The 121,896-nt window shown below is 37.7% G+C and overlaps 10 protein-coding genes across 15 annotated transcripts in view; 5 read left to right on the top strand and 5 right to left on the bottom strand.

Annotated features, from left to right (window-relative positions):
• LOC125228328 (uncharacterized protein DDB_G0283697-like) overlaps positions 1-4,366 on the top strand; it is a 16,042-nt gene extending 11,676 nt beyond the window's left edge. For all 3 annotated transcript variants that reach the window (XM_048132868.1, XM_048132849.1, XM_048132858.1), the window contains exons 3-4: positions 1,570-1,719; positions 3,141-4,366. In XM_048132868.1, the coding sequence (XP_047988825.1) occupies positions 1,570-1,719; positions 3,141-4,366 (1,376 nt within the window). The remainder of the gene's footprint in view (positions 1-1,569; positions 1,720-3,140) is intronic.
• LOC125228314 (coiled-coil domain-containing protein 174) lies at positions 1,736-10,145 on the bottom strand. 2 transcript variants are annotated; one of them, XM_048132837.1, is made up of 8 exons: positions 10,005-10,064; positions 9,441-9,643; positions 8,527-8,709; positions 7,651-7,789; positions 7,378-7,519; positions 6,990-7,214; positions 4,589-5,417; positions 1,736-1,751 (listed from the first exon to the last, which is right to left on the bottom strand). In XM_048132837.1, the coding sequence occupies exons 1-7, from the start codon at positions 10,047-10,049 to the stop codon at positions 4,609-4,611; spliced, it is 1,746 nt and encodes a 581-aa protein (XP_047988794.1). In that variant the 5' UTR covers positions 10,050-10,064; the 3' UTR covers positions 1,736-1,751; positions 4,589-4,608. The 2 variants fall into 2 exon arrangements, with proteins under 2 accessions (XP_047988794.1, XP_047988785.1); XM_048132828.1 differs by lacking the exon at positions 1,736-1,751 and having other exon boundaries at positions 4,549-5,417; positions 10,005-10,145.
• Positions 10,146-12,692: 2,547 nt separating this feature from the next.
• Positions 12,693-17,017, top strand: LOC125228343 (ubiquitin-conjugating enzyme E2-17 kDa). The gene is made up of 3 exons (XM_048132879.1): positions 12,693-12,955; positions 13,628-13,913; positions 15,755-17,017. The coding sequence occupies exons 1-3, from the start codon at positions 12,912-12,914 to the stop codon at positions 15,878-15,880; spliced, it is 456 nt and encodes a 151-aa protein (XP_047988836.1). The 5' UTR covers positions 12,693-12,911; the 3' UTR covers positions 15,881-17,017.
• Positions 17,018-27,440: 10,423 nt separating this feature from the next.
• LOC125231931 (RNA exonuclease 1 homolog) lies at positions 27,441-31,009 on the bottom strand. The gene has a single exon (XM_048137541.1). It carries the CDS (start codon positions 30,944-30,946, stop codon positions 27,728-27,730), a length of 3,219 nt encoding a protein of 1,072 aa, XP_047993498.1. The 5' UTR covers positions 30,947-31,009; the 3' UTR covers positions 27,441-27,727.
• A 4,864-nt stretch (positions 31,010-35,873) lies between these two features.
• LOC125226397 lies at positions 35,874-36,903 on the top strand. Its single transcript, XM_048130375.1, has one exon. The coding sequence runs from the start codon at positions 36,333-36,335 to the stop codon at positions 36,789-36,791; it is 459 nt and encodes a 152-aa protein (XP_047986332.1). The 5' UTR covers positions 35,874-36,332; the 3' UTR covers positions 36,792-36,903.
• LOC125226404 (deoxyuridine 5'-triphosphate nucleotidohydrolase) lies at positions 36,837-40,799 on the bottom strand. Its single transcript, XM_048130385.1, has 3 exons — positions 40,451-40,799; positions 40,205-40,341; positions 36,837-37,123 (listed from the first exon to the last, which is right to left on the bottom strand). Exons 1-3 carry the CDS (start codon positions 40,552-40,554, stop codon positions 36,921-36,923), a joined length of 444 nt encoding a protein of 147 aa, XP_047986342.1. The 5' UTR covers positions 40,555-40,799; the 3' UTR covers positions 36,837-36,920.
• An 8,634-nt stretch (positions 40,800-49,433) lies between these two features.
• On the top strand, positions 49,434-85,571 carry LOC125233677 (histone-lysine N-methyltransferase trithorax). The gene is made up of 13 exons (XM_048139758.1): positions 49,434-50,129; positions 54,491-55,733; positions 56,645-56,836; positions 56,944-57,311; positions 57,417-57,980; positions 58,059-58,232; positions 59,763-59,969; positions 60,574-60,735; positions 60,999-70,622; positions 70,713-70,936; positions 72,220-72,347; positions 75,411-75,601; positions 82,493-85,571. The coding sequence occupies exons 1-13, from the start codon at positions 49,977-49,979 to the stop codon at positions 82,664-82,666; spliced, it is 13,404 nt and encodes a 4,467-aa protein (XP_047995715.1). The 5' UTR covers positions 49,434-49,976; the 3' UTR covers positions 82,667-85,571.
• LOC125233685 (dynein light chain Tctex-type 1-like) lies at positions 73,459-93,894 on the bottom strand. 2 transcript variants are annotated; one of them, XM_048139777.1, is made up of 3 exons: positions 93,729-93,894; positions 93,423-93,591; positions 73,459-73,517 (listed from the first exon to the last, which is right to left on the bottom strand). In XM_048139777.1, coding segments are annotated over exons 1-3 (201 nt in total). In that variant the 5' UTR covers positions 93,759-93,894; the 3' UTR covers positions 73,459-73,515. The 2 variants fall into 2 exon arrangements, with proteins under 2 accessions (XP_047995734.1, XP_047995727.1); XM_048139770.1 differs by lacking the exon at positions 73,459-73,517 and adding an exon at positions 92,776-92,952 and having other exon boundaries at positions 93,729-93,892.
• Positions 93,895-94,260: 366 nt separating this feature from the next.
• Positions 94,261-111,809, top strand: LOC125230878 (ras association domain-containing protein 8). Of its 2 annotated transcripts, XM_048136132.1 has the most exons (10): positions 94,264-94,661; positions 94,762-94,872; positions 95,055-95,173; positions 95,629-95,817; positions 101,352-101,574; positions 102,643-102,759; positions 103,015-103,217; positions 104,140-104,254; positions 105,080-105,206; positions 110,491-111,809. In XM_048136132.1, exons 1-10 carry the CDS (start codon positions 94,590-94,592, stop codon positions 110,589-110,591), a joined length of 1,377 nt encoding a protein of 458 aa, XP_047992089.1. In that variant the 5' UTR covers positions 94,264-94,589; the 3' UTR covers positions 110,592-111,809. The 2 variants fall into 2 exon arrangements, with proteins under 2 accessions (XP_047992096.1, XP_047992089.1); XM_048136139.1 differs by lacking the exon at positions 95,629-95,817 and having other exon boundaries at positions 94,261-94,661.
• Positions 111,810-112,484: 675 nt separating this feature from the next.
• Positions 112,485-118,909, bottom strand: LOC125227427 (inhibitor of growth protein 1-like). Its single transcript, XM_048131746.1, is given in 6 exon segments — positions 112,485-113,213; positions 113,483-113,605; positions 114,129-114,215; positions 114,218-114,310; positions 114,684-114,890; positions 118,655-118,909. Coding segments are annotated over 6 exon segments (969 nt in total). The 5' UTR covers positions 118,791-118,909; the 3' UTR covers positions 112,485-112,890.
• Positions 118,910-121,896: the final 2,987 nt, after the last annotated feature.

Here is a 121,896-nt window from a genome sequence, read left to right on the forward strand (position 1 = left end):
TAGTGTCATCTGCTCTGCCTACCCCTTTATGGGATAATCAGGCGCCGCGTGATTGTATGTATGTAGGTATTAAATGCTCAATTAAGTTTTTAAGTATTAATCAGCAGTTATCAAAAAGTTTGTAACATAGCCACGTCAGCAAATTTTAATTGATCCTATTTTGTTACCATCATTTAGTTATATAAGTTAACTTTAGTAAGATATTATATATACAGGATAATTGTTATAATTAAGAAACTATAGTAACTAGAGAACCTTAATGACGAAATAAAACTTACTAAAATCTCAATTCATCAAAAAATCTTGGTAACAAAATAGGAATAAAAAAAAAAACAAATTTAACTTTTTCCTTAATTTTTGTACAAACTTTTTGGGAACTGCTGTAATCAATAATAAGGTAAATTTTAATTAATTTAGGTTGTTTAGATTCATCAGATTTTTTTTATATTAATTTTAATTTTTAACTTTTATTGTATGATTAACAGTCTAAAAAGATTGCATTGTTTTTTCCTACTAGGTAGGTTCACTCATTCATTAAATTAATACATTCATAAAACTTTACTCAAAGGCAAAACTTTTTAAAGCGCCCGGCCTTAATTTTTCCTTGTTTATTTTTTTCGGAAGCAGCGGCACTGATAAAATGGACTATGAGGAAAAACACCACTAAAATCGTCATGAAATAAATCTTCATTAAATAATGAAAATAAAGTCGCTTAACTTCTTAGTCGGAAAAGTCAAGTAACTACCAGAGAAATGTATTAAAAAAACCTTGTTTAAGGTTAGTTAGCCGCGCGGCATCGTCCTCAGGCCAGTCGTTTATTTCGTGTCTTAACAAATATTCCTAAGAGGTTAGAGAAGCTATTCGAATTTGAAAAAGCCACACAATACACCTCATACAAATGTAGTGGGAATAGTTATTTGTTATACAAGGGGGCAAAGTTGTATTTTAACGCCGAGTGTGGAATTGAGAAACGAGCAAGTGAAAGGATTCTATAGTTGAACCACGAGCGAAGCGAGTGGTTCGAGAATAGAATCCTGAACTTGCGAGTTTTTTAACACACGAGAAGTAAAATAAATTTGCACCCGAGTGTAACACAAAACTTTTCCCCTCACTATAGCGAGGAAACTACAACGCAAAAATGCGTTTGTCACTGCTTCCAGTAGTTCCACAGGTGGTAAATCATCTTTATTACTAGATTCACTTACTTTTATCAATTTTAAAGCAGTTAATTTGACTTTATTCAAGGTCAAATTACTTTACCCACTAGTGGATAAAATGCGTTTTTACCCGCTGGTATTAAATGACAAAACACGTGTTTCCGAGCTAGTGAGGGGAAAAAGATTTTCCTTCGTAGGTATTTTTACGGAAACGTACGAACGTGTTATGCTATTTCAGTCAGTCTCAGTAGGTACAAGACGTGCTGACACCGTCTGAACTAACATCACACTAACATGACAAATACGAACGTTTCCGGAAAAATACGAAGGAAAAGTTCTTCGCACTACATATGTAGGTGCCTGATCTTCATTGAAAAACCCTAAAGTTTGACCGATTGTTGTTACCTTCAGAGGCATCACCGGAGACCCGTTGCTACTGGTGCGGGCCGCTGGCGGAGCAGGTGCACCGCAGCCGCCGCTCGGCGCCCTGCGGCGCCTCCGACCACGTCACCGTGTGCGAGCTCGGCTACAACTACTGTGCCATCGTCGCTACTTCGCCACGTTAGTATCTCACTTACCTACTTCAAAAATACCTGGAGAAAAGCGAAAATTATCGTGACGCAGGCCCGTTTTGTAGACAGGGCTGGATCTAGGGTTTGATCTGGGCTGGGCTAGAGCGGATAGAACGACCGCTCCAGGCTCCAAGTGGTAGGTGAGGCGCCAAAAAGCAAAATGTAAAAAAATAATCTTTTGACTTTATTCTAGGTCAAATTACTTTACCCACTAGTGGATAAAATGCGATTTTACCCGCTGGTATTAAAGGACAAAACACGTGTTTCCGAGCTAGTGAGGGGAAAATAACTATTAAACAGTGGCTGCAAAATTATATCTCGCTCTACCCTGAATGCTCGGGCCGGCACTGCTTGTAGACTTCATATAGCCGAGCTTTGGGAAGAATTACTTTGAAGTTGACGAGAAACAAAAAGATTAGGTAGTAAAGGAAGAACATTCAGTCATAAGAACTCTAGCCTCTCTTGATGATAAATCGTAGTTAGGCCAAAGAGTCTTTGGTGGTGGTTTATTATACATTAAACTGCATGTAAAAACATTCAAATAAGGTTACGTCGAATCGAACTGACTACTGCGTCACAAAACTTGTAACTATTTTCGGGTGTGCTAAGTAGGATTACTAAATCCATTGGCGATTATTCATTCATACTCGTATGACAGCTTAAGTCGCAGTTGTTGAATAAATAATACAGCAAACTACCTACTTCTTTCTCCTCCAATGCTCATAACTAATTCACAAATCGGTACAAAACCAACAACCTAAACGAGGGCTTTCTATAACAGGAGAACTAAATTGTAGACATGTAGGAAGATACCATAATATAGGTTTTACCTCTTCCATGGCAACAGTGGGAAGTAAGAAAAGGCTACTGAACTGAACTACATATTATAGGTAGGATATGGTTAATGTGAAAAAACTACCTACCCACCCAACCCAATAGATGTAACTACACCCATACCTTACTACCTACTTTTTCGGTTTACTGTAATGAGGAGGCACACTCAAAGATTATAACAGATGGCGCCACCCTATTAGTCCATTGACAGACAAAGAATTTCATACGTGAGAGCGAGATTTTTTTCTCTCTCACACACATATGAATGACAGTGACATGCCTAGACGCTTGCACAGGCGCCGCCCGGCGGGATAAAATGTCAGTGTGCCTCCTCATTAATATAAGTAGTAAGCACTAATATTCAAAGAGTTTTTTTGAAACTCTGTAACTAAGTAAATACTTACTCTGCATTTTGTAAGTGGTACAGTACGATTAAATCAGTTAACAATTCGGCTTTTACCCTTCGGCTTCGGCTCTTATCGGGATCGCATAAGTGCGAGCAAGAAACCCCGAATTGTTAACTGATGTTAATCGTACTGTATATGCCTATTAATAAAGTGTCGCATTACATTTCAGCTCGAGTAGAGTCGCGATACTGCGTCAAGGTATACCAGGATGAGTGCTACCCGGTGTACTGCAACTCGACCAAAACGTGGAAGATGACCTGCCCGTGCCGCGGCGACCTCTGCAACGGACCCAACGCCGAGAGAGAGAACGAGGCCTTCGCTCTTCTCCCCAAACTAGTAGCCAAGACACACAATGCTCGAATCAAAAAAAGGACACCCAATGCGTCACCACATCTGATAAAGCACGAAAGGAAAAACCGAATCATCAGTAACGATGACGCAGAAATTCACAATATGTCTAATCTTAGTTCAAAAGAGATGAATAACACTCAGGATAATAAGCTTATCGTTAATGAAAATGATTCAAACATTGATGGTAATCCGAATAAGCAATCCGGAAATATGCAGTCAGATCAACCAGTCAATATAATAGTCGAACATCATAGCGAAGATAATACTCAAAGTACTGCTGCTAACGTAGACAGTATGCAGACATCTACTACTGTTAATAATCAACTTATCGAAATTGAAATACATGTCAGTGACCCAACAGAAAAACCGAACGCACTGAAAGGAAACGAATGCACAGACTCGCCAACTACGGCGGAATCCAACGAAACAGACAAAAATACTGAACTTGTAAAAGTTGAAGAATCATCTATGGCTACCACAGCTAAAAGTACATTAGAGACTGAGGGTGCTATGAAAACCACAGGAAATATAAATGCTGTTGAAAACGAAACGATCAAATCAACAGATACTGTTCAACAGACTGTAATGGAAACAAAACACACTGACAAACCCCATGATGAACCACCAGCAGGCACTACAGAAATTATGCCAAAAGATCAACCTATGAATTCTATTGATCAAATGCAAAATGATGCTCCAATTTTAACCTCGTCGGACACCGTTCATGTAAAGACTACAGAATTAAGTAAAGTGGATCAAATGCCAACTAAGGATACTATGAAAGCAAGTAGCGGCATTCCTACAGCAGAAGCTCTCCAACAAAACGGGAGCCCTCCTGTGTCCACGGCTCCTGTCGTAGTTACAGAAAAACCCACTGACGCTCCAACTACCGAAGGCACAACAGCCCCCACTGTGTTGACCACTAAGGAGCCAGTAACATTACAGACAACTACACCAGCGCCTCGTCGTAAAAACAGCTCAGTACGGATAACATTCAGTCACACACTAATAGCTCTAATTTATTTAGTATATTTGTCAATGTAAGATTATTTTTAAACTCGCATAATTCACACTTATCCGTATCATACTAAGTAAACCAATGCATTATTGATCTCTATTCTAACAAATGGTACTTTATTGTGGATTTTAACACATTAGTGTTCATCATTGTGATATTAGTATAGTTTACATTACAGTCAAGTTATAGCTATAAACTAATTGGCAATGCTATTTCAATAATGCTGAAATAAAATGCACTTTACTTACATTAGTATTTTTATTCAAACTTAATCAAACGTGAAGTCATAATTGGGAGGTATGCGTTCTCTGCTTGACTTAGGTTCCAAGCTCTTGGATCCCTGAGCATAGGCTTCTCGGATATCCGATTCGAATGGTTTGTGATTCTTGGCTTTTTTAGGCACAGGCCCATAGTAATCATACGTTGGAGGCGGAGCTATCTGCGCATGACTAGAATCATGACTTCGTTTCTCCGTGTCATTCTGCCGTTCTTCAACTTCATCGTCACTTATTTCATTTTGTATAGGAGTTGGTTCACTGGTTTTTACAAAGTTTTTATACTTCACGTTATGTTTAGGTATAGATTTTTTGCTCGTAAAATATAAACCTTTTTGTTCAGGTTCGAAATCGCTAATAACAGGAGGTGGTGAATCATTTCTTACGGGTCTCACATCTGACCACGTGGGTGGCGGAGGAGTTTTAACTTTGGGCCTTTCACCTGACCGTGAATTTCTGGAAGGTGGGGACCCGTCAGAAGATACCATGTTACCTTTATCATCGAAGAAATAATTTGACCTGTCTCGACTAGAGCCTTGTACCGGAGCGAACTCGTCTATCCTTTTCGCTCTCTGTTGCTCAACATACTCTTCTTGCGTCATTTCTCTGAATTTCTTTAGTTTTCCTTCGACACCGTCTTTACCGATGTCCCATTCTCGAACGTACGCCTCTCGCAACTTTTGTCTCTCTCGCTCTTGTTCTTCTTTAAGCTTCTTCTCTTTTTCCTTGGCGGCGGCTTCGGCTTCATCCTTTTGTTGCGTCAGAAATTCTAAGAGATGTGTCGTGAAGTCTTTTTCGTCTTCTGTAAGTAAATAAAAAGACTAATAAAGTCACTTATAAGTAATTAAATTACAGAGGAAGCGTCGAATGCCACAGTGGGTAAGTGAGCACATCGCTTCAGCTTCTATGTCCGAATATGCAAGATGCATCTAAAATCGAATTCACTATCGCCACCTCTACAAATAACTACCTCAGACACCTACATCAGACTGCAAAAATATATAAACATATATCGCCTTGACAATAGAGGCGTGTTCAGATAATTGTGACCACCTTGACCGGTCCGATATATCTGATACAGTCGCCGTACAGCTACACATATCGCGATAGAATTACTTCGTCTTCCGCCTACGCCCACACACACTGAAACACTGAAATGCCGCAGAGCAGAGCACTCAAATGCGCTCGATGTGCGCAAATTACCGACAGCGAGTAGAATGGTCTGAGGTTTCGGGAAAAGTGTCGAAGTATTCGCGAATATTTGGCTACGCACATCGCTATTAGCAGGGGGAAATTAGCTAAAATTACGGCATAATTAATGGAAGGTTTTTTTAAATTGAAATATGTACGTTATAGACCGAAGTTATTTTTCATCAACCCTCCCCACTCCTCCCTCCTCTGCGTCACCCCTCTACCCTCCCTTAAAGTGCCGAAAATGCGGTTTTTCTCGATTTCTGACAAAACTGTTGAAGATACAGAAAAAGCGCGTAGGAACGAAGTAATCCTTAATAAATTTACTACAAATCATTCATTAACACTTTGGTTCTAGCACTTATAGTTTACGCGTGATCCGTCACGAAAGTTGGTCCTTTGCTGCAATCTTCTTTAGTGAATGTTAAGTTTTCGCCCAAAATGCATACGAAATCGTCGAAATTTGTTTGATATAACTAAAATATTGTAACTCATGACTAAAATAAAATTAAGGGGGAAAAATCACTACCATGGGTGGAATTTCCAATATGTCTTGGAATTCCAGTAACTATTTAAGACGTAATATTTTCACGGTAGTAGTCGCTAGGAGTACCATTGATCTATATAGTGTATCTATGACTGGGGATGAGCTTTTGGTAGCTGTTGGTAGAGCCCTGGAGTATCAATCCAGTAGCCGTGAGTTCAAGTCCCACCCATGGTAGTGATTTTTCCCCCTGAAATTCATTTTCAGTTTATAATATTTTAGTAATATCAAACAGATTTCGTAAGCAATTTGGGAGAAAACTTAACATTCACTAAAGAAAATTGCAGAAAAGGACCAACTTTCGTGATGGATCACGCGAAACCTATAAGTGCTAGAACCAAAGTGTCAATGAACGATTTGTAGTAAATTTATCAAGGATTACTTTTTTCCTACACGCTTTTTCTGTATCTACAACGGTTTTGTCAGAAATCGCGAAAAACCGCATTTTCGGCTATTTAAGGGGGGGAAGAGGGGTGACGCAGAGGGGGGAGGGATGGGGAGGGTTGATGAAAAATAACTTCGGCCTGTAATGTACATATGCCAATCAAAAAAAATCTTCCATTAATTATGCCAACATTTTCATACATAACTTTCCAGAAGCAACGGACTATATAATGCGAATATTCGCGCGATACGAACCTTTGATGGGTTCCTCGGGCGGCAGGCCGGCGCGGGCGCGCTGGCGGGCGCGCGCGGCGGCGACGCGTGCGGCGAGCAGCCGGTCGCGGCGCGCGCGGCGGCGCTCGGCCTCCTGCTGCGCCGCCAGCGTCTCCGCGCGCGAGCGCGCCAGCTCCTCCATCTGCTTGCGCCGCTCCGCCTCGTCCGTGCTGAACGAGAAGTAGCCCACGCCGTGGATGCGGGCCTCTGTAACACATTTATTAGATAACATCACCTCAGAAGACATTATTTCGGGTCAAAGTTGTATCTCTAGAACTTTATCGTAGTGGTGAGATTGTGGTCAAATGGTTTACCTGTTCCCCATAAAAAAATAAAAAAAAAAAAATGACAACATCCAAAGAATACGAACCATCAAACAGCAAATCTTGGTAATGTATGTCCTTGTCTTTAGCGAGTAGTTCTCGTTCTTTTTGGTCCCATTTTTCACGCAACGACTGCAAATAGTCATTTGTTTTTTGCATCAACAGAGATTTCTCAACTTGAGGAGCCTCCTGCAAAAAAGAATATACTAGGTTAGTTCTCATTAAATCCTTATTTGCCTTTAAGGCATTAGGTATGGGTAGAATATATTTCATCTGCCTCAGGCTTCATTCATATTTTACTGTTTCAAGTAAGCACTTACATTCTGTGAAGCTCCATCCTTTGTGCCCTCCTGCTCCCTGGCCATGGCGCGCATGAGTTCCTGGTCACGCTTGACGAACAGCTCGAGGTCCGACTTGAGGCACTTGCGGGTTCGGCCCAGGCAGTCCGTGAACTCTGTCCTGTGAACATAGATATGCAATTATGCATGCAGTATTCATTTGTGTCATTCATTTTTTTTTTGTTTTCTTTTCCAATTTCAGCTTTTATTTTTAATTTCACTTTTCAGTACTAGTAAATAGTGTGGATTGGTCATTTGTTTCTTATACATATTATGGTGTCGTAGGCAATTCGTCCTCTATCCTCAAACCACCTAGACACATGGTGCGAGTCGGCAGCATGCGCATGTGGCATACCAAAGCAGACAATCCGCCATATGGTGCTGGCTGGAATGCCCTAACACCAAATTCAATGGCAGCTTTGAAGAGCTCAAAAGCTTAAATGGGAAAGCGTGGATTATTTTAAGACTTCTAGGTTTAATTTTTAATTGTATAATGCAGTGACATGTAAATATAATGCCATACGATAAATAATAATACCTAGACACATATGAAAAGGTTTTCAATTTAAATCAAATTTACATCGTTTTTCTGCATAAACAAAGTTACATTTGTCTTAGCAGCAGGGTTAGCACATGATTGCCTCGAGAGTATGTCGCCGCGAGATAGACTACCCGTCCTTATGTCTTTAATACAGTCAGAAGAAGACGTGTGATCTATCTCGCGGCGACATACTCTCGCGGCCATCATGTGCTAGGCCTACAGGTCTTGATTGGTTGCCTAGAGATTAAAGTTATAAAACTGACTATAGAGTAAATAGGCTTACTCCAAAAGCTTTCCGAGTAAAGATAGTAACTTACCATTCATTGTCATCATCTTCAACACTCTGATACACATCATTATCTGGTGGCGGACTCTGCTCTTGTTCCGATTCCTGCTGCTTTTTGGACTGGAAGTCCACCAGAAATCTACCACTCAACTCTGAATTGCCAGAACTGTCTGCCAGGTGGTTATACAACTCCGCCTTTTTTTCTAATGCCTGTCTGAAAATATGTAACTTAATTAGTGACAATAAATAAGCCCTTTGCTGTTGTTAATTCTGAAATGTTAAGGGGTTTCTTTTAGTAATCAGTGGTAGAGAGATAAAAAAGTATAAGTTTAATCCATACCAAAAACTATATGTACACAAATTGATAGATATAATTTACCTTAAAATAATTTATTAAAGGTTTATGCTAGTACTAAATGTCTGCCTGTTCAAGTTAATCCCAAAATCACCTCTTTGATTTCCCTACTATTGTTTATGCAATAATAATAAATATATATCATAGTCAGGAACCCTTTCAGCCATCTGCAGCAGTGGATGTTAATGAATAAGCAAACAATTTATATGTCATTTCTCCATCATATTTTCAGGTCACTATTTTTTTTTATTTGTAGTGTTGTATGGGAGTTAAGAGGTAGACTCGAGAAGATGATGGGTTACTATTTCATTATTTGAAAACCAATCCGGCCTAGTTGGTACCTAGCAGTGGCGGGGCGTGAAAATTTTCGATGGTAAAGCCGGAGGGGTTTTTGGCATCTGTTTTGTATGGACTTCTACAGATACTAGAGAATTTTAGGGAACCCGTTGGGAATCGAGTTGTATCGACGCTCCGCCACTGGTACCTAGTAACCCTCATAAAACTGTCCAGGTTATTAAAAATCACCTGTACTTTGACTTCAAAATGAACATATGAGATTACAAAATTAGAGGAATTAACATTTAACATACTTAGCTTTTCTACATGCTTCAAGTTCTTCAGAGTCATTTGCTTTAAGATTGTCCTTAAGGGTCCTTCTCTCCTGGCCTTTATCATTTTTGCTGCTAGTCTTGGCAACTGGAGGTTTATAGTGTTCAACTCTATGCTGAGGCAAATGCTTTCTTTCATGTACCTCTTCTTGTTTCTTTAATAATTCTGCTTTCAAACTCAATAACTAAAACAATAAGGTAATTATAGTATGACTAAGCAATGATAATGGATATTATTACTGCCAATATATTTTGAACTGTTGTATTTAACCCGTGCGAGTTATGCTAACATGAACCATGTTTCAGTGCACGAATATATAAGATTATGTGGATAGAAACTAGCACAATGATTCAAGGTATAATATTACTTCGTAAAGAAGGCACTACAATTGTGGCAGCTACTTGTGACAACCACTTGCCTTGCACAATACGATTTGATAGCAAACAATAAAGTTTGATCAGAATTATATGAACGGAAACGATCCTATCTATTCTTTACTTGAAACTTTTCTTTTATAATTAATACACAAATTCTAATCCACTCACCGATGACTTATTAAAAGATATCTTTTTAGATCCCTTGTCATTCATGATTAACCAACAGATTTTTACATTTAATATAGATATATAATATAGATAATTTTAAGTATTTTCTAGTATTTTGTAACCACGCAAAATCGCAAATAGAAACTATAACTAATCACATATGTGACAATGTGACATTTGTGACAGTGACACTCTAAAGCGCCCTTCACACTCGCGATACGGTCGTGTCATTTGGTGTCGTGGTCACGGAAGTATAACTAAAGCATGGAAGCCATGCTAAAATAAGAGCTCGGTGACATGTATCTTACTCACACCACACTATTACCTTTTAATATGAGCGAATGAGACAATATTCCACAACTTCTTTCGTTTTCTCGAAGGTTGTCCCTAAATGCTGATGTCAAAACGGACCTGGGGTCCATTTATAATACGGCAAAATTAAATATACGTTTGTCATTTCACACTCGGTCTCCATCTTTGACAACTGTACATAGTCGTATTATATTGGTTCGAGTTTTTAGCGCGACTTCAATGGTCGTCTTGACGATATTTATTTAACGATTTCTGATAGATCGTGGAAAAAATAGCTCAGTGTATATTTGTGATAGTTCCAAGTTTCATTTCTGACAATCTGACAGTTCAAACTGACAGTTCAAACTGACACTGACAAGACACTGACAGATCTGAACTGTCAGATTGCATACAAGTTTTTTTTAAGATTATGAATTTTTAAGACTGTCTGTGGGGAGCCTATGGCTTGTGTGATCAAGTGTTGCAAATCACATTCAGGAAGAAAAGAAAACACGCAAGAGGTTATATCATTTCATCGGTAAGTTTCTTGAGTTTTTGATAATATTTATTGATACGACCTGGCAGAAATATAAATGTACATATTAGTAGTTTATACAATTCAAACCTTATTCAATTCTGTATAGATTTTTGCATATTTTTTGGAAGTTTTCTCAAACTCGGAAAGGTTATGTTTTTTAGCATAGTGATGTGATGTGTTTTATCGACCTTGCAATAATAACCTATCAATATTCATACCTTAAAAACGCCATCAATGATTATTGTTCTTTGTTATGATTCTCTTGTTATTTAGCTATTTTACAAATTCAACTTTATATATTTCTTAGATTTCCGAAGAAGAAGACCGGAAACACGAAGTTCAAGGTGCGATGCTCGCGGTTCCTTTACTCCCAAGACTCCACCAAAAAGAAGGCCAAGAAGCTGAAATGAAGCAGGCCCCCAGATGTCTCCCCAGGTGTCTACCTTTGACAATTGTACATAATCGTATTATATTAGATCAAATATCTCGGCGGTCGTCTGGCCGATTTTTAATTTAATTGTGTTTATTTATTCCTGATAGATAGTTGATGATTCTGCTAAATTCTTATTTGTGAGTGTTCAAGTTCCTTGTGTGATTATGGCTTGTGTGATTAAGGACTGTAATTCACGTACATGGAGAAAAGAAAACTCCCAAGAACCTGCTGTGTTTCATTAGTGAATTTCGATCAGTTATTGATACTATTATTTGTAGGATCTAAACAAAGCATAAAATACGATCTTTTCATAGTTTATATAATAACTACTACCATGTTAAATTCTGTTCTGAAGTTTCTCCAAACTGTTTTTAGGTTATGTTTTTGTACTAGTGATGTGTCATTTTTATCGACGTCCCGACATTAACTCTATTGACATTCTTGCATTGAAAAGGACATAAAAATGATTAATGATGATCAGGTATCACAGACTGGGTAAATGGTAATGTAACATTTCTAGTGAATTAAACTTATAGTATTTTTTAGTTTTCCAGAAATTCTCAAACATTATTAAAAATAAACTAAAAATAGGTGAAACTATTTAAATAATAAATTTTGGTACCTACACTGCCGTTTTGTTTTATTTTCTATTTGATAGAGAAAATATTATTGAGGTAAGTATAAGTAGATTCTTGAGTGGTGGACTAGAAATTAATAGAGGGATGCTACACGAATTAAATTACTTAGGTCTTTGCGTAAGGAGAAGAGAAGAATGTATTTATTTGTTTTATACTCGTATCTCCCATCTTCTATTTTTTTACAAACTATTTAGGCCGATATTACACTGTCATAGAAATATAGTCATAGACAACATGCCGTCGTTTTTATTCACGTTACAGAAGAAGGGAGGCATACAGACCTATGATCAGAGATATAGGTATGATAATGTAATATTAGGACTTGGTAAGAGTAGAGAAGTGACCGTTTATGTAGGTAAGTTAATACGTGCAGCTCGGTGCCAAAGTTGGCAACAGGCACACTAGCGCTCCTAGCGGCATGAGTTGATCAAAATAGTTTAGTTTCATACAGCATAAAATTAAAAAAAATTACAAATTCTTATTTTTTTGTTTTATTCCGTCTAAAAATGTTAAAGTAGATCAAGTAATAGCATTTTCTATTTTAATTTACTCAAATAAAAGTCTGAACAACTACTTTGATCAACTCGAACCGCTAGATGGCGCTAGTAAAATTGTTGCCGCTCAATTGTATGGGAAACGTCAGAAGCTGCACGCTGCACGTATTAAGCTAGGATAGTATATAGTATTTGCTTAAGGCCGGTGCGTTCGGCGTACAACATTTATATAGTCTTCTTGAACACTCGCTCGAGTAGGAACTTTGCATTTGTGGCAACCTTCGCTCGCGTCTCAACCAATTGCTAATTTCATGGTCATCTGACAACCATCTCACTGGCCGTGACGACAAAAATTTTTACACAATAGCTACCACCAACAAAGAATCTTTTGTGTATAGAACAAACTGGTAGTAAATTGCTGAAAATATATTTCATTAGAAGTTTTATAAACAATATACGCCCTTAGAAACATTATTAATTTGTGATAAAGTGTGATTGGTGCGTGAAATCGTAATGTCAACTCCTGCCAGAAGACGCCTGATGAGGGATTTTAAACGGTTTGTATAGCTTATCTTTCCACTAATTTAATATTTTTTGACCTACATTAGGTTTTAAATGTCTTGGTAAAGTTGTTTCCGTAAAGTTCTCAAAGAGGTAGTGCTGAATCATCAAATTACATCACTGTCGTTTTCATCGATTTCTATTCCGTTCTACATATTCAATTCGTCTATAATCGAATCTGGTCAAGTTCTTAGTGTCTTTGTTAAGGGCGACCAGTAGTCATTGACTCTAAAAGTAGAGTAGGCAACGTCACACGACTCTATTACGTCGTTTGTTACTACAATATCTAGGTTATCCAAATGGATTCTACTACCCATAAACTCATTAGAAGGAAAAGACTAAGTCTGTGGTTGGCGTCCACAGAAACTAGTATGTAAATTGAAATTTATTTTACAATTCTCTTAAATAATCATCTTGACTAACATTGTCTTCAAATAAATCCTTCCTGTTTCTTATTAGATTATGCACTTCAATGATATATATAATATGTAGTACTTCAAAACTTTAAATTACTAAAATACTGTGAAAGTTGTAATGTATAGGTAGTAATTTTTTTTCATATACTTATTTAATTATTCCATTAAGATAACTTGAATTATAGTATAAAAATTAAGTTTTATATATTTTTGTAAGATAGATAATTTATTTTGTTTTTTTTATTTTTCCAGTCTTCAAGAAGACCCACCTACAGGTGTGTCAGGTGCTCCAACTGATAACAATATAATGATCTGGAATGCTGTGATATTTGGCCCCCATGACACTCCATTTGAAGATGGCACATTCAAACTGACTATTGAATTTACAGAGGAGTATCCCAATAAACCTCCCACAGTTCGGTTTGTGTCCAAAATGTTTCATCCAAATGTTTATGCTGATGGTGGAATTTGTTTAGACATCTTGCAAAACAGATGGAGCCCAACATATGATGTATCTGCTATCCTAACCTCTATACAGGTGAGTGCTTTTAACACCTTTCATACAAACTTCATGTAAATGGTTTCCTTACAATCCTTATTATCTATGTATTTTTATAATGAATTTCTGCCACCATTCGGAACATTATTTACTACCTAGGAATTAAATAGGTTTCTTGCATGTTTATCTAATTCATTTAAAACCTTTAATAATATACCTAAATTAAATCATCTAAAAAAATTTAGTCATAAAACAAAGTAATTATTTCAATGTACTATGTTCAATGTGGTATGTTCTAGCTATGTGCCACATAAAAATATTTTGTGCACAATACAAAGTTCAGGAACATTTAAAGAGGGTTTTAGACTAGATTATTAGCTATTTTCTTTCAATATGCATATACTTTTATACCACTTTAGTCTTTCAAATTGGTTAAAGACTACTTGATATAGATAGCTAAATTTTTTATGAATTATGCATACATGGTGTCAAAAAATACTAATATAAGGTCAGGTGGGGTAAGGGAAACATACTTCATTTTTTATATTTTATATCAAGCTCTAATCACTTTATTTAATGTCGTATATTCATCTTGACCGACACAAAGTATGCTTCTTTAAGTCTGCTTTCTAGGGTTAAATGAATTTTTAAACTAGCTTTAATGCATGTAGCTGAAAATTGATAAAATGTTTAGGGTGGTCCTGCCGTTTCCCTTTCCCGAGTTTTGGGGTAAGGGAAACACTTCTCTAAAATCTCAAAGTATTGGCGCTAGTGCGGATTATACCGGAAATGTAAATTAAAAAAAATATCATCAATCAAATGGAGACTTTGGTTCTTTGACATATAGTTTAAAATAGAAAATATTTACGTAAATTGAAATTCGGGGTAAGGGGAACATATGGGCTTGAGACAGGGGTTGTTAACTAAAAAATATAATTATTTTTAACGATTTTTTTTACAAGTTTTGTTCGAAAATTCGATTTTCGGAATTGCAAATTTCAAAACGATTTTTAATTATTAGTAATTATTTGTATTTAAAATACTGAAGCTTGGATCAATACAAAATTTCTGTACTTATATAATATGTGTCTCTGAAAATGTTCATGACCCCTGAAATCGGGAAAAGGAAACATATGTTCCACTTACCCGGCTATGGTAGTTCCCGTTACCCCGGTATGTCATTTGTAGGTTGTGTTATTAATCACGTTAAATTTTCATATTTATAGTATAGTTTTCTCAAATTCAAATACATAACATGAACATTCAACATATAAAGTAATATTTACAGATATCAAAAGTCTTCGGACATAACTTTTTGCTACACAAATCACTACATAAATAATACTCGTCCAACTCGTGGTCTTGTAGCACGACAACTGATTTTTTGTTTTTGTCAAGGACGCACACTCCTTACACCTAGCGCTATTTTTGTTTTTGTTTTGGAACTAAATCCTAGGTAGTACCTTACCGACCTACAAATGACCCAGCTATAGTCTATGAATTCAGAGTTACCGATCAGTGTTTCCCTTCCCCCATAGTCCCCCTTACCCCACCTGACCTTATCAATTTTATTTTCACAAAAAAAGAATTAATTAAAGGGTTAAGAATTTCACCATCCCCTTTCTTCCCATGGGTGTCGTAGAAGGCGACTATAGGATATCGGTTAAATTGTGGCGTAGGCGAGAGGCTGGCAACCTGTCACTGCAATTCAGTTTCGTTTTCTTTCAACCCCTTATTTGCCAAGAGTGGCACTGAAGCTTTAGTAATTTCATGTGTTCTGCCTACCCCTTTATGGGATACAGGCATGATTGTATGTATGTATGTATGTGTTATTTTCACAAAATTGAACTAAACTAAAAAGAATATTTTTTTGTTTTCAGTCATTACTAAGTGATCCAAACCCAAATTCACCAGCGAACTCAATGGCAGCGCAACTATACAAAGAAAATCGGAGGGAGTATGAAAAACGAGTCAAAGCATGTGTAGAACAATCTTTTATTGATTAGCAGGGTACGGGCAGGACCACAGGGGCTCGGCATCCGCGCCGGCGTCGCCGGCCGTACCTCCGCGTTCATTCATTCATTGGGACAACCACATAAATTAATAGTAATTAATCAACAACACCATTTCAATATACCAATAAGATTTTTAGTACCTAATAATAAGAAGTTAAAATTGAAGCCAATCATATTTTTTTATCATATAGCAAGTGTTGATGCATTATTCTTATAGACAATATGGAGCACTGTCATGTATTCAGTTATGTACTTACTGTCATTAGTATGTACACAAAGTCATTTATGACATGTTTATAACCAAAATTTCCTTTCTAATGATGTTATAAAATCAATCACAACCCTTAAAGAGCGTAAGAAAAGCTGTATGTTAACTTCATCTGGCTGCCCTACTAATAACTAATTACTTATGCTAATTTTTAGATGCATTGTGCATGACATCAAATTAATATATATTTAAACTAACAATTTTGAGTTTGTTATATACATACATAATTAGAAAGATTAATCACTATAGGTATAATAAACTGTTTGCCTGTAGTAACTTGACTAGTTACCAACAGATTTCTTACAAATGCCTGCTAAAATTCAACTTTTATTAAAATTATTTGATTACAAAAAAAATCAACAATGTTAGAATGAGAATCATAGACGATAAAATGCACTTTGCTAAATTTTGTATTGATAAAATATGTATGTTAATCTTAAGAAGTGTCTGGGTAGTCTCTAATGTGTCTGGCTGGTAACGCAATAATTAACTTAAAATATAATCGTATTATACAAGAAGTTTTCAAGATTCTCATGAAGTCATCATGATTATTGTGAAGCGCCTTACTATCACAGTGTTTACCTTGAAAGAGTACAAGTGATACTTTAACCCCTACGTTTTTATATACAATATGCAGCTATACATAGTTTTCGGGATTCTGCACAAAATATGCTTGAGTCTCATTCTAGTTTATATTATATACCTCTAACAGCAGTGTCCCAATGGATAAAAAGTGAAATACTGTAGTGTTTTCTTGTTTTCTAATAAAGCTAAAAGTTTGAAATGAAATGTCAACGGTTCCAAGGACGTTTTACGTATGTGTAATATTTGTCTTCTAGTAAAATATTATTTTCGGTTTTCATAAGCGTTTTTTTTTCTATTTTTCCTTCACCTACTAGGTACCTACAGTAGGTAGGTACATTTCAATTCTCATATGTAAGATACTGCCGGCTTCCCCGTCTAACTATGCGGCTTGCTGGCGAAAGCCAATACATTATTTTTTCTACTCCCGTTTTGTTATTCGTCATTTACAGTGTCGTGCATAGATCGTTAAAACCCTACATAAAAGATGCCCGCCCCCGCCCGGCGCCCCGCGCACCCTCGCATACGATATAGCTCTTAAAGCATTGTGAGGATGCCTTTAAGGGATATAGCGTGGGTGCGCGGGGCGCCGGGGGCTGGCGGCGGCGCGGGGGAGTGCGAGCGACAAGGTGAGGCAGGAACAGAGGGGAGGCCGACGCGTCAAAATACAGGAAATAGTGTGAATTTCACGAAATTTATTCTAGAAAACTATTAACCCTTTACGACCGAGAAAATTATTTTCTAAAATCTCATAAAAAATGCATGTGAACAGTTTTCAATGGTCGTCAAATACTCGTAAAAAATAATATAAAAAATTTTATTGCCTTTAATCAATAAAAAAATCGCATGCAGGAAAGTGACGTTCAGGACCTATATGTAAATGCACAAAAGTGCAAATTCGGAAGGACACGTAAAAAGTGACTAAATATCTTATTTTAGATAATAAAACTTTTTTTTATAATCATCTATTATTCGTTTTTACATAATACAACGATTAAAAAACTATAAAAAAAAACAATTGACGAAAAAAATCTCATTCCAACTATCACTTACTTCGTATGTAAATCTTTCAAACATTTCTTTTTGCGTGTAATGCAAAGGTACACGTTGTTGAAACGTTGATGCAACGTGTATTAGTTCGACTGGATCAGGATTCCAATGGGGAATGCAGGTTTTAGGGGATTTCATATCGTCAAATTTAGGCAAATGATTAATAACTATCAAATATGATAGATGCAAGGTGCTGGCGAGCTCTGACTCTTTCTGGGCCTCACAGGTGTTTTACCATGTGAAACGTCATTCGAACATGCTTCTCTATTCATTACGCCGTTTTCTTGGTGCTTTAATGAGCATTGCAAAGATTTCCAAGCGGAAATCTAGTAAAAGTACTTTGCGTCTAGGGAGGCCCATGGCGTCGCAAACAATTTTGTACGTATGCCCTCCATGCATTCACCAAAGCTAAATTATTATCATTGCGTCTCAGAAACAATTGACGGATCGTGTATTTTTAAATCAGTTAAAGTATTTGAAGACGAAGGTTCAAAAAACAGCTGGTCAACCTCCAAACTTTCGTTGTCACGCCATTCAAAAAGGTACTAAGTTAATTCTTCAAGGCCCTCATCAAAATTTTCAGTATCTGATATTAAATTTCACCATTGCACAAAATTTCAAGGATTTGTTCATCACTTAATGGACGCCCTATAGAATATAAATATTGAATTACAAACCGAAATTTGTAATAAACCGCGAAAATATTTGATTATTTGTTCGAAATTCATTTTACGCCCAAAGGCCGAATACACATAAACGTGCAGATATTTATGGCAAACGGATTACGGGCTACGACCGAACCTACAAATTCGTGCACTTCTTTTTTACGATCTTATTAATAACACGAAATCACTTAATTTTAGTCTTAATTCATAATTAATAAAACCACTAGCTCTTTAACAGTAAAAATCATGCATTAAATAAAAGGTTTGTCACCAAAAATATACGAAATTATGAACTTACGTGGGTCACTACTCTCACCAAAATACCGCGCCATCTTCAAACATGTCCTGCGACCGACTGACCCGGCCAACCTAAGGTATTTACTATTATTACGTGTTGCTAGTGTCTGCAGATTCGATCGGTATAGGTTTGAGCCCGAAAATACAATTTACTTTCTGTCAAGATTTTTTTTAAATAATTTGCAGGATTATATCAAACCGGTCGGAAAGGGTTAAAAAGTAAGTGCATGGTCGTAGAAAAAGTATTGTATGCAACGGTGTTTAACTGAGTCAAAAAATACTCGTGGCGTCTTTATTAACAATTTTCGGCTTCGCCTCAAATTGTTACTCGCGCCACTCGTCTTTTTTGACCTCACTTAAACGCCAGTTGCATAAAATACTATTATTGCAAAGTACAACACTAACACTACCTGCCATTACGGCTCTACCCTACCACAGTATAATAAAGAGTACTATCGTCACACCTCGGACACTGGCGATCAAATATATGAAAGAAGGGCGTTCCTAGCACACCGTCTAAGCTCGTGTATGTCAAACGAAACTATGCTTGTACTATGATCCCTTCTCCAATCAATTGAATTCTGGCTACGATCGTGCGGACACCTAGATCAGACCGCCGCCGTACATGTAAAACCTGCCGGAAGCCTCTCGACAGGCCTACGTCACTCGCTCGCGGTCGCGCGTTAAGTACCTACACGCTAGCCGTTCATTCGAATGAACAAGTGGCCGAGGGGCGCCACGCGCCCGCCTGTGTAGTGTCACACCTCGGACACTGGCGATCAAATATATTGAAAGAGGCGCGTTTCTAGCACACAGTCTAAGCTCGTGTTGGTGAACGCGTACTATGCTTGTATGAGTGAAATATGACAGGTCGACTGTTCGTGTTTTTGACAGGCGGTAACCGAGAGGGGGTGGGCGGCACTTTCAGCGGGGAGCGGGAGTGGCCATACTGTACGATAGTACTCTTTATTATACTGTGGTAGACTGGTAGTGTAGTGGCGTGGCACGTACCTACTATTCTTCTGAGTTTTACGTAGTAACCTATTAGTTAAATAAAGTGTAGGTATTTGTCGTTTTACGGGCAAGTGAAGGATCTGTATTATCTGATTCTGCTCAAGCTTACGTACAGCACTAAATATTGTGGGATATCTTACACAGATCAACCTACTTAAACAGCAAAGCTTGTACTATGGGTGCTAGGCGACGATATACATACTTATATAGATATATACATAGAAAATATCCATGACTCAGGAACAAATATCTGTGTTCATCACACAAATAAATGCCCTTACCGGTATTCGAACCCGGGACCGCGGCTTAGCAGGCAGGGTCACTTCACTACCAACAGTACCAACTACGCCAGACCGGTCGCCAAAGCACTGATTCAAGAATGTCGTAACTAGGTTTGCTACGTACGTACGTTACGTAGGTTTGCTTTGCAGCTCTTGTATAACTAAATATTAGCCAGATTGGGGATGTTCGATGGGTAGAAGTAGTACGGGGTACCTACCTGCACCTACTGAGAAACAGTTCCGCAGAAGAACGAGGGTGACGTGTCTGGGTTCAGATGCTCCCATACCCACGCCACATTTTATAATACAGAGCAGACACCCTTGAAACATATGGGAGCAGCTAAGAATTGGAAAGATTCTGTATTATTCCCGGGCCCGGCAGTAGGTACTGTTTCTAGATAGGTGAGTGTTTCGGGAGTTACACTAGTACAGGTAACAAAAATACATATTTTAGTAGTAAGTATATTTCTAATCCTATTGTTTTTAAAGCCGGTAATAGAGTTTTGAAGTTTTCAATTAGGTACGACTAAAACAGACCCAGGGGGTGGCCCTGTTGAGCGCCGACTTGTAACTCAATGAGCTTAAGGCTCAAAAGAACAACTAGAATTTTAGGAGGTTACGAGGTATCTTCAAAAGCATAGCTGGGCATTAACTCGTTAATTAACGAAGTTAATATTTCGATTAACGGATTAACTTTTAAGTTAACTTTAAAAAATGTTAACGGACTCGTTAACTTCCGTTAAATTTCTCCGAGTCCGTTAATCCAGCAGGGCAGGCGCCATCTGCGCTGCGATAAACACGTTCTGGACGCTACTATAAAATCCCGAAGTACGGGAAATCCTAAGATTTACCGGTGTCGATCACTAAAAGCCCGAAATATTATTACCTAAAGAAGTATTGTTCACGTGGGTTCGCTTTTACCAACATTGATTCGGTGAATCCCAAGTTTTACCATGGCGACTGTTCTAGTGATAAATCAGCGAATTCGAGCCCAATTTATGACCACATTCACTTCCTTAGCCTCTACCGCCCCAGTCCCAAGTGTCCCAACACCACCCGCATCACGCTTCCGACTGCATGCTGTGAACTTGCAGCTCTCCAGACACAGCTCTTGGATCATGCAGCCTAGATTAACTTTAACTTACGTTAAATTTGTCGAAATGTATCGCTTTAACGATTAACGAAGTTAACTTTTTTTAGTAACGGTGCCCAGCTATGTTCAAAAGCATAGCCTTCAGGAAAAAATGCATATTCTGATGGACAGGATCTAGACAGAGTTACTATTACTACTTCATGCAAGTCCCTGGATCGGAACTTTTGAGCTTTAGCGGCACGCACATTGTAGAATTTATTTTATAATATATGCATAGATATTAATTGTACATATATATTTATCACAATATTAGGGCTATACAACGTGTTTCCGGTATCACTCAAAACCTCAGACACCCCAACTGATTTTTATTTTTTTAAACTCATCTAGAGTATTCATCTTTTAATCTGATCGTTACTTTTTTTTCAATTGAATTTTTAATTTTCTGTACAGCTCTACTTGACTTTTAGCTCTACACTCAATAAAATAATTGCTAACTACCATCACACCTCGGACACTGGCGATCAAATATATGAAAGAGGCGCGATCCTAGCACACATTCTAAGATCGTGTAGGTGAACGAGTACTATGCTTGTATGAGTGAAATATGACAGGCCGACTGTTCGCGTTTTTGACAGGCGGTAACTGTGAGGTAACCGAGAGGGGGTGGGCGGCACTTTCAGCGGGGAGCGGGAGTGGCCATACTGTACGATAGTACTCTTTATTATACTGTGCTACCATCATAAACCATAAGACTATTTATTTGTGTACGTTACTGCAACGACATAAGGTTTACCAATAGACAGCTAAGATGTCACTGTAATAGTTATTTGTTATACAAGGGGGCAAAGTTGTATTTTAATGCCGAGTGTGGAATTGAAAAACGGCAAGTGAAAGGATTCTATAATTGAACCACGAGCGAAGCGAGTGGTTCGAAAATAGAATCCTGAACTTGCGAGTTTTTAACACACGAGAAGTAATAGTTATTTGCTATACAAGGGGGCAAAGTTGTATTTTAACGCCGAGTGTGGAATTGAAAAACGAGCAAGTGAAAGGATTCTATAGTTGAACCACGAGCGAAGCGAGTGGTTCGAAAATAGAATCCTGAACTTGCGAGTTTTTTAACACACGAGAAGTAAAATACATTTGCACCCGAGTGTAACACAAAACTTTTCCCCTCACTATAGCGAGGAAACTACAACGCAAAAAATGCGTTTATCACTGCTTCCAGTAGTTCCACATGTGGTAAATCATCTTTATTACTAGATTCACCTACTTTTATCAATTTTAAAGCAGTTAATTTGACTTTATTCAAGGTCAAATTACTTTACCCACTAGTGGATAAAATGCGTTTTTACCCGCTGGTATTAAAGGACAAAACACGTGTTTCCGAGCTAGTGAGGGGAAAAATACATTTGCACCCGAGTGTAACACAAAAATTTTCCCACTACAACGAAAAAAATGCGTTTATCACTGCTTCCAGTAGTTCCACAGGTGGTAAATCATCTTTATTACTAGATTCACCTACTTTTATCAATTTTAAAGCAGTTAATTTGACTTTATTCAAGGTCAAATCACTTTACCCACTAGTGGATAAACATTAAGATTAAACTGATAAACAACGTCAAACTAGTAGCGGAAAAAATAATCGTCCAAGTAACCAGCCAGTATTAACCCCTAAATACTGAAAAAGGTAAACAACCTCTAGCAATGCGATATACACAATGTTGTATTACGAGTACAATAGAATGGGCACCTAAAAAATAACTAATAATACTAATTTAAATAAAAATATTACCCCCATCAAGATATAGCTCAATCGATTCTACTCTCGATTCTGAACAAACTGTTTTCAGGTTTTTAGTGTTAAGTGAAACACGGTGGTTTCATTTCATTCATTTCATTTTTATTCAGTAACAATATACATTGTATTCGAATGTCTATAATATAATCCTTAATTAACAATACACTATTTTACAATAAATATAATTATATTACTTACTACTAAATTACATTAAACAAGCTACTATTCATCAAAATTTGGTTTTAACTATGTCATAACATTATTATATTTATACAATTATTGAGATCATTTAAATAAATAACAAACAATGATTTATTGAATATTAGGAAATTTAGTTACTCATCTTTATCATTAATGAAGTCTATCACAGAATAGTAACACTTTTTTATAAGAAACTCTTTCAGTCTTGCATTGAAAACGTGATTATTGGTAATAGTTTTATATTCCACTGGCAGTCTATTAAACAAGAGAACGCTCTGATAACATGCTGCATGTTTCACGATGTTTAGTCTTGGCACTATCCTATTCGACACATCCTTCCTTCTAGTTAACAATCTAGCATTCTGCTCATTCTGGCTTTCATAATGTAGTATATGTTTAATAAAGTCCGTTAGAAGAACGAGTATATACAAACAAGGCACTGTCAAAACCTTTAATCGCAAAAAGTGTTCCCTACATGATTGATACTGAGGAATGCGCACTATGGTTCTAATTGCCCTTTTCTGCATCTTAAACATTTCATCCACGTTATATTTGTAGCTATTTCCCCAGAGTTTTATGCTGTAACGCAATTTGGATTCGACTAAACTATGATAGACCATTTTAAGGTGTTTAGACTGGACTTCATCGCGTAGACTGCGGAGGGCATAGCAAGCAGAGCTTATAGAGTTTCGCAGTGCCTCTATCTCATGCTTCCAGTTTAGTTGGGAGTCTATCTGGATGCCTAAGAATTTGACACTATCTGTCTGTTCTATTTTTATTCCGTTAATACTAACATCCAATACATCAGCCTTATTTGCAGTCGCCGATAGGAGCATAACATTGGTTTTGCTTGTATTTAGCTTTAGTTGGTTTACCCCAAACCACTTACTAAAGGCTCGTAAGGCTGCGCTAACATTACTGTTTAGTTGCACCATGTTGTTGGCCGATATAACGGCATTTGTGTCGTCGGCAAATACAACTAGCTTGGTATTGGGAACAACGTTGCTTATATAGAAAATAAGATCGTTCAGGAATATAATGAAGAATAAAGGACCCAAAATGGATCCTTGGGGCACTCCTCGTGTCACAGTTACTAGTCTGGACTTGACAACCTTCTCAGTACCCCTTGAACCGATCTGAGTTCAATAAACTGTTTCCTGTTTCTCAAGTAGGACTCAAACAGTTTTAGGACCTTGTTTCGGACTCCATAATATTCCAGCTTATTTAAAAGAATCGTATGATCGACCGTGTCGAAAGCAGCGCTCAAGTCAAGGAATAAGCCTGCCACCTTGTTTCTATTATTGATTTCGATCACTGTATCATGAATTAACGTATCAATGGCTTCGCTAGTACCCACGGATTTTTGATAGCCAAATTGTCTACTATTTAATACTTTGTGTAAATTTAGGTGCCTCTGTAGTCGCACTTTCATCAACTTTTCAAAAATCTTTGATATGGTGGGTAGCAAGGAAATGGGCCTATAATTATTCGGGTCACTTTTAACCCCTTTTTGTATATGGGTAACACCTTTGCTAATTTTAACTGATCTGGGAACACACTTTGTTCATAACATTCGTTAAAGAAGTTTGCGAAAGGCACAGCTAGCAGGTCTATATTTTCTTTAATTACCGTGATAGGTATTTCGTCATGGCCCACCGAAGATTTAGGTGCCATTTCTTTTACTAGCCTTGAAACTTCTAGCGGGGTGACACTTTCGTACTCCATGCATTTTTCAATTTTAACTGCATTTTTCTGAAGTAGTTCCGTAGCTGAACTATAGTTTATCGACACGTTATCCTTACTATGGTCGAATATTTTTGAGAAAACGGCTGCCTGATCTTGTGGATTAGTAATTATTCTATCCAATTTAAGTGGTACGCATTCTTTTGATTTTACTTGTGTTTTATTTCTGTGTCTGTTGACTACTTTCCAGATTTCTCTACTTGAGTCACCTGCCCTATTTATTTGAAGCTGTACTGCATTCCTTTTCGCATTTCGTATAACTCTCTTATAGAATGTAAGATACTTATTTCTATAATTTACGATCGATGAGTCACAGTTTTCCTTATCTATCGTATTCAAGAATCGCTTCATTTTACTCGAGATTCGTATACCCTTAGAAATCCAGACTGCTTTAGGATCTTGTTCTTTTACCAGCTTTTTTTCTTTTTGAAGCAGGATTTATAGCCATCCACAAATTTCTTAAGAAACGTATTGATTCCCATGTCGTTCCAGTTTTGTTCCAGAATCATTTGCCTAAAGGCCGCTTTGTTTTTGCTGTTTAGCACACGTCGCACTACGGAAATCTTAGGTTTATCTGTTTCCCTTTTCCTAGATTCTAATCTTGTATCACAGAATATACCTGCATGCCCATCAGCTAATTCATTGTGATCAATTTCCATATCTATTATACTCTCAGGGGATAAATTAGATAACACATTGTCAATGCAAGACTCTGAAAAGTTCCTTTTGAAAGTTACATCACTGACAAGTGGTTTAAAATTAAAACAATTCAAAAGTGAAACAAAATCTATTGCTTTTTTGTCACCTTTCAACAAATTTATGTTAAAATCGCCACATATGATGCATTTTTTATTAAAGTAGTGTTCTAACATTTTTTCCAGTTTTTCCATAAATATATCCAGGTTCGTGTCGTTCGGACAGCGATAGCAACAAATAATATAAGCATCTGTTTCACAGTCTCTGACCCCGCACACTTCGAAACATTCAGACTTATAAAGCGATTTACAAAATAACAACTCTTCTGTTTTCCTATCTTTACATGCAAGGATCATGCTTCCACCCCTTTTTTGTTGGTTCGTACATTATGAGTAGCTAAATTGTAGAGTGACATGTTAAAAAGTGGTGCCGTAGTCTTATTTAAGAAATGTTCAGTAATACATAGATAATGGACTTTATTTTTTCTATTACTTAAGTATATTTCCAACTCATCTTTTTTGTTGCTAATTCCACACATATTTTGATGGAAAATGTTTAGGTTGGTGGAGCTTGAGTTAGTATTAGTTACATTTTTACTAGGATCTGCCGCGTCTTGTTCATTGGTCACGAAAAAACTCTCCATCTAGTTGATTTACGTGTGTCGAATCAGAAATATACCCGTCTGTAATAGAGTTAATAGCGACAGAATTTAGCAATGTCATTAAACTATTATATATACATATATATCCTTTTTTGTTCAGATTACCAAGTTTAGAGAACACATCGTTACTTTGCGAGAGTTTTAATGTTAAGTCTAATATGTTACAGGATTTATTTTGAGTATTGTTTTTGTGTAATAAGTTATTGAAAATCTCTACACGCTTATTATGTATGTTAGCATAGCAACTTATTTTAGATGTCGCCGTACACATATCACTATGTTAGTATGTTGCACGAGTGTAAGCTGAGCCTGTATAAATTTGATCAAAGTGTTGTAATCGATACTTGTCCTAAAGTCTTTATCACCGATGTATATGATACAAAAGTCATTATGCGTGAAATCTTGTAGTTTATTCTGTAGGCCATAAAATAGCTCCTTTGTACCTGCGCCCGGTGTTAGATAGAGGCACGTGTTGCTGCTGTCAAACGCCCGCCTTACAAGTCGTAACATGTAGTTAGAATAGTTACTGATGAGGCATAATTTGGATTGTTTAAGTGATGGCTTCACTTCTTCTGGTGAGATTATTTGACGTGTCTCGCCCAGTGCTTTGTTAACTGCATATGTCTTTTCATATATCTCTTCATTTGATCGCCTTAAAGCTTGTGCCAGGGAATCAAATCTAGCGTTAAGATCATACATTTGGTTCTTGTATATATTGAGTTCTTTTTCTAAGTTTTCTACTAGGTATTCCAAGCTCTTAAGTTGGTCGGCCAAATCTGCTGGTTCAGAGGTGCTGTTTCTGTTTTCCCTGCCATCTGGTGAAGTAGACACCGACGTGTAAGTATGTAGGTATAAATAGTGCAAAGAAAGGAACTATCCAAGACCCCTGTTTCAATACTGACAAGCCAACCTCGCTTTTACGAGTTAGCCTGACCTGATGTGTATGGGCCAATTATTGCTTACATGTACGAGTAAGTTGGTGCTTCGTAGACTACCAAACTGGGACTAGGTTACCCACGATCAATTTCTTAGCCAATTCTGAGGTATCTGCACTACATACTGCAATTTCCTTTCCACTTGAGAGTTGACCAGTGTAACAAGATCCCTCCAAGCGCATACTGCGAACCGTTTGCCTCTGCTGAGTGACAGGATCACAGGAACATATTAGGTCATTAATTATATAATAAAATAACACGCTGTATTCATAAATATGTAATTATAAAAAAGATAATTAAATTACAAAATCAATACACAGTTATTGAATTCATTACTACCTAAGTAAATACCTATACATAGATATTTTATCTTCAAACTAAAATAAGTGCATTCTTGGGGAAAATATGACAGTTAGTTTGGTACATTTTATTAAGAATGTTCACCAGTAAACATCCATTTATTACAAATAACACCATACTACTAAAGTCCCCGTATATTATCACATACATAGTTTATAACTATTTTGAAAGAAATCAAGATATTGACATCATCTTGTCTTCAGGTCCTCTTTTAATTTATAATGTATTAACTCCATACATACCATGGCATCTTCGGCACTGTCATGTCCATCTACAGAATTCTGGATAATTTTTTTCAGATATTCAGAAGACAAGTTTCTCAGCGCTCTTTTAAATGGTGGGCCCATTTTATGAGGAAACAAAACACTTGTATCAATAACAGTGTCATGGATAAGCTTTAAAGCTTTGAAATCTGATTCTAAACTATGACCTATAAGTATAGTTTTACTACTAAACATAGTAAGCAATGTTGCCTGGACTTCCAGTAGAGTAGTTTTGACTTCAGCCATCTGTTCTTCAGTTATTCCAGAATATCTTGTATTATAATCTATTATGGGATGAAGTGGCTTCACAAGTGTTTCATAAACAACTTTGCAAGCTGAGTTAATCACTGTGACCCTTGTTAAATCTAAACCTTGTGTTGTGTAACACATTTCACAATCTAATGAATACACACCATAATCATCTGATGTTGATTCTGGTGGTAGAGTTCTCACATAGCCCTTAAGATTGTCATAGTCAAGGTACTCGTAGACGTGGCTAGGAGCAACACAGCAACCATCTGACATTCCATCTTGGCTGCAGCACTGATAACGAGCTTCACCGCGGACTCTATATTTATTATTAGGATGGTAAATGCATTCTTCTTTAACAACTGCAAAACCTCTTTTATCTATCATAAACTCTTGTTTACATCTACAGCACATCCTTATATTTCCCACAGGTGGTTTTTGTTTATTTTGTGCATAAATTATAGCTGCACCTTTCTTTCCATTTGGATGAAGCCTAGGAAAACCATTACTTTGTAATTGTTCTTCAGTTAGCACCCATTTTTTTACATTGTTATATAGTTTTGCTCCATTAAATTCCTTTGAATCTATTGTTTTTTTATTCTTATTTTCTATACTCCATGATTGATTACCAGATTGCCCCGATATGCCCTGTGGTAACTTCTGTAATGAATTACAGTCTGTCCCTGATTTTTTTACTCCTTTGCATTCTTGCAATTCTTTTTTGAGCCGACTAATTGTGAGCACAGCAGAGTTCTTGTATATTTGTACAGTGGAACATTTTTTACTAGTTGCTAACTCTTCATGCTGAGCTCTAGCATAAGCATCTACTGCAGAGAGATATATATTTAAACACTGATCAATCATCATATTTAAGTATGTAGATCTTATATTAGCAGGTATTTTTGAGGCTAGAGGTTCAAGTACTCCAGGTCTATCAATAAATTTTTCATTAGGCATATGGGCTACTCTTTGCACACCTTTTTTGACAGTTTGAATTGTAGTGGAGCTGGTTGAAGGCTGTTGCTTAGCTGCCGTTTGGCTAGGTGGTAAAACTTTTTTTGCATTCATCATAGTTGATGCATAAGGTACATGTGCAATGCGTATCTTGGTGCTTGTGTTTGAACTGTTTCGAGTAAAATCTACTTTAGAGATGTTCTGTTCATTACAAGATGGCTGTAAATTGCTTTTTGCAGCATGATATTCTTTAATTTTGGCCAACCTTTCTGCCATAGCTTGAGCTGCATTTAATTTAAAATCAGGTTTTGCAGGAAGCTTAGGCACTATTTTAACGTTTTTATCAAGTGTCCGAGATATTCTCTTTTTAGTAGGCACATATTCATCCTCACATTCATTTTGCACTTTGTTTTCAAAGTCTTCATAAATAGTAGGTTTTTTGGTAGGTTCATATTCTTCAAATATTTTTTTACATTCTAATGCTATTGCTTCTTCATCTGACTCTGAAAGATATGTCTCTTCATCATTGTTATCAAAGTCAATGTTATCATTTGAAATGACATTGTGTTCATCATCAGAACACCCATTGATAGTATTATTAACCTGTTTTTCTTTTGATATCTTAGAACTGCTATTAGATTTATGTTCTTTATTCTTTCTTTCTGAATTACTGCTTTTAGAGCTGCTAGATTTCCTTGAATCTTTGTCAGAACTTTTTGAATGCTTTTCTGAATGCCTTGAGCTATCACTGCTTCTGGAAGTAGAATGTTTCTTATCTTTTTTTTCATCTTTGTATTTTTGTCTGTCCTTATCTTTGCTAGAACTTTTGTGACTTGATGTTCTACTAGAGCTACTTGACTTACTGTCATGTTTATGTTTCTCATGAGTAGTTGACTTGTCCTTTACACTCTTGCTTTTTTCCCGTGATGACTTTTTTTTATCATATTTAGTAGGTGATTTATTATCTTTTTTGCAAGCATCATCATTGTTATTTTCTTTATGTTCCTTTGCAGACTTTTTCTTACTAGTATCATCTGCTAGTATTTTCTTTTTAACATCATCTGTTGGTTTTTCTTCATTTAATATTTGATCCAAAATATCAAATTCTGGTTCTAAATCATCTAAACCCTTTAAGTCGTTAATTAATTTGGGTTTCTTAGTTTCTGGCTCATCTTCATCACTGGAAAAACATGGTGCCAAAGACCGAGGTGTGGGCTGGTAGGTAACTGATGGAATATCTGGTTTGGAAGCTACTTTGGTAGGTTTATATTCCAGTATGGTTTTCTTCTTAGAAACATTTTTATCTGATGGAATGTAGTTTAATTTACTTGAATTTTGATTTTCCACAGGTGAATACTGAGGCAGTTCAGGTTCCACACCAGGTGTATACTTCTCTGTTGACTCTGTAGTGCCCTTAGGTGTATACTGATCTAATTGTATACTATCAGTAGAGCCTGGTGTATACTTAAGTGGAGGGGGTATGAATACAAATGGTTTTGATGTATTATCAATATCAAAAGATCTTTTGATTGGTAAACTTGCAGGTTTTCTTGGTGTATAAGGGACTGGGATATGCCTTTTCTTCTGGTCATTGACATCATCGACAGTTTCTAGGTCTACATTAATTTTGTTTAGCTCTGCGATTGGAGTCGGATTATATGTAGCTTTAGGAACTGATGCTGCTTTGCTTTGGTCTGTTATATTCTCTGCGACACCTGATTGCTGCAAAGTCGTTGAAGGCGAGGTATCAGTCTGCTGAAGAACCTTTTGTACCGCCGCCGACACAAGTTTCTGCAGAATCGCTCCACTTTCGATCCCGTCATTCGACGTGCCTTGCAATTCTTTTTTAACATGACGAAAATGACAATAAGGTCGCTCGCATAAACCACTATCATAAAATGGACAGTTGATTCCTTTAAAATAGCCTGTCGATGGTAGCATTATTTAATAAATACTCAAATAGTAGGAATAAAACACATAAAATCAAGACCACCAAAAATTAGAGCCCCTACAATTCACACGAAACACTGCATCTGAATTTGACATTTCTTTGACCACAGATAAAGAATATGAAAATGAACCTACATTAAACGGGCGGTTTTAAAACGGTCTCAAATATTAACAAAGGTCTTTCTACAAGTAGCAATCTTTGGTAGCAATCCAAAGCTATTGTTCTGAACGAACGAGAAAATTAAGCTAGGAACACACTACGCGGACGTCCGTCGTGAATCGACCGCGGACGGGAATCTGGACAATGGAAATACACATAACCGTACAAACTATCGGTCGACGGACGCGGACGTGGCCTTGAGCGCACGGACGTCCGATCGAAATCTGGCTCTCTGGATGTTTTGTTCCGTGCACACTGATAGGTCGCGGTCGCGGTCATTTTACGACGGACGTCCGCGTAGTATGTTCCTAGCTTTATATCTTATGTGTAATTTTAAGCTAGGAACATACTACGCGGACGTCCGTCGTAAATCGACCGCGACCGCGACCGATCAGTGTGCACGGAACAAAACATCCAGCGAGCCAGATTTCGATCGGACGTCCGTGCGCTCAAGGCCACGTCCGCGTCCGTCGACCGATAGTTTGCACGGTTATGTGTATTTCCATTGTCCAGATTCCCGTCCGCGGTCGATTTACGACGGACGTCCGCGTAGTATATTCCTAGCATCAGGGCCCGCGCACACGGATGCAACAGTTGCACGGCGACATTTTTTGTCTCTGTCGTCACTCCTTAGACGCACGACAGAGACAAAAAATGTCGCCGTGCAAAAGTTTTGATGAACTGGTTAGAATTTTACAACCCGGCATCGTTTTTTCTCAATATTGTCGGAATATTTCCTCTACTTCTTCAATTAAACGACAGATATCAATGTCGTCTTCAACAATCTGCATTTAAAATTATATTTTTTTCGACTAATAACATACGTTCGCCCAGGCCAGGCCAGTGATAACTGTCAAAATAACAACCGACTGGCGACTATTTTGTCGCCGTGTGCGCACTTGCATTGAAACCAATAGGGAAGGAGACAGTTGCGTCGCAGGCCTGTCGCCGAACCCTGCGACAAAAAAGTTGCGCCGCAACGTGTGCGCACTTTCATACTAGCCCATAGACCGAGCGACGGAGACAAAAAAGTTGCGTCGCCCGTCTGTGGGGGGCCTTATGGAAAAACGTTGCCAAGTCCCTCATAACCACACCGCACCAAGGTCATCCATATACTATCTTGTAAGTGGAAGCGAAAAATATATTATTTCTTGCTCTCACTTACTTGTTACTAGTTTACGTGAAAAAAATTCAAGGTCGCGGTACGGAGCGGTCGTTTGTTACTTACTTTTTTCTACTCCCGTGTTGTTATTCGTCATTTACAGTGTCGTGCATAGATCGTTAAAACCCTACATAAAAGATGCCCGCCCCCGTCCGGCGCCCCGCGCACCCACGCATACGATATAGCTCTTAAAGTATTGTTAGGAAGCTTTTAAGGGATATAGCGCGGGGCGCCGGGGCCTGGCGGCGGCGGCGGCGCGGGGGAGTGCGAGCGACAGGGTGAGGCAGGAACAGAGGGGAGGCCGACAAGGCAAAATACAGGAAATAGTGCGAATTTCACGAAAGTTATTCTAGAAAACTATTAAAAAGTAAGTGCATGGTCGTAGAAAAAGTATTGTATGCAACGGTGTTTAAGGCTCCCCACAGACAGTCTTAAAAATTCATAATCTTAAAAAAAACTTGTATGCAATCTGACAGTTCAAACTGACACTGACAAGACACTGACAGATCTGAACTGTCAGATTGCATACAAGTTTTTTTTAAGATGATGAATTTTTAAGACTGTCTGTGAGGAGCCTAACTGAGTCAAAAAATACTCTCGTGGCGTCTTAATAACAATTTTCGGCTTCGCCTCAAATTGTTACCCACGCCACGCGTCTTTTTTGACCTCCTTTAAACGCCTGTTGCATAAAATACTATAAACGACTAATAAAAAAATTGGTTGTCTGTAAAGTCGATTTACGGACGGTAGTTTAACGTGATAACGTCAAACATTACAGTAGTATAGACAGGGGCGGTCAGAGTATAGCAAAAGGGGCCCGATTCTGGGACTTTTTTCACGTTTTTTTATTTATTTATTAAATACACAAAAGTGAACAGTATTTCACCAAAGCACTTATGTGGTAATATAATTATGTACATGTGTATGAGGTGCAGTCCTTTTTTTAGACATTTAAATTTGTGCCAGGCGATCGACAGCACTATACATGTTGTGGTGCAAAAGATTTTCAATATTAAGCTCGACGATAGACAGTTCCGGCAGGCGACTTTACCGATCCGTTACGGCGGTCTGGGTTTAAGGAGCGTTTCTTGTGTTGCGTTGCCTGCTTTTCTGTCATCCGTCAATGGTACGCTATCCCTCGTTGGAAAGATACTCTCTCCGTCAATACCTGACTTTGAGGTGGCGTACCTGTCGGATGCGGTAAATGCTTGGCGTGTGGCGTGCCCTAACGTGGAGTTGCCTTCCGAGTTACACGTTCAGAGGGCGTGGGATGAACCTCTCTGTCTCCAGGTCCAAGTGTCTCTGCTTAACTCTGCCACCTCTAGGGAGGAGAAAGCCCGTCTCCTGGCTACTTCCGAAAAGGAGTCAGGGTATTGGCTTCAGGCGTATCCCTCCAGCAACTGCGCTACACTTTTGGATAACAACTCCCTACGTTTGGCGGTCGGCCTCCGCTTAGGAGCTGAGTTGGTTGTTCCTCACCGCTGTCCTTGCGGAGTTGAGGTTGACAGTCGGGGGTATCACGGTCTTTCGTGCCGGAAGAGTGCCGGTCGGTTTTCGCGCCACGCCAGCCTTAATGATGTTATTCGCCGGGCTCTGGTCAGCGTTGGCGTGCCGTCCGTTTTGGAGCCACCCGGTCTCGTGCGTGATGACGGGAAGAGACCCGACGGAATGACCCTTATTCCCTGGCGAATGGGACGGCCGCTCATTTGGGATGCAACCTGCGTGGATACCTTGGCGCCGTCCCATTTGGCCTCTACTCCTTTAAGGCCGGGCGGGGCAGCGGCAACGGCTGAAGCACTGAAGCGCCGCAAATATGCTGGTCTTTTAAGTAACCACGTATTTGCGGCGTTTGCAGTGGAAACTTTAGGGCCTTGGTGTCAGGATGCGCGAAATATCTTCAAGGAATTAAAGAAAAGGCTCCTTGACACCACCAGGGATCCTAGGGCTGGTTCCTGGGACAGAGGATTGGCATTGCCATCCAGCGGGGAAATGTGGCCAGCATTATGGGCACTCTTCCGCAGGGATCGGATTTGGGGGATTTTATTTTGTAGTTTAGTTTATAAGGGAAATTTTAGATATTAGGACTGATTTGTGTGTGTTTGTGTTTAATTTAAGGTGTATTTGTTTTATAATCTGTGTTTTATGAATAAATGGGTTGTACATGTTAAATTGACATAAATAAAAGCAAACACACTTAAAAGTTAAACTATGGTTATTACATTAATCACCTAAGGAGTGTAGAGTCTATGAACCTTAAGAGTTTTCTGTAAAACACACCAACACTATCAGCAAATATGTCAATATCGTCTGTCTCCAACATGGTGCGGTTAAGAGCAGCTCGGGCTCGAGCGGTGCGCCGGCCGCCGCGAACAGGCGCCGCCGCCGCCGCGCCGGCACCGCGCCCGGCATGCCAACCACCACATTCGCTCTTGGCACTTGCAGCCCCATTCTCTCAAGCACGGATGCGTCATCTACTCTATGGTGAAACAGTTGGCGGTAATGCATAATATGCAGCAGTTTCCGTCTGGTTTCTAGAGTTTGAAGACCAACCATTCCTGTTACGAATAGAGATGGATACATATATGGATAATATCCGTACAGTCGTTTGTAAATGTGCCTACAGAACTTCCTCTGCACTCTTTCTAGCATAGTGTTTTGTTCTTATTAGAAAGAATGCATTAAAATAAGCATCTTTTATAAATTAAAGTTTTTTTTAAAACCTACTAATTTAGGAGTTAGAGTGGTGCAAAGTTGCAAAATTTTCCCGTAGCATTACTAAGGCGCCTGAGACTGAAAGCGATATCGACGGAGCCCCGCTTATTACAGAAACTGCACAGAATAGGAGCCTTCGGCCGTTTGAAGATACCTAACGAACCTAACCTATACCTATATAAAAGTCGTCATTTTGTATCCTAGACCGTTTGCGAGACACGCGTTAATTTTATTAAAGTGCTAGTGCCATTTACTAATCTTAGAACCCTAATATCTCAGTAAATATTAATGGAGAAGAAAAAGTTTATATAACAAAACATCCTTATTTAAACGTGTTCTATATGATTTATCAATATTAACATAGGTTATATTGGTAAAAAAAATCATCGTAAATTTTTTAAGTCTCTGGCGCCTTAGTAAATACTATGGGAAAATTCGCAACTTCGTACTGCTCTAACTCCTAAATAAGTAGGTTTTTCAAACAACTTCATTCTATAAAAGATGCTTATTTTAATGCAATCTTTCATGTTTTTAAATTACAAACACTCAAAAATAATAAACACGGGCGCGCCATCTGTCGCAGCTGTGGTGCTTTACTCAGGCCACACGCTACAACCATACCGAGCGCATCGATCAGCCGCTTAGTTCCTACGCGCGCCAATAGATGGCGCTTAAGCTATATTGGGAAACGGGACAATGACGTCATCTTTTTCGTGCATGCTGCCCGTAGTAACGAGTTATTAGACGTTATCACGTCAAAAATGTCGGCGCACCATCCAATGGAAAGTTTGAATTTCGCTCCTCTTTCTACTGACAAGATGAGTGTGTTTCATTTCAGTGTATTTTTTTTTCATTAGAACATTCTCCTGTCTGGACTGACCTTTACAATCTTTACACACACATATATAATGAAGTCCTAATAAAATTGTATCTTTATTATGTAGCATATCATAATTATCATATAGTAATACCGCAAAAAAGAATACTTTTTATTCATGATGATACTACCACATTGAGACATGCATATTACTTATTTGAACAGTTCAAAACAATCAAGAAGTTCATAAAATAATGTCATGGTCAGCCCCTCTCATATTTCAAAATACGTTGTTTCACAAGAACTTGAGTGTGATGAAGGTAGCAGTCGCGTATATTTCGCAGCAAGAAGTCTCACTTTTGCCATGGTTTTATAGAAAAAAATGGAGTTGTTCAACAAAATTTTACACCTAATTCCGCTTTCTTTTCGGGAACTGTCAAAACTTTTGACAGATGTGTTAGATAAAATTGTCAGCTTTTTCGAATACGGTTATCCTGACTTCGGAGTGTAAAATATTACTGGTAAAATGGTTGAAGAAGTTGTGCAAGATTATGCAGCTTACTTTAAGCTGGATCTTACAAGTGGATTCCAAACAGTTCAGGATGTAATAGACAATATGTTGACACGCCTCGAAGAGTTAACCAGTGTTTTACACATGATCAAGATGAAGAACAGCGAGTGCGCATCTGCTCTAACGGAGGATATTAGTAAATACCGCAGCGATATAACTATACTTTCTAAGAAAATTAACACCGTCAGTGATATTATTCTGCAGCTAACCAGCAATGTTGACTTGATAGAAAAACAAGTGCAAAAAGCAGAGTCAGATTTTAATGTACATAGTGACAATAAAATTAAAAGTTTTCTGAAGCCTTTCTTGATGAGAAGCAAGGAATCTGTTTCAGCAGCCCCACAGGCTATTACTCCTCCACAGAAAGTAGAACTTCCAAGTGTTATTGATAATTTTGAACAAATTAAAATGTGATATATTATTCCAGGGTTATAATATAAAATAAAATGAAACATTTTATGAATTAAATGTAATGTAATGCCTTAATGAACTATTTTAAACATTAAAAAGAAGTATCACAAAAATAAGTTTCCATTAACAATTTTATTGAGTTCCTGTAGATCCAAATCCTCCATCAGCTCGCTTTGTCTCTGACAAGCTCCCAACTTCAACAAGATCTGGATAGTAAATTTTTTCACAAATCAACTGTGCAATTCGATCACCTTTAGCCACCTTAAAATCTTGGTCGGAGTGATTAAAGAGCACTACTCCAACATTTCCTCTATAATCTTCATCTATCACACCAGCTAAAAAAGAAAAGACAATAATTTATTTTCTTTTGTGATATTGGATGTAATAGTACATTATGATACAAGTGTGAAAAAAAGGAAGTTCGAAATGAGTGGTGGAGTGGCTTATATCTACACAAGTTACGAATTTTTTCGCGCATGTGTATCGTACGACGTTTTTCAGTACAGGCGCCCCTCCGAAGTTTCAACCTGACAAGAAATGAACCACTTCTCCCACTAGTGTGTAACCGCACCATCTATACTGAAATAGTACATTACGATACAAGTGCGTAAAAAAGGAAGTTCGAAACGAGTGGCGATAAATTAAAACACGACCGGAGGGAGTGTTTTAAATCGACACGAGTTACGAATTTCCTTTTCGCACGTGTATCGTACGACGTTTTTCAGTACAGATGAGCCTCCGAAGTTTCGACCTGGCATATAATATACCACTTCTCGCACTAGTGCGTAAAAAAAACACCATCTGTACTGAAAATAATATTTTCCCCTCACTAGCTCGGAAACACGTGTTTTGTCCTTTAATACCAGCGGGTAAAAACGCATTTTATCCACTAGTGGGTAAAGTAATTTGACCTTGAATAAAGTCAAATTAACTGCTTTAAAATTGATAAAAGTAGGTGAATCTCGTAATAAAGATGATTTACCACCTGTGGAACTACTGGAAGCAGTGATAAACGCATTTTTTGCGTTGTAGTTTCCTCGCTATAGTGAGGGGAAAAGTTTTGTGTTACACTCGGGTGCAAATGTATTTTACTTCTCGTGTGTTAAAAAACTCGCAAGTTCAGGATTCTATTCTCGAACCACTCGCTTCGCTCGTGGTTCAACTATAGAATCCTTTCACTTGCTCGTTTTTCAATTCCACACTCGGCGTTAAAATACAACTTTGCCCCCTTGTATAACAAATAACTAATCCTTAAAGTTTATTGTTACATTACTTGTGGCATATAAATGCCACTTGCACTGATTTCAATTCAATGTACTGATTTCACTTGAGCATGGCACAGCACATAGTAGTACAGCAGTGAGGTGTTCCACGTCTGTTTGTTTGAACAAACAAACAAATAGACAGTAGGCGACATGTTTTATAAAGTGTAGTGATACTAGTGATAGTTGTTGATGTATTTACATGAACATGATACATATATTTTACTTGTATTTCAACAAATCAGTAGCCATTCTTTGACCAACCCAGAGGGAAAATGGTCTTATTAGGATAATATTACTAATATATAAACAACATATTATAATTATCTTTACAAAGTTCAGAATGTGTCACACCTCACCACTCAATACTAGGGGTTGGTCTGGTGTCTGTATATTTGTGATAAACTCACAGCTACTCAACAGATTTTCAGCAGTTTTGACACTGAGTGACAAGGTTAATTTGTTTAAATATGATATTTGATAATTAACTGTTAATTGAAAATACTGATTTATCAACACATTATACATATAATATAGTGATATGCTCTTTGAATGGTCTCCAAAAAAATGTGCAATGGTAGGTATTTAAAAAATTACTATATGCATTTTTGCTTTACCGTGTGAAGTCAGGGTAAATAGCTAGTAATACAATCTGTTTTGATTGATTTTTGTTAACTTCAAGAGAAGGTTCAAATAGAATTAATTTCTCTAAATTAAATAGTTTTTGTAACTTAACTTCAAACTTGGGTAAGTCTATTCTGCTTTAGGGTTGAATAAAAAAAACATATGATCTGAAAGATAATCAACATTATGAGAATGGATTTAGCCATTTGTAAAGTTAAGCGACACAATTATTGAGTTAGTAAAATATTTAATAACTGAACAAGTGAATCTGAATCACAAGCTTTACTACTTCCTAATGTGATTTATTTTGACATGTGCTGTCAGTACTTGATTAATATTCATGTTTTCTTAAGGTTCTCTCACACTTATCTATACATTTATTAAGTACTAGCTTTTGCCTGTGGCTTCGCTCGCGTTAGAAAGAGACAAAAAGTAGCCTATGTCACTCTCCATCTCTTGAACTATCTCCACCTAAAAAATTAAGTCAATTTGTCTCTCTGTTTTGCCGTGAAAGATGGAAAATCACACAGACACACACACTTTCCCATTTATAATATTAGTATGGATGAAACAAAAAAACTATATTTATTCTACCAATTAGCTTCTATTAATCAGGAGCATCCTGTCGAATGTAACAGGAATAATAAAAAAAAACATGGTGAAAATTCTCTGTAATGGCATGGTAGCTCCTAAGCTAAACTATTGTATGGATAAATAAAATTGATCATACTTTGTTATTAACTCTTTTCTTATACACTTCTTTTTTGTCATCATTTTCTTCACTGACATGATAGTTTTCATCTTTGATGACTAAATTTTTCAACCCATATGATAAGAATAAGGGTCCCCCCACATCTAGCGTCTCGCGAGCGTAGCGTCGGGCCAACTGTATGGGCAGTCTTTTTCCATACAGTTGGCCCGACACTATGTTCGCGAGACACTAGATGTGGGGGGACCCTAACACTCAATTTAGATCAATAGAAAAAATAACAAGAAAAAGAAAAACAACAAATATAATCAAAGACAATGTGATAAAGCTTGACCAGAAATATAATTATGACTATGCTCCATGTTGTAGAATACCATTAGATTTCATACTATTGAACTGTCACTGCGCATGCCTCATAATAACAGCACCTTCTTGACAATAGTCATATGACTGACTGATTTGACTGTTCAAGCTTTAAATGATAACCTAACCACCAAATTAAAATTTTGAAAAAACCCTCGACTGCGACATAGTATACTGATTTTCATGAAACATGGCTAAGACCACTCCCGACTAACTCAGCTTTCAGACAAAATAAACTAAATCTAAATTTGTTCATCCGTTCGGGAGCTACGATGCCACAGACAAACACACACACAGACAGACACGTCAAACTTATAACGCCCCATCGTTTTTGCGTCGGGGGTTAAAAATTGGAGAAAAACAGAATGGGAATTTCCCAATCCAGAAGAAAATACCTTTGTAATATATCATCACAAGAACTCTTTAATCAGTTACCAATGCAAAGGAAAATAACATACCTCCAACGTCAATGAAGTTTTTAACTGCCAAGCCAGAGCGAGGAGCCACTCTGCCATAGCACCCCGAGGGCAACTCTATTTGCAAATCGGTCTTCACCACTTCTTTACCACGAGCGGGAACCGTGTAATCATAAGCACTGTAACAGAAAATTACATGAAAATATTAATTTGGATACTGGTCACGAGGAAAAAGAGTACAGGATAATGATGAATAAGACCTATCAAAGTTGTAACAAGTGTAAGTACCTCTTCAGATCGAAACCAGCCGCCTTCTCGGAACCATGTACAGGAGCAAAAGCATGTTCACTTAGGCGTGTGAATTTTAAGATAGGCTGTGTCTCAGCAGGCATTTTTAGTATTCTGATAAATCTCCAAAACTACCACAGATTCACTTGCAACTATAAGGCAAGTTGAAGATATGAACTTAATATACGGAGTAAATCAAGTAATTAAATTAAATTAAATTGAACAGCAAAGCAGAAACCAAATACCGATAACGAGTAGTCTTAGTAAATGAACTAAACCGAACGAAACAAAGCAAAGAAAGACGATAAATTGGCGGCAAAACTGGCAGAGGCAAGGCAAGATAAGGCAAATTCAGTGTCACTGTCACCCAACTGTCAGTACTGTCACCCTAACCGCCAATTTTTTTTTTTTTTTTTTCTTTGTCCTTCTGGACAGGCTAGGACCATAGGCCATACCGCCTAACCGCCAAGTCAGAACAGAAATCATATCAAAACTATTTGAGACCCAAATAAAACCACACTTTGCAAACAATTTTAATGCAAATAAATGGTGTGCGCATAGATAAGCTAGGAACACACTACGCGGACGTCCGTCGTGAATCGACCGCGGACGGGAATCTGGACAATGGAAATACACATAAAGCTAGGAACACACTACGCGGACGTCCGTCGTGAATCGACCGCGGACGGGAATCTGGACAATGACATTACACATAACCGTGCAAACTATCGGTCGACGGACGCGGACGTGGCCTTGAGCGCACGGACGTCCGATCGAAATCTGGCTCTCTGGATGTTTTGTTCCGTGCACACTGATAGGTCGCGGTCGCGGTCGTTTTACGACGGACGTCCGCGTAGTATGTTCCTAGCTTAACCGTGCAAACTATCGGTCGACGGAAGTGGACGTGGCCTTGAGCGCATGGACGTCCGATCGAAATCTGGCTCGCTGGATGTTTTGTTCCGTGCACACTGATAGGTCGCGGTCGCGGTCGTTTTACGACGGACGTCCGCGTAGTATGTTCCTAGCTTAAAGGCGACCAGTTGTACGAGGTGCCACTAGTTCACCGCCAGGGCATAAATTTTTTGCCCCTTCAAAGAGGGCTGAAAACTCCTCTTCAGCTCTGATTTTTTGTAAAGTGGTTTTAATCGTATTAGCATAATTGCAGGATTCGACTAAAACGACATTGACTTTCTGTAGCGCTTTGCTTAGATTTGATGTATACGAAAAAACTTTCCTTAAAATATAACCACAAAATTAAAATTTTGAAAAAACCCCCGACCGCGACATTGTATACAGATTTTCATGAAACATGGCTAAGAACACTCCCGACTAACTCAGCTTTCAAACAAAAAAAAACTAAATCGAAATCGGTTCATCCGTTCGGGAGCTACGATGCCACAGACAGACACAGACAGACAGACACACAGACAGACAAACAGACAGACAGACAAACAGACAGACAGACACGTCAAACTTATAACACCCGTCGTTTTTGCGTCGGGGGTTAAAAATGACGAGCGATATGATAAATTGGCTGTTTTCTATGGACAATTTTAGTTGGCAAGCTTGAGTGGTTACCTCTCGGTTTCCAGGCCGGCAATTATGGTCTCGCGATAAATGATAAAACATCTGGCCGTCCCTATCGCACTTACTAATAGTGCGATAGGGACGGCCTGATATTTTATAGTCTATCGCGCGACCATGCTACCCGTGCAGAGTTACCGTTTTGAATTGCTTCAAGTGTGTCCACAATGATAGGAAACATTTCGGCAAATCTTTCGACTGCCGAATGTTTTTCTGTCCAGGCCCCGTAGCCGAATGGCATTTCTCCGACGCCAAACGAAAGCGATACGCCGCTGGCTCTGTCGCGCCAATACGCAAGCGCGATAGAGATAGATATCTACTAGCGCTTCGTTTCGTGAGCGTTTCGTGAGCGATTGTGCCATTCGGCTAGCCACGTGTCTCACACAAAGAAATCAGGGAAGAATGAGACGCGCCAATTTCTTCGGCAGCTTTTTTCTAAAGGTGATCTCGAATGGGCGATAGCCGAAAGAAATTGATCACGCTTTTTATTGGAGAAAAATTGTACCTATAGATAAAAAAAATTACGTACATGGGTACGTGTACCTACGTTTCATTTCATGGAAATTTCGATAGTAATTAGTACCTAACTTTGTAATTATGAAATTAAGCTACGGCAACCGCCGATAGGGCAGCCGCAAACACCGACCGATGTGTTCATATTCCAGTCCTAAGGGGGGGGTTTGAACCCCCTGACCCCCCCCCCTTATATACGTCCTTGAAGGCCGCTGTACACATGGAGCCAGTACACATGGGGCCAGTACACACGGTTGGGCCAACCCTTGGACTTATCTCCGAAACGAAATAAATAATGGTAATTTTTTGCATAAAAATTTTATAAAATACTTATAAAAAGCTCTTTCATTTGATATGTAACACAATATAGTTAAAAAAACTTTGATTTTAATTTTCACTTTTACCCCCCAAAAGTGGCCCCTATAATTACATTTTCTTTATTTTAATTACATGTTCGTCTTTGGGTCTCAGGTTTACATAAGTCTGCCAAATTTCAAGTTAATCGGTTGAGTAGTTTCGGAGAAAATCGGCTGTGACAGACGGACAGACAGACGCACGAGTGCTCCTATAAGGTTTCCGTTTTTCCTTTTTGAGGTACGGAAGTACGGAACCCTAATAATCATTTCCTATTTAATTTAATTTATTTAATTCAGACATCAAATGGTCCAAAAATGTGTTAGTTAAGTCGCTTATTATCTATGTTAGTAACAAAATCGAACAAGTAATCCATACTAATATTATAAATGGGAAAGTGTGTGTGTCTGTTTGTTTGTCCGTCTTTCACGGCAAAACGGAGCGACGGATTGACGTAATTTTTTAAATGAAGATAGTTGAAGGGATGGATAGTGACATAGGCTACTTTTGTCTCTTTCTAACACGAGCGAAGCCGCAGGCAAAAGCTAGCATTTAATCATTAAAAGTGACTTCGTCCTCTGACTCATTGCCCATAACAGCGGACAATCTAGCTTATTTGCTATCATGTTTAGAATGCTGCTGCTACTGCCGCGCACTCTGTCAAGCAGTGAGGCAGTTTTCTTGCGCCACACAGCATCGAAGCCATCTCTGCGCGCCTCTGCAAACATGGTCGACGCGCTGCAGAAACGCGGCAGTCTCAACAACATCCTAAACGCATTATTGTATTGGATTCAATTAAAGGAAAAATGGAAAAATTCACACCTCCGGTAGAACTCGAAACTGCCACCTCTGGCTTTGCCGGAGCCATCTCGCTCCCAACTGCGACACGGAGGCCTGCTGGATGTGTGCGAATTTATTGAATAAACGCCACGATGGCGTAGGTATAGGTACGCCATGGAGGAGGAGGATGGAGGTGTACATTTTTCAATTTTTCCTTTAATATAAAAATATGTAAATTCGCTCGCAGACGTTTCTGTATGATAATAACCTAATCACATAATTTTTAAGAAAAAAAAACCGCCGCCTTTGGGGTTCTGGTGATTCTGGTGAAAGCTACTTGCCAATGTCGGATTATGTAGAAATGTGTAGGTATTTTTAAAGCTGCCTTTGATGCTTTAATTATTTGATGGCAACACAATATACGTATACCGTTAAGGTTTTAGGAGTTTCCTCAATTCCTCATGAATCCGATTATAAGAAATCGAAGGTTGACAAAATTTGACTTGAGAACTCAATATGCTTAACAAACATAACAAATCTAATAGCAAATAAATGTCACTGTTCTGAACTTAAATGCATGCTGTTCTTATAAAAAAATCCAAAGTCACTATAAGTGTGCCGTTCAGATTTAAAGAGTTCCGTTCTGATCTTCATCAGCAGTTCCACTGCACCAAATGTCACTGTTCTAGACGTAAAAGTGCATGCTGTTCTTATAAAAATACCAAAGTCACTATAAATGTGCCGTTCAGATTTGAGGAGTTCGGTTCTGACCATCATCAGCAGTTCCACTGCACCAAATGTCACTGTTCTGAACGTTAACGCAAGCTGTTCTTATAAAAATACCAAAGTCATTATAAGCGTGCCGTTCAGATTTAAGGAGTTCCGTTCTGATCTTCATCAGCAGTTCCACTGCACCAAATGTCACTGTTCTGGACGTAAGTGCATGCTGTTCTTATAAAAATACCAAAGTCACTATAAGTGTGTCGTTCAGATTTGAGGAGTTCCGTTCTGATCTTCATCAGCAGTTCCACTGCATCAAATGTCACTGTTCTGGACGTAAGTGCATGCTGTTCTTATAAAAATGCCAAAGTCACAATAAGTGTGCCGTTCAGATTTGAGGAGTTCCGTTCTGACCATCATCAGCAGTTCCACTGCACCAAGTGTCACTGTTCCGTACGTAAATGCATGCGGTTCCTTTAAAAACACAAAAATCATCATATGTATGCCTTTCAGATTTGAGGAGTTCCCTGGATTTCTGCAGGAATCCATCATCAAAACTGGGTTCTGATAAAAATGGGACCACTCTGTATGCATATTATACATTCAATCAAAAAAATTTTTTTTTAAATCGGTCCAGTAACGACGGAGATATCGTGGAACAAACATAAAAAAAATAAAAATAAAAAAAAAAAAAAAACATACAGACGAATTGAAAACCCCCTTCCTTGAGAGATTTGAGGCGGCGGTTAAAAATTAAAAAAAACCCCGACATAGTGGACCGATTTTCATGAAATATGCCTAATAAGAAGACTCCCGAGAACTAATTCAGCTCTCAAACAAAAAAACTAAATCTAAATCGGTTCATCCGTTCGGGAGCTACGACGCACACACGAACAGACAGAAAGACAGACAGACACGTCAAACTTATTAGCCTACTACGTCGTTTTAGCGTAGTGGAAGATGGAACAAATTTCCTACTAAGATTATTTTTAGAAACTAGTCGGAAGATGGAGCGTATTAGGCCGTTTTCACATTATCCGATCCGATATCGGATGTCGGAAGGATTTCAATGGAAAAAATTCAAGATGGCGCCTGTAATGTATGGGATATCGGTCCGACATCCGATATCGGATCGGATAATATGAAAACGCACTTAGGTACATCACATCACATTTTCGACGCCGACATTTAGTGATAGGTACCTACTACCTAAATACATTGATGCATAAATAACAATGAAGAAACAAAGATGACGCGATCTAATAAAAAATATACCTATAGGTAGCCGACGGTCCTTTTTGACGACCGGTCTGGCTCAGTCGGTAGTGACCCTGCCTGCTAAGCCGCGGTCCTGGGTTCGAATCCCGGTAAGGGCATTTATTTGTGTGATGAGCACAGATATTTGTTCCTGAGTCATGGATGTTTTATATGTATATAAGTATGTATTTATCTATTTAAGTATTGTATATCGTCGCTTAGCACCCATAGTACAAGCTTTGCTTAGTTTGGGGCTAAGTTGATCTGTGTAAGGTGTCCCCAATATTTATATTTATTTATATTTATTTATTTTCCCCTCACTAGCTCGGAAACACGTGTTTTGTCCTTTAATACCAGCGGGTAAAAACGCATTTTATCCACTAGTGGGTAAAGTATTTTGACCTTGAATAAAGTCAAATTAACTGCTTTAAAATTGATAAAGGTAGGTGAATCTAGTAATAAAGATGATTTACCACCTGTGGAACTACTGGAAGCAGTGATAAACGCATTTTTTGCGTTGTAGTTTCCTCGCTATAGTGAGGGGAAAAGTTTTGTGTTACACTCGGGTGCAAATGTATTTTACGTCTCGTGTGTTAAAAAACTCGCAAGTTCAGGATTCTATTTTCGAACCACTCGCTTCGCTCGTGGTTCAACTATAGAATCCTTTCATTGCTCGTTTTTCCAATTCCACACTCGGCGTTAAAATACAACGACGGACGCCCCCTTGTATAACAAATAACTATTAGTGTTCCGTAGTCAACTAGGAACCCTTTATAGTTTCGCCATGTCTGTCTGTCCGTCCGTCCGTCCGTCCGTTCGCGGATAATCTCAGTAACCGTTAGCACTAGAAAGCTGAAATTTGGTACCAATATGTATATCAATCACGCCAACAAAGTGCAAAAATAAAAAATGGAAAAAAATGTTTTATTAGGGTACCCCCCCTACATGTAAAGTGGGGGCTGATATTTTTTTTCATTCCAACCCCAACGTGTGATATATTGTTGGATAGGTATTAAAAAATTAATAAGGGTTTACTAAGACCGTTTTTTGATAATATTAATATTTTCGTAAATAATCGCTCCTAAAGGAAAAAAAGTGCGTCCGTCCCCCCTCTAACTTTTGAACCATATGTTTGAAAAATATGAAAAAAATCACAAAAGTAGAACTTTATAAAGACTTTCTAGGAAAATTGTTTTGAACTTGATAGGTTTAGTAGTTTTTGAGAAAAATACGGAAAACTACGGAACCCTACACTGAGCGTGGCTCGACACCTCTTGGCCGGTTTTTTGCTTCTAATCCACATCCATCGACCCAAACAGTACAAAAAACATCTACCTGCTACATTGAGGATCTCAGATTTAGGCTTTAAAAGGATAGTCAACGACCGCTATACGGAGATTATCCTCGTTCTTTAGTTAGTCACTCCAAGAAAAATGTCCACAGACGGTCCCCGCGTCGATCAATATTTCGTTAAGAGGTACACGGAAGTTTGCATCATAATTCGATACCGCTCAAATTTGAATCATAAGGATGACCGACGCCACGATTCGTGCACTATACGATCGCGAGCTCGCTAACTTAAAAAAAAAAAAAGCTCCAACGAATACAGGAGAGTTTGGTGGATTACTGCAGTGATTCATTCGGGTGAGCCCCCAGAAGGGGAGATTTTTATATTTACATCGTGTCCCTCGCGGCATGCGCGCCGCCACTCCGCCAGTCGCGCTACTACAGTTTCACACACGAACACCAGTGCAATAAAACTCATGTAAATATTACTCCTACTACAAGATTCTGTAAAGTGTTACTTTTAAAATATTGTTGTGTCAACTGTAGTGATGTGAGTGTAATCTGTTATAAAAAGTTGTTGTGGTTTAAAAGTGAAACTATTCAAAACAGTGATTGTATGCTTCTTTAGCTTCGATCCAAGGAAATGCCGCCCGTTCCCTCTCAATGTATTTCAGGAAGCGTTTCAGCAAGGAACTTTTCGTTCCCATAACTCACGCTAGAGGTCAGTAAAGAATAAATAAACTACCTAAACTGTGAAAAAGTAATATAATATAGCCTTCTTAATTAGATATTTGTTAGAGTTTGCGTGGCGTGAACTGGGTTCAAGCACCGCCGAACATTATTACCATCCCTTCTCCGCCCTTACGCATGATCGACCGGTAGAGTTTTGGGGTTCACTGTGCGAGCCGTATTAACTATGTATACCTAGGTATGGATGATTATAAAGCTACGCACCCTAAAATACAACTCTATCTACATATATATAGTTGTTAAAAAAGGGTGCGCGGTTGCGTGGGTATTTTTATGTGTACTATAATAACTAAAAATTAAGTAGTAGGTAGGTACATAAATTAAAATATTATACTTTGCAGGTAAATATATTCTCTTATTCACTTTGATGGCAAAGAAAATAAGACAAATGTTTTATTTTATTTCTGCATTTAAGGATACATATGTATTTTAGTCACCTGCAATAATATATTACTCTTTCAAGGCTGCAAAAATATGTGGACATTGTGGACAGACAGGCGGACAGTCGCAACATAAAGGCTCCTTAACTATCGTTTTTGTATGGAACCCTAAGACTAAACAGGCGACACAAATGCAACGTAAGGTGCATTAGGGTAATTCCGAATGACAAAAATGCTCTTGTAATTCCGAAAGGGAATCTTGATATGATGGAAATAATGGTGATTTTTATGCGACTTTCGTAATTAGACGACTTTCGGAATTACCCTAATGCACCTTATACCAGAGTTCTTTCTATACTGTCCTTATATGTTAATTGATATTATAGTTTTGTTACCTACCTTGTCTTACCACATTTAAATCTCATATATTCAGTAGGTATAATAATTGTATGATATTTACGGTGGTCCAACACTGCTAACTATATTCAAAATAATGTTGTTTTACATGTGCGACAGAGACCAAACCAAACATAACAAAGTAATAATAATAAAACAATACCTACTACTTTCTTCTCCCTGTTAACCGATGTTATTTTAATGTTAAACTTACCTATATAAAGCGACCAGTGTTCTACAAAAAGAAACATGCATTCTGCCGCTGTATTCGATTCATTCTTATAGTTTAGGGTTAACATTAATATGACGATGTCATTCGTTAATTGCAATTAGATAGGTACCCAAAACGGCCAAAACTGTAGATTATTAATCTTATATATATATATATATATTAGTTTATTTAAGGTTTACCAACAATTATTTACACATGCTTTACAAAGACTCAGATGCATAATATTCTAGAAAAGTGTAATTTTAATCACTTACGGTAAACTCCACATGCAATAATGTAATTTACTAACTACACCGTGGGTAGGTAATATTATTAAGTATATCATATATAATGCAAATCAACAAATGCGAAACAGACATTAAATATCACTTGAAACCTTCTATCCGACTAGCCTAGCCTGTTGTAAATGTTGTAATATTAGAGAATTAAAATAAGCGATCGAAATTCGAATAGAAACCTAACCCGGAGGAGTTGAATAACTACAAAATGAAATCATACTATTAACGTACATTGTACCTACATATCTTTAACCGACTGCCTTATATCGTAATTCAATCGAGCGAATCAAAATCGTGAATGCCTGCTCCGTCGCGCAGATTATAATTATATAGATCATAACGTTTTTATTGATACAGAAATGAGCAAGGCGTCTATACAGCATTGAATAGCGAGCGACATGTTTGTTTTCATACCGGTCCGAATTAACGTCGCGATTGGTTCAAAATCCATAACTGGCCTCCGTGAGCCAGGTGTCGTTCACACCGCGGCCTCGCGCGCGCCTCGTCTCGTTAATCACTCGTGCTTGCTATTGTTAACGCACGGTGTACAGCCATCTTTGTCAAATTATGGACGATTTCGATTGATTTCAATAACTAATTGTGCTAGTGCTATTTAAATGAAAGAAAACACGGTTTTAGTGATATTGACGCTTTGTGTTAGAACATGAAGGGACATTCTCTTTTGTTTTACTACTAACATCACTGCGTTGAATGGAAGCGTTACGACTTACGGCGTTAACGACCATTAAAATGATGGATGATGTCGTCTTTTGCAAAAAGAGTGTAAAATGATCGTTATAGTAAATAATGTGAAGGGTGCATTTAGTGTTTATGTTTGGGCGGGCATGTGATGAGAACTGCGTCGTTATTTTGTTGTACACATTGCATAAATGAGTGGAATGGCGTTGCGGAGCGCGCGGACCGGAGCATGCGCGCCAGTTGCCTCGCAATCTCTGGGAGCGCATTGAGTGTCCTTCGTTTACGTGTTAAGCAAAATGGGAAGGTCGAGATTCCCTGGCAAACCCCTCAAATTCCAGAACAGAAAACGTGTTAGTGTATTATCGGGTGCTGTTTACCATGAAAATGCTCCGGAGAGCCAACCGCTCAATCGCGGCGGGACCGCCAATGTTTTCTCTGGGGATAAAGAGGTAAAATCTACTTTAGTCTGATTGACATTATTTTTGACGAATGCGTTATATAAATGTATGTGTAGCATACGCGGAAATGATTAATGTTTACGTAATAACTACTAGCATAAACGACTGGGCATTATAGTAATAAGCGTCAAATACGACAACGTACCTACTTTGACATTTCAATATTCCATTTTCATATCAACACAAAATTTACTCTTAATAACCCTCCAGGCCCAATGAACAAACAAAAGATAGATTTTAAACATTTAAGTATATAGATTACAAGTCTTATTAAGATATGATGTTTATTGTTTATGTTTGTTGTAGAATTCAAAGTGAATGTAATTAGTGTTTATATTATAGTATATGCTTGCATATAAAACTTATTTTCCCAATAACACCAATGAGTATTACTCACCAATTATCATTGTATATAAAGTAAAAATAATCAATGTAGAAACATTGATATGAGTTTGACATTAGTTAGGTTAGAAAGTTATAAAGTTAAATCAATCAATTTTACAAGAGATATAACAATGTTAACAAAACTGTAACTAGCTATATTTTTGTTATTGCTTTAAAATTACAAATTTGACATTTTTACTAAATGCTCGGTTTGAAGTGTGACCTGCTGTGTTTTTGTTTTAACCTCAGTTTCAATGTATTACAAGTAATAAATAGAGAGCAGATCTCAGGTAGCGATTTTTAATATGAATATGCTAGTACAATTTTTAAAATACATGTCATGTGGTTTATAATAAGGTCTTACAATCTATTATTATTACATCGCACACCGCAAACTTCACTGAATAATTAGATTAAATTAATGTTATTTTTGCAACAAACTACAGAAAAAATAAGGAGACATATTTTATTCTAAATAAAGGAGTTTGTATACAGGAAAAAAATATTTTCATTTTTCTATTCTTTGAGTCGTAATAGAAGTGTGAAAATGAGATGGGAAAATGAATTCAGAAAGGTAGCTGGAGCCTTGTGGAGAAGACAAGCTCTAGACAGAGAAACATGAAGAAATATGGGAGAGGCCTATGCCAAAGGCAACCAGACAAAACGTCTGCGAAGGCTAGCAGTAAGTAAGTAAGTAAGAAGTGTGCAATGCGCAGACGAAAGTAGAAAAATATAATAAATTTTGCGAGCCATATCCATATTAATATTTAAATCGCTACCTGCAATCCACTCTAGTAATAAAATTTACTAGGTCCATACAGTACAACAAAATACAATGCAATATTATCTCTTTATTGCTACCTACCTATAGTTACCTCCATGATCACATAAATTCATTATAAATGGAATGCAATCTCTTTAAAATTTGACAAGGAAAGTTTCTCTTTTGTAATACCATTAATTATTTAACTTTGAGGTTAGTTCCTTAGCTGGCATTCATCATTTTGATAATTGATATTTAAAAACTCTTCATGATATCAAATACAAATTTGATGCTGATGTTTACACCTAGAGTTAAGTGGTAACAATTTGGACCCTACATTTACCTTTGTATACATACATATAGGTAATTCCACGGAGGTTGAAGTGAATGATAACACACACAGCTAAATGAAGATTAGTACTCATTGCAAAAAAATGAATGAATGAAATGAGTGAGTGAATGTAAAAAAACGATTAATATATTTTTGAAAAACATTATTATTTATTGATATACTGATCACTAATGGTATTAAAAGCAGTAAAAAATAATGAACAAATCCTTTTATAAACCACCGTCACTTGGCATATCTTCATCTGATTCGTTAGGATTGATTATAAGGTTTTGGTTTTCAGTTAAATCATCTATCATAGGTTCCCTTTCCCTATATCTTTCTTTCTTCGTTTTCTTGGGTTTTTCTAAAAATATTACTGTGAAACGTTTCTTTATCAAGTGCTGCTATTTCTTCGTTTAATTTTCTCATGACGCTATTAAATGTGAACTCAGTATTACTAGCTGGAAGTCGCGGTGGCACGAATAAAATTTTGCTAAGGACAAACGATATTATTTTATTAAATTAAATTATCCGGTGAACTTTATAGCTCATATGAAATTTCACTTCCAAATAAGTATTCAGCTATCGATATATTTTATATCGGAAGGATGTCCCTATGTTAATTGACGTTATTGCTACTGCGACTTCTATGTCTGCTAATTAGTAATGAAAAAATAGGTAAACACTATTTTAACAGCTACGATGATAAAATAAGGCCATTTATTACTAATCTTTGATTTCTACGATTTACATTACAATCATAATCTGACAATTAATTAATCACATACGAGATATTTTATTTTCTGTTTTGTTTGAAAATTGTTCTATAGACGTAATTGTTAACAAAATAGTAAATATAAACTTTTTGGTCTTTCTTGCAATTCATTGTTGAATCTGCAGTCGGTACACGGTAAGAACACTAATTTCAAAATTTCGTTGTCATTACATGACAGTGTTATAGTGTGCGTGGCCTCAACTGAGTTGAAACTACCTATACCATCACGCCTGTATCCCATAACTACCCCTTTATGGGATACAGGCGTGATTGCAGAACACATGAATCTACTAAAGTCTCAGTCAGTCAGTGAGTCTCTTGGCAATTAAGGGGTTGAAAGAAAACGAAAATTGTGACATTGCAGTGACAGGTTGCCAGCCTCTCGCCTACGCCACAATTTAACCCAAATCCCAGAGCCTTATACAAAAAATGAACAAAAATGTGTCACAGGACCTATAATAAAACGGCTTAAATATGGTTACTATGCCTTTTAAAAAAAAATCCTATGAATACAATATAGATTTTACACAGGTATTGGATGCCAACTTAAAAATAGTAGTTTCAAAATATTGATATTTAATTATTAATTATGGGTAATATATTTACATATACAATAATAAAATAAAGGTATACCTACCTTTTGCCAGAGTTACAACTGCAACCCAAGACAGCAACCAAATCATGATCAAGGGACTGGTGATGATATGCAATAATAATGTTATGGGCAAGGCAATATAAAATATGTTGGTACTGAGTTACATTTTTTCCATTTGTGCATTAGAAGAAATTTTAACATACCTTGCATTGATTGCAATTTGCAATCCATATTGTCAAAACAATATAGGGTTGCAGTGGTAGTTTTTATTAATTGCTCGAGTTTTCATAAAAAAAAATGTTATAATAGTTATAACAATTTAGTAGTTTTATGTATATGTATTTTGATAATGGATCAGTGAGGACAGCTTCCAGAGCCTGTGGTGCTACATGAAAACAGTCTTAAATAAGACCTTCCCTCTATTTGAAAATAATGAAGATTGGCTTTTACAGATTAAAAAAAAAAACAAAAGCTGCGACTAAAATATCATTTTTGATAAATGTGTTTTTATGCTAATTGGTCCTATCCTGGGTCAAAATCTTATCTGGGATTGAAAGAAAACATTTCCTCCTTAAAAAAGCCACAAATTGAGGAAAACTTTTAAATAACACAAATTAAAGGAAACTTTTTCCATTCATGGAGAAACTATGATGTTATTCAGAATTTTAAAATTTTAGTACTTATGTTGTAATTGTAAATTATTAATTTCAAAGTAAAATTACAATTTTATAGGGTTTTACTTGGCCAGTTTTTATGTACATTCTAATATACTAGATTAGTTTGTTGGTAGCCAAACTGGTTGCAAAATTTTGTGTCCTTATACCATCTGGAAGTGGGTTAGTATGGTTTAGTTGATGACAGATGAGTCAATCATTATGGATGGCTATAAGTGTAAAAAAAAACGATTTTTAGCTGTTTGTGCTTAATAACCAATTAAGCTGTATTTATGTACGGGATTCAAGTTAGTCTTAAGGGGCTTAATAATAAACAAAATTTATTTATTTATTTAAACTTTTTTGCACAAATTATCAGTAAAAAGTACAAATGGCGGACTTAACGCCTTAAGGCATTCTCTACCAGTCAACCATTGGGCAAAACAGAGATATTTAGTTTGGTGCACAAGATTATAAAGCCAGTATGAGATTGTAATGATTAAATACAAGTTGATACCTACTATTATAAAATAAACGTACACAAATACAATAAATAAACCTACATACATATTAGTATAATATATACAAATAAAATACACATATACATAAATAAATAAGTGTACCTAGTGCGAGACATCAAATAGAATTTCATATGTTAAAAGACCAGAAACAGAGAAAGTTTTGTGTAACACAGAGATCACAATGGGTTCAAAATTAAATTGTTTGTGTTCACATACACACTCTCTTTTGGACTTGGCATGATCTGCTCCCAAACCTTCCAAGTGTCTACATAGTATACTGTAAGCATACAGAAATTGATTAGTTGAATACTCAATTAAGTATTTTTTTAGGAAGAAGAAAAGAAAGAAAACAGCAATGATAATGAAACTAGTGGATCTAGTGAAAATTTAGTGGACATCTCTGCAGCAAACAACAATAACTCAGACCTTGCATCTAGTGATTCAAAATCTCCTGTTCGCACTCGCTCACAAAACAAAATGGAGCCAGTTAAGGGAGAAAAACCAAAACCAATTAAGAAAACTGTGACTTTTGGTACAGTTGAGAGTTGTGAAGATATCTTCTTGCCCTTAAAAAAGATTCCTCTGAAACATCATGCACCTCTTGTGCCTATTATCAAAAAGAAGTCATCACTGAAACAAACAGAATATTCCACTTTTAACAGTATTCTTAAACCAGCAAAATTAACAGATTTGAGTTCAAAATCATCTGATAATTATGAAGGGTACTTAAGGAAAAACTTGAATCCTTTGTCAAAGCCCATGAACAAGTTCTCACAATTCAGTGACAGCCGATGTATATCTCCACCACCTCGTAACCTTTCTCCAGTTGACAAGGAGAGTGGTAGCTCATCAAAGTTTGTCCTGCCTGTCAGAAGTGCTCATTCATCTCGAGTAATCAAACCAAATAAGAGATTTATAGAGGGTGAAGAGCCAACCACAGCAACAGTTACTGTGGGTTCAGCAAAGGTGCTTAAGAAGCCTAAACTCAAGAGGCTTCTATTTGACAACCTACATAGAGATGATAATACATTAGAAGATGAAGCTACTGATGCTACAAATGATACTGAAAGACATAGGGACAAACAATTTTTAACACCATCCAACTTATTTAAAGACAAAACAACAAACTCATTTTCTGGTCTCAGCGGTAATACAAGAAAGCCGAATGTCAAGCTTAATTTATTCTCTAATAAGGACAAAGAAACAGAATATTCACAAGATGAAAATTCTAATGTAGAGGGAGTAGAAAAAGGCATAGCCTCTGAACAAAGTAAACCAAGTAAAGAGGAGAGAGCTGGGCATGCAATGCGTAAACTTATGGACATATCAGATGCAAGTAGTTCTACTAGCACTAGTAGTGGTTCTGAATCTGAAGAAAGCTGGGAAAGTGACAGCTTGGAGGGTAGTGGTGAGGAGGAAGAAAAACCACCACCTAGCCCAGAAAGAGAGAAGTCGTCTGCTAGTCAACTGCTGAGTGGCAAAGTAATAATAAGGGAAGCCAGATTACAATTAAATACCCCTGCTCAAGCAACTACTGGGTTAGATGGTCCTTTTTCAGCACCAATATCAACATGTAAGTATGTCAAAAATTAAACAGTACTTCCACTTTACAGTACGATTTATAATATAATCACTTTGTTTTTTAACCGACTTCAAAAAAAGGAGGAGGTTCTCAATTCGACTGAATTTTTTTTTTTTGTATGTATGTTACTCGATATCTCCGAGAATCATGGACCGATTTTCAAATTTTTTTTTTCAATCGGTCAGGTATAACCCCGAGGTGGTCCCATTGGCACCAAGTCGGGGTCTGATGATGGGATCTTGGAGAAATCGAGGGAACTCTTCAAATGTTATAGGCACATATAATGTTCTTAGTGTATTTTTCAAAGGTACACCAGTATTTACGCCTGATGGTAATAATTTTATGTGGCTGAGCTGATGATGGAAGGTTAACTCCTCAATGGATTCTTTCACTACTGTACATATATTCGGACTGATATATATATAATATCAATAGGGACCACTAAAAATCAACAAATAAATAAACTTTTTAACAAAAAATAAAACCGCCTTCAAAAATAAGCGCGTTACAAAATACGGAGAAACTAAAAAGCAAAAAATAATAAACCTTTGAATTCAGATTTCTTACGGATTGCAATAATCTAAACATCCAAATTATAAACAAATCAATTATTTTTGGAGTCGGGGCCAGCCTGCGTATGGTTGGGTGGGGCAAACAGAAAATAGCAAGGCGACGAACAGGTCTGGTACCGACTACAAAAATAATTGATTTGTTTATAATTTGGATGTTTAGATTATTGCAATCCGATAAGAAATCTGAATTCAAAGGTTTATTATTTTTTGCTTTTTAGTTTCTCATTTTCAATTTTGTAACGCGCTTATTTTTGAAGGCGGTTTTATTATTTATTTTATTGTTAGGTTCTCACAGTAGTGATTGATTTAATGGTTATATCTTTTTTATAGCTCCGAACCCTCCAACCACAGTGACGTGTGGTGTATGTGGTGCAGTACGATTCTACAAATTCGTAAAGCAAGCCCGCAAGTTTGGGATATATTCTTGTGAGTCTTGCCGAAAATTTATTACAAAGCTTCTGAAGAGAGAAAAATTAGCACACAAAAATGGTACCATTGTCATGCAATGTATGAGAGAAGAAGGTTAGTATTCTAAATTCCAATATTTTAATTACGATTAAAAAAGTAGTAATTCTAACTTATGTACAAATTAGCATTTTTATACATTATTTTCTAAATTACATTCCCAGGTAACTGCATTGTGCCTCCAATAGTAAGATCGCAACAATGGAAGCTAGTACGTTCAGAAAACAGATCGCGGTGTCCAGCTTGTTGGCTGAAAATGTGCCTAAGAGCATTTCAAGTGCCTCCAAGCGTAAGGGCAGGGCTCACGGCAATGCTGCCTCCTTCAATGAGAGCCAGTGTTAAACTCTCTGGACCTATAGTACAGGTTAATCCATTGAGGCTAGGTGCTGGCAATACATGGACAAGCACCTCTGCATCTACGCCAGCATTGTCGAATACGCCGCCAAATATCACTGAGAATGAAGGCAAAATACCTTTGAAAATTAATAAGAAATCTGAGGAGAGCAATGAAAAACTAATAGAAAAGGTTGAGGTATGTGTAATTTTAAGGAATTGTTTAAAATCCTGCATTTCCTACATACAGGCAATATTTTTCAATGCATGGTCACGAATAACACATTTTTATTTTTAATTACAGGATAAAGCCAAAAAAGACCAAGAATCAGCTGAAGAAGATGGTGAAGACTTCAGTGAGAATAGAAAGCGTCGTATAACAAGAGTTAAAGTGCGGAAGAAAGATAAAGGTGATAAAGGTGACTCTAAACAGTCTGAAGATCCCAAACGTCAAAAAGTTGAACTTAAGGGGCCAAGAGTTAAGCATGTATGCCGAAGTGCGTCAATTGTTTTAGGACAACCTATTGCTACATTCCCTACTCAAGAAGAAAAAGAAAAGCAAGAAAAATCGATGTCACCTGAAGAAGACAACAGTTTGTTACCTGTTATTGAAAAAGACGTTCTTGCTTCTAATGTGTCTAGCTGTGATATTGAAATGGATACAGAGAACAAGGCTCCTGCGCAACCGTGTGAAGTGACTCCTGCAAAAGAGGCTGATATTGAAATGCAGGAGCCAAAGAAAAGAAAAATTCAGGATACAGAGCTATCAATTAAAGCTCAATCTAAACAAGAGTCTAGTGAAGATGAGACTGTCACGGATATAATACCGAAGAAGAATGTCATGAAACCCCTGACAAACATCACTAATGTAAGTTTCTTTAAGCCCATATATCTACTCTTAAAAGTCCGCTCCAAACATACTAAAACACCATACATGTATTTACAGATGCGTGGACGATCTCAAAAGTTCAGTCAAAATCGGCCGGAACTAATCTGTGTCGATTTTTGGGAAAGCTATGATCCGGATGAAGTCTGTAGCTCTGGATTTGGGGTCATCGGAACCGCTCCATTTACCGTTGCGAGGTTATGTTTCTTGTGTGGTAGTGCAGGAAAAGAAAAGGTAAAAATGCATATAGATTTTATAGTGTAGGTAGTCAGTGTTTATCATGCTTGTGCTGAGTAAAAACAAGGCACAAATAATACAATCTACCTTCTGTACTCGATTTTTTTTTATAAGGGATGGCTCATTTGGCTTAATTTCACCCTGTATCTGTCATCTCTAAAATCGTGTATGAACTCGAGATTTACCTCTCATTATTACATCATTTTCCTTGCGTTATCCCGACATTCGCCACGTCTCATGGGGCCCTGGGGTCCGCTTTAACAACTGAAACCCCAAGATTAGGCGTAGGCTTACTAGTTTAACTCTCATTATTTATCACCCTCATCCATACTAATATTATAAATGCGAATGTAACTCTGTCTGTCTGTCTGTCTGTCTGTTACGCTTTCCCGCTTAAACCACGCAACCGATTTTGATGAAATTTGGAACAGACAATCTTTAGACCCTGAGACAGAACATAGGCTACTTTTTATTTCGAAAAAAGGGATGAAGGGGTTGAAAAAGAGGTTGAAAGTTTGTATGGGATTTCTTAATTTTAAATGATAAAACCATGAAACTTTATATTTTAGCACTTGATAAGAAATCATTAAACATATATTTAAAGTCACATACAGGTCGAACGCGATTAATTAACATTATTTTTACCTTTAAAATAAACATGGTGGGAAATAAACATTAACTAAAAGCGGGTAGATTATATTTATTTGTCTACCCCGAACATTTATATAAATTAATATCGGGTAGTTTTGTGTTGTTTACATCTCCGGTGACATTTTGCTGGGACGTCAGTCTTCCGCGACCACGGCCAGTGCAACCTGGCCGAAACGTTGGGAAAAAAGGTAAAAATAATGTTAATTAATCGCGTTCGACCTGTATGTGACTTTAAATATGTGTACAAAGCGCGAGAACTTAAAGTGTTATATCATTAAACATCTTGATAAGGGATAGGGATAGGGATAGGGATAGCGATAGGGATAGCGATAGGGAAAGCGATAGGGATAGCGATAGGGATAGCGATAGCGATAGCGATAGCGTTAGCGATAGCGATACGGATACGGATAATATGGGTATCGTTAGAGGGATACGGATAATCGGTCGGCGGTCTCTTACAATCAAATGTGCTCTAAGACGATCGTTGTTTGCTTGCTTGAAGATTACCTTTGCGATAAGTATAAGCAAAATGTAAAAAATTGTAAGGGATAATAGAAAAAAGTACTTTTTACCCACCGATCATAGTGTCGAAATACGGGCTATGTGGGATGTTTATAAAGGTTTCCCCAGCGTATATAGAATTACCTACGCTGTGGTCGATGTGTAATATTTCTACAATCATTGCAAGCAAAAGTATTATGTGCAATCGAAATAATCGCAGATAAATATACCTACAGAGAAACCTATACGGTCCCTACGGATCCAAATGAAAATCTTAATGAATACTTTTATTACGCGGGCGAAGCCGCGGGTAAAAGCTAGTTTACAATATTTCACTTACTCACCTCCTTGCATAATGTATTATTCTGATTTCAGATGCTAGTGTGCAGCTCATGTTGCGAGTGGTACCACACGTGGTGCGCGGAGGACAGCGCACGCGGTGGCTGGACGTGCGCGCGCTGCGTGTCGTGCGCGGCTTGCGCGCGCCCCGCCGCACGGCTGCGCTGTCGCAGCTGCGCGCGCCACTACCATGCTGCCTGTCTGCCCGCGGCGCCGCCGCAGCATAGGAGCGACTGGCCACAGGTACAAATGTAGAACAACTAAGAAACGTCAAACAATTATACAAACACTGTCAAAATAAAAGCTATTTAAAACAATTGATATGCAAGCCTATACAGGGTGGCCCAAAAATTGGTTGGGTGTACACTCCTCTGCAATTTATTTAGAGATCCGTAAAATGGGCTATCTGTCCGCGTCCGCGGCTACCCAAATTATCATTTGTAAAACTGTTTTATGAATATGAGTATACCAATAAGGTTTAAATAACAGTTATCTACAAAAGCTCCCTTTTAACACCTTTTGTGAAGGGCAACCCCCGACTTCTGAAAACGAATAGACAAAGTCCCGATACGTAAGTTGAAAACCGACATACAAACATAAGCACCTAAGAAGATATGATGGTTTGAAACTGAAACCATTGAGTTGAAGACTTCCAGAAATCAGAAGATATTTTTTACTGTTATTATAATAATAATTTCATTAAAGTGTCAAAAAAGCCTCTCTGTACGCGTAGACTTCGGCTCTGCGCACATCTCCTAAAAGGTCCGGAACATTGTTGATAATAATTACAGATATATTGGAAGACACCTTACACTTATTAATATTACTTCATCGTCGTCTTTCGCAGATTTGCAGCACATGTTTGAAATGCAAGAGCTGCGACAGCGGCCGCGTGAGCAAGTTCGTAGGGAGCCTGCCATTTTGCGGACCCTGTTTCAAACTACGACAAAAGGGCAATTATTGTCCTTTGTGCCAAGCATGTTACAGAGATAACGACTTTGACAGCAAGGTATTTTAATTTTATATTGTATTTTCTATTTTGGTACCCTGATCTCTGTCCTGTGTACGATACGAAAAAAAGAAATATGCGTATTTATGATATCACTCCACAAACCTGTGCACTGTGCAGGTTGGAGCTGATTGTACATATGATTATGTCCTAGAGTTTTAACGCCTTTCATGTAGCAGTCACATAAACTATTACTATTATTTACTGTTACATCATTTATACTGACGAAAAATCGTATGTATGTTATCCTATTTTATTTTTAGATGATGGAATGCGGATGGTGTGCTCGATGGGTTCATGCCAGCTGTGAGGGGTTATCTGGTGAGGAGTACCAGCTACTGTCGGCTCTCCCACCATCTATTGAATATATCTGTTGTAAGTGTATGCCCAATGACCCGCCTTGGAGGAAAATGCTGACAGAACACCTTAAAGGAAGATTATTGCATCTATTAAAGCTTCTGGCGAAAAACAGAAAGGCGTGCGCACTTCTTAAATTAACGCCACATAAAAATACTCCTGTGCCTAACAAGCCTTACCGAATTATGTCACCACAAGCGATAAGAAAATTGCATTTCGATGGAGCTGATGATGATTTGAAGAATACATCTGAGACTAAAGTATACAGAAATTCATCAAGGGGACGTAGAAATAACTTACCACAGAAATCTGACGATCTACAGCCATCTCAAATATGGCATTGCTCATCATTATTGACCGAAGGTGACATGGATAAAGAAGGAATTCCCCATCCATTGCACAAAGTTGTCAATCTTCAAGAACCTCTTATGCAAAACAAAGAAATCTGTTTTACCACTGGGCTTTTTGGTACTAAAACGGAATTTGATACTCCCTGTGTTGAGGTCCATGAAAACAATCCTATTCAAAAAACGGAAAAAGCTACAACAATGCTTCCGACTACTATACACGATGATAAATATGAGGCTATTTCTGATGATGATGAGCCAGCAAAAAGTGTTATGCAAGCACGTAGCGAACAAGAATTAAGCCCAGCTTTAATACGCAATCCAAGTACACCCAATCTTGCTACTGGCATTGACGAATTAAGCAGAACAGTTTCACCATCACTGCTTGATATAAAAAAAAGAGTTAACAGTGATGAATATGTTTCTTTAAAAGATTTTAATCACGATATGCGAGAAGTTATAGAAAGGACAATTAATGAAGATTTAAAACGTATATACAAGGAATTATTCTCAGAAACATTTCCATGGTTTGACTGTGAAAGTAACTGTCTGCAACCTAACTTGGAAGTTGAAAGAGAACAGGAAGATACAGAATCTCTAAAGGATCATGAGATGAATGATGATAAGCATACTGATGTATCTACTATGTCAATTGAACGACCGATAGACCAAATTGTACCAAAGTTAGAGGTTGAAGGTCAAAATGATGATGAAGACTTACTGGAATTTTATCCTGTTGTTGACTCAAGGACTTGTGTGCTTTGCAAAATTGTTGGAGATGGTTCACCTGCAAGCGAAGGAAGACTACTATATTGTGGACAAAACGATTGGATTCATGCTAACTGTGCACTTTGGTCAGCAGAGGTATTTGAAGAAATTGATGGTTCTTTGCAAAATGTTCATTCAGCCATATCAAGAGGAAAGATGATTAAATGTGCTGTCTGTGAAATAAAAGGTGCTAGTGTCGGCTGCTGTGCCAAGAACTGCAGCGAAACATATCACTACGCGTGTGCAAGGAGAGAAGATTGTGCCTTTATGGACGACAAAAGAGTATTTTGCCCAACACATGGAAAAGATGTTCCAAAAGCAAGCTTGCAAAAAGACGCCGACTTTGAGCTTACTAGGCCAGTCTACGTAGAGCTTGACAAAAAGAAAAAGAGATACAGTGAAATTAAAAAAGTCCAGTTTTTAATGGGATCATTGACAGTAAATAGCCTTGGAAAGATAGTACCCCCTGTGTCTGACTATGAAGATTATTTGATGCCTGTTGACTTTTCATGTACTCGCCTGTTTTGGTCTTGTAAGAAACCCTTGAAGATAGTGAGATACACTATAAAAACGAAACTAATTTTGGCTGAACCAATGCCTGGGTTCGACTTTGGAGTGAACATAACTGTAGACCATTCAACAGATATGCATATCGTAGATCGTGTTATGGCTGAAATAGGGGCGTGGCACCAAAGTCTGGAAACAGGAACGGCAAAACCAGCTTTCATGCTTAAAAATGATAAGTCTCCAATTAAATTTGGTAATGCATTAACTTTGGAAGACTTGGCTGTTAAACAAGTCGTTGAGCACTTGTTAGATAATGTTTGTAAACAAGAACAACAAGATGAAGAAGAACCTCAAAATACAGCAGATCTTTTACCTCCTGAACTTAAAGATGCTATTTTCGAAGACCTTAATCACGATCTTTTGGACGGTATTTCGATGCAAGACATTTTTCCTAAATTGATGTCCTATGAAGATCTGGTTGCAATGGATTTAAAAAACGAGTTCTATGGTGCTATTAGTCAATCGGATGACAAAAATAGTGATGTACGATCAACAACAGACTTCATTGATGAATTACTTAACGCGCGATTAGAATCTGGAAGCAAGGAATTAAAACGAAGTAAATCGGAGATGCTATTACAAAACCATAATTTAAAAACTTTATCAACTGGCAGAGGACAACAAAGATCAAGTAGCCTGACATGGAATAACAAATTTGATACAAGTTTATTATCATCTACTATTAAACGGTGCAAAATGGGAAGAACTTCTACTGTCACTGGTAAACCAACATCAGCACAAAGAGGGACAGCTGTAGATAACCCCTTGGAACCCATTAAAGAAATTGATATAACTGTCGATAAAAAAGTGAAATCTGAGCCTGAGTCTAGTAGTGGCAGCAGTGGCAGTTCAATATGTGAAGAAGCCCCGCATACAAGTGGCATCAATTATCGCGCTACTTCACCTAAACCAAAGGACGAAAGTAAAAACGAAAAATCAGATGGTTATTATACCGCCGGTTTTATAGATTTTTATACAAAAATACAATGCAGTCCAATATCGCAACTAGATGGTGCTGCTGACTGGTCAGGATCTGAAAGCACCTGCAGTTCACGCCCAAACAGTCCTCATGATGATGACTTTTCTCCAATATCGCAGTTGGATGGAGCGGAAGACCATCCAGGAAATGAAACTATGAGAAATCACACAAACCAGTTTCTTTACAGGGCAAGTGGTTCAGAAAGTACTTATACTGTAACTATTGCTGGAAATTCTATTAGTGGACAGCCGGAACTGGTTATGAGACCTTTGGATGATGGTTCTGGTATTTCCGGACAAATTGAACAGCCAGTACGATGCGACAGATGTCAATGCACGTACAGAAACAAGGAATCTTATGAAAGACATGTTCCATCCTGTGACATGATGTCCACGAGCGAAAGTGAGAGTGAGAACCCAAAATCACCTGAAAATAGAACTTTGACGACACTGCAAAATGCTTTTCAAGGTGCTTTTGCTCAACCCATGATTATACATACAGGTGTAGTTAGTAATACAGAAAATACTGTAAAAGCAGAAGGTATATCTGCCAGGCGAACTTCAATCAATACAAGGCAAATCACGATTAATGGAACAATAGTTGAAACACCGTCACCTGGTCCCACAAATGAAATGACTATGACAATAACAGAGCAGATGAAATCAGGAACTGTAATTTTTGATCAAAGCAAAACAACAAACGTGCAGGTGTCTGCCAATCAGCAAGTTTTATCGTCTCCTCAGATTGTAGTGACACCACAAATGTTACTACCACCTAAAACTAGTTCAGCGGGTGGACAAAAAATAATGACACCACAAATTATTACTCAACCTGGTGTGCTTCCCTATAATATTTGCGTGAAGCCTGGGAATAACTCGAACATACAGCATATCCAAAGTGGAACGGATATGGCACAACTTTTATCAAGTGCAGGAGGCATACAAGTCATTTCTTCAAACTCGAATCAAGTTTTAACTATCCCATCAAACCAGGGAAATATTACAACTATGGTACAGGGCAAAAGTCAGGTTGCCAATTTTCCTAATATGGCCAGCGCATCATCTCTTACCTTACCTGTGAATTCTATTCAAGGAATGCCAAATGCGTCAATCATACAGAATATTCAACCAATGATTCGACCACAAATACAGGGAAATCCTACTATTGTTGTACCTGCAATGACTACACAAAGATTAACATCTCCAAATACTCATAAACAACACATCATTTTGCCTGGAAATCCCCAAAAGTCTCCTAAAAAGCAGCCAGCTCCAGTACAGCCTAAGCCTATATTTCAAGCCACTAACCGGAGTAGAGGACGACCTATACCAAAACCTACTACAATCAAAAGGCAGACAAAACTTGAAAAGACATTTACTACTATCAATCAATCTCCAATTGGCGCTAGCAATACAGTGATTCAATTACAGACTAATAACCAGTCTGGCCAGCCATCGATTATTGTGCAACCAGTCTCTAATCAGAACATAATGTCTGCTTATGTGGAAGCTTTGTCCCAACAGCAGAATCAGAACATGCAATATATTGCGACAATCGCACCCCAAGGTGATTTCAAAACCACACCAACACAATTTATCTCGCAAAGTGGACTTATGCCTCAAACATTCCAAATACAACAAACCGAATCGGGAGGATTAGTTGCAGTACCTAGTGGAGGTATCCCAGTTCTATTACCGCAAGGAAATGTTGGTATTTTGCCTCAAGCTTTACAGCAGGGAGCTACTATTTTGCCTCAAGGAGCGTTACAGACCCAAGGTATCATTTCTCAGGGCCCAAACGGTCCGACTATTTTACCACAAACAATACATACACAAAATGGTGCTACGATTATACCACAGGGAACAATTCAGGGTCTCACACCTGGAAATATAACATCCCAGACAGCCACTCTTCTACCTAATAATACTCTACAAGCAGGAGGCGCGACCGTAGTACCCCAAAGTGGAATTGGAAATGGACAGAACACAATATTACCAAATGCTATTCAATCGCAAGGAAATACATTAATATCTTCGGGACCTGGTGCAACAATACTACCCCAAGGAACTTTGTTGCCACAGTTTTGCAATGATCAAGTTATTCTCGGATCGACACCTACCTTGGAAATGGTTACTGATCCTTCAGGCTGTATGTATTTGACCACAACACAACCTGTTTATTATGGTTTGGAAACAATTGTACAGAATACCGTGATGTCTTCTCAGCAGTTCGTATCAACAGCAATGCAAGGAGTACTTGCTCAAAACAGTAGTTTTTCTGCAACTACGACTCAGGTATTTCAAGCCAGTAAAATTGAGCCCATAGTAGAAGTACCTACTGGATATGTTGTCGTAAACAATGTCGGGGATAGCGTCAATCAAGCAGCATCGTCGACGCCAAACGTGGTTTCTGCGCAATCCGTCCAGTCATCGCCGCAATCACTAAAGGTTAAAACACCTGTGCCGAATTTAACTCTGCAACCTCTACCCGATAAACTGGCGAACAACAACGCCAACCGCCAAACTCCAAAAGTAATACAAATGAGTCCAGCATCTTTGTCAATGGGCTCACATGCTGGTCCGACTATAATAACAGGGCGACAAAATATAAATCCCATTACTTCTCAAATACACGGAATGACAATATCTAGTACTCCTCAGCAATTCCAGCGCTCAAATTTGTGTAAGCCAAATAATGTATCAATGTCACCAAGTGTCACTCTAGTATCATCAACTGGGCAACCTGTTATGGCTATTGCACAATCGGTGCCACATTCAGCTCCATCGTTCTCGATACAATCGATTCCCATATCGCAACCTATTGTTTCAAGTTCAATAGCACCTTCAATTAATAAGAACAACATGAAAATGGAAAATTCACATGTTATAGAGATAAGTGGTAACCTTCAAGAAATTTCAAATTCATCAAGTATGCCAACTATAAGTGTAACCCAGAGCCTAAAGTCACCTACACCGTGGAGACAACTTACTCAGTTGTCTCCAATAACCAGCGCAGATAACAAGATAGAATTACACAACATAAGTGCGAAAACCAGCAATGTCAACACACCTACAATTAATATGCACAACAATATCAGCAACTCCCTTACGTGTCGACCACAAACCCATAATGAATCTGAAAAAGTCAACCAAAGTATTTTGATACCAATGTCAAATAACAATAATTCAATTTCTGGTCTGAATATACATTCTCAGCAATTTGAATCATCTGTTAACGTAAGCCATCACACGTCTCATTCCACGTCTAATAACGTAATACAAATTACGGCTGGAAACATCTACCCTCCGTGCTCAGCCATGAATAGCAATTTTGATGCTGATACATCTCTGAAATTGAGCAAAATCAATGCCTTATCCAAAGCAGAAGGCGGACATATTAATTTTTCTCAAGAAATAATGGCATCCCATTCACAGCAACATTCCCAAAGCGAAAAAGCTTTCCAGAGCATGGGATCTAATGATAACAAACAAAATATGGATAATGGCAATAATCAACTGAATATACACAAATTGAATAGCTGCCAGGTAGCAAGTAACATGAACAATCTCATGGGAAGTCCCCCAGCTATTAGCATCATACCACATAATATAATGCGACCTCAAATGCATCACAACCAAAACACTATTTCAGTTTCCGGTAACCAAAATCAGTTGTGTACTGGATCCAATGCAACCCATGGGCAAATACCAATCCTAAATTCTGGCAATAACACTCACCAAAATATGAATATAGTATGTGAAGATATAAGCAATAACAGAGCAAATTCAACTGTAAATAATGAAAGTACCATACACCAGAATAACCAGCAACATGACATCAATGCTTCTATAAATACGCCAAACCTACCACATGGTAATATGCAGATTATTCCACATGATAATAGTCAGCTCTCGAATTCTAATCAAATACACATCATGAACGGACAAATTCAACATACTAGGCAAATGGATAACAGTAATCAATTGCAACAGTTAAACCAAGGAACGCTGAACAGATCCTTCCATGAAAATATTTCTCCTGGTCAATCACACAGTCAAACTAACATGATTTCTAGTCGCAACACTCCTGATAACAATCTTATAAACCATCAAATGAATATGCATAGTATTAATAATAATCATAATATGAATAGACAACCAAATGATCTGAATCACATGCATAATATTTCATCATCCATGCAGAACTTAAATAATATGCAAAATAATAGAATGGTTATTGAAAATATGCAACCTCATGGCATTAATAACATGGGCCACCAAATGCATTCCAGTAGATCTATGGAGGGAATGCATAACTCACAGCTTCATAGTATGCAACAAATAAATCACCATATGAATGGCAACAGGCCCCAGATAGATAACAATAATATGCAAAGTAATCAACAAATGGCTATGCAGCAAAATAGACCAATGGAAAATGCTGGGCACCATCATCAACATCAAATCCCTAACCTGATGCAAATGCAAAACAATCGCGCTCACATTGAAAGTAGCAGTTTAATGGGAATGCACCAACATCTGCCTAATCAGATTCATAACAGACAAATGGATAACAACATGCATATACACCATATGTCTGGTGCAACGAATATGAGTATTAACAATCAAATAGATAACTCAAGTTCTATGACAAATCTGCACAGCAACAGACATGACAACAACTCAATGGCAATGCAAAATCTTAGTGCCATGAATCAAATACCCAATAACCGGAGTTCCATGGATCACCCTTCATTGATGCAACATCAAATTAACAACATGAATAATGGTAATATGCATAGTAACGGTATGCAAATAGGAAATAACTCCAACCACCAGATTAACAATTCAATAATGCATGGCCCTAATATACCAGATATCAAGAATGAGATTTCAAACCCTTGTAGTGGTAGTTGTTCAGGCAACAATACTCAATTTTCAAGCAACCAATCTACTTTCGAACTATGCTCCAGCTCAAATATGTCGAACAGCAACAATATGAATTTGGGCTCCAGCAATATCATCCATGGCATGAGCGTTAACAACTCGAATATATCAAATAATAATATAATGAACAACAGTGCTATATATGGGGCAAATACCCAAAACACCATGATGAACCATGATATGTTAATGAATTGCAACAATTCTTCAGAACTCAATATAAACAACCTTATGCCAAATAATTCCAATCACATGATGCTGAATAATTCACAACCTCACACTTCGGGCACCCAAAACCAGATTTTGGGTAATCAGATAAATAATGCCCAAATTAATATAAACAGCTGCAGTATGAGTACAACGAACAACTCGTCTAATCAAATCGCCAATATCGACAGTCAGCTGAATCGGACGAATATAGCAGTAAATGATAAATTCAGTCAGGACAATTTGAGAGGCAAGAATATCATGGGTCCGTCACCAAATACCAATATGACCAGTAACGACAACCCCAAAGTTAATATTGTGAACACTGATAAGCAACATCACACAATCTCAATGAACAGCCAAATGAGCTTCATGCAAATGAATGCCCAAAATAATCGAGTCATTAATCTTCCAGAAAGAAATAGATTGTCTAATACCACCCTAGATAACAGCATGAACCAACATGTGCCGCAGCAACATAACATTCGCGTAGTAACTAACAACAGTAGTAACAGTGGTCCTGATCCTCTAACATTTCAACAGAAAAATGAAACTAGTGGAACTATGATTAATGTGCCCTTTCAAGCCATACCAAATAGTGCACCTATGAACATTAATGTTAATTCGAGTAATAACACTGTCAATATCACTGTACAGAACAATCTCGTTGATCCAAAGATTGCATCGAAATCCGCAGCTGATATTAGTTTCCCACTTCAATCGAGTACTAACATGTTACAAAATCAAAGTGGAAACAGTAATATGATATGTATACCTACCAACACTATCAGCTTGCCAACACAAAATACATCGAGCATTACATTGCCAAAAGCTCCACCCACCCAACAGTCGGGTATACCAACTAACGTCGTCAATCCGATGTCTATGAGACCGATGAATAGAGTGCTGCCTTTACATCGTGATGGTCAAAGTAAATCCTCGTCGAAGAACTGTACCAGTTCATCTACTAAAACATCAACAGTACCAAAACAAAGAACAGTAAGCCATGACATGCCCGATCTTAATATAAAAGATGAAACTATTGACAGTGATTTAGAGAAGGCGATCGAAGAGTCAAAAAGAATGATGGAACTAGAAAAAGCGAACAAAGAAAAGGAGGAGATGGATGCCGCTCGCGCCATTCAACTGTCAACAGAAATACAACAAGCTAGTCATAGTTCTATTACTCCCATAGTAGTGCAGAGCAGCGTTATCGAGTCTCGACAAACTACTTCTGAAATGACATCGTTACCAAATTTAGATGCCGAAATGATAGAAATGGACCCACCAAAAATTTTACAAGAAAAAGACACCAATAAAGGTCCTGTGCCACATAAGTTGCCTAGCGGCCCAAGTAAAGTTCCAAAAAGGCCTATTAATGATAGAAAAATCGACGGTGATGTCGTAGCGACAAAGAAACCGAATAAAGTAGCGAAAGGACAAGAGAATAAAGGGGTTACGTTACAGAAACCAACACCAGAACCACCAAAAGACGATGGACCCAAATTAATATACGAGGTAACTTCGGAAGATGGATTTAATTACACGTCAACATCGATAACAGATCTCTGGGCTAAAGTAATCGATGCGGTCCAGAATGCAAGAAAGCAATCAGGCCTACCTTTGATTCAGTACAATTTGCCTTCTACTTTATCTGGCGCCCATCTGCTCGGACTGAACAACAATGCTTTGAAATACCTTATTGAACAATTACCCGGGGTAAGTAAATCTGTTCATTTTTTTAAAATATTATGTACATATTTAATGTCTTTGTCGCTTTAAGGAGTTCCGTTACATTTTTTTTTTCAGGCGAGTCGGTGTACAAAATACAAATTACGACAGGGTCGTCCCCTTAACAGTTGGGACAATGACTTAGACTTGAGTGAAGGGTTTAAAGAAAGTCCGTGGGGTAGTGCGCGTACTGGTCCGATAGCCCGCAAAGCAAGTCATGACATGTTTAGCTGGATGGCGTCGCCATTCAGAGAAGAACCACCTCCATTAACTGGGCAAGATGGAGAAAGTTCTATTTCGAGGTAAAAAAACTATTACATTTTTTTCTGTAAATTAAAACATAAAATATGCATATTAGTATTACGTTATAGGTTTCGCGATATTTTCCTACACTGAGTGTGGTTCGCAGGGTTTGCACCCTCGTCCTCGTCCTTAATTAAGAAGTCAATTGCCTTGATTTGATTATTCAACATTTAAGGTCAAGTCAATATGGGCAAGTGTGTCTGGCCTTCACATTTCTCCTTTTTACTCATACTGTGACATGTGTTTTGGCGAGTTCATGCATTTGCAACTTGCTAGTCACGATCACGGTTAGTGGTAAACGTATGAACTCTCAATAAACACTTATCATTGGTTTAAATAGGCTAAATGTGAAAGCTAGACACACTTCCTCTTATGACACACTTAGGTATCCATATTGACCTTACCTATTCTTCTTCGCCTTCGAAAATTGCTAAATTTGAACAATATTTGATGACGAAATAATCATTTTACTTTTATTTACCATAAATGACATTGAATTGTTAGTTAAGACGCTACAGGAGAGAAAATGCTAAAATGGAAAGGACCCCCCTTTCAATTTGGGAATTATAGTTAAACTAGAAAGAGACAAAAAGTAGCCTATGTCACTCTCCATCCCTTCAACTATCTCCACTTAAAAATCACGTCAATTCGTCGCTCCGTTTTGCCGTGAAAGACGGACAAACAGACACACACCTCCACTTAAAAATCACGTCAATTCGTCGCTCCGTTTTGCCGTGAAAGACGGACAAACAGACACACACACTTTCCCATTTATAATATTAGTATGGATAAGGATATAGTAGTGTTATTAACTAGATTTATCGGAAAAATATGTCCATTCAGAACAACTCAGTTAAAAGATATTGCGAATTTTTTTAAAAATCGAAGTTCCGCTTTCGACTGTTTCCTTCTTCAAAACTTAATCAATCGTAACGAAATTTGAAAACCTGAATAACAATGAAATTGTCTGTGTCGGACCTTTTTGTATTTGGCATGTTCGCTTTTAAATATATTTGTGAACTCGACCGGAACTCAGCTAGTATCTTGTATATGGTTGTGCTGTGCACGCACAGGAACATTGTGTTCTGCCATCCCTAATAATACCTAAAAATCTGCGCTGAGCTAAACGGAACCGAAAATGCCCGAAGAACTAATTTCTTCCCACTGTTCATGGTCAAATAAAAAGAGGTCAAGTTTTAAATATTGCACCTACGAAGGCACGTGCTATTGGAACGATTTTTTTAAACAACTAATTGAATACTACTATTTTTTTTTACTTCAGGCGACTAGCAACTTTACCACCTGCCATGCGATTCAGACAATTAAAGGAAACATCAAAGGCATCAGTCGGCGTCTATAGGTCACACATTCATGGCAGAGGCTTGTTCTGCAAACGAGAGATTGAGGAAGGTACGTGATTAAGTACATAAAAAAATTGAAGCAAGAAACAATATTTAGATTTCCTCACTAATCAATATACCTAGATATTTTTCTGGCACGAACGAAGTGACACTAGTGACTTCCTTTCGATATTTAGTTCTTAACTAAACTAACTGACATTATAATATGTCAAAAATTCTTATAATTATGTCATTAATTATGCCGTGACACTGAATCTTGAGTAGTATCATGTGCTCTGTCTACCCCGCTTATAATATAGGCTTGAATTTATGTGTATATAATAATGTTTTATACAAATGTCACATGTTTGAAAATAAATGGACGATAATAATAAAACGAACCATATTTTAATAGTTTACATAATTTCTTATATGATTGTATGCATGATTTTAGAGATCATTATTAGGGATAATTAATAACCTTATGTAAGGCATCAATAAAAGGATTGTCGATGTTTTTATTTTGTCAAGCACTAACAAATTGTCGTTCGTGCCAGAAAAATATCTAGGTATACTAATCAATAAGGTCAATTTGACAAGGAAGAACATACCCAGGCCGTTCACTTAACATGGGATGGGACCTGTGACACATATTGAATGACGTTTTCGTTGATATAACCTTGTAAGGACTTTATGTCACATCAATACTTCTATAAGCCTAAAACAAATGTATAACACCTATTTCCATGTTAAAACAATATTTAAGTAATATTAATACATATTTAAAAAAAAATCATACACATACATATTGCTAACGAGAGTAAGTTAAATCACGACGGCTAGCCGGAGCGATTTAAAGACTCGAGTTTGCAATATTCCCTGAGTTACACTTAATGGTTTTCATCACACTTGCAATACAAAAAATATTTGAAAAGATAAAATAAAACACGGTACTATACATTTCATAACTCCCTAGAGAACGATTTAATTTAACGGTTTCAATTAAGAAAAAGACTACTTCTAAGAATAGATATTTATTTGAAACTCTGATGCAGTAGAAAAGGTATTGGTAACTATATATGTATTAACTAAATCAAATTGATATTTTTATGAAATAAAACTGGGAAGGGATTATATTATCGCGTATAATGAATTTACGATTCATCCCGACATTTCGAATACTTTACAGCATTCGTCGAATGATATTTTTATGTTTTGGAAGGTAGTACCTATATAGGTCCTGCAATAAAGGTAATATTTGGTTAATAAAAAAAAACCGGCCAAGTGCGAGTCGGACTCGCCCACCGAGGGTTCCGTACAAACTTTCTTTCAAACTACCTAGTAAAAATAATCTCATATTTTCATATAACTCTAATGACTTGATTAGAAGACAAAAGTATAGGCACTAATGAGTATTATAGTGTATAGCGCCATCTCCCGGTCAATTTGCTAACTAATTTGCGCGACCTGGTTTTTCAGGGATAATTCTTTATAATGTTAACCGATTTAAACAGTTTTTACTTTATTGGACAGAAGATGGTTTACGTAACATCTCGTATTAATTTGAAGTACGATATACATCCGCAAGGGTGGGTAAATTGAAAGTAAAAATCTGAAAAGTTTTTTGTGAATTAAAAAAAAAGTATTCAAAATACAAACACGATTATATTTTTCCTGTAATATATATAGCATAAAACCAATGTTTACTAAAATTTTCATAATTTTTCGTTGGTAAACTTCGGAGATAAGGGGGGGGGGGGAACGGTATTTTTTTTACATTTTCCTTCAAAATTCTTTTTTTTTCCACAACAAAAAAATTATAAAAAATAGCTTATTTACGTTCAATTTGAGCTCTTTCCAACGATACCCCACTTGACCTAGTAACTTGAAATTTACAGTTTGCCCCCCTTTCATTTTGGCCATTTTCTACAATTAAAATTAATATATTTAAAAAAATTATACTTTCTATTTGTAGAGGTTTACAATGTTCACAAGTATTCCAAATTTCAAGTTGATAGCATTAGTAGTTCTCGAGATATTTAGGAATGTGACAGACGGACAGACAGACGGACAGAGTCGCACCATAAGGGTTCCTGTTGTACCTTTTTGGTACGGAACCCTAAAAATGAAATCTGAATCGGATGATAAGTCTATGAAAATCCGAGACTCAGACATATTTAAGCGGGTTACTCACGTATTAAGTCGATATAACTGCGTGAGTAACCCGCTTAAATAGTACATTACTATACAAGTGCGTAGAAAAGGAATTTTCTTTTCGCACGTGTATCGTAATGTACTATTTCAGTACAGAAGGTGTTTTTTCGAATAGTACATTACGATACAAGTGCGTAAAAAAGGAAGTTCGAAACGAGTGGTGATAAATTAAAACACGACCGAAGGGAGTGTTTTAAATCTACACGAGTTATATCATTATATTTTATTTATTTATTTATTTATTTAACCTTTATTGCACAACATAAAGTACAAATGGCGAACTTAATGCCTTAAGGCATTCTCTACCAGTCAACCATTGGACCAAACAGAAACTTACAATTGGTGCGGAAAATAAAACAGAAATTTAAATAGATATAAGTCACTATCTAAATACTATATGCATCATCAATATACAATTATACATACATAAATAAGTACAATCATACACATACATAAACTAAAATATATAATATACATATATATAGTACCCATTTAACCATTACTGTCTAACAACGTTGGTGTACCTGCGAGAAGTGTTTACGTAATTGACGTTTGAAGGAAAACTTGCTCTGCATGTGCTTGTCGTATTGCGAGAGGGAGATCGTTCCAAAGACGAATTGCCTGCATAGCGAAGGAGTATATTCTCATTGTCACTCTAACTAACGTACATACAGACTACTTTAAGAGTTTTTTTTTCTTTTTTAATCTTTATTGTTACTGAAAGAAGGGGTTTTGTCACTCAGTGACGATGTCACTCCTATATTGAAATTTGAAAGTATATTACCACTAAATTATACTACTATACAGTTTGTACATGATCCCGGCTTCATCCGATAGTGGCGATGCTAGCTAGTAGATTTAAGCTATTATCAAGTAATAAATCCCTGCTCAGCACCTCATTAAGAGTTTGTAATTACAGGTGATATGGTGATTGAATACGCCGGTGAAGTGATTCGTGCTGTATTGGCCGACCAACGCGAGAAACGGTACGAGGCAATGAGTGGTCGACGTGGCGTTGGCGGCTGCTATATGTTCCGGATCGATGACAACTTGGTGGTAGATGCAACTCTTAAAGGAAATGCTGCGAGATTTATAAATCATTCTTGTGACGTAAGTGAAAACATTTTAACATTTATATTATCCATAAACTATTAAACTAGTTCAAGAAATTTTCTATAACACTTAAACTTTTCAATTCAATTCAAAATATCTTTATTCATGTAGGCCTAGTTACAAGCTCTTATGAATAGTTCATTACATAATTATATATTATGATCTTAATCTAACCTAATTATCAGAGCAATTTATTGTTGTAAATTATTGTTCATAATAATATTGAGTCTATAATATACAATTTCATATAAAAATAATCGTTAAACAAAAAATATATAATTAGGTATATGTATATATAAAAATACATGTCTAGAATATTTCTAGGAAAAATCCAATGTCCAAAAAAATACAATATTAATTTCATCAACAATAATAATAATAATAAACGTAAAAATAAGAAACCATTTCGAATAACAATTAATCCCACGTTGTTTTATCATTCATGTAGTCTTGTGTTGTATAATAAGCTTTGGAAATGAGTACACGCTTTACATGATTCTTAAATTTATTAATTGACAAGTCAGTAATATGATTCGGAAGTTTATTATAAAATCGAACACAATTACCCATGAATGATTTTTTAATTTTACAGAGCCGTGTGAAGGGCACCGCGAGTTTATGTTTATTTCTAGTATTTATATTATGTACATCACAGTTTTTCTTAAAATTACAAATGTTTTTATGTACATACATAATATTCTCATAAATATATTGACAATGCACTGTCATTATATTAATGTCCTTAAATTTATCTCTAAGAGAGTCTCTATGGTTCATTTTATATATTGCTCGAATAGCCCTCTTCTGCAGAATAAATATGGTATTTATCTCTGAAGCACTGCCCCAAAGTAAAATACCATATGACATAATGCTGTGAAAGTAACTTGTAATAAAACCAGCACGTCTTTTCTTACGCCATTTATTTGCGAACAACCTTAGTACCCACATCTCATATTTCTCCAACTTAAGTCTACCTACATTACACTCCTCTACGCTAAATTTATGCACAAATATTTTAAGGAACCCTCTAACCGCCATCTATTGAGTTAAGTGAGAACGAACGCCATTTTAGGACGTTCCTGACTAATTATACCTACCATAACATTGTAACGGCGAAAAATAGGATTTATATCACAAGGTCCTGAAGCAGTAGGTGGTTAAAGGGTTTAACAGGTTTTACACTCTAAATCTTATAATTAGGTTTATTAATCCGACATTGACGGATTGGGCGAGCCCGGGCGGGTGTAGAAGCGTGAGGCGAACCAAGGCGCCACTCCGGTGATGCCGGAGAGGCGCTGCCAGAGCTGGCGGTGTGCGCCTCTTCCGTGCCGCGCGACTCGTCCGCGGAGGCCGCCGACGTCTCCGCCTGGACCCTCTCCGGTGTTGCCGGTGTCTCCACCACTACTGAGCGATGCCCTTGAGAATTCGCGCCCAGTGTGACGGATGGTTCTATCGCTGCCGTGGTAGCTGCGATAGATAACCTACCATCAACTGACCGTTTCCGTAATTGATCGATATGCCTGTGTACAGTTTCACCATCATCACCTAATACTTTATAATTACTCGGTCCTAAAACATCGACTATTCGACCCGAATACCATTTTTCCCCCTTCAGGTACTTCCTATACCAGACCTCGTCCTCGATGTCCACCCTCCTACTCACTCCTCCCGCCGCCTCCTGCTGCCGCTGCTGCGCGTGCCGCACGCGACCCTCCCTGTCCGGTTTAATTGCGTCTAAGCGCGTGCGTAAGCGCCTACCTAAAAGGAGCGTAGCCGGGGATTCGCCAGTAGTAGAGTGTTCCACATTCCGGTAATGTATAAGGAAAGCCCATAATGCCCTCTCTACATTTTGGTTTTCTTGCAAAGCTTTACGGATAACGCGTTTCAAGGTCCTAACCGAGTTTTCCGCTAATCCGTTTGACGCTGGATGATAAGGAGCTGTAAATATATGTTCTATACCGCAATACTTTGTAAAATCCTCGAGTTCCTTTGAAGTAAATTGCTTGCCGTTATCACTAACTATTTGTTTAGGTATACCAAACCTGCTGAATAATTCGCACAGCCGATCTATTAACCCTCCCGCTGTTGTAGTAGTGACGTTAAAAACTTCTATCCATTTAGACATCGCATCCACTACGACTAAATAAGTTTTACCCCCTATAGGGCCCATGTAGTCCAAATGGAGGCGCGACCAGGGTCGGTGAGGCCAGGGCCACATGCGCGGCGAGTGACGCGCCGGCGCGTCCGCGTGCGCCGCGCACACCGCGCACGCGCGGCACACACGCTCCACGGCCTCGTCGATCCCTGCCCACCACACATAACTGCGGGCGAGTGCCTTCGATTTAACAATTCCCATGTGAGGCTCGTGAATCATAGTTAATATTTTATCCTTACACTTTTCCGGTACTACCAGTTTAGGGCCCCACATCACACACCCTAACTCCTCGTATAACTCGTTTTTCCTATTAAAGTATGGTTGTAAATTCGAAATCTCACATGACTCAGGCCAGCCGTCCCTAATGTAACTTAAAACCTTAGACAACAATGTGTCGCGTGCGGTTTCTCGTTTAATTTCATTATAATCCAGCAGAAGTGCTTGTTGAACAAAATGCAAATAAGTTTGTTCCGGTGCCGATAACTTGTCTTGACCCTTGTTACTAACGGGTAACCTTGAAAAACCATCTGCGCCATTATTGTCCGTTCGCACATATTCTATATCAAACGAGTAGGCCGATAAAATAATCGCCCATCGCTGCATCCGACTAGCTACCATAGTCGGTATACCGGTATTAGGTCCAAAAATTGACACAAGCGGTTTATGGTCAGTACGTAAAGTGAAATGCCGTCCATATAAGTACTGGTGGAATTTATTCATACAAAATATGATAGCTAGTGCCTCGCGATGTATTTGTGAATAGTTCCGCTCGGCGTCATTAAGAGTGCGCGAAGCGTAGGCAACGGGCCGCTCGCGGCCGTCCGGGCCCGGCTGCGTCAGCACGCCGGCCACGCCGCGCGAGCTCGCGTCGCAGGTAACAAACAGCTGTTTCTTGGGATCATAATGAGCGAGTACTTCCGCACTCGCTAGTATTGTCTTAATTTCCTTAAAAGATCGCTCACAGTTAGAAGACCAAACCCATGGCTTTTCCTTTTTTAGAAGTTTGTATAACGGAACTAACCTTTCACTCATATTCTTAATAAATTTCCCATAGAAATTAATAATACCTAAGAAGGAACGGAGCTCTGTGACATTATTTGGCCTCGGTACCCGAAGTATAGCCTCGACTTTAGCTGGATCCGTCTTTATACCGTCCTTACTTATTATGTACCCGAGATATTGGACTTCGTCGACTAAGAATACGCACTTGCTACTTTTTAATTTTAAACCGGCCTCATGTAACCTACTGAACACAGCCTCTAAGGCCTGCAAGTGTTCCTGTTTTGTTTTGCCCCCAATAATCACGTCATCTAGAAATATTTCCACATTAGGAATACCTTTCAGCAAATTACACATTATACGTTGGAATATTCCCGGACTAGACGATAACCCGTACACTAGACGGTTATACCTATACAAACCACGGTGCGTGTTTATAACGGTATATTTTCTTGACTCATCTAGCTCGATCTGGTTATAGGCTTGAGATAAGTCTATTTTAGAAAAATAACACGCTCCGCTAAGGCTCACCATCAAATCATCAATTTTAGGCAATGGATATCGATCAATTAGTAAAACAGGATTCAGTGTAGATTTATAGTCGGCGCATATTCTCAAAGACCCGTCAGCTTTATTTACCGGCACCAGCGGTGAGGCCCAGTCGGAGCAGTCCACGGCCTCGATGACGCCGTCCCGCAGCATGGCGTCCAGCTCGGCGTCGACGCGCTCGCGCAGCGCGTACGCCAGCGGCCGCGCGCGGTGGAACACCGGCGCCGCGCCCTCGCGCACGCGCAACGTTGCCTGCCCGCCCTTATACCGCCCGAGCCCGCCGCTAAACAGTTCTTTATACCTGCAAAGTAAATTGTTGATTTCATTAGACATTCCAAGGTCAACAACTTTTACATTATTACAATCACTGAACTCAGGTATTTTAATCTTTAACTCCGCCAACCACTGTCTCCCTAACAATGGAGTGGTGCCCCCATCGATAACAAACAATTCTAAATATTTTTCTCGTTTATCATAACTAACCTTCGGTTTAATTACTCCTATCGGCTTGATCTTTGTTCCATTATAACACTTAAGTGTCAACCAGCCGTTTTCGAGAGGATAGTGACTTAAAAGTTTCTTATAGATTTTGCTACTTATACATGATACTGCCGAGCCCGTATCTACTTCCATTTGTAGCAAAATATGATCGTCAATGGTAATAGGTACACTCACCGGTCCATAGTCACTCAAACACAAATGGTGAAAGTCCTCGGCGGTCGCCTCCTCCCGGTCCGAACTTTCCGTTCCCTCCGCTTGGCCATAATGAAGTCTTCCTGACGGGGCACTTCCACCGCGACCGCCCTCACTACGGCCCGGGCATACCCGTCGCAAATGCCCCCTACGACGGCACAAACTGCAGATGTACTCTCGGAATCGACAATTGGTGTAGTGTGCTGTCGACCCGCAGCCTTTACAGTCCCGGCCGCCTGCTGAAGTATAAGCGGTGCCTGCGCCATGACCGCCGTTCTCCGCGACCGTGTACGATCTAGCACCGCTTCCCCGCGCCGTGCTGCCAAAGTTCCTGCCGCGCGAGCCGCCTGCGGCTCGCGGTCCGCGCGCCTGGTTCCCGCGCGCTCCTGGCGCCAAAGCATGTACCGCAGCTACCGTCTGCCCCGCGCCGCTCGCCCCGGTGCCCGGCGATGGTTCTACCGCTGCAGAGTCTCTTTCCGCTGCCTCCAAGGAAGTCGCAATCCTTATCGCGTTTGTATACGTTAGTGTATCTTCCGCAAATAAGCGCTGACGTATGATATCGCTCCGCAACCCACATACAAATTGGTCGCGAAGGTTATCATTAAGGGCCGACTCGAACTTGCACTCTCTAGCCAGTTTTTTCAATTCCGCCACGTAAGTAGCAATATTTTCGCCGGTATTTTGTCGACGTTGTCTAAACCGATATCTTTCAGCCAAAACTGATGGCGTTGGTTGTAAATGATTACGTAACAACTCTATAGCTTCTTGGTAAGTAATCGTCGACGGCTTTTTAGGGCTTGCCAGGTTCACAAGTAGTTCATACGCCCCATTTCCCATCACAGCAATCATAGTTGGCAATTTTAAATCGTCTTTTATAGAGTTCACAAGGAAAAACATCTCCAAACGATCCACATATGACGACCACGATCCGTTCGTCACATCGAACTCGCTCATTTTCCCTATCGACATTGTTTATATTGTTATTTTCACTGCCTTTCACTGTAGCACACTGTTTTACGTATATTTATCAATATCACTGTGAATAAACTTTAAATCCCAACTCGTAAGCCACTGTAATACAACCAGCACGTCTGTTCTTACGCCATTTATTTGCGAACAACCTTAGTACCCACATCTCATATTTCTCCAACTTAAGTCTACCTACATTACATAACTAAAATAAACTAATCGAGCTGTTTTCACGTCTGTTAACTGACGGATCTTGCTCACTGCAAAAGCTGCAGAACTAAGTCTATTCGAGAGGTTAACAATATGGGGACCCCACTGAAGTTTAGAATCTAAAGTTATACCAAGAAAAACTGTACTATCTACCAGTTCTAATTCCTCATCCTTCACAACGACACTTGTTTGCTCATTCCTTACGTTACTATTAGTGACAAACTTAATACATTTAGCCTTTTTTTCATTTAATAATAAATTATTAGCATTGAACCAGTTCACTACTTTAGAGATAGCATTGTTTACATCACTGTGAGCTTGTTGCTGTCGTTTGAGTTTGAAAATAAGTGAGGTGTCGTCTGCAAACAATACTATATCATGGTGGGTCTTTACAAGGAATGGCAAGTCATTTATGTAGATAAGGAACAGGAAAGGCCCCAATATTGATCCCTGTGGTACACCCATAGAGACCAATGACCCAGTTGATCTCTGTCCATTGACATCTACCCTTTGTATTCTACCATTTAAGTAGGACTTGAGTAAATCTAGTGCTGATCCTCTGACTCCATAATAATGTAGTTTCCTGATCAATGTTTCATGACAAACACAGTCGAAGGCCTTAGATAAATCACAAAAGATACCTAAAGCATCTTGTGACTCCTACCAGGCATCTAAAATATGCTTAATTAGCTCAACACCAGCATCGGTTGTCGAGCGACCCCGTGTGAAGCCAAATTGCTTATTATGCATTAAATTATTAACGTTAAAATGTCGTACTAATTGAGAAAGAACTAATTTTTCAAAAATTTTACTGAAAGTTGGCAGCACAGATATTGGTCTAAAGTTAGTGGGGTCAGAGTGGCTGCCGGATTTAAATAAAGGAGTTATTTTGCTATGTTTCATTAGATCAGGAAACTCGCCGCAGTCAACACTGTTGTTGAATATAACTGCTAAGTCAGGCGCTACAACCTCAACTAAGGATTTTACGGCATGGACGGAGACCCCCAGAGGTCACTAGTTTTTTTGACATTAATTGATTTAAATGCCTTTACTATATCTGAGGTACAAACATGTTCAAAATAAAGGTCTCTACAACACTCAGGAACGTTTTCCTCTAATAATGTGACGGCAGATAAGGGTGATGAATTTAAATCCTTAGTTGTGAATGCTGGTATCTCGGTGAAAAATTTTTCGAACTCTGTTGCTACTTCAAAATTGGAATCTATAATTTTGTTATCAATATTCAGTTTAATATCTTTTACTGCGTGTTTCGAGCGACCAGTTTCCACATTAATAAACTTTTATCTTTTCAGCCGAACTGTTACTCACGCGTCGTAGATATCCACGGTCACAAACACATCTTGATATTTGCACTGCGACGCATCAGTATTGGCGAAGAACTGACTTATGACTACAAATTCCCATTCGAAGAGGTCAAGATACCTTGCACATGCGGCGCTAAAAAATGCCGCAAATATCTAAATTAAGTGTTAAATTTGAGTGGTAATTTGTGTCAATTATGATGTACTTTATGGAAAGTGTTTTGAAACACATAATTGCTGTGTAGTATGTGCTGGAAAAAAATAAAAATATGTGCAACGAACCATTATAATAATTTCTAAGATACTATTATAAAGTTCATAAATATAATAATAGCTGACAATTGAGTATGTTGTCAAGTGAGCCGATGCGGCTTTAATTAGCATAATGTTTAAAGTACATAACTGAATTAGACGTAAGTACATAACACAATATAGAGGAATTAATGACTATATTAACGTCACTATAGCAATTGGGACTAATGAAATGTGTAAATTTAAATGAAGGAAATTCGATTGATCTCGAAATGACTAAATAAGAAAACCAATTTGAACCTAAGCGTGTAGGCACGCGTGCGTTTTGCGATAGTGAGGTATAATTGTCTGATTTTTTATGGGACTATTGAACTGTCGTAATGAGTTATCTCAGTCCTACTTCCAAAGTATTGCTACAAAAATTTTAAGATACTGACAACTAGGTTTTGGAACCTTTTTAACTTACTATGACAGGTCGACCAAGTCAAATAATTTCGCCTCTGATAAAGGGAAATTAACCTATGTGCATCTAATTATATTCCTACTCAGATTTCAAAAAATATTAGCATGATATATAAATACTGGGTCGAATACAGGTTTATGTATTTAATGTGAGAAGTCATATTCACATATCTGATCTAATGATTTCCATTTCATATGTTAGTTGACAGACTTTTGTCAATTTAAATTATACATGTTAAAAGTTTTTCATGAATCTTGTTATGATCTCTTTCTTGAATCTACCCAGTGTTTAGAATTGTTGGATTATATAATAAGTTGGACTTATTTTTGATTCAGAATATTATTTTGTGATAAGTTTATTGTGTAAATATATTTTAAGTTTTATTATTTATAAATCGATTTAAAGGTTCGCGAACGGCTTAAGTATCTACCTAAAGTACTTTGATGTGATATACGTTCAAGCACGGGCCTGCCGGGTTCGGACCCAGGCACAGAGAATGGTTAGTGCATAGGAGATAGTGTACATTTGTTCCTCAAATTTGTTTTAATGTTTTTTCACTTCAACTATTTACATGTACATATTAAACTGAGGTAATTAGGGATATAAAATTAAATTAGAATATTTAAAACGGTAGCAACGTTTCAAGTACAATGTTACTTTTTAGTAATTTTAAATGGATATTGTATAGCGAAATGATTTGTAAATAAGAGAAATTATCTGTCATAATAATAAAGTTAAGTGACAAACTGTTTTATTGTAGTCATAGTTTAGATGTACTTTTAACAAGTATATTTGACGTGTGTATATATATAAGTTATTTGGTGTGCGGGAGTGCCGAGAGCGGAAGCGTTGTAGGATGGGAGTATATGGAACACGAGCGGTTGTTGAACAATCCCAGTTACATTGTACGGTTTAGCAGAAAATGCACATTTTGTCAGCTTTAATATTGCAGCACATTATTGCTATTTAAACATTTATTAACGGAAAAATATCAAATAGTTTCATTTTTTTTATATTATTCGTTTGGCACAGAATAAGTAGTTTTGTTGACTACGCATTTATAGACTGATTGTATACATCACAATTTTGAAGCTCATCACATTAGCCAGCTAATCGCTAGCGAAACCACGGGTATTCCTAGTGGCTTTAACACATTAATATGCAATGCAAACAATAGAATTAATGTATTGGATGCCATAGGCTTTAATTTTAACATTAATGATATTTCATCTATCAATAGCAGTATTAAAATAATTGTGTCAACAAGTATTTCTATAGTTGAAAAATAGCGCAGATAAAATTAGGCGAAATTAAATTTTGTACAATATTATAAATATATTAGATACAGAACTGCCTACTGCAAATCCAGTTACGAAATAATTATGGACATTCAAAGTCAAAAGGGAAAATCTATTCGACAGTGTTGAACACATTGAACATAGTTTTTTTTTTCTAGATTAGACGACGATGATTGTACATGATGATAATTATGGCGAATTGCCGTTAGGACTTTCCGAAGCAATAATAAACACTGAGAAATTAGGTATTAAAGAAAGCAAAGCCCCTTTTTTGTGACTATAATAATTTAAATAAGCTCTTCTACAATACTATTACGATTAAAAACCCTATGTTCATTAAAGTACAGTAATTTTTTTTCATTGTGACGATAAAATATGCTTAACCATACAACTTTGTTAATAGTTATAGAAAAAAGCTACGTATCAGCTAGTAGTCCAGTGAATATCATCGTCCTTTTAAACTAGGCGGGATTTCTTCTCATAAAATAAGATGTTATTTTTTTTACATTTTGATACAGCAGTTAGTCGAAGTTAGCTTACATTGAATTATAATCGATACCTACAAATAACATCTAATTTTTTAATATTACTTAAGAGACTAACAACAAAATTCAATTATGTTTTATCTTATTCTTCAATCTGCCTTATTTTATTTTGACTCAATACTGATAATAATCATGAAGTTAATGAGACTATCCTATAGGATTGATTTCTACAATTCCTTGTTTAATGTGCATTGTGCATTTTATTGTACAATATCTATCTGAGCAACAAAATATCACTAAGTGATTTTTTCTAATTGTAAACATCTGCTTTGTATGAAGCGTAAATATAAACGTCTAATCTTGATATTATTTTCTGTGTTAAAAATAACGCTTTTATTTTTAAAGTACACAATGCCATTTTGCCTAATATTATTATAAATTATTATATTGATTGCTTTAAAAGCACCACTATTACAATGCATAGTTCTATGACCTGTCTATACATTTTATTTATTTCTATAATTACTTTGTATTGTGGTAAATTTTACCAAAAATAAAAATACTAAAATGTGCTTAATGTCTTGTTTCAATTCGTATGAAGTTAATATCTCGAAAATATAACCGCGCCGTGCCAACGACCCCTTAATAAGGGACCGGCCACATCAGACCGTTGCGTGTCTCGGGGCGTGCAACGGACGTCGGCGCCACACGCCACCTGAGTGTAATTCAAAAAGCGTCTCCTCAGTACATTTTGTATAGGAAGGACGTAAGGCGCGTCTTACGTCTAAAATAAACACAACGGACGTGGCGGGGCGCGGGCGTGGCGAGGACGAGGCGCGGACGGGGCGCGGACGCAATCTAAATTACACATAAGAGGCGAAAACACGGCGCGAAGCGTCATTATACAGGCTGATTTTGTTGCGGAAACATATTAATATTATCAAAAAAACAATCTTAGTAAACCCTTACTCATTTTTTAATACCTATCCAACAATGTATCACACGTTGGGGTTGGAATGAAAAAAAAATCAGCCCCCACTTTACATGTAGGGGGGGGTACCCTAATAAAACATTTTTTTTTCATTTTTTATTTTTGCACTTTGTTGGCGTGATTGATATACATATTGTTACCAAATTTCAGCTTTCTAGTGCTTACGGTTACTGAGATTATCCGCGGACGGACGGACGGACGGACGGACGGACGGACAGACAGACAGACATGGCGAAACTATAAGGGTTCCTAGTTGACTACGGAACCCTAAAAAAACATTCAGTCGAATTGAGAACCTCCTCCTTTTTTTGAACTCTGTTATAAAAAACAACCTTCATTGCCGGTTGGCAAACGGCTAACCGTTGAAACAGAAATATAAATGAAAGAGATAGCGGAAGGCGGCACCTGCGTTCACAGCTGCGTTGTCGGCGATTTCAAAGGAAAAAGCACGTGCAGCCTCTTGGCTACCTACACGGCCAGGTGCGGGCGCGGCTTTCGACCATCGCGCCGCGCAATAGAATTCAATGTCGTCTGCTCGTGTGCGGTTCGTTTGCTTTGGAGTGGCGGCGTTTTTAACATCAAAGGGGTGAGCCTATTTTGTGCAAAATTCTGTTATATCAATAACTTCTCACTTCACTAGATTATCGACATTGAATGTCGAGTATATATAGTATCAAACCATTATTTAATGTTTTAAAAATAAATTCTTATCAAATTATATAGTATCATCACTTTATTTCAGTGTACGAATTTAGACACTAAAACCCCGCCCCTAAATTTGATGCGATAAGGACAATTGCTGCTCAGGCGAGAAATCCTGCGTACTTAATGAAAAATACAAAAATCGAGATTTCGCTCCCGATTGTTTCCTTCTCAAAAACTTCCTCTCAATCAGGATAATGATGAAATAATCTGTGTCGGACCGTTTCGATATTTTGGCTAATAATTGATCTCAGTTTTGAATACCACGTCTTTCTTTGTGGCAAATTAAATTTAGCCGTTTTGACCAACTGAAAGGCTCAACTTGTTTCTTTAATAACCTAACCACAACATAAAAAAATAGAAAAAAAAACCCCGACACAGTGGACCGATTATCACGAAACATGGCTAAGCACACTCCCGACTAATTCAGCTATCAAACAAAAAAAAAAACAAATCTAAATCGGTTCATCCGTTTGGTAGCTACGATGCCACAGACATACACACACACACAGACATACAGACAGACAGACACGTCAAACTTATACCACTCCGTCGTTTTTGCGTTGGTAAAAACAAACATGCCAAAAAAGCAAAACGGTGCGACGTGCGACACAGATATTGATAATAATAATAAGTACATAGGTATAAACCAGGGAGGAAATAATGGAGAGCGTTTATATGTCCTGTTTTGCCTTAATTCAATATCATCACATATTTTTGTTGCTGATAAAATAATACATCCTATATATCAAGCGGCGCGCCACCTGGGCGACGCTCGAGTTGTGTTGTGTCTGCTAGCGGCGCGTCGCTTGAGTTGCCTGCGCTGCCTGCGCCGCGCCGCTTCAGTGTAATTTAAAATACGTCTCCTCAGTACATTTAGGAAAGACGTAAGACGCGCCTCAAGCGACGCCGCGCCCCGTCGCCGCCACCGCGCCGCCGCCACCTCGTTAAATTACACTGAGGCGGCGTGGCGGAGACGTCCCGTGCGCGCCCCGAGACACGCGACGGTCTGGTGTGGCCGGTACCTAATGTTGGCACGGCCTGGTAATGTTAGCCGCCCTTTCAGAGACAGGTAGCTATGTCGAACTGTTTTCCTCTAGTACCTTATTCAAGTGACCCCGATATTATGAGAAATTTCAAGTTGAATCGGTTCAGTAGTTTTGGAGAAAATTGGCTGTGACAGACGGACAGAAAGACGGAGACGGAGTTTTTTCTTTTTGAGGTATTACGGAACCCTTTTTAGGGTTCCGTACCTCAAAGAGGAAAAACGGAACCCTTATAGGATCACTCGCGTGTCTGTCTGTCCCTCTGTCACAGCCGATTTCTCCGAAACTACTGCACCGATTTACTTGAAATTTGGCACACGTACGTAAACCTGTGGCCCAAAGACGGACATGTAATTTAATTAAATGAAATTTAATCACAGGGGTCACTTTTGGGGGGTAAAATTGAAAATTAAAAATCAAAGTTATTAAAACTATATTGTGTTACATATCAAATGAAAGAGCATTTTATCAGCATCTGAAATATATTTTTTTTATATTTTTTGTTTTGGTAATTTAGAAGTAATTTAAGAAAATAAGCAAAAAATTACCATTCCCCCCCCTTATCTCCGAAACTACTTAGCGTAAAATTTTCAAAAAAATACACGAGATAGCCCTCTCCCTGTAGATTACAGGAAAACCTATTAGAAATCTACAGTCAATCGTAAGTCGGACTTAAGAGAAAAAAACTCAGATTACGAATTTCACTCACTGCCGCTGCAAGTAGTTACTAAACGTCTTAAAATTGTGTAAGCGAGTTGGACAGGTATAAAGAAATTCATTTCTGTCTTTTTCTTTTTAGAACTTGTTCAATTTTTTTTTCATTTGTACAAAATGACTTAAGTTCCTACTAAAAAGGAGGCGCTTAAGACCGTTTATAAATTGACTGAGCAAAATTTTATTCAAATCGGTCCAAAAAAAGGTGTCTGTTGACGAAAACATAGAATTTGTGCCACCGAAAGCCCAAATCTGAAGTCCATTTTGCTCTATCTCTTATCGTTTCCGAGATATATACGTAACGTCTTGAAAGTGCGAAACGTTAACTTTGCCATTATAGTCGTTCAGGCGCTCATGAGTTCTTTGTATGGAAAAGTCGAAAACCGACTCGCACTTGACCAATGTTCATAGAACGTTGTGGTTTTTTTTTATTAGCAAAAATGACTTAAGCGCCTTCAGAAGTGCAGGTGCTTAAGACCGTTTGTAAGTTAAAGTTAGCTGTGATGGCTCAACGAAGAAAGAAGATTTCAATATCCTACTTATACATATTTTATTAATTTAACTATACAGTTTTTATTACTCAAGCCAAGCGTTACGTTAGCTATTGCTATTGAAAGGAAAACTTGTGTATAAAGCTTGAAACAAATTATGGGACGCGTCTGACGACCGCGACTGATAAGCCGATGGCTTGCGTGGGCGACGGTCGCGCGACGGCGATGCGACGCATACGAAATCAAACCTTATCGATATGGAAGTAGACGATGCGATGAGACGTGACGGCGACGGTCGCGCGACCGTCGCCCACGCAAGACACGGCGTAAGTGTGCACGCCAATTGCTTGCATTTGAAATTGAACTTTAATTACTAAGAAATAACGTTGTTTTTGTAAAAAAATAAAGTAGTTTTTACTACATTGCGAAGTTTTCGTTTGTCAACTAGACGCACACATTTGCAACTAAGCGATCGGACTGTAGGTGACAGTGTACTCGTATCTAGCCTCGTGGCGCCGAATGTACTTTCTAAAGTACATAATGGTTTCAATGGAATTTTAACTCTCATGTAAACAAATAAAATATAATTTCATTTGTTTCTAAAATTTTTCGAATAACTGAAATTGAATTCAATCTCAAGTACAATAAGAATCAAAATTCCCTAGCAAAAAATTTGTATGGTGGGCGCCACGATGCTAGGGAAGTTTAAATCGATGTTATCGCATCGATCTACTGAGGGGGGCGGTGCCTACAGCAGTTGTAGTTGTATGCATACCTAGCTCACGCACACAGACGCGTCCACTGGCGCCGCGCCGGTGTCCGCGTGCGCTCTCTGCAATGTCTCTGCAATATATGCAGAAACCACATGGTGGTCTGTGGCAGAAACTCAATAGACATTTTTAGGGTTTTTAAAATAAGTACCTAGGTACGTGAAGTAACATGGTAAATTAAAAATTATCATTAGATACTTATTTGCGGAGGTGTAAACAATTTCCTTCGTTTTGCCATATATCAATAATTACTTATCTATATTAAATTCATTAATCCGTATTAGAGATGGGTAGGGGTGAGTAAATACTGAGTATTTACCCGTAATTTACTCAAAGCACCGAGTAAATACTCGTATTTACTCATTTGGGTGAGTATAAACTGTTACCTAAAAATAATTTAAAAAATGAGATTTAAGTACTTAGTCGTGTTTATTTTAACTGTGTGGACATGTTTAAATGAGATTTATATTATTAGAAGCTTATGGGAGTCTTAGTTTGTCGAAAAAAAGGTAATCTTTGTGAGAAAAAATAGTGATAATGTTTAGTTAGCAGTTTTGTTTTAAGAAAGCAGGTATTTACAGTAAAAGTATGAGACTTCAATGAAATTGATGTTCTAGATAACGGCATGACGTTCGGAAGTGATTGTTAATGTGGCACTTACGACCTTTTATTAAGGGTTTTCTAAAGAAAACTCAAAAATGGCTCAGCTGGTGACGTTTAAAGTACTAGTTTTGTGTTTTGTATTATATGGCCAATAATTTGACGGTTTCTGGATATTTTTCCAACAACGAATTCGAAAGTTAAAAAGGTATAAACATTATTTCGGCCTTAATTATCGTTTTATTCCAAAACTGTTCATATTATTAAAAAACTTTTTTAGAAAGATTCAATTAATTTTTAAAGACCTATCAGATGATGTATAACACACTGGTAATTTCTGAATTTTATTTTTGTGAAAAATAGTTACATGTATGGAGAGCACGTCTTTAAAATAAAATTAATATAAATTTGATTACTTAACTTAGTAGTCGATAACAAAATACACCAATATTTCTAATTTGTATTTCCATTTCAGCACGCGAAATAGTTTATACCCATCAATTTGAGTAAAAACGAGTAAATACGGGTATTCTCGGGTACTCACTACCCATCTCTAATCCGTATACATTACATTTTTACAATTAAGTGTGTTAATTATACTCATAGCTGGGCACCGTTAATCAAATAGTTAACTTTATAATCGATAATCCGTTAATCATGATAAAAAATAATTTTACTGTAGCTAGTTGCATCAGTTATCAACTATTAATTTTTTGGGTAAGTTTATTATGTTACTGTAAAAGACCAAAGTTCGCCAAAATCTCTTGAAAAATCCCAGCTGCCAATTGGTAATAGCGAAATGTTAATAAATATTGTTCTCTTTGGACTTACACCGACGTTGGTTCGGTAAATCCTAAATACAACAATAGATAATGTATTTACTAAATAATATTTATTTAGTAATTTCCCGCTAGAAACTTGCGTTATACTATTCTGTAGGTATACTTTTCAGCTACCATAACCAAATTTGGATTAGATTAAAAAAACCTTTAAGTAAAACTTAGAACCTTGCAGATTGTTTTACTCACCCTTTCTGATGTTTACCATACTTACTTACCCCGTTATTCATAAACGTACACTAAAGTTATCAAGCCGATAAATTTCGTTTGTCCCTTTCCGACGTATTGGTGTGATAGAAAGGGACAAACGAACTTTATCGGCTGGATACTTTAGTGTACGTTTATGAATAAGGGTGTTGAAATTTATAGCTACGAAATTTTACATAAAACACCTACTTTAAAATAAAATAAAAAATGTTCAATTTGGTTAACATTATAAAAGACCTCACGCAAGCTGTGCTAATTAGTTCGCGAATTCGTCGAGAGGTGGCGCTAAACACAATTATGCTCATTAGAGAACCTATACTTCTAGCCTAGCCCAGTCTTTAGAATTATGTGAGTAACGTAAAAGTTTTGTAGGTACGGAACCCTCGGTGGGCGAGTCCGACTCGCACTTGGCCGGTTTTTTCTTAATTTAAATTACAGTCCGTCTTTGGGTCACAGGTTTACACACGTGTGCCCAATTTCAAGTTAATCGGTTCAGTAGTTTTGGAGAAAATTGGCTGTGACAGACGGACAGAAAGACGCATGAGTGATCCCACAAGGGTTCCGTTTTTCCTTTTTGAGGTACGGAACCCTTTTTCTTAATTTAAATTACAGTCCGTCTTTGGGTCACAGGTTAAAGCTAGGAACATACTACGCGGACGTCCGTCGTAAAACGACCGCGACCGCGACCTATCAGTGTGCACGGAACAAAACATCCAGAGAGCCAGATTTCGATCGGACGTCCGTGCGCTCAAGGCCACGTCCGCGTCCGTTGACCGATAGTTTGCACGGCTACGTGTATTTCCATTGTCCAGATTCCCGTCCGCGGTCGATTTACGACGGACGTCCGCGTAGTGTGTTCCTAGCTTTACACACGTGTGCCCAATTTCAAGTTAATCGGTTCAGTAGTTTTGGAGAAAATTGGCTGTGACAGACGGACAGAAAGACGCATGAGTGATCCCACAAGGGTTCCGTTTTTCCTTTTTGAGGTACGGAACCCTTTTTCTTAATTTAAATTACAGTCCGTCTTTGGGTCACAGGTTTACACACGTGTGCCCAATTTCAAGTCAATCGGTTCAGTAGTTTTAGAGAAAATTAGGAAATTCAGACAGACGCACGAGTGATCCTATAAGGTTTCGGTTTTTCCTTTTTGAGGAACGGAACCCTAAAAACAGAGCTATGTCACTCGAAGCATGTGTGAAATGGTGAATCCTAATCCTCTAACACGTTTTTTGGAAGCCACAACACAACATGTACCGGCTACCGCCGCCGTGATAGCAACAAGTTCACCCCTATCATCAATATCATCGTCATCCTCTGCGTTACGCCAGCATTCACCAAGGCTCATGGGAACCTGGGGTCCGCTTTAGTATAATTTAATATGCCTCTATATTATCGAGAAATAAATAATACTTTCTAGAGCGATGCAAAATAATTTATTTTAAATCTGCAATGCTAAAGCCCAAACATTAACAATACAATACATATACTTGTTCTCCCAACGTACTGTACATGTCCCATCCGTGACCGTATCCCAAAAATATGCGGCAGCCGTATGCAAACCACTACCATTCTTCTGGGTTATTGTAATCCGAACTGAAATTACAGATGTTACGAAATAACTGTCTCAAAACGTTATTGACCTAGTAGGTGCCTAAATCCTACATGTACTGCATATACTAGACCAGACCAACAATAATCCTACCGTAAATGCCTCCTTCTTAGTTCATTGGTTGACTGGTTGAGAATATCTGATGGCGTCATGGTTGTAAGTTCGCCGGAAATACAATGAGTTTTTCATTTGTTCTTATACCTATCTCGCTTTATGTGAAAATGTTTAGTAACTTCCTAATTGTTAACTAGCAAGTCTAACGATTAGTACATTTAGCTACATACAAACTTCTTCACTAGGAAGGTGTCGCTTCTGTAGCGAACTGCATGCTTGGAACGGTCTTGAGACTAGTATATATCTACACAGAGTAAGTAACACAAACTAAGTTACTTGCACACTAATACCTATACTTAAATAACACTTAAATTTATTAATGAAATAGTCAAACACTTACAAATATACTTGAAGGGCTTATTAAGCTTTGCAATCCTTGCCATTGTTTTGTCGGTAATTAAACCAATCCATTGAGGTGTTCTTGAATGACTGTACATGTTTCCGCCAAGAATAAGCTCTATCGTGTCTCTAATTATTTTCTGTACTTCTTCCACGTTGAAGACCCGATCCTGTAAGCATTCAATTTAGTACTCAGATAAAATGTGAAGTGGGTACTGCGACTGAGGGTAGTAGATTAGGTTCTATCATACCTACCACTTCGCTAGAATATTTGAGTTATATGTATAAACGTAAAGTTTGATATTACCTCTTCGTCATCGTCTTGTTGTGCAGCCATTTTATTTATTACTTAATAATCTGTTTTACCCAATGTCTCGAAAGGAATTCAACTCAAAATAACAGTTTTTATTATATTTGAGTTTGACATTTGCAACAAAACTTCGGGTGTAGATTTTTTAAAAATGTGTGCAGCCAGGAAGTGGCCGGTAAAAAAAGTTAGGGCGCATAAACGCTTGAAAGCCCTAACAGACTTTCGCTCGAGATAAGGTGTAAGCGAGAGCAAAAACAGGCATATACTCTGTCAAACAAGTCTGTCAGTAAATAAGAACAAAGAAAACTATATGCATCCTTTTTTTTAGGGTGCTAGAGAAAAGGATACCTATAGTTTTCTTAGTTCTTATTTACTGATAGACTTGTTTGACAGAGTATATTTTTCTTGCTCTCTTCTTCACTTAGTCTGTTAGTGCCTTTAGCCCTATAACTGCCGAGCTTAGTTTACTAGATTATAATTTCGTTAACTGGGTCTTGACTGGGTCTCTACCAGTCTCTATCGTGTGAACCGACAAGAGCGATAGAGAGGCAGATAATAAACTCATGATATTTGTTGTTCGCTAACCCCTTCAGCAGTAACCCCTCGAATATTCTCTTTGGAAACGTCAACATCACTGATGAACGCTACGTTTCCTTTGCGTTTCCGAACGAAATTTTCACATAACCCACTTTATTTTCTTGAATTGTATTGTGTTGTGTATTTTGGTATGTTTGTGTCGTATTTTAACTCGTTTCGCGTGAGAAAGAATTTACAAAACAGACAGGTGGTGTAATTTTCGAAAGAATGTCGTAGGTGAACATAAGTATTGTTCCTAGTGAGTCTCTATTCCAAAAATTAATGGAGCTGAAGGTCTGGGTCGAGGGAATACAAAGAATTGTTTGTGGGGTCACGGAAACTACTACTTGTCAGGTCAGTTATGGTATTTTTTGTTTTACTAATGTGCTGAAATCATCAATTAGGTTTTTGGGTCAGATTTAGCCATCAAGTTGATAATGTAAGGTTTTTACAGGATGTAGTTTTCGCACTAGCCCATGCCACTGGTAAAGTAGGCAGATTTACGCTGATTGAACGGTGGCGGAATAACGAGCGTTTACTGGCTCCTCAAGAATATCCTTTGAAGGTACGTGTTTTCCTAGCATATCACAATGAATGGTTTTCACATAGAACACATCATGTAAAGTCATGTTGGGTAATAGACTCATAGTTTATTTTATTTGGAACAATATGACAATCCCAAGTATTTCTCCAGACCTTATATTTTTCTTTTTCTTTTTATACATTAATAGACAATTTTATTTTTAGATACTAATGAAATGGGGAGAGTATTCCAATGATATTCAATTTATTTTGAGGCGATCTGATTCTGGTAGTGGTCAGAAGTCACAAGCAAACAATAACTCTAGATCTCCAATTGGAAATGGGTGAGTGATTATTAATGTCTTGTTTCAATAATTTTAGTAATAGTATTGAGTAATTGTAATAAGTGTAACTTTGCTCTTGTAGTAAAGTAACTATAGTATAATTCAAAACCTAAGCTACTTATTCTCAAAATTGTACTCTCTTAAATGTATATCTCAAAGTGTCACAGAACACCCTTTCTAATTTATATTTTAAATCCATTTGTAAAATTAGTAACACTAGATATCCTAATATTGCCTAGACACCTACATAAAGCTCCTCTATTATATTATGAATGAGTTGAACCGTTGTTTTATTAAATGAAGAAAAAAATGTCCTAGACAGTTTGGTTTGTGGGTGCCTAGAGAGTAAAGCTGGTATGGGTGTGGTAGCATAGCACAGTCATTTAATACTTTTCTGTTAACTGACTATTGTAGTGAGAATACATACATTCTAATAATATTTTACATAATTTTAGGAGCCATAACACTTCAAACCCCAACATTCTAGACAACCAAAACTCTCCAAACAGAATAAACCCTGGAGCTGCTTACAATAATATAACTAACACCTCTCCGGGAAATCCAGTGGGTGTGGTTAAAGGCGTGCAACAATCCAAGACTCCAGAGTCCGAAAGTCCAGTACTTAAAGATGTTCCACCGTATAGGTAACACATTATGAATTACATACATGAGACATAAGGAACCCAAAAGCTTCTTCATCACACTCGCACACTAAATGTGCTATTGCACGCAGGCAGAGTGTGAGTTATAGAAAAATCGTTATCCCTAGGGAGTCAAGAAATTTCTAGTACTGTATTGAACTCTTTTTTACTATGCAAGTTTTTTACTATGCAAGTGTGATGAAAAATATTGTGTGTAACTCGGGAAGTATGAATATGGGACCCCTTTCTTTCCCACAAACTTTTTGGTCAGAATTTCGTTAGTCATAAGTTGTTATTCATATATTTTGTGGTCATAAACATCACTAGTCATAATTTTTGTTACGAATAATGCTTAATGGTACTAACATTAACAACCCATAATATTGGATGCCATAACCTTAAAAGTCATAAAGTTGATGAGTATAAAATTGAAAGGCATAACAATAATTATCCAGAAATATTACTAGGCATATTTTTTGAAGCCCTACTGATTGTTCTGCATACAGTTTTAAGGCATAAACCTCATAAGTCATAATCTTTGTTACGAATAACGTTTAATAGTTCTAACGTTAACAACCCATATTATAGAATACTATAATCTTAGAATCAAGAAAGTTGATGAATATAACATTTAAAACGGATCCCTTTGTTAGCCAGATTATCATTAGTCATAACTCTGAAACGGTTTCATTAGGGTCACCTATAGATAGGTTAGGTTAAGTTTGTTTTATGGCAATCCTGAAAAGTTACGCGTTTTTGAGAAAAACCAAATTATGACTAACGAAAATGTGGACAATCGATACATTATACCTTATGACTTTATTGGTAGTCCGCATTTACCTCGCGTCCATTAGAACGGAAATAGGACCCCTGCCCCCCTACTACTCGTTGACGAAGCCGAATACTACAAAAATCAGCATGCAAAGGAAGAAATGGCGGGAAAATCAGTGAGCTCATTGAGTATTTTAATCCTCATTTCTCAGCTAGGTTCGCTAGTTACCTTGTGTCATTCAGAGCAAAAATAGGAGCCCCGCATAGCGAGGCTCCGTCGAATCGCTGGCGGGCCCTAATACTTTTAAAAGCAACATGAAAAAATAAAACACATAACATGTAAAAGACGAAATGGCGGGAAAATCAGTGAGCCCAACGAGAAAATTTTCATTTCTCGGGTAGGTTCGTTAGTTACCTTGTGTCATTCAGAGCAGAAATAGGAGCCCCGAATAGCGGGGCTCCGTCGAATCGCTGGCCGGGCCTAATATTCTTAAAAGCAACATGAAAAAATTAAACACATAACATGTAAAAGACGAAATGGCGGGAAAATCAGTGAGCCCAACGAGAAAATTTTCATTTCTCGAGTAGGTTCGTTAGTTACCATTGAACTACTATGTACTACGTACTAGAAATGACAACTCGAACATATTCTGTGCGCCGACTGGCAGCGGCGGCAGCGCGAGGCGCATGCGCGTGAAGCGAACCGTGTCATAGAGTAAGACTTGACCACCTAGACGCGACACTTTTAGTATAGACCTTTGTTTTATACTTTCTGTGTGAAATACTAAGTAGTTTACTTTTAGCACTATTATACATTGTGTTATATTTAATTTCTACTCAGTGAAATAAAAATAAGTAATTGTTTTTATCATAAATTTTAATTTCCTTTGAATAAAATTAGTTTTGTAAGTTTCTGTCGCTCAGAATAATAATCGCCCCATTCACCTTGTTTTACTTCCCTTAAACACCGGTTGCTTTAAATACTATTTCAGTTTTGGTGTCACTATTTTTCGTCAATAATGAGAATTATAATTCAGAAATAATTCAAAATCATGCTTATTGTATAATATTATCGACTAAAATTCGTATTAGAACCGTGTAATATTCAAAACTATAAATTGAAATAAATATTTTTATATTATATATTGAAAACAGAATATGATCACAATTATTATACCTTATTACCTACATGTCATGTCTGCGCGATTCATCTATGATTCCAGTTGTCAAAATGGCGGCCATAGCATCGCGTTTAAGGAGCTCGTCCCTTCATTATAATAATTACTTAAGTTAGATCAAAATAGCTTGTCTACTAACCGATGAAATGTGACACCGTCACTTTTATTAGATTTTCTCGTATGGCTTGAACAGTATCTTATAGAGTTATAGCACAGGAAGGCATTTTTTCATTTTATTTGTGTGCAGTCAGAGACAACCTCCTCCCACCACGCGCAGAGACTGACTGAGGCAACATAAGTCCACTGGACTTATGTTCGTGGCGCAAACTTTTTGTTCGTCGTGTCCTCTCTAGTACATTATACCTCAATGTTAGTTACCTTGTGTCCTTCAGAGCAGAAATAGGAGCCCCGCATAGCGGGGCTCCGTCGAATCGCTGTCGGGGCCTAATATTCTTAAAAACAACATAAAAAAATTAAACACATAACATGTAAAAGACGAAAAAAGTATCTTCTGTGAAAAACTAAATTATGACTAACGATAGTGAACACGAACAAACATTATGACTTCAAACTTAATGAAAAATAATATAGATCCCATTGAATGTTATGATTAAAGTTAATGTGGACAGTAATCATTATTACTTGCGAAAATATACTTTACGACAATTATGACAAACATGTTTATTGCTTTCAACATTATGTCCATAATACAAAATGCAATTTGATTATTATGCCAAACAATGTTTATGACTAACAATAATGATGACTTGCAAAAATCTGACCTCCAATTTCTGACATTCAACTTTATGACTAATGATAATATGACTATTAAAAATTATGACTAACAACGTTATGGATTGTAAAAATCGGACTAAAAAAATTATGGGAACCAATAGAGACCCATGAATATTACTAACTCGAGTCTTTAAATCGCCCAGGCAAGCCGTTGCGATTTAACTTACTGTCGTTAGTAATATTCAACTTCCTCCCCTTGTTGCACAATGTACTATTAATAATAGGGTATGCCTGATCAAGTCTTAGACCTCTCGGAGATAACACGTTTTGTCATCTTAAAAAAAAGTTACCTGCATACTGTAAACTGTTTAATAAATTTGAACCTTATTGCTATCATGATAGTTGCTTTTTAACTACACTGAGACTTTAGCACGTGCCGCTTAAACGGGAGCTAGCCGCCGTGAATAATAGAAACAAAGGCCTTTGTTTAACAGATTACGGCTAAAGCGAAATATTCATCTCAGAAAATTCACACTATAACCTTGTTTTGGCCTCAGAAATGTGTGGTTCAAATCTATTGGGTTTAAAAAGTTACACCAAGTTAAACAATAATTATATGTAGTAGAAAGATTTTGTGATACATGTTTTTGCCGTTATTAGAAAAATGGAATAATTTCATCAACTTAACTATTACTTTGTGGTTTTTAGGGTTCCGTAGTCAACTAGGAACCCTTATAGTTTCGCCATGTCTGTCTGTCCGTTCGTCCGTCCATCCGTCCGCGGATAATCTCAGTGACCGTTAGCACTAGAAAGCTGAAATTTGGTACCAATATCGTCACTACTTTTAAAAAATCTCGTATCTCACGCTGCTTCTCAAAGTTAAAACGCAGTAAGTCTATATGCATTCCATACATACTTACTACAATTTTCTTTTCATTGACAGACGAAGATACAAAATTTTTTTAAAGGTAGTGACGATATGTATATCAATCACGCCGACAAAGTGGTAAAATAAAAAGCGAAAAAAAAATTGTTTTGTTGGGGTACCCCACCCCCTCTACATGTAAAGTGGGGACTGATTTTTTTTATTTCAACCCCAACGTGTGATATATTCATAGCTGGGCACCGTTAATCAAAAAGTTAACTTCGTTAATCGCTAATCCGTTACTAAAAAAGTTAACTTCGTTAATCGTTAAAGCGATACATTTCGACAAATTTAACGTAAGTTAAAGTTAATCGTTAATCCGTTAACACATGAAAAAAAATGAACTTTTCTTTAAATATTTAGTTGCATCAGTATCCACTATAACGTATTATATTGCTGTTAAAGGCCGAAGTACAGCTAGCCTATTGAACTCTAGGCTGCTCGTGGAAGGCAGTGATCGCCTGAGCTACTGCCAAGAGCTGTGTCAGGAGAGATGCTGGCGGTGACGGGACTGTTGTGGCACTTTGGGCGGTAGAGGCTAGGGAAGCGAATGTGGTCGTAAATAGGGCTCGAATTTGCTGCCCTATCACTACAACAGTCGCCATGGTAAAGCTTAGGATTCACCGAATCAAAGTTAGTAAAAGCAAATCCACGTGAAGAATACTTTTTTAGGTAATATTTCGGACTTTTAGCAATCGACATCGGTAAAACCTAGGATTTACCGGCAAATCATAGGATTTGCCGTACTTCGGGCTTTTATAGTAGCGTTCAGAACGTGTTTTTCGCAGCGCAGATGGCGCCTGTGCCCTACTAGATTAACGATTAACGGACTCGGGGAAATTTAACGGAAGTTAACGAGTCCGTTAACATTTTTTCAAGTTAACTTAAAAGTTAATCCAAACGGATCGAAATCGAAATGTTAACTTCGCTAATTAACGATTAACGGATTAACGAGTTAATGCCCAGCTATGGATATATTGTTGGATAGGTATTTAAAAATGGATAAGGGTTTACTAAATTAGTTTTTTGATAATATTAATATTTTCGGAAATAATCGCTCCTAAAGGAAAAAAAAGTGTCCCCCCCTCTAACTTTTGAACCATATGTTTAAAAAATATGAAAAAAATCACAAAAGTAGAACTTTATAAAGACTTTCTACAAAAATTGTTTTCAACTTGATAGGTTTAGTAGTTTTTGAGAAAAATACGGAAAACTACGGAACCCTACACTGAGCGTGGCCCCACACGCTCTTGGCCGTTTTTTTTTAAAATTGAGTCTAACTAAATTACATGCATTATGTATGAAACTTATTTGTATCTTCCTACTGTCATCATCATCATTATCTAAACATTTCACGGCCTGATTCTTACTCTATCAGTGAAATATGGACAGGTAATCTTGTATTGACCTGTTTTTCAAATGTCAAAAGCCGGGTCCACACATCGCGGCACGATACTAGGCACTGTGCTCGCGAGGCAAATGTGCCATGTGTAGTTGTGTACATTGAACGTTTGCCACGCGCGCACATGGCTCGCGACCTCGCTCTGTGTGGACCCGGATAAATGGTTTTAGATATAGATAACAAAAGAATGACTTAGGATTCATTTGTCTTTTTGGTGGTTTGATATGAACTAACATGGGCGGCTTAACAATATCCCTGCCGATCTGAATTGTGAACATTACAGCTTTGTAATAAAGCTTGCCATGGTCCATAACTTTGGGCACTGGAAGGTAAACATGTTAAATTTTATGAGTATAAATTGTGTCACTTAATTTCAAACTCTGGTAAATGCATTCTGCTATAAGGGAGATTCTTTTTCAGATTATATATATTTTTATACATAATCAACCTTTAAGCAGAATGGATTTACCCGAGTTTGAGGTTAAGCAACACAATTATTTTTTAAACAAGTATGAAATGTATCCAGGGAGCCACCTCCACCCTACCGGTCACCACCGCCTCCAACGCAGTCCCGCAAGTCGCCGACCCGCTCGCGTCCGCGCTCCTCGCACATGTCCCCAGTGAACCTGCCCGAGGAGGAGCTCCGGAGCCCTGAAGCTGTCACCTACAACAGCCAGTACAGGGAGCTTGTGTCGCTTGTCAACTATCAGAGGGAGAAGCTCACTACGCAACAAGCGGATCTCATTAAGGTAAATCTAGATTTGACTAGACGTGATCAGGCCTGTCCCACTCGCGCGTGTAGGTATCGAATCGTAAGCGCCCCTCGCAGGTGGCAATCAGTAGGGCCTCACGGGCGAGCGGTGACGCACGCGCGAGAGTTGTTCGCCGCATACCTACGTACTGATTCGACCGCTGTAACAGAATTGATACGAGTATTAATAATCTGATAACAATGAACAAAAAAAATAGGCCAAAGAAATATTGTGCAGTGTTTAGCGGTCTTAACACGGATTGCGAACCAAATTTAACTTTATTTAGGCTCCCTAAGAACGATGAAAGGTAAGAACTGTTTTTAAATTGTTATTATTATTATAGGTTTACATCCAATTACCATTATTTATCATTATATGATTATACTAAATAGGTTTAATACTTCTAAGTAAAAAGTCCTAACTAGTTACACTCGAACTTATTAAAATTAAACCTACATACCACTAAGACATATCTTAGGTTTATTCGAGCTAAAGTAGAGCAATATAAAAAAGCTACTAGTTAAATATTAAGATTGTAAAAGGAGACTACCCTATATCGTCAGAAAAGGTACGAGTTACGCGCTAGAAAGAGAGCGCGCTTCTACGTCAATATAATTGTAGGCATTTAGCTATGTGCGGTCGGAATTTCAAGTTAATAGTATCGTAGCGCGAGTCGTTATTTCTTTAGATGGGCTGTTGGAGTGGGCTTTCTGTACTTGTACTAATATGTATTCTGTGACATAATGGGGAAAGTACGGCCCCCGAAAGGACGTTATGCGGCCACCCATCGGTCCTTTAAAATAGTGTGTGATATGGGCATCACTGTAGTAATAATGTATTTCTGGTGTAAATCTGGTCCACCTCTAAAACATGCGCGGATCCCCCCCCCCCCATTAACACAAAATTTGGTATGCCAACTCATTCCTAGATTAAAGCAGAGATGTTTGATACTAAACAATTGTAATTAGCTTGTTTGATACCTTATGTAAGTGTAAATAGGTAACTACATTTGGACAGTTTGCGGCAAATAATGTATTTTTTTATAGTAACGCGTTTATTTTGCAGTATGATGCTGAAATTGGTTTCTGGGAGAACAAAGGAAGGGAGCAGGAGCGGCAAGTGGAACTCCTGCAGCAGCAGATCAGCTCTGCCGATAACCAACTCAGAATAAGTACTGAACAGGTAACCCTGGAGAATAGCGGTTTGGTTATATCATAATATATTATGATCATAACAAACCTGTTACAGCATTCTTACAGCCACACACACAGAGCGAGGCACGTCGCGAGGCAATTTCCTTGCGCGAAGACGTGCTATGTAAACGTGCCTCGGCTTGCCGCGCGAGTACATTGCCTCTTTCTGCTACACATAAATAAATGTATCAACATTTACGTAATTGTCCATTTGATCACACTCAATACAGGAACTTTTTCGCAGGTGCAAGCGTTAACCTACTTAGAAGAAGAGAGTGAGCTCGTGAAACAAAACGAGAAGACTCTTAAGTCGGAGATAGTGCTGGTGCGGTCGAAGCTGGCCAACTGTGAGACTGAGCTGCTGCAGTGCAAGAACAAGATCCGGAAGATCATGGAGGACATTCACAATGAGCAAAGGATTATCAATAGCAGACAGCAGGAGAATAGGTAAACATAAATGACATTCTTCAATTGTGGTTTTATATTACAGGAGGATTCTTATGAAAGCAATCATTCAATTTATGTTCCTTTTAATGTGAATTTTTACATGAAATAGTACATTACGATACAAGGGCGGAAAAGAGGAAGTTCGGAACTATAAATTAAAACACGAGCGAAGGCTTTGCTAAGTTTGAGGCCAGGTTCATTTGTGTAAAGACAAGTGTAGCCAATATTTATATATTATTTATAATTTTTTTAATTGTATTTATTGTTGTATTATTTATTTTATTGTACAGAGAGCTTTGGATACGAAATTTAAATTTTTATTAAATTACTTTACACTCTTCTGGATAAAATGCAACTTTGTCATTCGTTTTTGACGTATCCAGAGAGCCTTTACCAGTAGGTGTGGTGAAAATAAATATGACATATTTATATAATTTAGCGTTGCGACAATAGTTATAATATATACATGTATTGCATGCATATAAGGTGAAAGTACTAGTGCTCGACGCTGTACTAGTACTCGACCTGGGCTCTATAATACTTGTGAAAGTGACAAGGTTTAAATTCGAATATAGAAAATTATTCGTTGTTCAAATTTAATTTTTATGACTTTGACATAAAGTGCCCATGTCGAATACTAGTTCAGCGTCGAGCACTAGTACTTTCACCTTATACAGTAAATGAATATCATACACTCTAACGAAAAAGTTAACTAGTCTACTGTAGGCCGAGGCGGAAATGGAACACGCTCCATCTGTCAACCAAAGTCAGTACTTATATCTGACAAATACCGTTTCCTAAGCGTTTACACTACATCTCTGTTATTGAATTACAATTCATTATTTCCCAAAAAAGGTTATTTCCATTGAACTTCACTTGACATTATTATTATTGGGCACTAGAACATTTTTATTTGTTACAGGCAAGCTTTAGAAAGATCAATGTTGGCTGAAGTAGAAAATTTGCAAACTCAAATTCAACAAGCAAAACATGCAACAGAAATAAACCACTTGACAGCTGAAAACTTAAAGCGCGAGGTTTGTAAATATATCCTTTTAATAAGGTACAAAAATCTCATCTGGGGGACAATTGTAACTGATCCATTTTTTCCATTATTACACTATGATGTTGAGTTCTACATGTATCCACTGAACACGCCTACCATATATAACCGGTGGGCACTCTATTTAATAATGCAAACATTGTAAAACATGGAAAAATGGACCAGTTACATTTGCATACTTTCCACTTTGTAACCGCTGTACAAAGTGTTTTAAAAATGGTAACAAAGTAGAAAAATTTAATTTGGGATGCTTTTTTCCGCCTAGTAGGATAGAAAGGGCTCGTGATTCTGAGTAGGAAAAACATTAAATTTAAGTACCTATTTTAGAAAAAAAAGGTTTTTGAATCTTTTTTCGCGAAAATGCCCCTATACATTTTCTCGAACAGCAAACGGCCAATGTAGACGTGCCAGGTGCCTCGGCAGAGGCAAGTTGTTCGGCCGAGATAAACGCGTGCGCCGCGCTAGAAAAAAGCATCGCAATGTTTGCTAGTCGGATTTATTTTCAATGTTGTATACATTTAATAGAATAAGATCAATAAAGGTGCTGTTAGTGATTTCTCGCATTTGTGTTGCGGTGATTATCTTAGTACTCAAGACATTTAGTGTTTTTGATAGCAAAGTTTCGTCAAATCTCTGGCCTCACCAAACACCTACCTACCCAACTTTGGTACCTATATTTAGCTTGCTTAAGTATCAACATTAGTATGAGGAATTAAATAACAAGTTAAATGTCTTGTATAAGAATTATCGATTTATAGTTGAATCTTGTGAATTTAGAACCAAAGTAACGTTTTTTTAGGTTGGAGTTCTAGAAGACGCTATAATGGAAAAGAAGAGACAAGTGGAGCGACTCGTACAAGAAATGAAAGAAGCTAATCTTCAAAGTCTATCTGGCAGTGTAGACGAACTTAGACATCCTCTTGATGGTAAGATCCCATCCCACATTTTGACATAAAAAAAATTAAGAGCCCTTATTCCTTTGAGCGCTCATCAAATTCGTGAAATAGCCATCGATAGATGGCGTTGACGCTCGGTTCGCGAGCACCGGCAACGCAACGCGTGTTTCAACACAGGCAAGAATAATCTTGATAGTTTTGAATTTAATCGCTAGTAACAATTCTTTTGGTTTTACATGGGGACTTTTTTTTAAAGTTTACAAGAGATAAGAATAGATTATGAAAACTTCCACCCATAAGGGCGTAAAAATGGGGTGCAAGTTTGTAGGGGGATGATTTTTTTTTGTTATAGACTTGAAATTAGAGAATAAGAGAAAAGTGATTTCAGCAGCGTTTTTGGATACTCTTCTCCTAAGGGGGTAAAAATGGAAAAATCACCAACTATCATCATGATGGAGAAGGGGAGGGATGGGGTTGAAACATATTACTTTTTTTGTTTCTCTGTGCTACAGTCACCGTCATAAAGGAGTGATGAGATTTCTATACCTAGTCGCTATAGATCGTTCGACAATTTCGTATGACATTTCAAAGAGTATATGACAAGGTACAGAAATCATCACTTATTTATGCCGGTGACTGTACACTGTCTGGATAGTAGTGGTAAACGGTAGTAAACAAAAATCATATTTCGGCGCTATTATTTTAGGGTTCCGTGCCTCAAACAGGAAAAAGGAATTATTGGATAACTCGTGCCTCTGTCTCTCCGTCTGTCACAGCCAATTTTCTCTAAAACTACTGAACCGATTTATTGTAATTTTGCATACATATGTTGTTCCTTTGACTCAAAGACGAATATCATCATCTTCCTTGCGTTATCCCGACATTTGCCACGGCTTATGGGATCCTGGGGTCAGCTTTGTCAACTAATCCCAAGGTTTGTACTAAATAGAGTAGAGATATTGTATTAAATAATTTTTAGTCAAGTAAGATAAGATTTTTAGGCCAGTAAGTAAGATTTCATTATTATTATAGTCAGCCAGTTTACAACATACAATCACGCCTGTGTCCCATGAAGGGGTAGGCAGAGCACATGGAACTACTCAAGTTTCAGTGCCACTCTTGGCAAATAAGGGGTCGATATAAAACGAAAGTGTGACATTGCAGTGACAGGTTGCCAGCCTCTCGCCTACGCCACTTTAACTCATATCCCACAGTCGCCTTCTACGACACCCACGGGAAGAAAGGGGGTGGTGAAATTCTTAACCCGCCAGTTTACAATAGGCCAAAAATGTAATATGACGTGATTAATGAACGCCCCTTAACTATAGGGTAACCAGAACCACACTTCAGGACTTGAATTATCTCCTGACAGTCCTGACCTTGGACCTCATCTAGATCGATGCTGCTCGTTAGACCAAATCTAATGTGCCCAAACATGTGGAGTTACGATGAGTAGAATAGCAGTTCTGTTGACCATCTCCTGACTCCATCACGACACGTTGGAACTCATTTAGATCGATGCTGCTCGTCAGCCCAAATCTAGTGAGCCCAAATATGGTGGAGTTATGATGAGTAGAATAGCAGTTCTGTTGACCATCTTCTGACTCCATCATGAGACCCTGGACCTCATCTAGATCAATTCTGCTTGTCAGCCCAAATCTAATGAGCCCAAACATGGTGGAGTTATGATGAGTAGAATAGCACTTCTGTTGACCATCTCCTGACTCCATCATGAGACCTGGAACCTCATCTAGATCGATTCTGCTCGTCAGCCCAAATCTAATGAGCCCAAACATGGTGGAGTTAGGATGAGTAGAATAGCAGTTCTGTTGACCATCTCCTGACTCCATCATGAGATCTTGGACCTCATCTAGATCGATTCTGCTCGTCAGCCCAAATCCAATGAGCCCAAACATGGTGGAGTTCCGATGAGTAGAATAGGAGTTCTGTTGACCATCTCCTGACTCCATCATGAGACCCTGACCTCATCTAGATCATTCTGCTCGTCAGCCCAAATCTGAGCCCAAACATGATAGAATAGACCTGTTGACCATCTCCTGACTCCATCATGAGACCTGGAACCTCATCTAGATCGATTCTGCTCGTCAGCCCAAATCTAATGAGCCCAAACATGGTGGAGTTAGGATGAGTAGAATAGCAGTTCTGTTGACCATCTCCTGACTCCATCATGAGACCTTGGACCTCATCTAGATCGATTCTGCTCGTCAGCCCAAATCCAATGAGCCCAAACACGGCTTGATTACCTCGTATAGGATATAATAAATAGGATTGTGCTCATTTATTACCCCAAATGACATTTTTAACAGCACAATCACGATTCGAAACGAGTTATCCCACTACGAAATTTGAAAACGTCTTCCGAAAAAACTGATTTTTTTGAAGACATATTTTAAAATATTATCCAATTATTACCTAGCTTAAGATATGTTCTTTTAGGAACATTATCAGTTTTTTAATAATCATTTATAGTTTCTTTATAATTTTGAATGAAAAAGGTTACATTTTGCCAAAAACGCTCGTCTTTAGGAATAAGGCCTCTTAAATTAGTTATGTACTTATGTATAAAGACTTACGGCTAGCCCAACGGGATGATCAAATGTCGCGTGTGGATGCAAAATTACGTCACAAATTGGTATTCCTGCGGGTGCGCCTCCATTTTACCTGTAATATTGGTCACAATCGGACAGGAATCTTATTGCGCTTGAAGTATTAAGGACCCATTTGTATTGGAAAGACACAAATGTCTGTATAACGTTAGTGTCTAATCAGCAAAGACTCCGTATAGACAGATAAAGTCTAAGAAAAAAACGTACATCAGTACCATACAGAAAAAGGTACGGTGGCCTAGATGGCATTATACCTTTGGGGTACGCTCAGCTAGATGGCGCTAATATTAATATTTGACATTTTAAAACATATCAACTTTGATTAAAGTAAAATAGCGGAAGATAGGTGACGCGCCACTCAAATGTGGCCCTCAAAAATCAAGCGACCGTCGCCTGATTGCCTTCAGTTGCAATGGGCACTGCGTGCGCATCGGATGTCGTGAGACGTGTGACGTGAGGAAATTATAAATTATTTCTTATGGGTAAAACGTAACCAAAATGCTTTCGTGTGCTTTTATGCGTTGCACAAACCATTATAAAAGGAAAAACAAATCGCATGGAATCACTATTCACTCGTAAGTACATGAAAAATTTATTTTCTAAGATAATTTATAAATTCAGTCTTTGTTTTGACGGCCATTTTGCAGAGCGGGATAGAAATATAAGTTTCATTGATGTGCGACCAAATACGCATGATATATTAATGACGCTCAAAGATTGCCTTTTGAGATTTGCATTCGCGGTAGCGTCAGCATAAAATGTTGATCATAATAAATAATTTATATAATAAAACTTTTACCTGGTATTGATTGTTGATTGATTATATAATTTTTTGATATATTATATAATGATATTTGACTCATTTTTGCAACAAACTTTAGTAGTACATTATTTTGTTATTTTTATTTACAAATAATAAAATAATGATCAACTAAAGTTTGTTGCAAAAATGCTTGCCTTATCAACAAGATTTTTTTTAATTCACTCGCACCAAATATGTTTATTTGTTTTCTAGTTTTCCTGGAGATGAACTTGTCAGACACAAAAGGCTTATTGTAGTGCGTAAACAACGACAAGAGCCAGACTGGACGCCTCGACTTTTCTCGCTATAGTGAGGGGAAAAGTTTTGTAAATAACTATTATTCTAAGTATAGGAAAGTACCCTATCGTAAGCAATTTTAATAAGGTTTTTCTTAAAGAAAAAATATGAGGTCACTATTTTAGTTCCATCAATTTCAGCCACTTCATATTTTCAAAAAGTAATAGTGTGTTGTGAGTGAGATTAGGGTTGCAAATAGAAAAAAAAACAAATGTTTTTTTTTTCAGAATTATGAAAAAAAAAACCGAGCACCATGGTTTTTTTTCTAAATATGTTTTTTTTTCACATGAACAAATAATTCGACAATAACGGTTTTTCGTGACTTGTATTGTAACGTGTTTCAATAACAATAACGTACATTTTAATACGATTAACATTCAGTATACAAACGTTTATTGGGGAATCCCCGATGCTACGTGCAGCGTGGAGAGGCGGCCGTGTTGCCAACAGTAAATAGTGATAACTACCAACTACACATTTCGTAAAATGTTACTTTTATAAGACCAGAACTTTTAGTTATTCGTTTAATAGTTAACATTAAGAGCCGGTTGCACCAAACCGTCTGTCTCCGTTAAAGCGTTCGTTAAATTTTATGGTATGGGAAGTTCCATAGACGTCTGCTGCGTGACGATGATGTGTCTGTCAAATGTAGTTGATGCAACTGGCCCTAAGTCTAAAACTGCTTTGCAAATTTTGAGATTTCGTACTTTAGAAAAAAACATACTCCAGAAAAAAAAACTGGTTTTTCTTTCATGTTTTTTTTAAGCCAGAAAAAACCGTATTTTTTGCAACCCTAAGTGAGATACATGTCATCAAGCTCTTATATTTTCATTTAAATTTTACGAAGTTTCACTTCTTTCGCGCGGAGAAACTCCACGCGCTTTTTTCTAATGTCTGTATCAAATAAGATATTGTTGACAGTTGTGGCAAAAAGTGCCTCATCTAAATTTTGGTTAATAAGTTCATAATTTAGTTTAAAAATAAGACGTAATAAATAATAAAAAAATATACTAATAATTATGTCATTTTGAATTTTTTTTGGTACCTGTCCTACTTACACCAAACCAAACATCGCTCCACAGTGCTAAAAAATAGTAAAGTAATAAATAATAAGTAATTTATTTTGTTTTCATATAAAAATATGTTTCATAATTCTTATACTCCAATTTGTCTGCTGACGCTTCTTGATTCTTTGCAATGACATTTTTTTTTTTAAATCTTTATTAAAGAGCTTTGACATGACACTTGGAAAGAGGCTCATCTCGATGCGCGCGTTTGTCTCGTTCGCACTACCGTCGTAATAAATCGGTGTGTCTCTGTCGTTCAATAGCGTAAATTTACATAGCTGTGTGGGTCTTCTTGTATGTAGTAGTGTGTAGTGCCATTTATTAGCTGACAATTAGTATTGACGTGCCGTATCTTCCGCTATTTTACTTTAATCAAAGCATATCAAGCTAAGAATATGGACCAAATTGTCAAAACTGAGGTTCACAAGTTTAGCCATTAGTGATTACACATTTTACTTTCACAGTAACTCTCTATAATATTCGATCCTCTTTGCTAATCAGTAATCATATCTGTTCCCCAGGATTATGTAAAGCTGGCAGTGCACGGAGAATCATAGGGTCTCCTCGGCAACTGGAAAATGCTGCACCCACCAATAAGAATCCTCATGGGGTATGGGTTTAGCCAATTCACCAACTGCACGATTGCCCGACTGCCCGTGCCCCTACAGGGTCCATTTAATACGACAAAACCCCTTTTTTATCAGAAGATATTTTAAATTTGGCTGAGTTTATCACACCTAAGTTCCTATGTTAATAGCTGGGTCCACACAGAACGAGGCACGTCGTGAAGCAATGTGCTCGCGCGGCAACCGTTCAGTGTATAAGTGCTGTCGCACATGCACAGTTGCCATTATGGTATTGAAGAGGTGATGTTAAGTTTGACCAGCTGATATGTTTACGACAATTTACATAGTCATAAAGAGTGGTAATTATTGTTGTTTAACTAAACGTTTAGTTAAATTATTAATATGTACTACATTTCATCTTGAAAAGGATAAGTATGACAAACTCGAAATGTCTCGAATGAAACGGACATGTAGGAGATGGGGTAGAGAATAACCGTGCATTTTCTTCAAATGTTTTAGATGTTAATTTAGTGGTATTTGTGTTCAAAGTAGTGTCATATAAATTAAACTTAGGGTCACAAATTGTGTCTTATCATGTCATATTTTAATTTAGGATCATTAGACGAATTTTTATTAACTAAATATAAAAGTTTTACACTGGAATTTTCTATATTAAAAAAAGTATTATCGTATCTTGCCATCTTCATAAAGTAATCATTCTACCTTTAAAAATAGGACTTTATAGATATTCTTCGGAGGGAACAAACATACTTACTCAAATATCTCATTCAATGTGTAAGTGTCATATTTGCGGTTTAATTATAAGTGCAAGCAAAATATTTAAAAGATTGATATGGTCACTTTCTTACCAGATCAAGTATTATAGTATAAAAATAGTAGAAATGGTACTATTACTTAAATAAAGGAACGCCTAGTTATATTTTCGTATATATCTTAGGTTTTTTGAGTAGTTAATGAATAATTTGCAATACAGATAGGTATGTTTAATGATAATTATCTAGTCGAAAATATAAGCCATTGCAATACTTGTGTAAACCAATATAATTATCTCGTGTTATAGTGAAATTGAAACTTAAATTATGTCAGCATTTATGGGAAACTGAGTATTTCAAAAGTATTTAATTAGGCCTAATATATAATGTAATATGGACCTATATGTTACTTTAATCTCTAGGTACTATTATTGTGCGTGGTTTCTATAAAAGTAGTTAGAAAGTTTGTCTATAATTCATATATCAAATAAAGTGATTTAAAAAACTTATAAGAGTATTATTAATAGCCTATTATTTAAACGGCGTGCGGCCCAAGTGTTTTGGCATTCACACAAATGCAAGGGCTTCGCCAGAAAATAGAATGGGTCCATCGTGGGTCCGTCTATCAGGCCAAGCGAATACCACAGAGAATCTAGTTCAATGTGTGTGAGGTGTCCTTTAATATGTACAATATTTTCATATGTCTGCTAATACCTAAGACAGGCCTAACGTGGTATTTAGTTATGCTTTTAGATCTGGTATATGAACCAGACAAAAAATGGCGCACTACGTCAGAAACCGGTCGTTATCTATAATCGCCCGCTTGTATGGCGAGAACCCGCCTAGCCTAGGGTTCTTGGTTGCGTTGCGAAGGTGCTAGTATTGGCAGGACCTAAAATAATGTCCATTATCAGCCGACGATCTTTATTTGTTTCAGAGTTTTTCAAGAAAATGTAAATACAATAAGTGTAATTTTTAGGATACTTTTATTATATCTAGACCAAGCTCTGAAATCGAGATCATTAGGATTATTGAGCGCCGATGAGGCTTGAACTCACGAGCTCACCAAGGCTTTCGAGGTGTCGAGACGCACGTCCGTCCTAACCAGCTACGGAAATCGGATGTATGAACGTGGATAAAACCCTAATGTGATTCGAGAAAAATAAAGACAATATGTATTTCATTAAATCTTATATTCAATTAATGTCTATCCGAAATACGTCAAATCTTGTCAATATATTACAAATAGGTGAAATAAATGCGACTTCCACGCAGTTTTCCTTCTGTATTTGACTACAAGACAAACATAAATTCTATTTACATGTACTTCATTGAACTAAAGTAATAAAGAACATTTTAATCTAAAGCAACATACCTACTTAATAGTACAGATTCTCAGCGACAACCATTTACATCTTCTCACTCTTATTCGTAGAAAAGTAGGTACTTATGTATAACAGGCATATTGTTAAGAATCGAATTAAACTCAATAATCATTTTCATATAACTGAAATCACATTTGAAACACTAGACTTCAAGAGTTCATAGCGGACCTCGTGCGCCGCTTCTTGTTGAGTAAACACTATGCTTTTTCTTCTTTCTCCCTGTTATACCGTTCTAGCTCCTTAAGGAACTGTCCTTTGTTCTTCATCACGTTAGGTCGGTCGCCTCGGCACTTGGGGCAGAACCACTTGCCCTTGGGTTTAGTGATGAGAGAGACGCAAGAGAAGTGGAACCACTCTATCGGACAGAGGTCGTTGTCGCAGAGGATCATCTCGCCGAAGGATATCTGGTCGCAGAGGCAGTAGCGCGGCTCGTCGGGGTCGATGGCGTCCGCCTCCTCTGGGGGCGTCTCCGACCGCTGGGCCGCCTGCCGTGCCTTGCGCTTCTTCTTTTTGCCTATTGCTGGAAAATAAATGTTCGTCATCAGTAAGTCATAAAAAGGGTGACGGTCTAAAAAAAGGTCGACAAACAAGGAGAAGGCGCTGTATAACGCCTAATTCGTTTTGCCTAATTTTTCTACTTAGCACAAAAAAAATTGTTAAGACGTTATATTATAACAATTTAGGCTAAGAAACTAAGAACAAGTGACTGTAAAGTATGACAGAATCTTTAGAGCTGACAGTAAAGTTACGTCTTGTAATCGTACGTGTGAATGTAAGTTGTAATCTTACTTTTCTTATGTGTTGTGTTGTGTGTGTGACGCTGTTCGTCCCTCTCGCTGGAGTCCGCGCCGTCTGTAGCGGCGCCAGCGGCTGCCGTTCGCGAACGCCGAGCCCGCTTTGACCATCTTTCGCCTGTCACACAAGTATTAAGGAAAATGTTCAACCTTAATAAATAAAAACTACTATTACACTAATTAATTATTTATTTATGATTAATAGGGTAATCGGTGGGACACCACATGATTTTCGCGCTTCAGTAAGGTGGGGACCTTACTGAAGCGCACGGCGTGCACCTAATATATCAACGTGCACGATGCAACGATAATGCGCCGCATAAGATAAATAAGGCGTTAAATGGTGTGTGCAAGTAGAAAAGTTTTCGACCAGCACAAAGACAAACTAGCAAAGTTAACAGCTCACAAAAGTAGTAGCCTGCTATAGCCACGCGCAGGGGTCTACACTAAATTTATTACTGATTAGTCTCTACATACATATATTGTAGATGACATGCTTTGGTCATAACACTCATTAGTCTAGTCATAACAACTCAATTGTTCAAGATATTTGTCTGACCATAATCATGTGATGTTCCACCGATTGAGGGGGGGGCTAAGCTGAAAAAGAGATTATATGAAGCTGTATGCGGTTCCCTCACCAGTCTTGTCCCTCTCCTTGTCCTCCTTCTTGTCGGGCGCGCGCTCGGGCGGCGGCGCGTGCACGACGGGCGCGGGCGGCGCGCTGGCTCCTTCTCGCTGCGCGCCGGGGACGCCGCCGCCGCCGCTGCCGCCGGCTCCTCCTTCGTCGACGTGCCATTCGTGTTCACTTCCAGGCAGGAGACTGAACAAAATATACTTTACAGTTTCGCGAATAAATACAATCATTGAATATTTCGACTCAGTTTTTAATAGATAGTCAGCATGTATAAGTAAGTTTATAAATAGAAATATAATTATGTCAAATACGCGAAAGAGATTGTCTCCAGCTAGGCAGCTTCTGTTATTGTATTGAAACAAATTTATTAAAAAAAAGCATTTGTTTATTTGTTACTACTTTAAGTTCTCCTTAACTTGATTGAGAAAACACACTCATTTACCTCGTCTTTGACTCTATCTAGTGTACTCTCTCCGTTAAAAAAAATAACTGTGTAATATTATGCACATTTAGAACACAGTATGAATACATTTTGTCAAATGAATATTTTAATACTTACTCAATTTCTTATGGTCAGCTTCCAGTGACCTCTGTTTATTGTCTATGAGGTCCTGCAGCAGCTGCACAACCTGTAGTTTCTCATCTCCGATCTCTTGTGCCGCAACAAGAGCGCTCTGCAGGCGCAAGGCAGCGCGTCCGCGGCGCCGCTCTTCTGTGTTTGGACCAATGCATACTGCTAGATGAGTTTCGGCATCACGAAGGCATTCTAAGGAAAAATAAGAAATAGTCAAATTATGCTCAATGTAAAATGGGTCCATATGAGTATAAGACTCTCTACTCAAGAGTCTATCGCCAAAACAAGAAGATTTTACATTCTAGTTGCCCACAACCAGAACTAGCCAACACATATGGAAATAGGATCTTTAAATAACCGTTTTCGTTTCGACGTTTTCAATTGCTCAATCCCTAGTGTAAGGCGCAATCTAGTCAATCGTTGCTTCTAAACAGCATGCTGCAGGTAGTGATGTGCCAGGTTGTTGATGCCTTGGAGTCTAATCTGTAATTTGTAATACTTTGTGTCTGGTCCACGTTGTTCATTCAACTGATAATTGTCTTACTTATATGTTCTACCCAATTATGTCAACATAATGTATACTTAATGTACCTTAGTATCAAATAGGTATTCATTCATTATATTGTAACTATCTTGTTTCTTACTTTGAGTTACTTAATACCACTTAGGATATCCAATGTACTATCTTGATCACATGTGCATGTGTATTGTGTATCATAATTTAAATTACTGTGTAAAAACTATCCATCCAGTCTCTATTTGTGAGTTCCTATAATTGGCTCTGTATTGCTATTCTAAATGTATATTGTATCATTCATAGCTGTTGGAATTCCTTGTATAAATAAATAAAATAAAATCATTTAAACTACAATAGGAGACACTGACATATTAAATATGTAAAATCGGGTAGCTCACGTAAAATTGTTGAAGATGAGAATGCTCCTTGTTACGCAGCGAAACATGTCAAGCGATCTTCGACAATTTTATGTGAGTTACCCGATTTTACATGTTTAATACAATAGGAGACCTTCATTATGCATGTCAAAAAATTTCCATTTAAGTAAACATTAAGTCACATTTAAATAAATAGTAACTTCTTTAAGCAAAACTGTTTACAAAAAAGTTTTCTTTAACTGAGTGGTGTTCACAGTTTTGCGGTAGACAACAGATTTTTAACCATGAATACAATTAACTAACTATACAATAATAGACTTATATTGACCGGGATATAGACCGTGATTACCTTTTTGATTTTTGTCGAGCTCCCGATATTTCGACGCAGTTGCATGCATCATGATCACGGAAAACTGACGAAGGCGGGTGGATGTTAAAGTTGTATAGACAGCGCGCGATCTACCCTCCTTCGCGCGCGTCGGCTGCGTTCACTTTCAGCGTTACCACTGGTCGCGTTCACACTCGATGGTCTGTCCAAACACACTACACTCACAGTGTCACTACGTTTGTTCAATTCTGACTTCACCGGTTTTTTACACAAACAAATCACTGGATTCCATACATTAGATAGTTTGAAGCCATCCTCACGATTGAAATTTTTATATTTGTGAATCTCAATGGCTTCTCTTACCAATCTCGGTATGTAGTGGCGTTCCGTCGAAATTACCTTAGGACTATGCAACTCGATCCAATGATTTGCACCCGACTCAATGAGATGTTGAGCAATAGCAGACTTGCGAGTATCGTTCTTTTTGACTGCAGCAATGTGTTCTTTAATTCTGCAGGCAATAGTGCGCTTGGTCTGCCCTATGTATATGCTGCTGCGCCCCCAGTTCCCGTTAAAATTTGGAAGAGGTACGTGGATGACGTGTTCTGCGTAATAAAGGGTAGCAAGGAGGAAGCTGATCTGTTGTTACGACACCTGAACAGCGTGCATCGATCCATGTCGTTCACATTGGAAATGGAAAAAGATAGGGGTATTGCATTTCTTGATGTGAGCTTGAAGGTTGGAGCCGAGGGCATGCTGGGACACTCTGTCTATAGGAAACCGACGCATACAGATCGTTACTTGCATGCGAGCTCACACCATCATCCCAGACAGTTAAACTCGGTCGTAACATCACTAACCAATCGAGCACACGCTTTGTGTGACTCCTCTCTTGTACAGGAGTTGAACCATGTTCAGAGAGTCCTGAGGAGAAATGGTTACCGAGTTAACGTTAATAAACGGGATGCAAAACCCAAGCACCTCACTCATCGCGTAGAGAGACAACCAGCGTTTATGCCGTACGTAAAGGGAGTGACAGATAAGATCTCTAAAATACTAAACAATTACTCTGTAAAAACTATCTTCACCCCACACAGGAAAATTGCACAGTTCTTGCGGTCACCTAAGGACAATTTTCCTCTGGAAAAACCTGGGGTGTACAAAGTTGAGTGCAGTTGTGGCAGTTCTTACATAGGGCAGACCAAGCGCACTACTGCCTGCAGAATTAAAGAACACATTGCTGCAGTCAAAAAGAACGATACTCGCAAGTCTGCTATTGCTCAACATCTCATTGAGTCGGGTGCAAATCATTGGATCGAGTTGCATAGTCCTAAGGTAATTTCGACGGAATGCCACTACATACCGAGATTGGTAAGAGAAGCCATTGAGATTCACAAATATAAAAATTTCAATCGTGAGGATGGCTTCAAACTATCTAATGTATGGAATCCAGTGATTTGTTTGTGTAAAAAACCGGTGAAGTCAGAATTGAACAAACGTAGTGACACTGTGAGTGTAGTGTGTTTGGACAGACCATCGAGTGTGAACGCGACCAGTGGTAACGCTGAAAGTGAACGCAGCCGACGCGCGCGAAGGAGGGTAGATCGCGCGCTGTCTATACAACTTTAACATCCACCCGCCTTCGTCAGTTTTCCGTGATCATGATGCATGCAACTGCGTCGAAATATCGGGAGCTCGACAAAAATCAAAAAGGTAATCACGGTCTATATCCCGGTCAATATAAGTCTAATGAAAATAAGGCGTCATCCATATATTACGTCACAGTGTAAGGGGGGGGGGGGTCATACTAAATGTGACAATCCCTGTTAAAGGGATACAAAAAAGCGTGACATAGGGGGGGGGGGGGGAGAGGGGTCCAAAAACCTGTAATTTGGTGTGACGTAATATGTGGATGATCCCTAACCGTGAATCATTCAAAACTCTTATACAATAATAGTTTAATTGTTATGTTATTTTAGTTAATTAATTTCATTTTAGATTATTTTATAGTTAAGAAATTAAGAATGCTACTCATACTTCCTGATACTATGACTAATAATAACTTAATTCTGGAGCTTTATGTACTTGTATATTATGATACATAATTATATTTGATTGTAGAATCAACATATGGATGCCATAGAAGAATTGTATTTTTATCTCATGATCTACAATTTTCTGACAAATATTCGTACATTTAGAAGCAAATATAGAAAATAAGTGTTTAATCCCATTCCATCAACAGATTACCAGAAGAGAAAGCATTTTTGATTACCTAGCTGATCATAAAGTTATCTTTTGAGTAAAACAATGAAAATGAAGAAAAAGTATTAACCAATGCCATAAATTATAGAATGGGAAAGCTACAATTTTGTTATGTACAAACTACAAAGACATCTATTTTGCATGTCCATACAGATTGACATGTTAATATAAACTTCAAGTGTATAAAATAAAATAGAGCAGAAATTGTAAATGTGCCACCACTATTCCAGTTTGGATGTTTAGTAAAGAGTGAGAAATGAACTAAAATAACGCAAGAAGTGTTTATTTTGGTCACGAAACAGTGGAAGCGAGCGTTACTATAAAAAGCAAGTTGTACGTATACAAAATGAGGCTGATGCTAACGTCAACACACCTTATGATTTTATATCATACATGAAAGAATTCTCAAAATATAGTGATTTTAATAGAAAAGGTGACCGTAAGGACGCTTATAAAAACAAAAAAATACCTCTGTAAGTTACGTCCAGCTCTCGCATACGCGATAAATGTCGTTGTAGATCATTCGGCAGATTTTCCACGCAATCTAAGTAGTTTTCTACATAGGTCGCTGAGAGCAACGCTTCTGTAGAAGCCTGACCTAACATGATTACTGATTCAACACAATTTTCATAATCAAAAAGTATAAGTGGGCTAATTTTTTTCACTTTCCAAGCAAATAACAAGTTCGCTCGTTGCACTCAACAACCAACCGTAAGCAAGAAGCGATTTCTACGCTTGATTCGAAACGTTTCGTTTCACGTGTTTGACAATTGACTTATCGTCGATGTAAACATCTATGTATCAGTTATTAACTTAAAGTTTAAGATTTAGCTAAAAATTTCATGATAAAATATCATCTTTGTCATTCAAGGTCTCGGAATCCATCTAATATCACGATCAAATAATTTCAAAATCGTATTTTATTAAAAAATGTCCAATTGTTTATATAAAAACAAAACGCTTTGACTGTCAATGTCAATTGACAAGCCCGTCAAAAAGAGAGTAAACTGTTTTAGCCTTTGCTAAAAACGCTCATTCGTAACAATACAAATATTCGTCCGGTATGAAAATTATAGATAGCCAAGCAAATGTTGTCACTAAAAAAATGCGCGCAAATCAAATCTTGGGGACATTCGCTGCTACGATACTGCTACGTTTTTCAAATTAGCGACAAGGGTATTTATTTGTGTGATAGGTACCCATTGTTGAGCTTACTGTGGAATTCGTCAATCATTTAACAGGCACACAGCACAGTTTTTTTTATCTTTGTTATTCGATATCTCCGTCGTTACTGGACCGATTTCGATTTTTTTTGATTCAATAATTATATATGCATACAGATTGGACCCATTTTTATCAGAACCCGGTTCTGATGATAGGATCCCGGAGAAATCGAGGTAACTCCTCAAATCTCATAATTCACATATCCATATTCAACATACAACATACAATCACGCCTGTATCCCATGAAGGGGTAGGCAGAGCACATGAAACTACTCAAGTTTCAGTGCCACTCTTGGCAAATAAGGGGTCGATAGAAAACGAAAGTGTGACATTGCAGTGACAGGTTGCCAGCCTCTCGCCTACGCTACACTTTAACCCATATCCCACAGTCGCCTTCCAATATCCATATTCATATTTATTTATTGCATCCATGGTGTTATAAGATGTTACAAAGAAGAACCATGCATTTACGTACGGAACAGTGACATTTGGTGCAGTGGAACTGCTGATGATGTTCAGAACGGAACTCCTCAAATCTGAACGGCACACATTATAGGTAGTGACTTTGGTATTTTTATAAGAACAGCATGCACTTACGTCCAGAACAGTGACATTTGGTGCAGTTGAACTGCTGATGATGATGAGAACGGAACTCCTCAAATCTGAACGGCACAATTATAGTGACTTTGGTATTTTTATAAGAACAGCTTGTATTTAAGTTCAGAACAGTGGCATTTGATGCAGTGGAACTGCTGATGATAATTAGAAACGGAACTCCTTAAATCTGAACGGCACGCTTATAATGACTTTGGTATGTTTATAAGAACAGCTTGCATATACGTTCAGAACAGTAATATTTGGTGCAGTGGAACTGCTGATGATGATCAGAACGGAACTCCTCAAATTTAAAAAAATATTTAAGTCTACGCCTGCTGAAATCTGTAGGTTATAATTATGCTTATTATATACATGATTACTCGGTGCAACACGACGAAACCGAATAATTTTAACTAGAGATAGCCGAATATTCTGTATTCGGCATATTCGGCAAGTTTTTTAATGTTTTTTTTTATCATGCAGAAACGTCTGCGAGCGATAGTACATATTTTTAAATTAAAGAAAAAAATGGAAAAATTCACACCTCCGACAGGACTCGAACCTGCGACCTCTGGCCTTGCCGGGGCCATCGCGCTTCCAACCGCGCCACAATTTAGTATGGGTTAGCAGAGCACATTGTTACTGGCGAATTCTCAATGTAAATTGAGACTCCAGTGCCTGTTAAGATCTATTCTTACGGGTAGATGTTTGCTATAACGCCACCCTAAGGCGGTTGAGAATTGAGGCAGCTCCCATATAACCATAATCGGTCGCCGTTCCTACGCAAAGCCTCCTATTTTGTGTACACACAGGTCTTCGAGTCTCAATGCTTAGTCGCAGTACGGTCGACGTTTAGTCGCGGCGACCCAAATGGGGACGATTGGTAACAGGCACAAATGGTCACAGAAGTGACAGAAGTGTGCACTACGCGTGCACACATTGTTACCGTTTGGCGACTACTTTCCCAAAATCATTCGTTCATTTCATTCTTTTCAAATGGCGACTGTCAAAGACGTCAAAGTAAAAAAGAAATAAAATCATTTAACATTAAAATGTAATGGCATATTGTTTGCATTTGTAATATAATGTGGGCTAATTACCATGGCCAATTAAATTGCTCGAGTGATTTCATAAAATAAGTCTAAATTTATCAACGCGCCATCAATTTACCTCAGTTTAACCAGTAATAATATTATTGACTACTCGGTGTTTGCGTGTTATGTATATTGATTGGTGAAGTTTTAGTGCTCCGGTGCATATATACTATACTGAAATAATAAAAATAATGCCTAGAAAACCAATAAAGTTGTTAAAATATGGATTAAGACGGTAATATTCCATGTAAAAAACAGTCGCCAAACGGTCACCAAACGGTCGACAAACGGTCGCAGCGTACACGCGTGACCGAAAGCAGTGAATATTTATTATATTTTCAAAATGGCTTCTTGTATTAATTTTTTCCAGGTATCCTCAAACTTTATAAACAATTAAATATGCCGTCGTACTCAGTTGCCCTCACTAAAGAAAATTAAAAAAAAATTGTAACGTGCGTGCGTACCAAGCTGCTGGGTTGTAAAGGATCGGGGATCATATTATTATGGTCTTCTATAGAGCAACTAGTATTTTGCGGCATTTCACAATTGACACTTGTTGAAGTAGTCGTCATTAATATTACTATCAACATTAATTTCAGCGATCTGTACTTCTTTTGTCAAGATTTTTGTATAGATAAGTGTCTACAAATTTGTAATGTTGAAGAGACATAAATAAAACGTAGTAGAGTAAATAATGTGTTTTTTTGTAACCCAAACAAAATACTTGTAGATACGAGTGCGGAAAAGAGGAAAATCGATACGAGTAGCGATAAATTAATACACGAACGAAGGGAGT

This window comes from Leguminivora glycinivorella, chromosome 1, assembly GCF_023078275.1.
Source record: "Leguminivora glycinivorella isolate SPB_JAAS2020 chromosome 1, LegGlyc_1.1, whole genome shotgun sequence".
NCBI lineage: Eukaryota > Metazoa > Arthropoda > Insecta > Lepidoptera > Tortricidae > Leguminivora > Leguminivora glycinivorella.

What these genes read in the sequence shown, in the direction of transcription:
- LOC125231931 (XM_048137541.1), bottom strand. Translation starts at nt 30,946, where the DNA reads ATGCTACCATCGACAGGCTATTTTAAAGGAATCAACTGTCCATTTTAT.
- LOC125233685 (XM_048139770.1), bottom strand. Translation starts at nt 93,758, where the DNA reads ATGGCTGCACAACAAGACGATGACGAAGAG. An exon ending in AACAAGACGATGACGAAGAG is followed by an intron (nt 93,592 to 93,728) that starts GTAATATCAAAC and finishes GAATGCTTACAG; the next exon opens with GATCGGGTCTTCAACGTGGA. An exon ending in TAAGCCCTTCAAGTATATTT is followed by an intron (nt 92,953 to 93,422) that starts GTAAGTGTTTGA and finishes CTGTAATTTCAG; the next exon opens with TTCGGATTACAATAACCCAG.
- LOC125233677 (XM_048139758.1), top strand. Translation starts at nt 49,977, where the DNA reads ATGGGAAGGTCGAGATTCCCTGGCAAACCCCTCAAATTCCAGAACAGA. An exon ending in GCAATGTATGAGAGAAGAAG is followed by an intron (nt 56,837 to 56,943) that starts GTTAGTATTCTA and finishes TTACATTCCCAG; the next exon opens with GTAACTGCATTGTGCCTCCA. An exon ending in GGAGAAAGTTCTATTTCGAG is followed by an intron (nt 70,937 to 72,219) that starts GTAAAAAAACTA and finishes TTTTTACTTCAG; the next exon opens with GCGACTAGCAACTTTACCAC.
- LOC125226404 (XM_048130385.1), bottom strand. Translation starts at nt 40,554, where the DNA reads ATGCCTGCTGAGACACAGCCTATCTTAAAATTCACACGCCTAAGTGAA. An exon ending in GCTGGTTTCGATCTGAAGAG is followed by an intron (nt 40,342 to 40,450) that starts GTACTTACACTT and finishes TTTCTGTTACAG; the next exon opens with TGCTTATGATTACACGGTTC. An exon ending in AAACTTCATTGACGTTGGAG is followed by an intron (nt 37,124 to 40,204) that starts GTATGTTATTTT and finishes TTTCTTTTTTAG; the next exon opens with CTGGTGTGATAGATGAAGAT.
- LOC125226397 (XM_048130375.1), top strand. Translation starts at nt 36,333, where the DNA reads ATGGTTGAAGAAGTTGTGCAAGATTATGCAGCTTACTTTAAGCTGGAT.
- LOC125228343 (XM_048132879.1), top strand. Translation starts at nt 12,912, where the DNA reads ATGTCAACTCCTGCCAGAAGACGCCTGATGAGGGATTTTAAACG. An exon ending in CTGATGAGGGATTTTAAACG is followed by an intron (nt 12,956 to 13,627) that starts GTTTGTATAGCT and finishes TTATTTTTCCAG; the next exon opens with TCTTCAAGAAGACCCACCTA. An exon ending in CTATCCTAACCTCTATACAG is followed by an intron (nt 13,914 to 15,754) that starts GTGAGTGCTTTT and finishes TTTTGTTTTCAG; the next exon opens with TCATTACTAAGTGATCCAAA.
- LOC125228314 (XM_048132837.1), bottom strand. Translation starts at nt 10,049, where the DNA reads ATGAATGACAAGGGATCTAAAAAGATATCTTTTAATAAGTCATCG. An exon ending in AGGATGGAGCTTCACAGAAT is followed by an intron (nt 7,520 to 7,650) that starts GTAAGTGCTTAC and finishes TCTTTTTTGCAG; the next exon opens with GAGGCTCCTCAAGTTGAGAA. An exon ending in CCAAGATTTGCTGTTTGATG is followed by an intron (nt 7,215 to 7,377) that starts GTTCGTATTCTT and finishes AATGTGTTACAG; the next exon opens with AGGCCCGCATCCACGGCGTG.
- LOC125230878 (XM_048136132.1), top strand. Translation starts at nt 94,590, where the DNA reads ATGGAGCTGAAGGTCTGGGTCGAGGGAATACAAAGAATTGTTTGTGGG. An exon ending in CTCAAGAATATCCTTTGAAG is followed by an intron (nt 94,873 to 95,054) that starts GTACGTGTTTTC and finishes TTTTATTTTTAG; the next exon opens with ATACTAATGAAATGGGGAGA. An exon ending in AGCAGACAGCAGGAGAATAG is followed by an intron (nt 103,218 to 104,139) that starts GTAAACATAAAT and finishes TATTTGTTACAG; the next exon opens with GCAAGCTTTAGAAAGATCAA.